This window comes from Callospermophilus lateralis, chromosome 11 (genome assembly GCF_048772815.1).
Source record: "Callospermophilus lateralis isolate mCalLat2 chromosome 11, mCalLat2.hap1, whole genome shotgun sequence".
Lineage (NCBI taxonomy): Eukaryota > Metazoa > Chordata > Mammalia > Rodentia > Sciuridae > Callospermophilus > Callospermophilus lateralis.
The window spans coordinates 69,507,816-69,651,994 of NC_135315.1; the positions used below are offsets into that span (position 1 = coordinate 69,507,816).

The window sequence follows — 144,179 nt, forward strand, 5'->3', positions numbered from 1 at the left end:
AACTAGATTGGCTACATTAAAGGAAGTGAATTCTATAGACACCATGGTCAGTGTTGGCAGAAAGCAACCCTTGGGAGGCTTTTGTGGGAGTTTTGCTTTTTTTCTTCTGTGTAATGTTATTTGTGGCAGTACTGGGAGTCACTGGGTAATGAATGTTACTAACATGCCTCGGTTGAAATGTGGAAGCTAGGTTCCTATGATTCTAACCTTAAAGTTTTTTAGAAATGCATACTGCTGTGCTCATGTCCAGGTACTGTGTCCTAATGAGGCCATGATGATTGTTAAGATTCTGAAATACCACCTGGAAGATTGTCCCTCCCCTTTCCACATAATGCCTGTGACCCAGCAACTGTAGGGATAAAATCTGGTATATGGCAGTGATTGCCACTGTCACCTTGATTTGACGATTGGTGATTTTCCTCTACATAAATATTCATACATCTACCTTGCTTCTCCCTCTTGTGCCTGTGCCCATCCATGTGTGTACATCAGTAATGTTTTAAGTCCAGTTAGTTTAGAAATTCAGTTATAGATTCTGGGAGTTAGCATAGTACAGAATTAGAGAGTTGGCTTTTGAGTTAGATTGATTCCAGAGTTCACCACTTTTTTTTTTTTTAAGAGAGAAAGAGAATTTTTAAAAAAATATTTATTTTTTAGTTTTTGGTGCATGCAATGTCTTTATTTTTATGTGGTGCTGAGGATCGAACCCAGCGCCCTGTGCATGCCAGGTGAGTGTCCTACCGCTTGAGCCACATCCCCAGCCCAAGTTCACCACTTATGAGCAGGGAATCTTTAAACAAGGTCTTTGAGTCTTGTCATTTTTCTTGTAGAATAGAGGAGAGTACCCACTTCTCAAGAATTTTTAAAAGAATCTGCATATAAGAAGCCTTCCATGTAAACATACATTCATTCGCTTTCTCTTTGGTGTTATCATAGCCAGTTGTTCTAGGTCATTTCTACTTTATATATTTTTGTGTAATTCTTCAGTTTTAAGGAATTAATATCAAAATGGGAAGTTTAAACTGGTAGGTTCTTTTGTGTCTGTAGTATAGAAGATAAGCTGAAGTATAATTGGGTTGCTCAGGATTATACAGCTATATTTAATATGATTTGGGATTCTTAAATTTATGTCAATATCTCCATAATAGTAAAGTTAATGTAGGTTTGGAATTTTCAGTTTCTTACCCTATCCCTTTTCCATCTGGTTAAGTTGCCTGTCTTAATGGTAAGCATTCAGGTTTTTTACCTTTTTGTATGATTTTAATGGATTCTGTTTATCAGGTTGAGAAATTTTCTATTCCTAGTTTGCTGAGAGGTTTTATCATGGATTAATGGTGTTTTATAAATGAGTTTTCTGCAATAATGTAGTTGTATGCTTTTTCTTTCAAATTTTTTTATCAGGTGAATTATATACTATTATTTTCAGAATTGTATTATTTTCAGAAGTTAAATCATCATTGCATTTCTGGAGTAAATTTCATTTGGCCAATTTGTATTATTATTTTTTTATATTCCTGGATATGAATTGGTAATATTATTAAGGATTTTTGTTTCTATTTTTGTGAGTGATTTGGCTTGTATTTTTCTTAATGTTTTTATGTAGTTTTGATGTCAGGATAAGTTGGTTTCATAAGATGAACTGGAAAATGCAGCTCCCCCACCCCCATTTTTTGATAGTGTAAGTATGGTATCATTTTCCCCCTTGAAATTTTTGGTGCATGCCATTATAATGCTATCTGGGACTTGAGTTTCTTTGTGAGAAAACAAAAAATTCAAGTTTTAAGTAGATAAGAGGGTGATTTTGTTTGATGTATAGAAGCATCTTATAATAATAATTTTGACTGTTCCCTAAATATGATGTTGAGCAACTTTCACATGCCTTTAGTCATTCATTTATCTTCTTCAAATGTTTGCCCATTTTTAATTGGGATGTCTTCTTTTTAAGTTGGAAGTGTTCTTTATAAATTCTAGATATATATTCATTATCAGATACATGCAGATATTATTTGCAGCTTGTCAAAGGTAAAATAACTCTTATGCAAATACAAAGAAACCTCATGTTAAACTTCTAATACATATCTGGTAATTTTTTATTGTGTGCTGCACATTGTAGATGATGAGACCACTATTTTTTTCCCTCCCCTCTTCTGCAAAATGTTGAACTTTGTTCTGAGTTATTTTTACTTTTGTTCATTTTGGACACAATTTAGTTCCATCTTGCTTAGTTCTTTCAGGCTTCCATATTGACTTTTTCCTGGAAATTTTATGGATTCTCTTCCTCAAGTACAAGTTGGGAATCTGTTAAAGATTTGGGCAAAGTTTATACACGATCATAAGAATGATATCTTTTTACTTGAATTCTAACTATTGCATCATGTGATCTGGGGAATGCCCTTAGTTGAAAAACAATATAAAAGTGGGACACTGAGGCAGTAGAATTGCAAGTTCACAGCCACCCTCAACAACAGCAAGGCACTAAAAAACTCAGTGAGACTCTGTCTCTAAATAAAACACAAAATAGAGCTGAGTATGTGGCTTCCTGGTTGAGTGCCCCTGAGTTCAGTCCCTGGCTTTAAAAAAAAGTGTTTTATCAGTAACATTCAGCTTTCTGTCAGCTTTTGTCTTTTTTTAGTGCTTTCAAATAGTCACTTTTGTATATTGTCCAGAGTTTACAATCTGTATTCTGCTTTTACTTCCTTGTTGACTTTTTAAAATAGTGGAAGTCTTTTTTTTTTAAGTCTTAAAATCATTACTTACTCATTCTCCTGGATTTGATATTCATATTGGTTTTCTTTCTTTTTTTTTTCCTTTGCTCACTATTTGTGAGCTATCTCTGGTCCCTCTTAGAAATACATATCAATTAGAGAATATTTTCCAAACCTTTAAGCTTTTTCATTGTTACCACCAGTTAGCTTTTTATAGTACATATCTTAGGAAGCCTAACTCAAAAGTTTCACATTTTTAAAAATGAAAGGTTGATTTGTTTAGTAAGATTTAAAATGTTAGCTTTGCTTATAGTTATGATTTGATTATAGCTATTGAAAGGCAGATCTTGCCTTAGGAGTTATTAAGTACAGCTAATACAGATTACTTACTAGGGGAGATTTTGGTTGCTTTTAAGTTGCAGGCCTGCCTGAGAGTGTTAGCCCACATCTGAATGCCGAAAAGATTATCTTGAAGATTTCATAACTAAGTTTTTAAGATTCTCAATTCTGTGGTATTTTTTCTTTTGGATCAAGTGGGGCAGCATTCAATGGGTGAGTGCATTCTTTGTTTCTTACTCTGACTTAGTTTAGCCATCAAAGTCTATAAAGGAAGGACATGTCATATTGGTCTTTAGTCTACCCATCTTGTTTCTTTAAAAAATATTTAAAAAAAATATTTTTTGTACTTATCGATGGACCTTTATTTTGTTTGTATGCATTGCTGAGAATCGAACTCATTGCCTCACACATGCTAGGCAAGTACACCACTGAGCTACAACCCCAGCCCTGCTTTATTTTTTAGTAAAACTAAAATTTTTAGTAAAACTAAAATTGTAATTGAGACTTTCTTGAAAATTGCCCTTGTTAATAACAACTTCATCTCTTGTAGTTAGTTACATAACAGACTTGTTAACTCTGCAACCAGACTGATTTGGTCTGTTTATTTGGCTGTCGGCCTGAGCTCTGAGCACGGGAAGGAGGGCCAGCAGCGGCCCAGCATCATGACCAGCTCAGGAGCGGGCATGCGGTGGACTCTGCAGCTCTGCGCCGCGCCCCGCTCCACCCAGGAGCCCGGAGCTCATGCCCTGCACACTCCCCAGCCAGCTCGCGCCTGGCCCTCCTGCGCCCTCCCCTGGCCGGGGGCGGGGGCGGCGCTGGGCCGGCTTCCCGAGCTCCGCAGGCGCACCCGGGAGTGCCTGCACAGGGGTCTCGGCCCCCTCCTCTGCAGGCGGCTGGGGGCGGCGCGGTGGGGCCCGGGGCTTGGAGGGGCGGCGCCAGGCAGGCTGGACTTGGCACCAGGCTAGGGCCATCCCCACCCCCACAGCGGTGCCGGCAGGGCGGGGCCGCGGGCGCAGCTGCCAGGCAACGCGGAGTTGCCAGGCAACGCAGAGTTCCAGGCGCCTGCACGCTGTGACTTGTCTTGACTCCTGCCTCACTCTGTGTTTACCTGGAGACAAAGATGGCGGTGGCGACCGCTGTACTCCTGTGGACGAGGACGATTCGCCAGTGATTGCAGCGTCTGACTGGTTTTGTTTGGGTGGGGAGGCAGCTCCCGGCTGGGCCCTGCGGCCTAGGTCGCGGAGCTAGCCGTCCCACCATCTGAACCGATTTTTCCTTTCTACCCCCGACCCCCTCCGTGTTCTTTCCCTGCCTACCCCGCAGAAGCCATGGAGGACGAAGAAAGAAGGAGAAAGATAGAAGCTGGCAGAGCGAAGGTGGGAGAGCCGGGGACCCCTGGGCCAGAGGTGGGAGGCTGTGGCTGGGAAAGGGTGGGAGGAGGCCTGGGGAACGAGTTTGCTGCAGCCAGGTGCGCTGCCCTCAGAGGGAGGTACTGCAGGGTCTGGGTTTCCTTCCCTCCCTCCTGTCCCTTTTCCTAGGACATGTAAAGCCCGGTGCTGCTACCTAGCTGATGAGACTTCGATGGTGACTGAATGGTGTGGCTCTTTTCTCACGACTGCCCCAATAAAACACCTCTCTCTCTCTTTTCTTTAAACCGTATTGATAATTAGGTGGTAATTAATAGCCTTTAAACCTTCAGCCCTTCACTTTTAAAGGGAGTTTTATGGGTGGTGCAGGCATTGTGTTTTCCAGGGCCGGGATTTAGAGCTTTCCTTTTATTCAGTGGGGAATTTGTGCGCTGATCATCAGCTTGTCTTCTTTAGGTGGCACGCTGGCACTCGAGGACGTGTGTGAGATTGGCCTGTGACAGCTGCCTCAGCAGTGGCCTGAGTGTGCCACAAGTGCCAGCTGTGAACTTGGCTTTAGGGACGTTTTTAAAAGTGTGTCTTTGTACATTCCTGTTTGGAGGTCTTTGTCATGGCAGTTGGTTTTGTATCCTGTGGATTGGACATTTGAAGACGGAAAGATTCCACAGAACAAAGCTTTAGAATTCCTGCTTTAAATAATTTGTTTTACGTGTGTGTGTGTGTGTGTGTGTGTGTGTGTAGTGAAGTTCTGATTTTATGTGTGTGTGCGTGTGTATATGTATGGAAATTGTAACACAAACATTTGAAAATTGTATTATGCATAGAAATCCTTCTTGGGGCATCATGAAAAATTTATCGTAGACAAACTATAAATTGAATAGCATTTTTTTAAAAAATTACATATTTGAGCAGCTCTTTAGGCTTGCCTGAAAGGCCCCCTTCCTCCCTACAATGAGTTACTTTTTATAGATGATATTCTTTTTAGAGCTAATGGATAACAATCATACTTGAAACACAATTAACTATTTTTCCTCTCTTCCTTTCTTTCTTCATTCTTCCACATAAACAAAGGAAACCAGGTCAATAATTTCAGTAATCAATGAAAGAAAGGCCTTACTGCAGAGATGCAGTAGTAGATGTTCATTAGAAGTGTGTTAAAGGAATGTGTAGGTTACCCAGCTTTGCATTTCTAAAATATAATTGACTTTTTTATAATCTCCCCCTTTCAATGTTAAGACTTAAATGCTTGTATGTAAACAGGTAGATTTTTTTTTTTACTCCAGGATATATAAATGAAGGAACATTGGCATTTTCAGAAGCCCAAAATTGCTTACAGTTGTGCAACCCAAGGGACTAAGCAAGGGACTAAGCAAACACTCTGCATCTAAGGAATTGAAAGTAATTTTGTGTACCTTTTCAAAAGCATGGAAGTTCTGGTTAGATATCTTATTTGTTACCTAAGAATGTTTACTGCCTTCTGCCAAATGTATCTTTCTTAAATGTATGTAAAGCAGTTCTACTAAACATAGTTAATTTTGAACAGTCACATTTCATAATAATTAAATTTCTTGCTCTAAGTAGATTTGGCAAAGTAGAATTTTGATTTCTTTATGTATATATTTCTTTATCTTTCAAAAGTCTACCTATGGGGTAAAAATCTTTTTAAGTTAATTTTTATTGTAGTTTATTTTCCCCTAGAAATGAACCCAGTTTCCAGTAAGAGATCCTTGAGGCCTTTAAGGCAACATATGTTTGCTGTAACATTAGCTATCTGGTATAAAATACTTTACTGAGGTCATGATTCCTCAGCCATGTAAGTGCAATGGAATATTATACAATCATTAAAAGAATTAAGGCTGAGAGGGACATGGTAAATAGAGTGAAAACAAAATTATCAGAAATAGTTTAGATGTTGCTGTGGTATACACATGTAATCCCAGCTACTCTGGAGGCTGAGGCAAGATCCTGTCTGAGGGGAAAAAAAAGGGGGGAGCTTACATTATAGCTCAAAGGTAGAGCCCTACTGCCCTTTATCTCCACTACTGCAAGAACAAAACTAAACAAAGTATGTACATTATTTCATTTGTATAAATATGTGCTTTTAGAATGGGATTGAAAAACTATTATAAATATTTATATTTCTTGGGCTAGGATATAGCTCAATGGTAGAGCACAAGTTCCTAGGTTTAGTCCCCAACACCAAACAAAATTTATAAAGCAGTTCTACTAAACTTTGAACAGACACATAATCAGCAAACTTAGATCAACTTAGATCAAGAGGTGGAAATAGAGAAATGGCAACAGTCTCTGCTTTCCAAAGTAGGAGAGACAGATGCTCCTGGGTAATAAGTACAGTGAGAGGTTGGATTTTGGATCTTACCCCCCCCACAACATTTTGTTAAAATATTTAAAATGCTACTGACTCATTTTCTAGAATATTTTATAAGGAAAACTCTCAATATCAATTAAATGCAACCTAGCATAGTGCTTTTCAAATAGCAGGTATTCAATAAGTGTTTGCTTCTCTCCAGCTGTGCATGCTGGCAAGATGAGCTGGTCAAAAGAGCTGGCTGCAACCTTAAAGTAAGGAAACAGCTAAGAATCATGCAACCCATGGACACCAGTTTCTCAGGTGGAGGGTGGGCCTGCTCTGCCACCCCAAGGGTCCTCTTCCACGCTGGAAGGCAAGAGGGCAAGAGAGCGAGTGCACTTGGAACCCATCTGTTTATTAGGGAAAAGACATTTGATAGAATGTTCCACCCTAATAAGGCAGGGGATAGTGTTTCAGCAGGGGTTGCCCAATCCTGTTGGGTACTGTTCAAGCCCAGAGCTGAGGCTCTTCCTTGATGAGTGGGCGTAAAGGCCACTTTCTTGGTATAACACATGGTGTGGCGTATGTTGCCAGTCCAATATCCCCTTTACTCAAGGCTTTTGGAGGGGCTTAGCTCATGCACAGGGCAGTCCCTCACATTTGCTTCTTGAATGAATGAGCAGAATGACAGAATAAGTTCTTAATGAGTGTAATGTTACCAGCTAGGTTGGAATTTAATAAGAGTAATCCAAAATTTTCTTAATTAGAAGTCTCTTATTGCTGGTATCAGAAACCACCTAAAATGATCATTACCCAAAATTTATTCAGAGACTTGGTTCTCCAAGTATCTCATTTATTCATAAGACTTAAGTGTTAACATTTGATAATAGTTTTACAACATACAACTTTTTAATCTTTTTCTTGGTAATTGGTCTTCTGTTTCTTTCTCTCTAGATTTCTCTAAATTTCCTTTTTCAAGACCTTTTAATAAATGATCATTTTAAAATTCTCATGTATACAGTATAGTATAATTTAAAAAATTTTTTTAGTTGTAAATGGACACAGTACCTTTATTTTATTTATTTATTTTTATGTGGTGCTGAGGATTGAAACCAGAGCCGCACATGTTGCTAGACAAGTGCTCCACCATTGAGCCCCAACCCCAACCCCTACAGTATAGAAGTGTACTTTGTAAAGTAGTTTATATTAACCCAAATCTGCAGTAATAGGAGAATGAGTTATTTTATGTAGCCATTAAAATAATTCTACAAACACTTTTCAAGTTGGGAAAATGCCCACAGAAAATGTCAGGTTAAAAAAAAAAGGTACGTGTAAGTATTTATATATGAAGACATCTGAAAAAACATGCACCAAGATGTCAGTTGTGGTTATCTCTGGGTAGTGGGTTATAGGTATTTTAATTTTTTATACTTTATTTTACAAATTCTCTATAACATTATTCTTTTATGATCAGGCATACAATGTTCAGGTATCATTTTTTTTTCTTTTTTTATTTGGTGGGGTTCTTTTTTTTTTTTTTTTTTTTTTTGTCTTTTTTGGAACTGGGGGTCGAACCCAGGGCTTTGCAAATGCAAGGCAGACGCTTTGCCACTGAGCTACATCCCAGCCCCAGATATCATTTTTATGAAAAAGATATTACATGCAGTATGATAAACAGGTTAATGTTGTATGACTCTCATACAGAACAAGAATATGAAATGCAAAATAACTAGGTCTCCTACATTAGGAGGTCTTTGTCATGGCAGTTGGTTTTGTATCCTGTGGATTGGACGTTCTGAAGACGGAAAGATTCCACAGAACAAAGCTTTAGAATTTCTGCTTTAAATAATTTGTTTTACGTGTGTGTGTGTGTGTGTGTGTGTGTAGTGAAGTTCTGATTTTATGTGTGTGTGCGTGTGTATATGTATGGAAATTGTAACTGTAATTCTTACTCCAGTACCACTTGTATTATGTAGTCAGAATTCTATATTATTGGACATTTATGGATCGCCTTTTTTGTTTTTGTCATTCTTATCCATTTTCCTTGCTTCAGTTTTTTGGTTTTTCCTATGAACTTGCTTGTCCAGCTTTGTATTTTCTCATTTGCCTTTTTCCCTAACTTGCTGCTTTAGATTTGTTGTAACAAAAGAACCCAGAAACTGAGGTTAATGGAATGATTTGTAAGAATGAAGGGCTAATGGAACTTAGTAGAAAGGATTTCGCAGCAATTCAGTTTTTCTGATGCTAGGTAGTTCTTTGGTTTGCTGTTGGGTCCTCAACTATCTCCTCAGTATTGAAGTTGCAAGAAGCCCAATACTTGGAGATGTTAACTACATTATTAAATATTTTCAGAGCTGGGCTTGACCTCATTTACAAGTTCCTGACAGAGATGGTCCCACATAGGCTATCCTTATAGTGAATCAACCAAACTATTTCAACTCCATTTTAAATGACTTCATTTTTTCCAAGTAAAATTATTTATGATTATATAAATAAAGTACTTAATTATTAGTGAACAAAATTAAAGGACAGTTGTGTATTTAGAATGAAATTAGTCCTATAAATCACTTTTGCTATATTTTTAAAAAGTTCTTCAAATGTATTAGAATTCAGCAAAACCAAAGTATTATACTTCTATAGCATTTTATATAATTGTCATTATTTATTGAATAATTAAAATTTTTACTACATTCAGTAACTTGGAATTATATGAGTTTTGTTGTTGTTGTTGTTGTTTAACAAGCATTTTTAGTTTGTAGAGTAATGCCAGTGTTGTGTACAATGTTCTGTGTAAGCTCTCTTATTAGGTTATTGATAGGATTTTTCAATTACTGTGCTGCTCTGATAGGCAAGCTAGTTATGGTATAAAATTGTTCCTTGCATTTTCAGATATTCTGCTCCAGAATGACGAAAGCTATTCTCCCTCTCTGATTTCTTTTAAACTTTCTAGTTTTTTATACTTGTGACAGATCTTACTTAATTTTCAAAGTTACATTTGATAACAGTTTTACAACGTACAATTTTTTAAGCTTTTTCTGGATATAGCAATTTGATGCCTCCATCAGAGACTGATGCGTTCCTGTGATTTAAAACTAATTCATGACTTTTGGGCTTTGCTGAAATAAAAGAAATCATGGTGTTGAGAGGAAAGAATAGACATGACAGGCTTCTTGAAATGTATGTCAAAGAAATTTCTCTAAGGCAGGAAAACAGAGCATCAGTAAAATCCAATGAAGAGATAATTTTGTTTGAGAACAATTTTTATCCCACTCCTGTTCTCATCTAGTCCCTTGGATGTGTCTTTTATTTTACTTTCTCTTTTCACTTTTCAGTTTTATTGACAGAACACCACAGACATCCTTACTGAATGATAACCCACAGCAATGAGGAAACAAAAAAGATAGAATTCATCCAAAGGATTGGACTATGACAAGAGTGGGACAAAAATTTTTCAAACAAAAACATTTCTTATTTTTGTTAAATAAAAAGGTTTGTAGAAAGAGCTAAACTATGACTATTAAACATTTAATTTAGGCTGCTGATGATTGAAATGTGAATTAATTTCTTCTAATATGACAAATAGAAAAAAGTTCTGGTAAATTGTGAAACATTAGTGATAATGGATATTATTTTTATTTCTTAGTAAGATTTTTATAAAATTAAAATTAGGCATTCTATTTAATTGGTTAGCATCCGTGTAATTGGGAGCCAGGCATGATGATGCATGCCTGTAATCCAGTGATTCAGGAGACTGAGGAAGGAAGATCACAAGTTCTAGGCCAATCTCAGCAATTTAGTGAGACCCTAGGCCACATAGTGAGACCCTGTCTCAAAATAATAAATAAAAAGGGCCATGTGCAGTGGTGTTTACATGTTTGGCTGTTTTCACTTAGTGTAATGTTTTGAGGTTCAGCCATGGTGTAGCATGTGTCCATGCCTCATTCCCTTTTATGACTGAATAATATTCCAGTGTGTGTATGTACAGCAATGTGTTCACACTTTAATCCATTGATCGGCATTTAGATTGTTTCTATGTATTGTCTATTGTGAATAGTGCTGCTTTGAACATTTGTATACAAGCATTTGAATACATGTTTTCATTTCTCTTGGGCATATATTTAGGATTAAGAATTCTGGGTCTTATAGTAATTCCATTTAACATTTTGAAGAATCTCCAAATTGCTTACCATAGTGGCTCTCCCGTTTTACTGTACCATTTCATTTTACATACCCACTGATAATGCATGATAATTCTAGTTTCTCTGTATCTCAACAAATTTGTTTTCTTTTTTTAAAATCATAGCCATTCTAGTGGGCAAAAAGGGATTTCCCACTGTGGTTTTAATTCTTGTTTTCTTGATGACTAATGACACTGAGTGTCTTTTTTGTATGCTTTTTGGCCATTTGTAGATCTTCAGACTATTCAAGTCCTTTACCTATCTTGTAATTTGGTTGTTAGGAATTTGTTTTACATATTATTATTAATATATATATATATATGCATCAAGCAAGAGAGCATGTATGATCATGTACAAGAGAGGAGCAGACAGAAATACACATTTCCAGTGGGATATCTTCCATCTCTCTTTTTTTTTTTTTTTTAAAGCTTGTTTGGCTCACCAAAATTTAAACTGGAACTTCCTTTGAATAAGCTGTTGGTGAGTTGATTACAGCGTGATGGTGAAGTTTGAGTTTTTTTGTGGTGCAGTGAGTCATTCCATTCTTTGACCAGCTGGTCAAATGGGCACCTGTTGGCCTTTTGGCTTGATCATTACCAATACATATCAGTTTTTTGGGAAAAATGACTTAGTCTTCCATAACAAAAAGCCGTGTCATTTTTCTGTGTGAACACAATAGACATGTGTATGTATTCTACCTAGTAGAAAGGATTTTTATTGTCATATTGACTTCCCTTTTACTTTGTGGTAGTTTTCACCAAAATAGAACTTAGGATATTTAATGCCCATTTAGGTACACCTCCTAAAGCTTGGTTAATTTGTTCATGGGTTTTACACTGTTCAAAATTGCTAAACGTTAAGACTGTTCATAAATTTAGCATTGTTCCAGGAGTAGTTTTGCCTAGGTTATTTATTTAAATCTATATTCTTTTGTTCTATGTAAAATTCCTTTATCTTACACGAACAATGTAATGCTTGTTTGCAGTTGCTTTCCTCTTTCGGGTTACTGTTTGCTCTGATTTTTATGTAATCTAAATTTTTTTGTGTAATTATAAGATTTTTTTGTGTGTGTTGATGTGTTTCCCCTTTTAGAGATCATTTTTTAGAGCCTCAAGTTATTTTGATGATTTAGAACTACTCTATATATTATACAAAGTCCTATTTAAAAATTTGACTTTATAAATTGTATTGATTGATTAGAATTTCTGACTCACAGATTTCTGAAAAACTAACAAGATCTACAGTTTCTTTCTCTAGCCACTCCCTAGCCACTCCCTAGCCCCTCAGCAACCCTGGGATTGAGCCCAGAGGCTCATGCATGCTAGGTCTTCTATTTCCTGATATTGCATATACTATAAAATTCCTTGTTGTTTTCTAAGGATTGTTCATTGTGGGAGCTCAGTAATTAGGTTTTATTTATTCCTCAGAGGTCTCAGTTTTATTCAAGTCGGTCTTTCTTTACTAGTTGTTTTCCCCAGGGAAGATAGAAAAAGGAACCAATTATAAATAAAATACTAGTTCAAGAATCAAATTTAATGTGTGAAAAGTGTGTGAGGGAGATGTGGGGGTTGTTGCCATAGGTGTGGTCAATGATCTCAGTTAACTTCCCGCATCATTGATATTTTATTGAGTGCATGTGTATATGTTGATTCCTTGAAAGTTGAATAAATTAGTAGATGCTCTAAAGATCTAGGTATTAGAAAAGTTGTAAAAACTGCATTAACAAATGTGCACTAGGAGGACATTTTTTAAATGAAATAATGGGTTTTAGCTAAAAGTCACAGAAATTCTATTTTCTACTAATAGATAAATATTTTTGGTGTGAAATCTTTTATATTTTTCAAACTAATGTTTACTTTTGACTTGCATAAATTCCTTTTTAGTGAACTACATGTCTGAGTATTTCTAATGACTTTCATTTTTCTGCTTCAAACAACCAATACCAATTTTTAAAATAAAGTTTGACAGAAAAAGTTTAATTTGAGATTTATTTTTGTATATGATATTTGTTTTTTTGTAAATTAAAAGGATGAAATAATATTTTATATAGGCCTCAAGATTTTAATTTTATGAAAGAAGAGTCTATACTTATTTTTTTCCTACAATATGAACTTAAATTGTTTTAATGTTTTAGTTTTCTCTGTCTCACACACCATCATATTTTCTATGCACAGTAGTATCTATTTCGGGATGCATCTTGGTTGAAAAATCCTTTGAACATTATGGGATTATTTTTTTATACTCATAGCCAAATCCCAAGCCTAATTTTTTTTTAAATTCAAAATCTGCTTCATTCTATTCCTATCTCACACCCTAAAAAAATCAGGCCTAACTCTCCTTTAAAGCACTGAGGTGTGGAACATTTTGACTTCCTTGGGGGAAGTTGTACAAGAGCTTGGTATTATTGGAGTATAAAGGTATAAGCAAGATAGGGCAAGAGATGAAGCTAAAGAAGGTAGGTCTGGGCTCTATCCTGAGGGTCTTGAATTTCATGTTAAGGAGATTTTTATCCTGAAGGTTGTGGGATATGTTGATGGGTTTTAAGACAATGAGTAATATGGTTACATATACATTCATTCATTTAAATTTTTGCATTTAAAAAATTATTTTTAACTGATACTTAAAAAGATTGAGTTTCAGATTGATCCATTTTGCAGCTGTATCGAGGATAGACTTGACGGTAAAACTATTTAGAGGCTGTTGAACTACAATTGAGACAGTGAAATAGGAGTGAAAGTGTGGGGATAATCAAGAAATATAGAGAGGATAAAATCAGAATGTGATTGGTTGGTAAAAGAGAGAACATGGATAGAAGGTTGGTGTTATCACTAAGAGAAAAAGAAGAACAGTCTCAGTTGTTGACTTCAGGCAAGATTGGGAAATCAGTTTGGGATATTTTGTATTAGAAATTCCTTATGAGACATATGAGTGGAATTTTTCAAAAATTTTGTGGAGAAAAGTATAACCTATAGTGGCTAACCCAGATTGTTTGGGATCAAGTGTGACTTTGTCATTTAGTGGCTATATGTCTTTATAAAGTTATACTTAACCTCTCTGTAACTCAGTAACTCATCTGTAAATGTTGGTACTGGGGTTGATGTAAAGATTTAGCCTTTTAGTATAAAATACTTTAGAATTTTGTCAGGCTTTAAAAAGTCTTAAAGAATTATTAGCCATTCTTAAAATCATTGTCATGTTGGAATTTGGAAGATTAAAGCTATATAGCAGAAAACTAGAGTAGAGAAATATGATGGGATCAGATAATGAGGGGCTGTATGTATCACTTAAAAGTAGTATGAATTTTAACCTAAATATAGCAGAAAACTTTTTTTTTAAGTGTGATATATCTTAACCTCTGATAGGGTTCTTTCCAAATAATTTATTATTTTTAGGTAGGTATGCTGCCACCAGGTGGTAGGTATGTGTTACTGTTGTACAAATGAAGCAATAAAACTATCATTTCTTTTAAATGAAGTATTGATTTGATTAAGATTGCTGAATATAAACAGTCTAATTCTGGTAGGACTTCTTTGTTTCAAAACAAAAGCTAAGATTAGTTAAGATGAGGTAAGAGAGGGTTGTTGTAAAAATGCAGAGATTTCAGAGGAAGGACGGAGAAGTGTAGTAGGGCCTCAGAGAATCTGAAAAGCCATGGGAAATTGATGCCATTCTTGCCACCATTTCTTATCTTATTTCCATAGTTTTGTATATTAACTTCCTTTATTTACACATCAGTTTGTGTATGAACAAAAATTATAGGATGAATTTTCAAACCTATGCTATATAGTGGAATGGTTTCCCATTAAATACATTTTTTAAAATTTTTTTAAAAGGCAAAAAAAAAACCTAATATATAAACAGTGGAAGCAAATCTCATAAAATAAACCACTATCCGGTGGTTCCCAAATTTTGCTCTACACTTGAAGCTCCTGGTAAGCTTTTTAAAAGTTCTTTTTACTGTTTAGAACACACCCCATGCCAAAATCAGAAAGTCTCAGTATTTTAAAAAGATTTTCAAAGAGCAGAAAAGTTTAAAACCCATTGATAGAGCCACTTTGCATGATTTTGCAATACTTGAGTGATTATATATTATGATTTCTTATAAGCCAGGTACTTTACTTGGTGTGCTTCTATAAGGATTATTTAATGCCAGAAGGAAAACTGGCTGTATTGGTTATAGAGAAAAGTGTCTTGGGCTGCAATTTATCTTGTAGGATGATCATGTGTACTGTAATTTAGAGGTCATTTTAGTGGTGTGGCTGTAATTACATGAGGATCAAATTATGCACTAATTTTAGAATCCTTCATACAAGATATCTCTTCTCTATAACCTTTCTGGACAGCTCTGCTACTTCCTTGTTCCCTACTTTCAAGAGAAGAATCTAATTGATTCAATTCACTCCTCTTATCAAAAGAGGGTGAAAACAGATGTCATGGATGGTAGAAGTTGTAAGTACTGGCCAGTTCCCTCAGAAGGAGGTTCTACATACTTTAAAAGTACTTCAGTATTTCACCTACAGAAGAATGCATGGTAAATATATATATAATATTAAAACAAGTGAAAAAAATACCTCTACACCTATCACTTAGATTAAAAACATTCATGTACCAATGCATTAAAATCTTTATCTAATTCCACCCCTAGCACCTGAGCTAACTATACTTCTGAATTTATCATCACCTTGCTTTTTATACCACATATGTGTACATAAACTATACTTAGTTTTCTGTTTTTGAACTTAGTGGTGTCATTATGTGAAGTCTTCAGTGATTTTCCTTTTGTTCAATATCATTAGAGCATTTTCACTCCTGTGATAGTATTCCCTTATAGAAATTTATCTCAGTGTCCATTCTCATCAGTGAGCATTTAGGTCATTTCCAGTTTTGTTACTGTTACAAATACTTCTACTGTGTTAGGTTTTGTCTGCAAGTGCCAAGGGTTTGGAGTTGGATAGAAATCATGAATCCTGTGTTCCCTTAGTCCTTGAGTACTAGAGAGTGTCTTTGAAAATGAGGTAGAAAGAGGGAGTGAAATCAAAAGCAACCTGGTGAGGCTGGGGTTGTAGCTCATTAGTACAGCAATTGGCTAGCAGGTATGAGGCACTGGGTTTATAAAAATAACTTAATAAAATGGGAATTGTGTTTATCTACAACTAAAAAATAAAAAAAATGAAAAAAGCAAAACTTGTATTTGTTAATATTATCTACATGGTTTCATTATTTAAATCATCAAACAGACATCCCTGGGAACTATTGATGAAAACTGGATACCCATTGACCATTAACATGGATCACTGAACTGAACAGAGGTAGCAATTCCTTTATTTTTTTTCTATTTTTTTAGTTGTAGATGAACATAATATCTTTATTTCCTATGGTGCTGAGGATTAAACCCAGTGCCTCACAATGTGCAAGGCAAGTGCTCTACCACTGAGCCAACCCCAGCCCAGTTCTTGTATTTTTGAGTTGATATTTCCTGCCAAAACTATATGCTTACCAGAAGGAATCACTTATAACCTACACTTAAAAATTAATAAATAATAAAATAACCTGCATGACAGTGACAGTAGGTGGTATCTGATACCACCTACCTCTGCTTCATTTCACTGTCATGCAGGTTATTTTATTATTCTTTTGGATGTGATTTTTAGTAGGTATATAGTTTTATTATTCTTTTAGAAAATAGTTATTATTGGTGATGGAATGGCAGTGGCGGGAGAAGACAGCCTGAGACATAAGCATACAAAGACTGAGTACACTATCCCAAGCAGCAATTGTAAATGATATTCTTGCTAGACATTTTCTATCAAGCATCTGAAATGAAACTCTCACATTGATTTGGATTGCTCTAGAGCCAGGAGTACTGGATTCAGTTGACTTCAGGCTAAAAAGAAAACACTCTTGGTTTTCATCATAAACATAGAAACCAATGTGATAGTAAAATGAAATGAGACTCCAATATGAAACTGTAGCCACTGCTTTAGCACTTATCACTTTGTATTTGTGAGGACACTCTGTCTTGGTATTCTAGTGCTAATATCATTGTATTGATTCATGGAAGAAACTAAAAAGATTGTTTCATGACCTAAGTTTTCTGTTGTATATGTTTATATGTGCATATTAGATACAGAGATCTCTCTGTGTATGCACATATACTTACATGCATCTATATGTATAAAATAAGCAGATGTAAATGGAAAACATAGGCACCATAAAAAATAGTTATAGTAATACATGGAGCCATGATAATATTATCAGTGAATATTCCTTAAAGATGTGTAGGGGCAGAAGGCAGTAAAGATCTTTGTAAGAAGAAAAAAATTACCTGTAGTCTCATAATCTACAAGTAATTATTTTTAATAATTTGTTTTAATTTTTAATAGTTTCTTTATATGCACAAATATATTTAAAAACTCCACTTGATTCACTTTATGCAGTTTTGTGCTCTTATTTTACCCAGCTTTATACTGAGAACATTTTCCCACATTAGAATTTTTTGAAAATATTTTTTGACAGCTGCATAACATTACATTGCATTAAGTAATTATAGCCATGTGTAGCCATGGACCTGAATATATCATCTTAGGGTTTTTTTTGTTTGTTTGTTTGTTTGTTTTTGGTTAAAGAAACTATGTAGGAGTTCTGAAGTTCTGAGAAATAATGCCTATAATTAATGCCTAGAGGTGCCTCTTTCACAAAAAATCAGTTTTTAAAAATTTAGCAATTATTCAGAGCTTATATGCAGTCACTGTTCTAGACCTGGAGTGTATAATGATTGATTTTTATTAAAAATCCCCTCCTTTATGGAACTTTCTAGTAATTTGTTCTGAATGATACTTAATAACATGAGAATAAAATAATGTTTTGGTAATTTTATGTACTTAGATGTGATTCGTTCTGAACACTGAATCATTCCACTTTCTCTGTATCCTATACCATTTTTCAGTTGGGATTATTTAGTAATAGCTATATACTTTTTGTTGACTTGTATTTTCAAGCAACAGTTTACAAATTGTCATAGGTAAAATGCTGGTTTCCTTAGAATTGCAGGTAAAGAAAGGAGAAAGGAAAGGAAATAATTGAAAAATTTTCACAAAAAACCTCAAGACCTGGAGGAAATTTTAAATGATCCTTCTAATGCATCTCTTCATTATACAGTTGAAGAAACTGAATTCTCCTGATGTAAAGTGGCTTGTCCACTGTCACATAGCTAAAGAATCTGTTTTCTTTTTAAACATGAAGGTGATCGAATTGAATGAGATTATAGGCTATAAATAGGTTTGGTTGCTCAATGATTTAAAGTCTTATGGTCTTTTTTATTCTTGATTTCCTTAGTTTTATTTAGCACTATTTTTTTCTTACAGGTTTTTTTTTGTTTTTTTGAACGGGGGGTGTGTCTTGCTAATTCTGAGGCTGACCACAAACTCTTACATTCAAGAGGTCATTCTGCCTCATCCTCTCAAATAGCTGGGACTACAGGCATTCTCCTAGGCCTGGTTTGTACCTTTTTGTTATTTTGGAAAATATGATTCAGAGCATCCTAAAATGTTGCTTTTATCTTTGCTCTCATTTGCCCTTCTTCAGCTGGTTTTTAGGTTAGTCGTTATAATCTTTTTGTTTCCATGGTTAGGCCACCAAAGTTTTTCTGTGGTAGTTTATATAGCTTCTTGTTTATCATCCATAAAGAAATATAAAAAAGGCTTAATGACAGCCCTGCAAAGAACAAATAGTCGCCATAATTAGAATTATTTGGGATTTCTTCCATTTTCTACAGGAAAAACATAAAAATCACTTTTTATAGTTATTTTTAAATACTATAGAGATTACCAGATTACATATTTTTGTAACATTCTCTTTGAGGTATGTGCATTTTCACGTTTGTTTTTCCTCTCATCAAAAAACACTTGTCAGTTTGGCGATTTCATTTGTTCATGCTTTAAAATTAATGTTCTAGGATTGTGAAATACAATGAAAAAGGACCTAAAAATACATAGAAAGCAAATTAGTATAATGAAAGGTTGGATTTGGAGTCAGATACTCTAGTTCTGTTTTGTTTTGCCACTGATTATAATATTGATCAGGTAACATTGATTTTTTTAAAATATTTTTTTATTTCTACACAATACATTTATTTTGTTTATTTACTTTTATGGGTGCTGAGGGCCTCGCATGTGCTAGGTGAGCACTCTACCACTGAACCACAACCCCAGCCCCTAACAAATTGATTTTTATATATCAGCTTCTACATTTTTGTCTCAGTAAGATATTTTCTGACCTCTCCCCACAGTCCCACAAATTGAATTTCCATTGTATGCTGTCTTTAATGCATATACTTTCTCTTCAAAGCACTTTTTATAACTTGAATGTACATATTTCTTTTTTGTTTAATATTATCTTTCTTACTGGATTGCAATTCATGAGAGTTCATATGTGTTATTTATCACTACATCCCTGTCATAGCTCATGATAGGCAGTCAATAATTATTTGTTAAATAACTGAACTATATACTTACAACCAGACATAAATCCAATTTTTATGCTTTCCAGGCATAAAACTACAACACATCTCTTTCGGAAGTCCTTTTTAAAGAAAATCAGGACAATACAGTTTCCTATAACACAATACACCTCTTCTCTCTCTTCTTGCTGTCCATATATGTATATATGAACGATTGCCAGGCTTAAGAAATTGCTGTAACCCTTATTTCTCACTCCATTTAATAATAGAGTTTGGCATTATACTGTGAAGTTCTACTTTTGGGGCCATGTGTTTCACTGATGTCTAGCACAGTGCCTGGCATGTAGTAAATAGTCAATGTACACACAAAACCTAAACAGACTTCAATTAATCATTTATTTTTGAAGGAACATTATAAAAACTTGGCATGTTTTTATATGTAACATTTTGAAAATGTATTGTTTTATTGAGAATGATCATTTATAAAATTATAAATATTGAATTTAAGGAACTCAATATATTTATACTCAGTTGTTTATTCATGTTCTTTTCAAGATAAGACATTTACTTGTGATCTGGTCTACTTTTGAAAGATAAATATGTGAACATAATATCTTTCCAGTACATCTTGCAACTATTTCTGTGACTACATATGTTAACACTTTTATAATTGGCTTCCAAATGACAAACACAGATGGCTGTAGTCTGAATTTTCAGCATGTTTTAGAATAAATGTTTTCTCAGTGCATCATTTCAGTATCAGATGGTTATCTAATTGATTCAGATTTTTTTGCTTATCTGCTAGCTTGCCATTTTTCAAATTTAAAATAAAACTAAATAGCTATGAATAATTGAATACATGATACAATCTTATCTCTTTCACATTTTTATATAACAGTAGTCTTACCAGAAAGCTATTATGGATATTATTTTTTATGAGAAACTTTTTGTTCTGTTTTGGTTTTCTTGGTGGAGGGGGGAGGTTATAGTGAGAAGGATTGTTTTTATGTTCTTATTCATTTATTAGCCATTTTTGTAGTTGGTCTATTTAATAGTTACAGTAATTCAAATCATATATTTCCTTTTTTTAAGGAACAAAGAAATTCACTTAGTCTCATTCTTTTATCTTTCACTTCTTAAGAGTGATTCAAGTAATTTGAAAATTGTTCATTTTAATTTTGAAACCATGGAACATTTTAATAAAGTAGAATTAGGTATGCCTTTTATATGATCTTGCTTAGTGTGGTGACTTTTCAATAAAAGATAAATTATCCTTTTAAAAAATTCAACATAGGGACTGGGGATGTGGCTCAAGTGGTAGCACACTCGCCTGGCATGCACGTGGCCCGGGTTCAATCCTCAACACCACATACAAACAAAGATGTTGTGTCTGCTGATAACTAAAAATAAATATTAAAATTCTCTCTCTCTCTCTCTTTCTCTCTCTCTCTTTCTCTCTCTCTCTCTCTTTCTTTTTGCCGCAGTCCGGCTACAGCAAACTAGCTGGGGATGACGAACAACTTGTTGATACAGCAGGAATGGGAGTCATTTATTGTAGGACAGGAGCGGTATTTATACATTCCACACAGCTTATCTAATTAACATAAACTAGATACGGCAGTCAACCAATCAGGAATCTCCACACTTAATGGCTCACTGGCATTATTTCACAAACCACTCCCTCTGGCAAAATGCCAGGCGCCCATCCAGACTTGTTTACAGACTCTAACCTCTTTTTAAAAAATAGATAAAAAATTCAACATATATTTATTTAATGTTGCTCTAGGCTTTTAATATATAGAAGTAGGGAGGAAAAAAAGTCCTTGCCCTCATGGGGTTTACCTTCTGGTTAATTTTTCTGAAAAAATAATATGACTCACATAATGAGTAGTATAGGCCTAGAACAGTATCTTTAATTATGTTTGTAGAAGTGATTCATTCTAAATACTATAATGGAACTATTTCTACTTTTTATTCCATATGTGTGTGCTTCTTTTTGCATTTAGTAACAGATATTCGTATTTTGAAGGTTTTTTTTGTTGTTGTTATTTTGTTGTTGTTGTTGTTGTTGTTTAAATCAAACTTTCTATTCTTTATTTATCTATCTTTCATTTTGTGCTGATGGTTGAACCTGGGCCCTGTGTGATTGCTAGGCAAGCACTCTACCACTGAGCCACATCCCCAGATCTAAGTCACTCTTTCTATAATGCAAAGATAATATTTTTTCCTTTGTTATATATTTGACATTTGAATAAATATTAGATATAAATTATTGATATAATCTAACACTTGGAATTTTAAGCAAAATCTTCATCTTTGCCTTGATGAATTTTGATGACTAAATATATTCTGATGCAGAAACGTGATATTTCAAGAAGTTTCTGAAATTGAGTATAAATATTATAAATGTCATTATTAGTATTTAATTTTTGGCAATGCATTCTCTCTAAGGGATGCTTTTAAATAATGCTCCTCGATTTCTGATTCTATTTATAGATAAAGTATTTGCCAATATTCTAGTTAGTTTATTTTTAAGAATGATCTGCTATGCTCTAAGTAGTTCAAGTACATTCCAGCAGCTTAATAATGTGAAAATAGAGGCAACTGGTCATGCACCTGTTCCTCAACACACTGCGTAGTTACTAAATAACTGGGAAAAATGTTAAATGTGATATATTTTTATACTCTGTAAGTATAATCATGAGCTATTTCTGACTTATGAATTAAATATCTTTATTAAGGGAATAGAACTTGTTTATATGCTTTTCTTCATCTACAGCAGATAATTTAAGTATAAAATGTTATTTATAAATAATGTATTTGCCACATATTTGATAGTAACATTAGCAAGATTGCTTTAGTACTTTAGATAATAAGAAATTTATTTGCTGTCTTTGTAAGTGGTCTGGTTAATAGTTTGGGTAATTCTAGGCATATATTTCCTCTTTTTAAGGCAGAAAGGAACTTACATGTGGTCTTCTTTTTTCTCCTCTTAAGATTGATTCAGGAGCTCAAATTAACTTTAAGTCTTTGTCAGTAGTTGCTTTATATAAAAATCAGAAAACTTACTGTATTAAAAAAATACAGTAATAGCTCAGCAATATATCCTTTGCCTAGCATATACAAGGCTGTGGGTTTGATCCTCAGTACTACATAAAAATAAATAAAATAAAGGTATTGTGTCCATCAAAAAAAATTCTTAAGAATAAATAAATAAAATGTAAGTGAGCAATAGGAAAAATACCTGTAATTTGAACTCCAAATGTAAACAAAAGTTGTTAAGGTTGTAGTTTTCCAGAATTTACCTATGTCTATGAATATAATGATGTTTAAATTCATACTGGATATAATCATTGAAAGCTATGAGCCTGAGACTTGCCTTATCTTTTAAAAAATGAAGTGTAATTTTCCTTTCATGAAAAGAAATAGATATGCTACAATACTACTTTATACCTGCTATTATATCACAAAGTCTTTAATAGCAAGTGCTTGCATTGGCATTTTTAATATAAGTTCACCATAATTAGTTCTAGTGTTACCTGGTATATAATGTGTACTTCTGATTTTAGGTGGTAAGAAAATATTTTAGGGCTTAAAAAACTTTGGATAGTATAGTAAGAAAGTTTTTACCTTTTTCAGTTTTGTTTCTACTTATGATAATGAAAATCTGTTTGATGCTTGTCTCTCTTTAATAGTCTTTTACTTTGTCCATTTTTTTCATAGCCTTCAGCAACTTCTTACTAAAATTTCAATAATAGATTTATCATTTCTTTTATTTTCAACTTATCTCTTAAAAGAAATAACAAGTGATATTAACTTTCAATTAATGCCAGAGATTACATCTCCTTTTAAAATAAATTTAAAGAAAATACACTGTTTAAAATATGTTAAGTAAATGATAATGTATCGTTGACTAGGGTTTGGTACAAATTCTGATGATGACAGACAAATGATAAAAGGTAGAAAACACTGCTGTTTAAAATTTTAAATTACTTGTAAGTTTTTCCCACTATAAATATGGTTGCAGTGAGCATTTGTATAGCTAATAGGCTAATTATCTTTTTTGTATAAAAGATAATTTTAGACAATATCTTTTGTATAAAGTAGTAGAACAGAACAAGTATGTTTGGAGCTCCTTGTTTTTGTGTGTATTTTCATATAATCTTAAATCTAGAGATTATACTGTGAATCCTCTATTCCCCTATTCTAGTTATAGAATAGTTATTCCCCTAACTCAGCTAGTTTCCTCTTCTTTAGACTTGACATGTTCATTTCTTACCCCTCAATATTTAATAAGTTCATTCACAAAGTACGTAGTTTTACAATCTTTACAACCTGAATATTCAATCCAATAGTTATTCTGAAACTGTGAAGTCATCTATATTATTATCATCGTTTTACTTTGGTGATAGTTTAATTTTTTAAAGAAAGTGATCCCAAAGAAAAATTATCATTGATGTTAATGATACTTTTTTCCTGTAGCTTGCCCAGTTTCGACAAAGAAGAGCTCGATTGGATGGACAAAACCCTCATAAGAAGCCAAAAAAGAAGAAAACCTCAAGCAGTAAAAATGATGTTCATGGCTTGAATATTGATCAATCAAAGAGTGAGGAGATGTTCATAAATAGTTCTCAGGGTGTTGGATCAGTCGCAATGCCTGAATCCACAATAATGAGAACTCTAAACAATGAAGAAATGCTTAAGCATGAGCAGGTCTTTTGTGTTGATGTAAGTATTCATCCAGATTTTAAAACATTCTACCTCTAACTAGAAAGTAGTGGCAGTGAAAAGTCATTAACATCCACCTGAGGGAAGCTTGACAAAGTCATTGACTTTTTAGCATCAAGAACTGATGATTCTTTTAAAGAACTTGAACTTTTCTGATGGCATGTTAAGGATTTACTTTTATTTAAAAGAGTTACATCAATTAGAGGAATGGTGTCTTTGATGCTTTTGGCTTACAGATGACATCTACTATATATGTAAAAGTTCTTGGTACTTTTGTATTTATAACAATGCCTTGTGATAAATTTTATATGCATTATTATAAGTCATTATAATTCATAATGAAATGAAATTTTTAAAGATTTGGATATTTTTTACTCGTTTTTTAATAGTATTTTTGTGAATTTTCTATCATTGTTACTAACAGCAATGTCTTAGTAAAGCAGATTTTTTTTTTTGTAAAGTATGATATTTAGCAGGGGAAAAATGTCATAATTGTAATCATGTTTTACTTTTGTTGTAGCCAGAAAGTGAGATTTCAACCACAGCAGATGATTGCACTTCGGAGGTAAGACTAACATATCCCAATTAAAAATGTCATAAATAAAATTGATATTTTTTTGAAATTATTGATTGTTTGTGCTTTATTTCTTATAAATTTATATGCTTCTGTATATATTTAATATAATTTAAGGTAACATAATATAATATAAATAGATTGAAAAACTGAAAATTATATTTTACTGCTGTATCTTTTTCCAGTGGTTAGCTAAAGTCTTAACTGTTTGAATTGCTTAATCCTTAATTATATAGCAGCCCTAATTTGGTTTTTAGGAAAGTGAGTCTGCATTTCTAGGATCCATGACCATTTTAAGATAGCCATTTAGCACAGTAAAAATTTTATAATTTGTATGATTTTTATAGTAATGCTTTTTACAAATGTTTGAATACTAGTGTGTGTGTGTGTGTGTGTGTGTGTATACACACACACACACATACATTTATATATATAAATGTTTATTGGAATTAATGTTGCTGTAGTGTTGTGCGTGTGTGTGTGTGTGCATGTGTGTTACTGGGCATTGAACTCAGGGCCTTGTACATGCTAGGAAAGCACTTTGTCACCAAGCTACATTCCCAGCCATTTTTAAGTTTTTTTTAAGATAGATTCTCACTAAGTTGCCCAGGCTGTCTTTGAACTTGTGATCCTCCTGTCTCAGCTTCCTGAGAAGATGGGATTAACGGTGTGCATCACCATGCCTGACAATGATGATTTTTATTTTAGGTGATAAACTATAAAATAGGCATTGGTCTCTTAAGAAATACCTACCTTCTTTATATGTTTGCAATAAGTATCACTTTGTTATCTTATTCTTTTTAGATATGATTGTCATTTCTTTGCTCCCAGATTTAGAGTACGTGGAAAATTATTCTTTACTCTGAATGTTTAAGCAACTTAGTATATTTCATAAGTCTGAATTTATTGTAGGCTTCTAATAGAAAAACTATGTCCTTTTTTAAGAGAGAGAGAGAGAGAGAGAGAGAGAGAGAGAGAGAATGAATATGATTTTTTTTTGTAGATGGACACAACATGATGCCTTTATTTTATTATTATTTTTTAATGTGGTGCTGAAAATCAAACCCAGGTCCTACCCATGCTAGGCAAGCACTCTACCGCTGAGCCACAATCCCAGCTCGAAAAACTATGTTCTTAAATTAACATATTACAGTTTTTATTTTTGTTGTTTGAGTGTGGGTGTGTGTTTGTTACTGGGGATTGAACCCAGGGGCGCTCTACCACTGAGCTACATTCCCAGCTGTTTTTATTTGAAACTGACTTGCTAAGTTGCTCAGGCTAGCCTTGTACTTGCAAACCAGAATTATCTCAACTTTATCCATGGTGTGGTTCTCTGAGGACCTGCCTCTGAACATCTGCCAAGAAAATGCTCCAGCAGAGCAAAATCTTGAAAGTCATTCACAAAGACATTTTTAAAATTTGCCTTGAGCTTTTTTCTGAGCTGGCACAAAATAAAGAAAACTACAGGGAAAAAAGTCAGAGGCATTCTCTTAAAATCTCTAAAACCTGGAAGCTCTGAGGACTCCCAATAACTACTGATGCCTTTCTGAGCTGTTTGACTATCATACCTCCCAGTCTGGAGGTAAGATCACTTTTCTGTCAAAAATGTCTTTTGCCTGAAGGAGACTCAGGTCTCATCACTGATGAGAGCAAAGATCAGATATCAACTCTGCTTTTGTGGAGTGGAGAAACAGGGCTTTCAGGTTGTATATTGATGAGTATTGTATGCTGTAGCTTGGGGAATTTGGTGGGAAGGCCTGCAACTAACTAAAGATGAGGATGAGAAGAATGAAATGGAGGAGAGTGAGGTGAAGTTTGAGAACTCTTCTGCAAACTTATGAAAAAAATCTTAGATAAAAAGTTGAGATAAAAAGTTGACAAAAAGTTGACAATCCTCCAGTAGGCTGTCTTCAACCTGCTGCATTGTGACTAGCACTCAGGGCTGAACAGCGAACTCAGAGCAGATCATAACAGTCCAGGCACTTCAAGACAACTACAATCGGCAACATGATGGCCAGAAAGTACTTGGAGATAGATCCTAACCAACTCATTGTGGGGCATTATAAATATGTTTAAACTGAATTAGAGGAGAACTAACTGAATATTTGCTATAGAGGTATTAGATATAACTATTATACTGGATAAATAATTTATGTAATACTGATAACATGATATTTGACATGATCTTTGATGATATTTACAAATATTCATTTTATTACACTGTTACTTCAAAATAGAAATTTTAGTGTGTACTACAATCAGAATGTGTCATTTCTGAGTCATGAAAAAGTAATTGAAATTTAGAAGTATTATAATTTGAAAATTATCACAAGTGACTTTATATCTAGAATTAGTATTCCTACATTCTTGTGGTTTTTCACCAATTACAATAATGTGTTAACAAAAGTTGTTTTTTTGCCTTCCATTTAGCTTTATTTCTCAGAGATTATTCTTAGAATAAAAGTAGAGCAATCAAACTGATTTTTTAAAAGTCTCTTAGTTAGGACCCTCCCCCCCTTTTTTTTATTTGGCAGTTGTGGGTATTGGGCCTTGCACATGCTAGGCAGATGCTCTACAACTGGGCTACATCTTCAGTCCTAGGATTTTTACTTTTTAATGTGTCATGCCTCATACAGACTTAATCCTAACATTCTGACTAGACATTCTGACTAGTCTGTCCTACATATTTCAATGTTAACAATTTCATTCTCCTGGGTTCTATTAACATAGAATTGTGAAGGCTTAAGATATGGGCAGGAATGAAGTTGGTTTTTGTACTCTTAGTGGTAAAAAGGCAACTAAATGATTAATTGATAAGAAATTAATTTCCCACTCCTTAAACCCTATGTACATATTCTATCATCCTCCTTTCTCTTACTACAAAATATCTGTTCTACAGACAAGTGGTGATATGTTAAAGAAAGCCCCCACATCTGTCTGGATTGGCATGACTAGCAGTAGTACTATCCCCAGAGGAAAGTTCTTAGGGGAGTGTTCTTTACCTCTTTATTTCCCTTTGCTTGCTTACTAGCCTTTAATTAAATTTATACCAGTAAATGGTTTTATTTGAAAATAAATGAGGCTTAATTTAAAAAGTATTTTTAGGTAATTTTAAGGAAGCATTTTGTAAAAGAAGATCTAGTAACTTGAAGCTTTTAGTTATCTTTCTAAAGACTAAATAGGAACTGCACTTAGAACTTCAGTTAACTTAAATGAAAGTGTCTTTTGCATTGTAAGAACTTAGATGTTTGAGGAATGATTGACATTTGATATGCCTCTTAGATACTTCAGTTAAATATAATTACCATATTTGTTTTGCTATTAAGGCATTTTCCCTAGATGTAAAAGATACACAGTTAGTAGAAATATTATTGTTAGGTAAATAAAATTTGGTCTATCATAATATATCAGGAAATTGTTTTTATACAGGTAAATGATTGCTGTAATGTGGTGAAAACAGGAAAGCCTACCAATTTATTAATGGTACAGTTTTCTTTGTACTTCTTCCCTGTGTCTATTTAAAAATTCTACAAAGTCTTATCATGTGTATTTTTGCAGAAATTTAACCTGCAGTTACACCCTACTTTTTTTAACCCTGGTATGGTTTTATGTTAATTAGATTATAACTCAATTATAACTAGACTGACAACTGGATACATTCCATTTATCTTTAGTTGGAACTATAATCTAATTGCATTAAACAAAAGAGAGGAATTTAAGGTATGAATACAGGCTTGTTTATAGAACTTAAGGTTAGAAATAGAATCAGAACTCTGAGAGAAATTGAAACTAGAGTTTGAAAAGTCATCAAGAATCCAGGAAGAACTTTCAGTCCACATTTTTCTCTGCCTGTCTGCCTGTCTTATTTCTCCTATTTTCTCAGCTTTATAATGTGAAAGGTAAATTCTTTGGCTCATTACCAAAAGTGCACATGACCTATCAGCATGTTGACAGCATGGAAACATGTTGACTGAGATTGTAAGCCTATGAAGTGAGCATAGTTTCCAGAGAACCCCTGTGGGCTGAGGGTACAATAAAGTGTCACTTCAAAATTTAATATTTTAAATATTTTCTTTCTATTTTCAAGTTACAGGCTAGTGAAACTCTACGAAACTGCACTCACAGTAACACAGCTGCAGATTTACTGCAAGCCAAACAACAGATTCTCACTCATCAACAACAGGTTGAAGAACAAGACCATCTATTAGAAGATTATCAAAAAAAGAAAGAAGACTTCAAAATGCAAATTAATTTCTTACAGGAGAAAATTAAAGTATATGAAATGGTATGTGTATCTTAAGGAAGTCAACCTACTTGTAGCAGCTTTGTAATTAACTTTAAAGTTTTTAATGAAGGTGTTTATCTTTTTTTAAGCATATGCACCCAAAATTTCATAATTCAGACAAACTCTTTGAGTATATAAAATATTTCAAAAACATTGAGAATTTCGTAGTAATAGTTTTAAAGATGATACTACTCATTACTCTGCTCCTTAAAAGTGATCTGCCTATGCTAAACTAAAGTCTCAGGAGAATCTATTTTTATAACTAGGATCTTTATCCTTTTTCCTCCAACTAAATGTATTTCTTTTTATTTTAGCCATGATTATAAAATTCTGAACAAGAAATTTTGTAAATTTAAATTAGAAAAAAATGTGGTTGATTCTTTTTATTCACTTGAGTTATATTCCAGTTTGGGGGAATTATTTAGTCAATAAGTGCTCCTGGTAGGAAATGTATCACATGGATTGTAATCTTTAATCTTAAAAGCAATTCATGCTAGCAGATTCCATTTTTTTGTTTGTTTTTTTGAGAAGTTAAAGTTTAGATGTGATTATCCTGAAGCTGCCCCATTAACAGGTGCCAGAGTTGAAATTCTGAGCTCCTTGCACTACATTGCACTCTGATCCTTGCCATCTCTGTCCTCTTTTTTGCTCTGTGAGAGCTGAAACAAGGCAGTGTGATCACCGTGTTTGAATGTAGCTGAACATGATTTTACAGTAACTCAAATTTCTTGCCATCACTCTGTGTGTGTCTACAAATGTCTATGAAAGCACCATTGGTATGGATTTGTGGGTTTCAAATAAATTTGAGCAAGTAGGCAAATACAGAATCTGGGAATAATGAAGATGGAGAATACATATAATACAGCATATTTTATAAATTTAGCAAATTCTACAGGAAGTTGAGAAATTACCAAGACAAGAATATTGTTTGGATAACAAAAGCATTAACTAGCACTTATTAAGTACTTACTCTATAACAGGCAGTATTCAAAGCCTCTTACACATATTAATGCATTGAATCATCACTACAACCCCATGAGATAAGGGTACTTTTATCATTTACAAATGATGGTACCAAGACAATGCAAGATGAAGGAAATAATCCAGGTGCAGAAGTGATGTATTGATAGAGCCAAATTTCAAAGCTCAGTTATCTGACTCCAGAGACTCCTCTTTGAAAAATAGGAAATGTACAAATTAAAATTATGAGAAGGGCATGCTTTTCAACTAAGGTAATTTAAAGATTATGCAAGTGTTTACAGAATACCTATTCTGTAGTAACCCTTGCAAAAGATATATGACGGACCTTAAGATGTCCCCTTTCTTCACTGAACCCATGGAGAGGTGTGGCATGTACACAAGTTACCACAAAATAAAAAGTAAGTGCAGGTAACAAGTGTTATGAATGTTTTGACGAGGTCTGATTTATGAGGAAAAGATTCAGGGTAGACATCAGCAGGGAGGTAATATTTGAGATAGATCTATAAATTGGAATAATGTGTTATTTATATTTTGTTTACCCATAAATTGGCATAATATATGGAACATAATATATGGAACAGCTATTCAATACCTATTTGGTAATCAAGAGAATTGTTTATGAATTCATGACAAATAGAGATAGGCAGGATATTCTTTGCGGGGTGTGGAGTGGGCATAAAGACCCAGGCTGAAATGTTGAAAATGTATAGGGAGCAAAAAGTAATTTACTTAGAAAGCAATAGGCTTTGGAAGTGTCTTTCTGGAGGGTAAGAGTAGAAAGACAATCGAGGCCTAAGTTGAAAGTGCCCGGATCTAGGATTTTATTATTTCTTATTGTCACTAGGCAGTATAATTTCAGATAATCTAAAATTTCTGTAATTCATTTTAGTAATGAAAATAAACTGTTTATTTGAATGTTAGCAATAATACTTTTATTGTTCTTATTATTATATTTTAATTTCTCAGTTTTCAAAAAATTTAATCCCTTTGAGAAGTAGTTCTGTCAGAGCAGCTGAAGTAACTATATTGATAGTCAAAGGATCATTATCCTAATCCTCCAAACCTCCTGTGTTATAGTAGTCATAAACAGGAAGTATATTATTCCCCACTCTTTCAGGTGTAGTTCTAAAAATAGAGGTTTCCTTGACTGAAGGGCTCTCAGTTTTGTAACATAGAACAAGTGATTTAAAACCATGTAATTTGAAAAAAGCTAAACAAAGAAAACTGTGAATTTGTGGTGTTTAATAGTTGAATGAAGAATTATGGTTATCATATTAGGTGTTGGACAGTATTGAATTAAGTTATTTTCTTTTATGAGGAGTGTTCCTTTCATCTTATAGAAAATCAGGAAATAAAATTATAACAGATTTTTATATCAATGTTAACATTTTTCAAAACTAGTTATTATTTAACAGTTTAGCTAAAATTGACCATCATGAACTGATTTTACTTTTTTAAAAAATTTCTTAGTTGTAGATGGACAAGATATCTTTATGTATTCATTTATTTTTATGTGGTGCTGAGAATTGAACCCAGTGCCTCATGTGTGTGAGGCAAACACTCTACCTCTGAGACCCAGCCTCAGTCCTGATTTTACATTTTATATAGGTTCCAAATGATTTATAAATTTCTTTCTAGTATATGAATATATTTGTATAAAGCTCAGTAAAAATAAAATACCTTAATTATTTTATTTTAACCTCAAACACATTCTGGGAGATAGAGGAAATTTATCTTTATTGTACAGATAGAAATACCAGGATTAATAGATTACACTAATTTACTAATGTTGCATTCTAGTGTAGAAATTAAGAAGGCTCAGCACTTGATAATAGCATATGATGTAATTGGAAAAGGAATATGTGACACTCAGACAACAGCTCATAGTCTCACTCAAGAGGCTGCACAAGATAACCTTGGTTTATGTAGTGCAAAATTTGGCCTTTATTTGTTAGGCTCAGAAGTCATTTTTTTTTTCTTGAGCTATATCAGAGGTTAATTAGTTCAAGAGGTTAATGTTTAAGTCTAAATATAAGACTGTGAATTTACAATGAGAAATAATTATCACAAACTTCAGATTTTAAGCTCATTGGATTTTATATTCTTTCTATGGACAGATGAATTTTAAAAGCCAGGTAATAATTTAAAAAGTTGTTTATTAAGTATTAGATGAAAGGGTGTTGGAGGAATCAGATGTTCAGTGGCATGAGGTTGAGATAACTTGTTACATCCATCTCAGAGTAGTAATGTTCATGTCTGTAGACTAAACTTCTTAAATGCTCCTTGCTGTAACTCCCAATATTGTTTTCTGCATTCAGTATGGTTTTTCGAGAGGGATCAGACTTCTCAAAGGTTGATGGTGTGTTGGTCTTCTTCCAAGAACTATACTCAATTGATCAATGCCTATATTTTCTTTGTACATTCATTCAAGGCACCCAGAAGTCCTTGTTTGGCAAGGACTCGTGTCTCCTTAACATAACTTTACTTCCTTACCTATATTTTCATCAGTTATATGGATTTCACTTATTTCCTTGGCTTTGGGACTATAGCTCTTAACTGTTTAATGAATATGCGTTAATATGTCTTGTCTTAGCCTAATCTCCAGTTCCAAAGATAGGAACTGGGGAAAATTATCTGATGGTCTTTTATCTTTCTGTTTGAACTGTGGGTCTAAGCCCAAGTTGGTATGCTGTAAATATACAGTAGTGGTCTTAGGTGTCACTTGATGTTCAGTCACTTAAGCATTGCATATCCCTAAATTTCTGATTCACTTAAAACCCCAGGAATGAAGTTAAGGAAGACTTAAAGGAATCCACTTTAGTTCTTGTTGTTGTTCTCATTTTATAGCACTTGTCCATGAAATACCTTCAAATCACTAGAATCCAGGGGAGGACCGGTATTTATTTATTTTTTGTTTCTTATGAGAATCCAGGGGAGGACCGGTTTTTATATTTTTGTGTCTTCTGAGAGTGTCTAGATAGTATGTAGTACTATAACTAGCCATCAGAAATACTTATATTTAGAATATTGACCAGTTAATAAGAAAAATGAAAATGTGATAGTTTATATAGATATTTTAATCAGACTGGATTTTGTTTTGTTTTGCTTTTCTGGTGGTGCTAGAGATCAAACCCAAGTCCTCACACATGCTAGGCAAATTAGATTGCATTTTTAAATTTAAATATTTAATCACAGCACAATGTAAGATAAATTTCTTCCCAAGAAGGGTAAAACTGTTATATTGTTTGCTCATATGTACTGTCAGGTAGATAAGTCCTAGGTCTTCTTGTACTGGGAAAAATTGGGGGGGGGGGCAGGCCCAACAGTTGTTTTTTATAGAATTTTATAAAAAGGAGACACCCATAAGAAGTTGCCAGAAGCTAAAAATGTCATTCTTATATTTTCATTTTCTTTTCTTTCTAAAGGAACAAGATGAAGTAGAAAAGTCAAATAAAAAAGAATTACAAGAAAAGGAGGCGATCATCCAGGCATTAAATATAAGAATAATAGAAGAAGAAAAAAAGAATCTTGAGCTAAAGGATCAAGTCACAGCCACTGAAAAATTAATGAGAGAATTACAAGAACAAATTGCAAGTATGAAATTAGAGCTGGCTAATTCTAAGCAAAAAGAAAGACAATGTTCTGAAGAAATAAAACAATTAATGGGTACAGTTGAAGACCTTCAGAAAAGACGTCATTACACAGATAGCCAGTTTGAATCTGATGTGGTACAGAAAATGGTGGAACAAGAAATGCAGAAAATATTAGAACAACTCCGAGCAGAGATGGATGAAATGTATGGGCAGCAGATAGTACAGATGAAACAAGAGTTAATAAAGCAACACATGTCACAGATAGAGGAACTTAAAGCACAACATAAGGAAGAAATTGAGAGTGTCTTAAAATCACATTTAAATATTACAATTAATGAAGATCAAATAAAGTTAATGAACGTGGCAATAAATGAACTGAATATGAAATTACAAGATGCTAATGCGCAAAAGGGAAAACTCCAAGAAGAACTAGGAATAATTTCAGGAGAAAAATCTACTCTGCAGAGACAACTTGATGACCTTTTTGAAGAATTGAACTTTTTAAGGGACCAAATTCAGAGAGCTAGAATGATAATAGCTGAACAAGAAAGTCAACTGAATGAAGCACATAAGTCCCTTAGTACAGTGGAAGCTTTAAAAGCTGAGATTGTTCTGGCATCTGAATCTAGGAAAGAACTAGAGTTAAAACATGAAGCGGAAGTTACAGATTACAAGATAAAACTTGAAATGTTGGAAAAAGGAAAAAATGCTGCATTAGACAGAATGGCTGAATCACAAGAAGCTGAATTAGAGAGGCTGAGAACACAGCTCCTATTTAGTCATGAAGAAGAACTTTCGAAACTAAAAGATGATTTAGAAGTTGAACATCGAATAAATATTGAAAAACTTAAAGATAGCTTAGGCATTCACTATAAACAGAAGATAGATGGCTTACAAAATGAAATGAGTCAAAAGATGGAAACAATGCAATTTGAAAAAGATAATTTGATAACTAAGCAGAATCAGTTGGTTTTGGAAATTTCAAAACTAAAAGATTTACAGAAGTCCATCATGGATTCAAAATCAGAAGAAATGACCCTTCAGATGCATGAACTCCAAAAGGAAATTGAAATATTAAGACAAGAAAAAAAAGAAAAAGGTACGTTTGAACAAGAAGTTCAGGAATTACAACTTAAAATTGAATTATTGGAGAAACAAATAAAGGAAAAAGAGGATGACCTTAACGAAAAATTTTCACAACTTGAAGCAGAAAATAACATTCTTAAAAATGAGAAAAAAGCTTTTGAGGACATGTTGAAAATTTATGTTCCTGCTGATGAAACATGTTTATGTTTTATGCTATTGGTGATAAGACCTACAGCAGGATTTTAAATAGTGGGAGTAACAATAAGATTTTTATTTTAAGTTGATACCATTAGGATCAGTTGGAAGGGATGAAATTATTGATGGGAAGACCAGCCAGATTGAATTGAGTATGATAGAAAGTTAAGTTCAACACTTAGAGTTAGGTTCTAGTTTGTCGTTAATGTTAGCAGAAATTAAGAATGATACCCAAGTTTCTAGCTTAATAAACTAGAGTATGTTTCTAGTGCTAGGAACCAATTTGTGAAAAAAATAATAATTCAGTTTTAAATACATTGAGTTAAGAATAGAATACTTATTGACTTTGAGGTAAAGATTTATAATCAGCATGAATGTCAAGGACAAGAGGTCAAGGACAAGAATGAGTTATCAGGGGAAACTAGAGAGTGAGTTAAAATACCAAGATGGCATAATGGGAAGTAACAATGTTAAGGGACCATACAATGAACCATAAACAATTAGTCACTGTTATGTTTTTCTTTCATGATTATTTGGCCAGTTAACCAGACTTCTTGTGTTCAAGGTATCTCTAGGCCTTCACTTTTGCTTTTAGGAGTGAGTTTTATTATTGGAATTGCTTTGTTGAACAGAATAGAATTTCAAGCATATCAGATAATATCATGCTTTTTCACTTCAGGAGTTCTTTGAATATAGTAATATTTTAAGTTTGTATTTTTTTAAATTGATATCTTCTTGAGGTAGTTTGTTCACTATTTCCCAAATTGCATGTTAACTAATGGCTCATTTAATTGGCAAAAAAGTTAGTTTAGTGATTAATTATCAGCATTTTTAAGAAATAAAAATAAAAGAGGAAAGTGAAAAGTGTTAACTACTCTCCTCTGGTCCCTTTTCAACACTTCTTTTGTTTCATGTTTCTGAATTGTTTTAAAGATATAAAATTGTTGAATTTAGAGATACTATACCATAAGGATAGGAGAAATGATCTTGAATCACACTGTTTTCTTGTTTTCATCAGTCAGAATGAGTCAAATTAAAACCTGAGTTTCACTGAAAACATTTTTCAAAGAATAAATATTTTTATTCATTAAAATAAAATGATTGTTATTTCACTGAGAAGTTTGTATTGCAATGTGTATTGTCTTCTCTTCCTGTTATCTTCTCTGAAAGATACCCAAAAAATTAAACAACTTGAAGAACACATTCAAGAATTAGAAAACTTCATATGCTTTTTACGCAAACAATTGAAAGAAATTGAAGAAAATCATAAGGCAGAAATTTATTCTCTACAGGAGAAGCTTAAAGCCATTAATGAGACCACAGTGGACCCAAGGTATCTATTTACTTAAAACTTCATTCAGCAGCATTTGTAGCTTAGTAACAATGATAGTATCATCTGGAATGGTTATTTTAAGAATAAAATATAACTTTAACAAAGAGATAGGATGTAACATTTTTAAGAAATAAGAGCAGGAGATAATTCTGTATCTTTGAAATGTGTGAAATAAATGTTGGTATAAACCAAAGACATTTTATTATAGGAATTTTACTTATACTTTTATAAAGATGTTATTATTAATCTATTTTCTGAATTAAAATAAGTCAGGTAGTAGACATTTACTTATTTATTCTATGCCTAGGCTTTGATATGTTGATGTGGTGAATACTTAAATAGTCTAAGTATGATCATTCCACTATGACATGAATATACTCCATTTGATTGTCTAATGCTCAAATTCATCATGTCCCAAATAGAACCCTGATCTATGAGGAGAGAAGAAATGATACCACTATGTATGTTTTCTTGGATCAGGATCTTCTAAAATTTGCTCCTTCTGTAGCCATCTTCATCCATCATGACTCCTTTCTGTCATAACTCTCTGCCATTCTATGAAAAAATCTTGGGTTTTTTTTTAACCTTCAAAGTACATCAAAACTGTGCCACTCCTTACTGCTCCACTGGTCTCTGCCATTGTTTTGTGTTTCACCTGGATTACTCAACTTCTGTTTACAGTCTATTCTCTATATAGTCAACACAAGTGCCAGAACCTTTACTTTTATAATTTCAGTTACATCATGTTACTGTAATCCTCTTCTGCTCCTTACAGTCTCACTAGTCCTGAGGACCATGACATCTTTGACTTTCATTTCCTACTGACTTTCTTATCACTTACTGTCCTCAAACCATATAATCCCATGGGGTTGGGGTTGGAGCTCAGCGGTAAAGCGCTTGCCTGGCTTGTGTGAGGTCCTGGGTTTGATTCTCAGCACCACATATAAATAAAGTAAAGGTCCATTGACAACTAAAAACAATTTTAAAAGATTAAAAAAAAAACTCATACATCCCCACTGTGATCCTCAAATATATCACATATCAGTACGCTTCTGCTTTAGGGATTCATTGGTGTTTTCTTCTACCTAGGATGATTATTCTCCAGGTATTTGTATGCCCACACCCTCATCTCCTTTGGATCTTTACTTAGATGTCATGTTCTTACATAAATTAAAATCGTCCCCAAAGAGTCTGTGTCTTACTTTTCTACTTCATTTTTTCTTAAAATTATTTGTTTTATATGTACGCATACATTATAATCATTGTGTGTGTGCATGTATATGTGTATATAAATAATGTATGTATGTAATTTATGTATCCAAATATATATAAATTTAGAGGAAGTATTGTTTCATTTTGTTTGTTTTCAATTAAGGAATTTAAGCCTTTTTAAAAAACATTTTTTATTAGTTGTTATTTTATTTATTTATTTATTTACATGCAGTGCTAAGAATTGAACCCAGTGCCTTATACACACTAGGCAAGTACTTTACCACTGAGCGACAACCCCACCCTAGGAGTATAAGCTTATCTTTGTCTATTTAAGTCACTGATGTATTCTAAATCCACATGATTTCTAAATACTAATCTTACCTTATTTTTATAAGATTAGACATTTTAAGAAAACATTGTTACAAAGTAGTGAATGCTTATATAACAGTACAGAATTCAGACATACATACCAAAAGATATGTGGGTAGATAAAATTAAAATTAAACTGATTGTAAGTTACAATTAAACTAACTGTAAGTTAAGAACCTTCTCTTTCCTGTTGCCACACTTCATTTCCAATATAAGCAATCATTGTTACTTTTGATATGTATTCTTTCAGACATTATCCTATTCATATATACATATATGTTAAAACAGGCTTTTAATGCAAGTGAGAATTTACAAGCTTTTTTAACTCAGTAATATATCTTAGATATATCTTTATATACATACATACATGTGCGCGTGCGCGCGCACGCGCGCGCGCGCGCGCACACACACACATATATATATATATATATATATATATATATATATATATATATATATTTGTATAAGGGATTGAATTCAGGCGCTCTTTACCACCAAGCCACATCCTCACCCCTCTTCTTTTTTTCAGAACTACTGTTTTTATTTAAAATAACTCATGTTCAGATCTACCACATACCAGTTGGGTAATGTTAGACAAATCAAATTTAATGAATTATTATTTCTATATATGTAGTTTCAATAACTAATTATTTTTTTAGTTCTAACAATTTTTTTTCTTCTAACTAGTTATCTAAGACAGTAGGATGCATTTTGACATATCATACATAAATGAAGTATAACTTCTCATTCTTTGGTTGTGCATGATGTAGAATATGTGATGTAATCATATATGTACCTGGGGTAATAATATCTGATTCATTCTACTATCCTTTCTTCCCTCATAACCCTCCCCTCCCCTCATTGCCCTTTGTCTAATCCAAAATATGTTTATTCTTCCCTACCCCCTCCAACCCATTGTGAATTAGTATCTGCATATCAGACAAAATAGTCAGTCTTTGGTTCTTTGGGATTGGCTTATTTAGCTTAGCATGATATTCTCCAGGTCCATCCATTTGCCACCAAATGCCATAATTTCATTCTTATTTAAGGCTGAGTAATACTCCATTGGGAAGATATATATCACACTTTCTTTATCCATTCATCTATTGAAGGACACCTGGGCTGGTTCCATAGTTTAGCTATTGTGAATTTAGCTGCTATAAACATGATGTGGCTGCATCACTGTGTTATGCTGATTTAAAGCCCTTTGAGTATAAACCTAGGAGTGGGATAACTGGGTCAAATGGTGGTTCCATTCCACGTTTTCTTAGGAATCTCCATGCTGCTTTCTATAGTAGTTGCATCAATTTGCAGTCCCACCAGCAATGTATGAGTGTACCTTTACCCCCACATGCTTGCCAACATTTATTGTTGCATATTTTTTCTTTTTCTTTTTTTGTGGTGCTTAGTATTGAACTAGGGCCTTGGTCATGTGAGGCAAGCAGTCTACCAAGTGAGCTATGTCCCTAGGCCTGTTGCTCGTATTCTTGATAGTTGCCATTCTAATTGGAGTGAGATAGAATCTTGTTGGAGTTTTGATTTGCATTTCTCTAATTGCTAGAGATGTTGAATGTATTTTCACATATTTGTTGATCTATTTTATGTCTTCTGTGAAGTGTCTGTTCAGTTCCTTAGCCCATTTATTGATTGGTTTGTTTTTCTGGTGTTTTTATTGTTTTTTAATTTTTTTTTAGTTGTTGATAAATCTTTATTTTTTAAATTTATTTATATGTGGTGCTGAGAATGAAACCCTAGGTCCCTCACACATGCCAGGCAAGCACTCTACCACTGAGCCACAACCCCAGCCCCTGGTGTTAAGTTTCTTGAGTTTTTTATATATCCTGGGGATTAATGCTCTGAGGTGTATGTGTGGTAAAGGTTTTCTCCCATTCGGTAGGCACTCTCTTCTTGTTATTGATTGTTTGATGTGAAGAACCATTTTAGTTTGAATCTTTTTATTGATTCTTGCTTATAGTTCTTGTGCTCTAGAAATCTTGTTAAGGAGGTCAGTTCCTAAGCTGAGATGGTAGAGTTTGGACCTACTTTTTCTTCTGTTAAATGCATGGTCTCTGTTCTAGTGCCTACATCCTTGATCCACTTTGAATTTAGTTTTGTGCAAGATTAGAGATAGAGGTTTAATTTCATTTTGCTTCATGTGGATTTTCAGTTTTCCCAGCACCATTTGTTGAATAGGCTATCTTTTCTCCAATGAGTATTTTTGTCACCTTTGTCTAGTATAAGATAACTGTATTTATATGGGTTTGTCTCTATGTCTTCTATTCTGTATCATTGGTCTATGTGTCTGTTTTGGTGCCAGTGTCATCCCATTGTTTTTTGTTGTTGCTGTTATGGCTCTGTAGTATAATTTAAGTTCTGGTATTATGATGCCTCTTGCTTCACTTTTCTTCCTAAGGATTTCTTTGGCTATTCTGGGTCTCTTTTTTCCAAATGAATTTCATGATTGCTTTTTCTAGTTCTACAAAGAATGTCATTGGGATTTTAATAGGAATTGCATTAAATCTATATAATGCTTTTGGTAGTATGGCCATTTTGACAATTTTAATTCTGCTATTCAAGAACATGGGAGATATTTCCATCTTCTAAGGTCTTCAATTTTTTTCTTTAGTTTTCTGTAGTTTTCACTGTAGAGGTCTTTCACCTCTTTTGTTAGATTGATTCCAAATATTCTATTTTATTTTTTGACGCTATTGTGAATGGGGTAGTTTTCCTAATTTCTTTTTCAGTGGCTTTATCACTGATATATAGGAATGCATTTGATGTATGGTTGTTAATTTTATATCCTGCTACTTTGCTGAATTTCATTCATTAATTCTAGAAGTTTTCTGGTGGATTTTTTAGGCCTTCTAAATATAGAATCATATTGTCGGCAAATAGTAATAATTTGAGTTCTTTTTCTATTCGTATCCCCTTTAATTTCTTTCTTCTGTCTACTTGCCCTGGCTAGTTTCCAGGATTATATCAAATAAAAGTGGTAAAAAAGGGTATTCTTGTCTTATTACAGTTCGTATATGGAATGCCTTCAGTTTTTCTCCATTTAGAATGATTTTGGTCTTGGGTTTAGCATGTATAGCTTTTACAGTGTTGAGATTTGTTTCTACTATCCCTAGTTTTTCCAGTGTTTTAAACATTAGAGGGTGCTTTATTTTGTCAAATGCTTTTTGTGCTCCAATTGAAATGATCATATGATTCTTCTTGTAGTCTATTGATGTGATGAATTACATTTATTTATTTATGTATGTTGAACCAACCTTGAATCCCACTTGAATATGATGCACTATTGTTTTAGTCAGCTTTTTTATTTCTGTTACTAAAAGATCTGACCAGAACAATTTTAAGAGAGGAAAAGAATCCATGGTGTTATTTGAGGGCTCATGGTGTTTAGACGTCTTAATCCATAGAAGGCCAGCTCCATCCCTTGGGCTTTGAGGTAAGGCAGAACATCTGGAAGAAGAGTGTGACAGAGGGAAGGAGTTCACATAGTGATCAGGAAACAGAGACAGAGACTTCACTCTCCAGATACAAAATATATACCCCATATAGAGACTCCACTCTCCAGATAAAAAATGTATACTCCATAGCCATCCCCCCAATTCCCATCTCCTCCAGCCATACCCTGCCACTTCATTTAATTCCTATTGGGGATTAATTCACTGATTAGGTTAGTCATTTCTCTTCTGAATCTTCTTGCATTGTCTTATGTGAACTTTTGGGGGATACCTCACAACCAAACCATAACAACTATATTTTTAATGTTTTTATATATGAGTTGCCAGAATTGTATACAGAATTTTTGCATCTATGTTCATTAGGGATATTGGTCTGAAGTTATCTTTCCTTGATGTGTCTTTGTCTGATTTTGATATCAGGTGATACTAGCTTCATAGAATGAGTTTGGAAGAGTTCCCTCCTTTTCTGTTTCATGAAATAGTTTGAGGCTTATTGGTGTTAATTCATCAAAGGTACTGTAGAACTGGATAAGAATCTGTTTTGTCCTGGGCGTTACTTAAATGGTTGGCTTTTGATGACTTCTTCTATTTTATTGCTTGAAATTGATCTGTTTAAATTGTGTATGTCCTCCTAATTCCATTTGGGTAGCTCATTTGTCTCTAGAAATTTGTTGATGTCCTTAAATTTTTCATTTTTATTGGAGTATAAATTTTCATAATAGCTTCTGTTTCTCTACTGTATTTCAACAGTATTTGTTGTAATATTTTTTGTGATTATGAATTTTAGTGATTTGAGTTTTCTGTCTTCATTAGCACGATTGAGTTTATCAATTTTATTTATTTTTTCAAAGACACAACTTTTTGTTTTGTTAATTTTTTAATTGTTCCGATTATTTCAATTTCATTTATTTCAGCTCTGATTTTAATTATTTCCTGTCTTCTATTACTTTTGGTGTTGATTTGTTTTTCTTTTTCTAGGGCTTTGAGATCTTATGTTAGGTCATATACTCATTGACTTTCCATTCTTTTAATGAATTTAGCTTAATAGTGTCCCAGAGATTTTGACAAGTTGTATCAGTTTTCATTTATCTCTGGTAAGTATTTTAAAAATTTCATCCCTGACTTCTTCTTATATCCATTGGTTAGTCAATAGCATATTATTTAGTCTCTAGGTGTTGGAGTTTTTATTTTTTATTGTATCAATGATTTCTAATTTCATTCCATTATGATCTGATAGAATGCAGGGTATAATCTCTTTTTTTTATTTCATAAATGTTGCTTTGTGGCATATTTTAGAGAAGAGTCTGTGTGCTGCTGAGAAGAACATGTATTCGTTGATGGATATAATACTCTTTATATGTCTGTAAAGTATAAATTATTGACTATATTATTAAGTTCTATAGTTTTTTTGTTTAGTTTTTGTTTGACGATCTATCCAGTAGTGAGAAAGGTTTGTTAAAGTCACTCAGTATTATTGTATTATGGTCTATTTAATTCTTGAAATTGAGGCAGGGTTTGTTTGATATATGTAGATGCTCCATTGTTTGGGGCATAAATATTTAACGTATTATGTCTTGTTGATGTATAATTCCCTTAAGCAGTATGAAATGTCTTCTTTGTCCCTTCTGATTAACTTTTGGCTTGAAGTACATTTTATCTGACATGGGGATAGAAACCCGTTTGTTTACTCAATCCATGTGAGTGAGATGTTTTTTCCCGTCCTTTCATTTTTACTCTGTGGATGTCTTATGAGTGAGTCTCTTGGAGACAACAGATTTTTGGGTTTTGTTTTTTAATCCAATCTGCCAATCTATGTCTTTTGGGTTTATTAGTTTAGACCATTAACGTTATTTTTGAGATATGATTTGTGTTCCCAGTCATTTTAGTTTATTTCTACTTTTTACTTTGAATTAATTTCTCGTTTGATTGATTATTCCTTTTGTATGGCTCCTCCCTTTGTTGATTTTGACTTTTTTTTCCATCTTCATGGAATATTTTGTTGAAAATGTTTTATACCACAGATTTTCTAGTTATGAATTCTTTTAACTTTTGTTTATTATGGAAGGTTTTTATTTCATCTTTAAATCTGAAGTTTTATTTTATTAGATATAAAATTCTTGGTTGGCATCCATCTTCTTCAGAACTAGGTATATATTATTCCAGGACCTCCTGGCTTTGAGGGTCTGGGTTGAAAAATCACCTGAGTTCCTAATTAGTTTCCCTCTATATATAATTTGATATTTTTTCTCTCATAGCCTTTAAAATTCAATCCTTATTTTCTATATTTGACCTTTTTCTTTATGATGTGTCTTAATGTGGGTCTGTTGTGATCTTGTACATTTGAGGTCCTCTTGTATTTGATTTTCCATTTCATTCTTCAGATTTTGGAAACTTTTTCATATTATTTCATTGAAAAACTGGGCATTCCTTTGGTTTGTATCTCTATGCCTTCACCTATCCCGATAAATCTTAATTTGGTCTTTTCTTGTTATTTCATTATTCTTGGAAGTTCTGTTCATGGTTTCTTACCATCTTCCCTGTGTAGTCAACTTTATTTTCAAAATTATATATTTTGTCTTCATTGCCCAAGGTTCTATCTTCCATTGAATTTTTAATTGGTTTATTGGTTGTTTCATTTTGAGGATTTCTGGGGTTGTTGTTGTTGTTGTTGTCATTTTCTGAGAATCTCTGCCTCTGCAATGATCTTTTACATCCTCAAATTTATCTCGTGATTTTATTCCCTATATCATTCTTTATGTACCAGGTCAGTCTAATATGTACTTTCTAAATTCCTTTTCTACATTTCTTTTACTGTGTTGTCTATGGGTTTAATTATTAGATCATCTTGGTTTGTTTGGGCCACTTTGTTCCATTGTTTTCTCATGTTGTTCTTATGTCTGTCCTTCTAGCAGTGTGGATTTCAGGCAGTACAGTTTCTACCCTGTAGATTCATAGTGTCCCTGAAGATTTCTAGTACCTCACCTAATAATAACTGCACCCAATACAAACAATATACAGCCATAAACCAAATAGCTCCTATTAAGGCATCCACAGTTTTGTTCCATTAAACTGAAATGATGTGTTCAATTATTATCTACAATATAAACAGTAAGTTTGCAAAAAAGTTTACAGTTTCCATTGGTGGACAAAGAGAACAAAAGTCATGTAGGGTGTGATGTTTATGAGAAAGGATCAGAAAAGATAGAAGTTAAAAAATTATAGGAAGAATGAAGGGAGGACTTAATAGAGGTTGGGTGTTAGCAAGAGAAAAGTGAGAAAGAGAATCCAGTGAAACAGATAAATGAGAGGGGAATATATATATATATATATTATATATATATATATATATATATATATATATATATATATATATATATATATATATAATTTTTTAAAAGAAAAAAATAAACAACAAAACTGTAATGTACTATTCAGATATCCCAGTCCTCAACAGAAAAGAAAAAAAAGGAATCTGGATGAAAAATTGAACACTTTTTTCCATTGCAGTTCAAGTTTCTCAGCTTCTCTTCTGAGAAGTTAGGTATGTTGTCTGGAATTTGATGCTAGCTCTACCCTCAGGGTAGTTAGGGTTGCTAGGGTGAGAGTGTTAGTCCTGGAAGCGGAACTACTAGAGCCCAGGTGTAGGCTTAGGTACGTTCCAATCTCTTCACTGCGTGCCTATTGGTCTGAAGATTTTAAGTCATCACACCTCCAAGGCTCAGCAATTGTCTGTCCACATTGGAAGACCATACCTCGGGAATCTCCTTTAGGTTCTACACATGTGATGTAGGAATCTGTTCTTATCCCACTACTTTGCCTGCAGACCCCATGAACCCTGGTCGTCATTTGGTCTCCAAACTTGATCTCTTCCTTTGCCTGTCCTTTCAAATTCACAGTCAGGCACTTCTCTTCCAGCCAGTACTGCAAGCAGCTGATTGGATGGGGAGGGGAAAGCCAGGTGGGTTTCCTTGATCAGTATTCTCCTGTGTAAATGTCCCTCCATGCTTGATTTTCTCCTGGTCACTTTGGAACACTCTCTATCACACAGCATGGGTTTGCCTTGCACATTTTTGGGGCCAGATTTCGATCTGCCAATAATTGACTCACCTAGCTACAGGCCCCCCAGCCATTGCTTCACAAGGGTTCTTTCTGCTATCCTCCATGCATGCCGCCAAGAAAGCTGGTGGCTTCCCTCCTGTACACAGATGCTGTGCAGCACAGCTTACTGTGTTTTTTTGTTTGTTTGTTTGTTGTTTTTTGAGCAGTATCTCTGAGCTCTTAAGCTCTCCATACCGCAAAACACCTCTGTTTTCCTAGGAATGGGGGTTCCTTTATTGCTTTACTACATTCACATAGGGATTATTCTGGTTTGTACTTCCAGCTATTTTACAGCTCTGGAGCCTGGGGATCTTTCCCCCTTATTTTATTATACAAGATCTCTTGAGTCCATGATATGTTTTAAGTATCCAGTATTAAATTCCAGTTAAGTCCTTCCTAGTTCTGGACCATTCACCCATCTTGTTGAAAAAAGTGACCTTTTTGCTTTTCTTGGTTCACTCCACAGATCTGTCAGGGAAGCAAATACTTTATTCAGCCATCTTCCTGCATTTCCAACCCCCCCCTTTTTTTTTTTTGAAAGAGAGTCTCACTAAATTGCTAAGGCTCATCCTAAATTTTTGATCCTCCTGCCTCAACCTCCCAAATTTCTGGAGTTGCAAGCACGCACCACTGTACCTGGCTCTTTTAATATATTTAATCCAATATAATCTATTCTATATTATTATATGTTTTGTGTCTGTGTAATTTAGATATCCATGTAATATAATATGTATCATATATCTTAGGTATATAAGTAGTGTGTATTATCAGTGTATATAGCATGTTATATTATGTACACTGTTGCTATATAAGCATATCTAAGATGTTATTTTTAAAAGACGTATTAAAAATGTTTTTTTTACATAATAAATTTTTTATCATACATTTATACTGACATAATATTCATTGTTACTTTTAAATGGAAAACTTAGTCAAAAACGTTTTAAGTTACAATACTTGTAACCCTGGGGGAACTATCATTTTTGTCTCCCCACTGCCTCAGTACACGTTATGCATGGTAGAAACTTTGGATAAAACACACAACACTAATTTTTTATACTTTTTTAATTTATATTTAGCGTCTCTGTTGATTCAGTGGTAATTAAAGAATCTGATGTACAGAAATCAGTAGTACATCCTGGAAGATGTCTACAAGAGAATATTGATCATGCAATAGAGGTATGTTTTTTTAATCTTCATTTTTAAACAGTTATGTACACTGATACTTTTTCTTACTATCAATTTTATGTCTTCAGTTTTGTAATTATGTAGTAAATATTTGGCTAAGATTAAGCATAAAGCATGAGGATAATACCTTATCCAGAATGTCTATAGAAATATTTTTGTAGCATAGGAAAAACACAGAGAAAGTTAAATTTGAGAATTTTCCTTCCCTGTTACAGTTTAAATTTTTTCTTTGTAACATTTCTTTATGAACTGTGTAACAAATCAGCTTCAGTACCATGGCCAACATAGTCTTTTCTTCCCCTTATGGAAGCAGAGGGTATCTTCAGAATGGTGTATAGGATTCCCTAAAATCCAAGGTGCTAGAGCTGGAATAATGGATCAGGCCATCTTCCAACAGAAGTAATGATAGAAAAATGCTTTTTTTACTGTGCTTGCCACTGAACCACTCTCTGCCTGTCCTCAACATTGTATTATTCAAAACTTTTTTCACACCCCCAACTGCATCTTCGTCTTCACCCAATAATTCTAAATTCTAGTAAAAATTAAAATCACTGACTATTGCCCTTTCTCATTCTGGATATTAAGAAGAGATATGAGGCACACTCATCCCTTATTAAATGTCTGTTGGATGAAATTCAAATAATTGGTAAAAAAACAAATACTTTCATGTTGACAGTATATCTACATTTCTAAAAGAAGATTTATTTTTTCAATTGATAAAAATAATTTTTATGTGGAAAATTGTGTTCTTTTAATAAATACCAAGAAGAAAATTTGCTCATGATTTCATTATCAAACATAGCCACTTGTTAACATTTTACTTAAAATAAATATACATTTATACATATGTCTTATTAATTCTATTTAAGTATCCTTAACCCACCCTAGAATTTATGCTAATAATTACAGATATGTAAATATATTTCTTTCTTTGCATCTTTAAGTTTATAGTAAGTGTAATTATTTCATAGGATTATTAGATTAAATGTTTTTAGTTAAAAGATAACTGAAATTTTTTTTATTTGAAAGTGTCCAAAAATAGTGATATTTTTGGAATATTGAGTACATCCTTAAAATTAATGGTATAAAATCAGTGTAAATTGTTATATTTCACCCTTTAATTTAGTTTTCTAATGAATATGGAATGAAACAAGAAACAAATATGGTTAAATTGTTGGAAAAACAATACCAAGAAAGATTAGAAGAAGAAATAGCTAAGGTAAGTTTATAGTTTATCTGCAAGATTTTCTTGGTTTATAGATTTTCTTGATCTTTGAACTGTCAAAAAAGCATGGATTTTATTGATGGTATGTACTTTTTTTTATTTGTAAGTTTCATATATAGTCCATCAAATAGTTGTGTAACAGCATCAACTATAATTGCTGCTTCATAGAATGTTTTGTGGTGCTTTTCATTGAAAAGAACATTTTTTTCTTGATATAGAATAGCAATTACAATTTTTCAGAATGCCACAAGTTTTTATGTATGTGTTACAATGTAAATACTTACCTTGTGAAGGAGTTTGGCATTCTAAAAATGAGGGAAAAGTTATGAAGAGAAAAAGTAGTTGTATTACCCTGATAAATTATTGTAATGTTAGATAATAACTACAGATACTAATGGAAGATTGTCACAGAACATTATCACTCATGGCCAAGTGAATTTTCTTGGAAGGAAGAAATATAAAGACTTTTATTTTTTTATTTTTGTACTGAGTATTTATTGGTGTTATAGTTAGAAAAGTTTTGCTTGTTTTATTTTAAAAGGCAGGCAGTAAAACACTTTGATGTTAAATTTATTGAAAAATAGCCTATCTGTGTATCACTTTATCAGAGGATTTATTTTTATTTTTAAAAGTATGACGCCAGGCTTTTTTCTAATTCATATAATTTTGAGTAATGACCCACTTTTTAAATCCAGCTGGTATTTATAAATCTAATTCTTTTTTGTTTGATTCATTTCTTTAGGTCATTGTGTCAATGAGCGTTGCATTTGCTCAACAAACTGAACTATCTAGACTATCAAAGGGAAAAGAAAATACTATGTCATCAAAACAAGCACTTACTTTCTGTCAGCAAAATGAAAAACATTATTTTAATGAAATGAAATTATCTCAGGATCAAATTGATCTTCAGACCTCTTATGCATTGGACATGAAATTTAAAGAAGAATTTAAGCCACTTAGTAAAGAGTTAGGAGAAGATGGAGAAGTTCTATTACCAAACAGTGATCATCTTGATGATATAGTAGAATCAGAGGTCCACCAACTAATTATTTCAGAAGAAATGTTCTCCAAAGACAAAACATTTATAGCTAGCGAATCTGTAAGTATGCTTCTTTGAATATAAAAGAGAAAAACTTATAATAATGTCTTCAGTTTAAAACAGTAGCAATAATGCTGATTAATAGAAAATAAAAGTATGAAGTCCAGTCTTGACTTTAATGTATTTTATTAATTATAAGGTATTTGATTAAGTGAAACAATATTGGTGTGAAGTATAAAATAAGTCAGGTCATAGTATTCTTGGTTGTCTTATGGACACAGTACATGTTTAGTTCTCATTGTAAATTATACCTGTGTTAATTTTATTTAAACTAATTGAAGACTAATTATATTATAACTAGGTAATACCTGTGGCCAAATGATTTGCTCAATTAAATGTAAGAACATAAAAGGAAATTGCTACGAATTCAAGAAGACAATTCAAAGTATCTTATTATCTATATACTAATTATTTTTTTTGTTAGTTGAGGATCTGTTACCCCAATGAATTGCAGCCTTTATTAGAAAACAATAAATTCTACTTCTTTTAAAATTATCTGAATTTCAAATTTATTTTATGTGTTCACGATAGATATATCTTGTTCAGAGGAGTATTCAAATAAAACTGTCAGCTTTTATGTAATGCAAAACTTGTGAAATGTTTATGAAAACTAATTTAGCTGTTGTTGTTCAAGGCAGAATGATTTTAATTAGTATCTTAAGGGATTGAAGTATTCATAGAACCTATTGACTTGTCATGAGTGTGAGAAACTCATAAATGTAAAGCATTTATTTCCAAATAAAATTTATTATAATTTTTCTTTGAATAAGCAGTTTTCTATAATACTGTGATGACCAATGAATAAAAATTAAATAGGCAAAATTCCTTATATTTTGTGAACTTAATTTTTAAAAATATTTTTCTAGTTGTATATGGACATAATACCTTTATTTTATTTGTTTATTTTTATGTGGTTCCCAGGATTGAACCCAGTGCCTCATGCATGCTAGGCAAGCGCTTTACTACTGAGGCACGACCCTGGCCCTATAAACTTTGTGTGTGTGTGTGTGTGTGTGTGTGTGTGTGTTGTTGTTGTTGTTTATATTATTTCCCCATTATAAAATATCAAGAGATATAAAGGAGTTATAACTTCATTAAGAGAAGGGGCTGGAGATGTAGCTTGGTGGTAGAGCACTTGCCCAGCATGTGTGAGGCCCTGGGATCAATCTCTAGTATGGGTGGGAAAAAAAGTGGATGGGGTGGAGGTTGGAGGGGGTGGATAAAGAATCTTGAGTATTTTGTTTTTCTCTGTTAGAATTAGATTTTAGCTAAACTATCTGGTAAGTAGCTGTTTCCTTTTGGAAAATAACATATATGGTGGTAATAAAGTAACTTCATGTTGTTTTGGAATTATAAATAAGAAAAATACTTTTGGCTGGGGTTGTGGCTCAGTGGTAGAGTGCTTGCCTTGAATGGGTGAGGCACTAGGTTTGATCCTCAGCACCACATAAAATAAATGAAAAAAGGTATTATGTTCATCTACAACTAAAAAAAATTTTTTTTAAAAAGTGATTTATGGTTTTGTTTAATAATAAAACTAAAACTCATATGCTTTATGTTGTTAATAGAATTGTTTTCATATACAGTTCAAGTATCAATGCTGACTAATTGCCACAAAATATGTTATGATTGAGTTTTTTGCTTGTGTTTTTTCCCATCAAAAATTCATGGTAAGATGTTGACATCAAGCATGGATGCTTCTAGACAAATGATGTCAAATGAAGAACAGTTGGAAGATATGAGGCAAGAACTTGTACGACAGTATGAAGAACATCAACAGGCCACAGAACTGTTGAGGCAGGCACACATGAGACACATGGAGCAGCTACAAGAAGAGATTAAGATACATAATAGACAGTTAGCCCAGGTATGGAACTTTAGAGTCTCTTTTCTCCTCAATGGAAATAATGGTATTTTTTATGTGGCTTTTTTTTTAAGTCAAAATTATGTTTCCTAGATACAAATAAATTACAAATACTTAACATCAGGAAGTTCCTGGGATCAACTTTAGACCTTGTTAGGCACACCTAACTCAACTGATATAATGTGCATTATCATTTTATTTAACTGCCTTTCAGGCACTGGAAATGTGACTACAATATAAATTTTAAAATTCTGTTGACCATACATAGCTAAAGCACTTTGAGAGTTTTGAAAATATTATACTGAGGTACTTGAGTATACAGTTGCTGTCATTCACTTTTTCCATGTTCATTTATAGTTCTGTGAGTCTACCAATTACCATCTCCAAGGTTTATCTATATCTATCTTTAATCCATCTTTTTAATCATGAATGGAAATCTTCTGAAGTAATCTGTTTCTAGAACTCTCTCCAAGGACACATCTCTTGTTGATTAGAGAAATTCAAATTTATATAACATTCTTTTCTAAATTTAAATATCTCATGGTATTTGGGAGCTATATTCTTGTCAACTGCTATATAAAATATACTCACAAAATTATTGCAGAAAAGCAAGACATATTTACATGAAAGTTCTTATGAAAACAAATTTATTGAATTTAATTTTGAAAACAAAAACGTGTATTTTTTAAATATAAAATAATAGGGAAATTGATATTTGAGAATAAAATATATCATTTGAAAAATCAGTTTTTTCTACATTGCATTTTGTGAATTTATTCTTCTAAAATTTCAATGCAAAAATTGACAGAGAAAATATTACTCGAACTATACAAATTCTTGAATATTTAAGTTTAAATAACTTTTTTTCTAAAGTTGGAAATTTTGCATTGAACTTCATATGTGCCTTTTAATCCCTAATAATGAAATATGAATCATAAGGTAAAATCAAGGTCTCTTGGTCCCAAGGGGTTAAAAGAAATCTGCTTGATGTTTCTGCTTTTTACCTCTATCGCAATCAATATTCTTCCATGACTTTTTTTCTTATTTAGAGATCCTCATTAAATAACGAAAACCTGGTTTCAGAAAGAGAAAGGGTGCTTTTAAAAGAGTTGGAAGCACTAAAGCAGCTGTCTTTAGCTGGAAGAGAGAAGCTGTGTTGTGAGCTGCGCAGCAGCAGTACGCAAACACACGTAGTATTGACTTTGGTGCATTTAAGAACAGTAGATCAACAATGAAGTAGGATTTGTTTGTCTTTATTGTTGGTGGGAGACGTATTTTTATAGTTACTAAGCTTAACATATTGGTGATCACTTAGATGTAAGGTAGGTGGAGTCAAAATGCCTTGCTTTCTGTTTAAGATAATTTGAATTTGGCTTTGCTGTAGGAGAAACTGTTGTTCTACCAAGGAGCAACCTTTATTGACAACCCTTATTGTCACACTATATAGAATATATTAGTTTGAAGCCATTAAAACATTTTTCATCTCTACACTTGAAGGTTTTATCCTTTTTTTTGATACTGCTGATCTCTTGATAAATTGTAGTTAAATATTATTTCAAGCACTTTCTGTTTCACATCATACCAGTATAGAAGAATGATATGCTGTTTTTAAGATGACAGGTTTTCTTTCTGTCTTGTCCTCTCTGCCGTTGCACAAACTTAAACAGAATGAAAATGAAAACCAAAGGGAAATTGAGGAAGAGACATTGAAAGAAAAGGAAATGGACAGAAAACCTGAAGATGTACCTCCTGATAGTCTGTCCAGTGAAAGGTATACAAAATGTGTATTTTTTTTCAGTGCAAAGTCAATTAAAATGGTTTTCAAATGTAATAAACTTTATTCATCCTTATTTTTATCTTGTACATGTGTATTTTCTTAAAAATACTATCTTGTGTATGAAACGTGTCATATATTTCTATGCATGAAACATGTCCATATATGTGTAATATATAAAAGATTATCAATTTTTAGACATTAAATTACAAATTTTTAAATCTTTTTATGTAATAAAAATTTTAATTGGCTATTGATCATAAACTTGACTTTAAATGTTTAGAATTGTTTTAACATCAAACCTTTCTTGATTAATTTTATTCTTCTTAATGCTGTTTTGTAACCTAAAAAACTAAAAACAGTTCTACCTGTGAGCTTTATTTCTTTTTTCCTCCTTCAGTGTAAGGGCATGGATTCAGTGTAAGCTATTCTCTGATTTGTTTATGTTGAGAAAAAAAATTACTGCATTTGTAAATATTCAACATTTAGTTTCTTTCATGCTTTCATGGCATAACAGGTGAGAACTTTTAATACATATCCTAGTTTTATAAAGTAATAAATTAATGGCCCAATGTTAACAAAACGTTCCTTACTTTCATTTTGTAGATGTTAATATTAAAATGTACAAAACTATACTATAATTATCCCACATTAATATTAAGCACAGTATCTAAAATTTATTTTGTTCAAATGGAAATAATTTTTTAAATTTTAATTAGAACTAATATCTACTAACTTTTTCCTCCTTTTCCAATTTCTATGACTGTCAACCCTTTTGTGTCTTCCTAACCTAGTTCCTCATCTTGCATGGAGGAATTTGGCCCCTAAGATTTTGGCTTCCCCATTGAATCATCAATATGGAACATAGTCAGTATGGAACTCAAATAAAAAAGACAGTGTATGAAAATTAGAGTTACCATGCCAATATAAAATAAACATCTTGCTCATCTTTATTTCTTTTAACCATTATATCAGTTTTAATCACATTATCCAACTCCTGGGATTTAGGACTTGAACAAAACTTCTATAAATAAAAGTTAAGGAATTAAAACCCTTACTTCCCACTAACTAAATTATTTGGGGTTTTATGTTTAAACATTCTTGATTATGTAAGCAGAGAATTTGATCTAGGTACAAAAATAGAACTCTCTTTTTCACTTGACAAATACTAAAGGAAAACTTTTCCATTTATTACCTGATCTTAAAATAGTTCTGTCATGTGCATGTGAAACAGATACCCTTTCAACCAGATTGTCGGTAATGTGTCAAAGAACATGTGAGGTTGAGAAAGAAGTCTCTTAGGCCAGGGGACCTTACTATGAAAGTTTCTTATTATATCTTACATGTATTAAATATAAAGCTTATAACCATAGTATCTCTGTTGAATTAAACTGTTGAGTGAGTTGTTTAGTTATTCATAAAATTAATCATATAATCTTTTGAATCACCATTTATGGAAGCACATTTTTTTCACATGGTAAAATGTTCATGTTAAGCTAAAAAGAAAGCTTTCTAATCACATTGTCCAGTATGATCAGTTTTTGTTTTTAAAATGTATATATTTTAGAGTGAAGCAGAGGAGGAAAAAAGTCTAGAAATATAGGCATTAACATGTTCATAGTGCTAAGATATTTTGAAGGCTGATTAACAATATTTTCTCATTTTAAAATTAGGATGTATTTCTTATCTCTATAAAGGCAAGCTATTATTTATACTTAGTTGAAAATATGTTTTTTTCCTACTGGCTGAGTGCAATGTGTGTAACTAGAGATATTTTTGTCTTTGGAGCAGGTATAATAACAGCCTATGATATTTCCTGTGATGTTGACTGAGTAGTTTCACTGAAAGCCTTTTATAAAGCAGGTCTTTGCCAGTTCTTGTAATTTAAACATCTAGTTTATCACCAATAAATTATACAAATACTACCACTTTTTTTCTAGTTGGATTCTTAATTATTAAAATATTGTTGTCTGACACATAAAAAGATAAACCTTATATGTATATAAACATGATCAGTATAACCAATGCAATAATGTAGATATTGGTATTACCACACTTTTTGAAACTCAAGTTTTATGTCTTCTTAAAGTTTTCTTCCAATTTATTACTATCTTAAAAAAATATTATTATTTGATTTCTTTCAGGTCAATAAAATGCACCTTTAAAAATGTTATAAGTTTGTGTTCTAAACAAATCACTTTTTAAAAAAAATAAATTAAGAGTAAGAAGCACTTCATTGTAGGTGTTATTGTGTAATTTTAATAGAGCATATCTATATGATATTTTTCACCAAACACATATTTTGCATTGTATTTTTGGTGAGACAGTAGTAAAGGCTTTATACGGTAAAAAGATTAAATATTTTAATAAATAAATATTTTAAGATTAAATGTTTTATAAAGAGATTAAATATTTTAATAAATGTTTTTTTTTTATCTGTATAGGTTTGCACTCCAGAAAACTAACAACAGACTTCTGAAGATCCTCTTAGAAGTTGTAAAGACTACCATTGTTGTTGAAGAAACTATTGGCCACCATGTTCTTGGGATTTTAGATAGATCTAGTAAAGGCAAGTCATCTGTCGGCCTTATTTGGAGATCAGAATCAGAGGCATCTGTAAAGTCAGGTATCCACGAGGAACACATAAGAGGTAATACTAGTTTCATATGCTTGTGAAATAATCATCTTCAAATCATCTTGCTGAGTTCAAGGCACTTTTTCTGTGTGTAGAATATATAGGAGAGAGAATATTCAAGTATTTTTCAACAAATGCACCTCCAAACACAAAGCCCCTCTGTTCAAAGCACTATATGTATTATTGTATAGCATTTGCAAGTGAATGTTTTAGAGTTGCCATTATATACCTTGGTATGCCTACACAAACCAGAAGACTCTTTCATTTCTCCACTTATAAAGGAAAAGTTCCACATCACCACCCTGTAAATCAGGAAAGCTTAAAATAAAGAACTTGTAGGAATCCAGCACTAGTTTTCATTGAGATAGTTAGAAGAATGTGATAATAAGAAACCAAAGACTATCCTCTGTTAGGTCCTTTCTTACTTTTGGAAAAGTGGTTTGACAGTTTTTGTCCTGTTATGAGATGGCTTTTTTCCTAATTTTGTCATTTTCCTGTAGCTGTGTGGTTTGGGCTCTTCTTTTAATTGCTTTTTTAAAATTTTTTTAAATTTTAATTTGTTATATATGACAGCAGAATGTTTTACTATTTATATTACACATATAGAACACAATTTTTTATATCTGTGATTGTACACTCTTATTTTAAATTTTTACCATCCCATTGCTGACCTCCAATCTGTCTTGTTTTCTCTGTTTCTTTTTCCTTGCTGGAGAAGATATCAGGAAATCAAAGAGGGGAAAGGTTAGTCAGGTGCTTCCAGAGAAATAGGCCCTGGATTCTTAAATTAGAAGGTCAAACCTATAGTTCACTATCATTTCACATCCAACAACTTCTGCCCAGGTAGAAGGAAATATTCTGAAATGCCAGAGCTTTACAATTTTTGGAACACTCTAGTTTTTAAGCTTCAAGGGGAAAAATAGAAAGTATTCTAATTACAGAAGGTTTGCTTAAGTTCTAGTTAGCCAGCAGTACATTTTAACTATAGAGAAAATATTGATTTGGAATTTAAAATAAATTTGAATTAAAGACACTTCAGGTGAGTTCAAAAATAATTTTCAATACCATTTTTAGTAAAATACAAGATGAAATAATCCTGACTTTTAAACCCTTCCTTCCACTCTTTTCAAACTAGGTAGATATATTTTTCAAATTAACTTACTTATGGTTAAGTTCTCAATGAAGACTATTATGTCTATATATGGATCTTGATGTATTAAGAAGAATTAGGTAATGTTTGAAAATACCTAAAACTTATAAAAGTGACTACCAAAAAATTTTTAAGGTAATTAACTGGTTTCACTTAATCATCTAGGGAGGAATTTTGCTGTTCTGTTGGTAAGAACTGTACTAGATTGACTTCCATATTCAAAAGACACTAAGGAATGTTCTGTACATTGCAAACATATTTTTTTTGCCTTTTTGTTAGCATTTCTCATAGATACTTCTTAAAATGGCTACTGAATATTCAGCAAACAACAGCAACTACTTAAGGAGCAGTATGCTGAGTTATAAAGACAAATTGATAATTGAGATCAAGCAAACACAGAGGATAATGTTCATGTTCATTTTCTTGGAGAAAGCAAATCCTCTATCCACTGTCTATATCCATAGATAATGTCTATTTTAACATATCTAGCAATAGTTTGTTAATTATAAGCAACTTTGTTCAATTCTATAAACACTTATTCAGTAATTTCTGTATCGTCTATGTTTTATAGTAGTTCATAGTCTAGGAAACACTGAGATTACTGTTCAAGGGAAGATTATATCATACTTAATATTTTACTTACAACCATTTTGTACATATATGAATTGATTATGATTATTATCATTGATTTTTATTATTATTGAGCTTTAAAAATGTTAACTGTTGAAATCAACTGTTGATTCAGAAAACATTAGAAGAAAAATTCAAAGTTAAGAAATACATTGTGTAAAATATTGTGGCACAGATAATTTTGCGGGTCCATTTAATTAACTCAATCTTTTTTTAAATTAATTTTTATTGTTGGTTGTTCAAAACATTACATAGTTCTTGATATATCATATTTCACACTTTGATTCAAGTGGGATATGAACTCCCATTTTTACCCCCCTCCCCTCCCCTCTTCTCTCTCTACTCCCTCTACTGTAATTCATTTCTCCCCCTTATATTTTTCCCCCTTTCCCCTCACTTCCTCTTGTGTGTAATTTTGTATACCCCTGAGGGTCTCCTTCCATTTACATGCAATTTCCCTTCTCTCTCCCTTTCCCTCCCACCTCTCATCCCTGTTTAATGTTAATCTTCTTCTCATGCTCTTCGTCTAATTAACTCAATCTTAATTTTTGTATTTACAAATCATTCTTTGGTTTGATTTGGTACCAAGAATTGAACCCAGAGACACTTAACCACTAATCTGTAACTCAGTCCTTTTTATCTTAAGTTGTGTAGAGCCTGGTTTAAGTTGCTAAGGCTGCTCTTAAACTTCCCATACTTCTCCTGTCCAAGTTTCTGGTATTATAGGCATGTACCACCATTCCTGGCTATGTTACTTTTACTAATAAAATTAAGTATCATTGGGGTATACTTACCTAGTTTGCATCTTTAAGGATATAGTGAATTAATAGAGTTTATGATTAAAAACATTTATTTTATGAAAATACTGGCTTTAAATATTGACAATATGCCCCATATGTAAGAAGTTCTTTTGACATTTCTTCACATTCTTAATGGAAGCATTTCTGTAAAAACTAAAATGCACCATTGAAAGGGTTTATGTTATTTACCATAACAAAAAAAATTAAAGCTTAATCTGATTGTGAATCAACTTTTTTTTTTTTTTTAAGTATCACTTGTGATGTAGTTTCAGCCTTCAAGCCTGAACTTGTTTAGGCTTTAAACATGTATGAACTTGTTAACACTTGAAAATAATAAATGATTGTGCTAATATTCACTTCCTTGTAAAAGCAAACTAGTTTATGAAATTGAAAGGAAATTTTGGCCAAATGTCAAATCACTTGAACCTGAGTGGATATTAGATCAGTTCATAAAAATGAGTTCCCTAGGTTGTTAAAAGAAAATTTCCTTTAGGTTTGCAGTGTGATAGTTTAGGGGTAGAATGCTCATCTTTCCTGTAGGAGTCCATGGATTGAAGTTTGTTTGCTTCAGCTTACTTTTGAAGCAGTGGGAAGTTATAGAAAGAATACTGGATTAGTAATGAGAAAGCCTCATTTTTTTTTTCTGCCTTAATGTGACTTTGGACAAATTTCGTTGTCTCCACTCCATATCTTTTCATCTGTCAGACACTTGGGTCAAGCTTGGTTCACATGATTTCCAATTGGAACCATAAAGGTCTTCAGTGAGCCACTGAGGCTGGGAAGACACTATGATATTGCTCACCCTCCTTTAACCTGAAAAACTTACCATTATGCATCAGGAAATGAATGGTATAATTCATAAAGTATATGATTAAAAGACTTGAATAGCTATTATTTGCTGTGTTTACAACATACATCTGAGTGGTTGGTTCACCACTCAAGTGATTCTGTTCACCAAATTGCCTGTTCTTGATTTCTGTTGGCATGTTATAAAATAGCCCTTCTTTTTTTGTCCTCAGATTTTTTCCCCCAGACTAGTCATTATGGGTAATTATAATTTTGCTGTATTTCTCTTTTGTTTCATTGGAACAAACAAATTTGTTTCTTTAATGGAACATATTCAGATTATTTCAGATAATTTCTATCTTCAATTTTTTTTGTGTGTGTGTGTGCGCGTGTGTGCACGCACACTTGGAATTGAACCTAGGACCTCACTCAGGCCAGGCAAGCACAAGCACTCTACTACTGAGCTACATCTCCAGCCCTGAAAAATACATAAAGCTGATTGACATCTTTATCTTTTCTAGGTGCTTTATTGCCTGTTTTTGTTGTTGTTGTTGTTGTTGTTGTTACCATTCCAAAAAAAACTAACACTCAGTGATCATTTATAAATGGCTTTGTTTCACCTTGTGCTTGTGTTTTAGATTTATTCCCATGTGTACACAGAATCTTCAGTCTTTTTCTCACCATTGATTGCTTCTCGGTACCACAAAGTGTCATATTGTACCATAAAATTTCATTTTATATTCATAAAAATAACTATTTGTTTATTTTAACTTACACACACACATACTACAAGGTAAACTTCAGTATACTTCATAAGAGAATAAGCAAGAAGAGACTGGGCTGGGGATATAGCTCAGTGCTTGCCTAGCACCTGTGAGGCTCTGGGTTCAATCCTCAGCACTGCAGAAAAAATTTATATATAAAATGAAGGTATAAAAAATTAAAAAGAATAGACTAACTCTTGCTTTAACTGACTTTATTTTCTGTTCTTATAGTAACAACACTTCCTTCTGAGGAGAACAGTGACTTTTCAGTCATTAAATTCATAGCATAATCCGTGACTGTTTGTCTTTCTAGGCAAATAACTTCACTAAAGTCTTTTCCTTTTTGAAATGTTCTCTTCTAGAACATCCCTTTCCTGTCTACCTCATATTTCTTATGGCTTCTTTTGTTAGCTAATGATATACAGAGGCTCCAACTTTGTTTCCTCCTTTCACTAAATATCACTCCTAAAACAGATGTAACCACTTTCAGTGTTTAAACTCTTACCTTTTTACAGATGACCCCTAATTCTGCAGACCCAAATTTCTAACAGTTTATGTATCTCCACATATTCCATTAATACTCCTCTGTTCAGTTGCAAAGCTTATCATCTGCCTATGTCAACCAGATTTTCTTATGTAAGATGTAACAATAATGTTGATAGTATGGTAACAGTGTCTGTAGTTAAATTAGCACTGCTCATCATCCTAATTTCTTCCCAGTATACTTTTTACAAAAATACCAAGCTACAAAATTATCTGTTTCTTTTAATCTGTAGCCAGAGCAGGTAATGTTCAAATATGTAATGCTTAAAAGTCAGGTTATTCCAAACAAATTAGGAGCACTTATTCTATTCTTCCATACCCCACTGCAGGATAGAGGTTTTTTTTTTTCCTTATGTATATATGTGTGTTGTTTCATTATACTGTAAAGTCCTTCACAATAGGAACCAGATTTTGTCTCCTTAGTGTCCCCATTTCTTAGCAAACTCTATATGCTTGTCATTTGATAAATATCTATTAAAAGTTATCTTAAAAAGTTTTTATCAGGTTGGGAGTATAGCTCAACAATACAGTACATGCTTATTATGTGCAAGACCCTGGATTTTATCCCTAGTATCCCCCCCCCAAAAAAAACCCCAAATTTTTATTAAAGAAAAATTACTAAATAACCCAAATCTTAAATTCTGCAATTTTACAATGCTGTTATTAAAACACATGTACTTTGAAAAATGATTTCAATTTGACTTGATTTTAAAAATTTAAAGTGAAATTATTGTTATTAATGTATGCCTTTAACATTTTGTTATTCTAGTTATAGACAGATCCATACCCTCCTATTCTGGAAGTGATATGCCAAGAACTGATAATAGCATGTGTTCAAAAGTAACTGAGGAAGGAACAGAATTATCGCAGCACCTTATAAGGATTGGTTTTGCTGGAACTGAAATAGATCCTGAAAATGAAGAATTAATGCTGAATATTAGTTCTCGACTACAAGCAGCAGTTGAAAAAATGCTGGAAGCTCTAAGTGAAACTAGTAGTCAGGTAAACTCCTTAATTATTACTACCTTCTGAATATTGCATAAGGCATAAATGAGTAAATATTTCTCTCTACTGTCCCACAGAAATTTATTTAGGCTTCTCTTTAATAATTGGCTGTATTTGTGATAACCAATATTAGTTTTAGTAGTCCTGTTTTTGGTGGTGAAGGTAATGTAATGATGAGCTCTTCCAGTTCGAAAACTCATTGATGTTTTAATATCCAGATTTTCTAGATTGTTACACATTACTTTTTTATATCAAAAGAGATTTCAACTTCACTATTGTGTGAAATGTTCCATTAAAATGTTATTTAATACTATAAGGAATCTCTAAAACTATATGTTGTAGTGGAAATGTCTAAAACTATATGTTGTAGTATGTCATAACATACCATTATTGTATTACATATCAAACTTGCAATTCCTTCACTTGATTTTTACATTCTTTTTATAAATATGAGTAGATTAATTCACCATACAAGTTATCTCTTGGTAGAAAATTTGTTTGAGCAGTTTTTCTTTTAAAATATTGTTCTTTACAGGCTGGGGATGTGGCTCAAGTGGTAGCATGCTCGCCTGGCATGCGTGCAGCCCGGATTCGATCCTCAGCACCACATACAAAGATGTTGTGTCTGACGAAAACTAAAAAATAAATATTAAAATTCTCAAAAAAAATATTGTTCTTTAAATATTAAGTTTGAGAAGTTGAAAGAATGTCTTTGAGCTCTTGTTCTGATGACTGGCTTTTCTTTGGTACTTTTTTCTCTAATTATTTAATATGGCATGTTTCTGCAATAGCAGTGACTATTAGATATAGTAACTATGACAAATATATATTTTGCATTTTAATACCTGATTCATTTCTATTAGGGTTAAATTATTGACTTAAGCTGTTTCTTCAATTGTTGACATTTAAACTGATTCATTTATTCCCTATTAGTTGGTTAACTTCTCATATCAATCTACCGTCCCACCCCCTGATACTTTTAATATGCTTCTGGGATTCAATGAGGAAGGAATTATCAATATAACATACATTTCTGTTGAAATATTTGTTCTTTGAATGGTCTTCATATATGACACCCAGAATTTTCTCCAGGTATTCTTTTGTGTTTGGAAACAAACTAAACCTTTTTTTTTCTGTGTTAGAATATGAATTATACCTTGAAAAGACTCTTGAGATACCACATATTGTAAAGGGAATTCATTAACTGGTCAGGGAAATTCATCATAATGTATTTCCTGTTATATGGCTCAGTGGTAGAGCACTTGCCCAGTATATGCAAGGCCCTAAGTTCTATCCCCAGCACTGGGGGAAAGGATGGGGAATAAATAGTTAGATAAATATATCTTCTGGTTTGCACCTTGATTGGCCAAACTAAAGCAAACATATGCCTTATGTAGTTCCCAAAAATTCTTTTTTGTTTTCATAGATTAATTCTGAGGCCTGTAGTTAAATAGCAGATGAAATTTCTAACCTTGGGCAATTCTTGTTTCTCTAGAGCTTTCTTTTTTAGCATGTACAGAATGATTAAAGCTTCTATTTCAGTAACTCAAAAATTTACTTGAGCATCACAGAGAACCAAAGACATAATATTCTTGAAGGCTCAAATGCTTGTTATTTGCCAAGAGTAGGAAAAATGAGTTATTTAAAAAAAAAATCAGTGGTGGTCCTATATTCAAAGTTCTGAAGAGTTATTTTATTTTTCATTATCAACATCCTAAGTGCTTGTAAGGAAATGAAATGGTACCCGTAAAATTCAGCTTCGTTTGTATTATTAAGACATTAATTTTACACTCTTGGATCAGAGAATTTTATAGTCACCTTTCCTTTAGCCCAAAGTTGAGCAGACTATTTAAACTCAAACATTGACATTGTAAATGTTGTGTTGAAATGTGAAATTTCATAGTTATCATTAAAAAATACACATTTTACCAAGATTTACTACATTTTTAGTCTTTTATAATTAGCCTAAGTCCTGCATTCTCTCTCTTTTAGAATGCTTATCCATAAACCACTTCTAGAGTATGCGGGTCCACTGAGTCAGCTAAGTCAGTACTTAAAGCTTGAATGCATATGCATCTTAATTATCCCTTTTATTCTATGAAAGATGTATAGAATAGATAATTCTGTATTAAATTCTTCTTTTTGTTTTGTTTATGCTTATTTCAGTCATATTAGTGTTTATATTCTATGATTTGTACTTTTTCTACCAGGAAAACAACTGGTAATACTTTTTCTTTCTTTTTTTAATAACCTTATTTTATTTATCTATTTATTTTTTAATGTGGTGCTGAGGATGGAACCCAGTGCATCACACACGCTAGGCAAGTGTTCTACCCCTGAGCTACAATTGCAGCCCTACTTTTTTTTTTTAATATTTATTTATTTATTTTTAGTTTTTGGCAGACACAACATCTTTGTTTGTATGTGGTGCTGAGGATCGAACCCGGGCTGCACACATGCCAGGCGAGCGTGCTACCACTTAAGCCACATCCCCAGCCCCTACTTTTTCTTTCTTGAAAATAAATTTTAAGTATTTAAATTTTGTGGAAGAACCCAAATAAGTAATGTGTCATACCAAAAATATTTTGAATCTTTGTGATTCCATGGTCATCAGTCCTTTCTTTTCAAACAAACTTAACCTATGACTAAAGAGAGATAATAGGTTTAATAAATATTGTTTCTTCAATTACTATTGTTTTTATTATTGTTCAATTTCAGGAGCAAGCCATTGACAGAGAACATGAGAGAGATGTGTTCCAACAAGAAATACAGAAGTTAGAACAACAACTTAAGGTTGTGCCTCGAATCCAGCCTTTTGGTGAACATCAAACTAGAGAGGTAAGAACTTTATTGGTATTGCCTATTTGTATCTTGAGTGTGAAGTAAGAGGTACATTATGAAAAACTTAAAAGTGAATAAGGTATAAATCTTAAAAATCAGGACATTGAATGTTACTTAAATGTGAGGAGGTCATAAACCCTAAAAAATGTTTGTATTGGACTAGGAGTTATAGTTCATGTGTAGAACACTTGCCTAGTGTACCTGAAGCCCTGGATTTGGATTTGATGCCAGCACCATAAAAAACAAAACATAAAAATGTTGTACTGAAATTTGGAATTATTTCCATCTTTATACATTTTCTAGTATTAAATAACCTTCTCTGCCTAATTCTCTACTCCCATCCCAACAAAACTGATAATTCTCTGTAGTCACTCTTTACTAATTATTTCCCTTTCTCTTCTCTTTTACAGTCCACTACAATGAAGTTTCCAACATCTTTTTCTTGGAATTTTATACCCCTTAGTATATTTAAACTGTTCCTATGAAGGTTACCCAAAGCCTCTTGGCTGTATCTAGTAATCACCTCTCTGTCTTCAATACTACTCAACCATTTGGAGACACTAATTACAGTCTTCTATAAGTATCTCCTTCTCTTGACTGCTGTGACACACCTACTGTAGAGTATGGTCTCTCTCCTCCAGTGTTTATTTGTCTTCTGCCTACCCAAAATAAATGAGGGGTGCCTCATGACTTAGTCAGTCTTAGAGTCCTCATTCTTCCATTTTTACATTTTCTTCCCAGTCATCTGTAAATTGCCCCACAGTTGTTTCTTTATTCCTAACATCTCTGTTGAACTCTGTACTTGAATTTTCAACTGCCTACACTGTCTCCATGTAGATGTCTCATTTTAACATATCCAGGAATCATATTCTTGGTTCCTGATTAGCCTTTATCAAAAAGACAAAAATAAAATTATCCCTTCTTCATCTCAATAAATGTTGTCTTCTAAATCATCTTCTTTGCTAAATTCTAGAATTCTTCCTCAGTCCCACTCCTTCTCAGCCCTGATCCCAAACCACTAATGGATCAGATTTATACTACATCTTTTTATTATTTTCACCTTTATTCATTTCCCTGTGTCTTAGTTGCCTATATGTGTGAGGTAGCCTCCTGACCAGTCTCCCTGCTTCTACTCTGTCACTCCCACTGTCCATTTTCCTCATACAGAAAACTCTACATTTATTAAACAAATGCTACATGGGAAATATTATACATATTTATATGTATATCACTTATATATATATTTCTAAAGATGGCTTGTCCTGGTTATAAAGAGATTGTGCTTGAGATAATGTAATTCCAGTGTGGATCATGGCTATGCTATGTAGTAGATGTCTGACAGTAACTACGCTACTTAACCTTTCAAATCTATTTATTCATTTCTAAAATAAAGACAGTAATAGCTCCCACTGCATAGCAGTATTAGTGTGGCCCTTAGTTAACACTTAAATTCAACTACTATTATTTCTGAAAATAATTTTATTGCTGAAAATTATCTACAATTTCTAAGAAGTTTACTTGATTCATTTCTCTTAAAATTACCTCAATGAAGTATAAAATGCCTATAAGTTCATTGTAATGAAATGTTAAATCTGCTAGAGTAGCAGAGAAGTCATCATTCCCCTTGTTTGTAGTCATTGTCCTTATTTCTAACAAATGTATTTTTAGATTTTGAAAAACAGTGACTTATTCATTGAAACTCAAAAGATAATTCAAGATCTAGAACTTTGACTGCCATTTTCTACTATATAATTTTTTAAAAAATATTTGAAAGTTGACCTATCTCGTTCATGAAACTTTAAGATATGTTTGAATTTCCTCAGGAACATTGTGACCCATTTGTTCTCTGCTTACCCTGCCAGAACTAATCCCAGCTTCTGATTTTCTGAAGACCCAAAAATTCCAACTGTGAATACATATTATAATATGCCATTTCTTTGTACCTGTTTTATAGCCTTTTCTCATGAACTTAATCCAAAACTTAGTCAACCTATTATTCTCAGTAGCTTTATTACTGTTAAAATTTAATCCTATAATTATAATTAAGCTTGCATTTTTTTAATGTTCTGAATAATGATTGTCATTTTGTATAATTGCTTCCAAGTGTTTCACTGAATAAAGGTAGTATTCTTTTATTTCTTATCATCACTTATCTTTTTAGGAACCTCCTCTACCTCTTGATCAGAACTAATTTCATAAATTATCTTATTAATCCTTCCTGTATTCTTCTATCACAGAGCCATTGAATTGAAGGCACTTGCATATCAGTCTTCAGGGATAAGTTCTGGGATGTGTCATCATTTATTTTGGATGCAGGAGAATTATTAAGACACTAAATGTACAGCTCTCTCTTTCCACCCATCCTCATCTCTATTCTGGGATGGTGTAATGTATTGGTTGAAAGTGCTTTGTAAATAACTATTATCAAAAGGTGATTCATGAAAGATTTTTTTTCAGGTTATCTTACTTCACATTCTGAGACCAAGTCAGTAAGTACTCTACAAAATTTGCCATCTTTAAGGTCATAGGTCTTAGTACAATTATACCAGTACTAGATAATTCAACATTATTCCCCTCTTCCTAGCTAAAGTCTTAGTCTTAAGAGAATGAAATTTTTCTAAAAAGCGTTGAGCAAAAGCAATATTTGTTGTTTACTAGTGCTGCCTAGTTCTTATCAACTTGGGAAATATCAACCTTTGTTTGAGATAATAGTTGCTATTCTTATAAAAAATGAAATTAATATAGCATTTCAAAATGTTTTTTGAAAAAAAATGATTTTTGAGATGAATTGAAAGTTATGAACTTTTCAAATTTTTAGATTTTTTTGTTTATTATATTTTCAGGTTGAACAATTAACAAAAGATCTAAAAGAAAAAACAGACAAGTGCAGTGAGCTGCTTCTATCAAAAGAACAGCTGCAGAGAGATGCACAAGAGAGGAATGAAGAAATTGAAAAGCTAGAGTTCAGAGTGAGAGAACTGGAACAAGCCTTACTTGTTAGCACAGACAATTTTCAAAAGGTGTGACATTTTGAATCAACTTTATTAAGTGTTTTAATGAAGAAAAGTTTGATACACAAACATCAGAGCTTGAATAAGAAAGCTTGAGGATGGGGGCAGATGGGAAAGAGCCTTCATTTTTATCTGAGAAATGCATTTTAAGTGTCAAAAGTTCCTGTTTGACTCTATGAAAGTATTCAAGACTGAATATCTATAACTTTTTGATATTCACTAATGTAGTTTGTCCTCCTAACTGGTCAGAGAGAATTGCTACTTATCCAAAAGGAAACATACACACACACACACACACACACACACACACACATTGAATAATCAATATTTAATGTATGAAAATTTGAGAACATTCTTATATATTTAAAGGTAGAGGACCAGAAACAATTTGGAGCCTTAGAAGCTAAAGCAGAATTGTCTCTAGAAGTGCAACTGCAAGCTGAGCGAGATGCTATTGACAGAAAAGAGAAAGAGGTAAGGACTTTTTTTTTTGTGTGTGTGTGTGTGTGTGTATGTGTGTGTGTGTGTATTAGATGTAGATGGGCAAATATCTTTGTTTTATTTACTTACATCATTCTGAGGATTGAACCCAGTGCCTCACACATACTAGGCAAGCACTCTACCACTTTATTTTTAAATGACAAAATATGTTTTGAGTTATTTTAAAGTCAGTTACCTTGAAAACATCATTTGAACAAAATGAAGTTTGTGGTCTAAAACCAAAGTATAGACTTTCTCAATTCAGTGCCTAGATTGATCTTCAAGACAATAAACATGTGAACTGATAAGCTTATGAAGGAAGTTCATTCCAGGTTGAGAAGATAACTAGTGTGAGCACTTTGAAGCAAGAAGAAATTTAGAGAGCGAGGAAGGACAATTTAGCAGGTATGGGCTGAGTGAAGAGGACAGTGGAGAAATGTAGTAGTTAGGACAAAAGGCAGCATCTTCTTTCTCCTGTTCGTGCTATGGGCATTGAGTTTTTGCTCCCCTCTACTGTGAATTTGGGTTTGCTTGCTTTCCTTTTTCTTTTTAAACTTTTCCCTGAGAATTGATAGTGTTGTTTTACAACATATGAAGCTTGTGCTTAAAAGATTAATAATGAAATAGGAATGGGAATTTAGCTCAATGTGGGTTTGAATCTGCAGCACCACAAAATAATAATAACAAGAAAGTAACTATAAAGTTATCCTGTGTTGCCCTTCTCCCTCCTTCTTAATGAGAAGGATTCAATTAGGCATGGTGCATGCCTGTAGTCCCTGCTTCTCAGGACGCTGAGGCAGGAGAATGAATCACTTGAGCCAAGGAGGTTAAGGTCAGCCTAGACAACATAATAATACCCCTGTGAGAACAAGAAAAGAAAATTTACCTTTAGAGCTATAGTAATCATAACTTTTATTGTCTACTAATAGTTTTCCTAAAACATATAATACTCAACATTGTATAGTAGTAAATAATTTTAAATGTTTAAAATGTTTTTAATTATGTTTTTGTCCCTTTCCATAGAATTTTTCTCAGAACATTTAAATTTATTTTAACAAATACTTATTTTCCTTAAATATCATAGAAGTATTTGTTAATAAGTACTTGGAAATCTGTTTACAAAACTAATTTAGACATCAGCCAAAATGACGGTTCAGCGAATGTGTAGTTCAAAGAAGAAAAAAGGAATCCATAGAAGTTACTATAGTTGAAATGATCCATGAGAAGGATCGTTTTCCCATTTTTATGTAACATCTGAGAAGTTCTTGTTTATTAGGTTTGGAGTTTTCATTGAAGGCAGTGAGAACATTTATTTTTGTGTAACTATTTCTGTATATTTGAAAGGAATTAATACTTAATACACACACACACACACACACACACACACACATATACACGCACACACAGGTTTTTTTGTTTTTGTTTTTGTATTTTGAGATGGAAGCCATTAAGTATAGTGCCAGGCTGGCTATAAACTCCAAATTACAGGGTTCAAGTAATCCTCTCACATCAGCTTCCTGAGTAGCTGGGACTACATTCATGTGCCACCATGCCCTATTATTTTTATTATCTTTTGAACGTAATATATATCTACTAACACCTTAATTTCCTGAATTAAGTTTCTAATACACATCTACCTTTTACTCAGGATTATAGCACTAGTAGTTCAGAACTATAAGAAACCATTGAGAGCATCTGTTAACTGACTTTCAGTTTTTACAGATAGAGACCCAGAGTCAAAGATGTTGAGTGAATATATACAGATTAAAATAGCAGCTGACCTTCATTTACTTGCTTTAAATAACTATAATGAGTATTCTATCAGAACTCCCTCCCTTACCTATAACTGAATAATGAATGTAGAATTAAAACATATGTCTTTTAATGAAAATAACTTAAGCATTCTATCCTGAAAACTAGGCAAATGTTTTCAGATGTCCTATTGAGTATAAACATAAAGATATCCTTATGTATCATTATCGTTGAGATATTCAAATACTCCCAAAACCTAGATTTGAATAAAACATTTTTTTGAAAGTTCATTAAACTACGTAGAAATGTGGGATGGATAAAAAGAAGAAAACAGCTTCTTATAGGAGAAGGAAATATTGTGGAGACAATAGTTATTTTGAGAAAAGGATTCCTTCAATAAGTTTTAGCTCTCTGTAGAATTAATGAGCTCTAGTTTACAGATAGCAATAGTAAATAATAGTTAACTTTGCTGAGGGCTGAGTCTAGAAAGTATATTAAATGACTTATCCCATTAACCCTTAACAGTCTCGCTGGGAATAGGTTCTGTTCTAAAATATCCTAATTTGCCAATGTGTGAGCTGATCCTTAAGAGAGGTTAGTACTTAGTACAGACAGAAAGAACTGAATCTGGAACCCTATGATGCTATACTGCCAGAACACTGAATATATTTTGCTTGTTAGTGAAAAATGTTAAAGACTGTCATTCAACATTTATTATTAAACTGTTTCTGCATGTAAAGCACTTTTGTTCAGTTGTGAAATCAACACCAGACTTCAAGGAATATGCTCTCTAATTAGTGGAACATATAAGTTTTTTTTTAACATTTTTTTAAAGTTGTTGATGGACCTTTATTTTATTTTTTGATTTTATGTGGTGCTGAGAATCGAATGCAGTGGCTCACACATGCCAGGAAAACATTTGCTCTACCACTGAGCCACAACCCCAGCCCCTACACTTTTTTTATGAGAAAAAAAAACACTTAAAAATAAAATAAAATAAAACTCAAATAGGTACAAATTAGTGTCATCCAAATAGTCTATATATCAATTGGTAGATAAGTAAAACAAGTTTAAACCTTTCTAATGTTCTTCTGGTTTGGGTGTTGCTATAAGACAGCCTGAAACTAGAGTCTGCTTGAATAACAAGAATGTTCCATAGTGTCATTTGGAGAAATTAAGGTCTGATATGATGTCTCAAGTTCAGCTACTTAAAATAAAAATGTTAGTACTTTAAACCAGTCCTTCTCTGCATATGAATCAACTGGGGATCTTGTTAAAGTGCAGGTCTTTTTTTTATCTTTTTTTTTTAATTTTTAATTGTAGAGAAACTAAATACCTTTTTTTTCCTAATGTGGTGCTGAAGATCAAACCCTGTGCTCATGCATGCTAGGCAAGTGCTCTACAACTGAGCCACAACCTCAGCTCCCAAAATGCAGATTTTGAGTGCAGCATAAGATTCTGTGCATCAAACATGCTCTCACATGATACCTATTCTGCTGCTCCAGAGACTACACTTTGAGTAGCAGGGCTTTTAAGACATAGAGCTAAGACTTTGACTATTAAGTGATGTCACAAGGAAAAAAAAGGTCATGTGAGGTGGGGCAGCAATTTTGAACTTAAATAACTATGTGTATGTTGATTTTATAATACCTTGTCATTAAAATTTGTTATAGAAGAGAAGAATAGGTGTAACTACTGTCAGATAACTTTGAAGAAGATACAGTCATCACAATTTTCAATAAACTAACCTGGAAATTATATATGTACAACCACTAAACGTGTTTTAGTGTCTACAGAATTTAATATCAGTGTTACAAAAAATTTTAAATAGAGGTCTTAGACATTAGTTATTAGAAACAAGATAAATTATAGTTTAGGACTGGAACTCCCCAGGTTCAAAAGGTGGTTTCACCACATAGTAGACATGTGACCTCAGGACAAGTTACTCCTTGCTGTAACTCCCTTCCTTACTTCTGAAATGGGGTTAATCATAGAATAGAGCTCCTAAGGTTGTAACTGGCTTTTTAAAAAATAACAATATATAAAGCACTTTGTACCCATGCCTAGCAGTAATTCTCTATAAATAATAGCCATTATTTAGTATTGATACCATTTCTGTTTAAGAAATATTAGGCTGATTTTTTTTTCCTTGCTGACTTCTCTTTTTAGGCTGATTTTTAAGACCTTGCCTTGCCTGTGCTAGAATGATTCTAATTATGTGATGTATCAGTATATAAGCAACATATGCCCCTTTTCAACTTTAAGGCACTAAATGATTTAAAGTTGGCTCTGAGCCAGTTACTACTAAACACTGCTTCTGCATCTTAGGTTGCTGTTAATGCAACATTTTTGATCATCAAGTAAATATATGTTTATAAATTCATTTATTAAATATTAAGTAGCTGTGAAGCAGTGAGCTAAAGTGACTGCTAATGTCCTCAATCAAACCCATATTTTTAAATAGAGCAATAATTAGCTCTTAATATTCATCATCAGGTTCATTTTTTTTGTATAACCATCAAAGAGGATTATTTTACTTTTATTACTAATAATCCATCTTCAAAAATTAAATTTCTGTTTTCCTATAAGTAAGAGCTCCCTGATTTTCTACTAAAATTATTTTGTTTAACTTACTCTGCAATTCAGACCTAAGGATCTCTTGACCTTATTGTGTATCTCTGCTTCCATCTGCTTAATCAAACCACAAAGCAGCCAGGGCATTCAATGGATTATAATTAGATATCTGTGGGACTATATTAAGTTAGTTTTATTTGATAATAGAATAACTGAATTAATTCTACAATTTTTCTAAGATTTTCAATAGCAACTGACTTAATTCTAACTGAATTTAACATAAGAGTTAGCATGTGGACTACTCCTTTCTGTGACTCTTTCTGCTTATGGTAGAAAATGTTTCCTGGTGTCCTTCTTTAAGGTGTCTTCTGCTTGGGCAAGATGGTTTAAGAATGTGCAGGTGACAGGCACGGTGGCACACACCTATAATCCCACAACTCAGAAGTCTGAGGCAGGAAGATTGCAAGTTTGAGGTCAGCCTCAGCAACTTAGCAAGACCCTAAGCTACTTACTAAGCATGACTGTATCTAAAAACTATAAAATGAAAAAAAAGGGCTGGGGATGTGGTTCCATGGTAAAGCTCCCTTGGATTCAGTCCCCAGTGCCAAAACAAAAACAAAATAAACAAACCAAAAAACAAAATAAAAAAAAAGAATGTGCAGTGTGAGCATGTCTAGGAACCATACAGGTATGGCTGGCTTAGAAAACCACTTTCGTTTATTCTTATGAATTAAGCATATGTATTTTGTAAAGCAAATACAACATTCTTTTTTTTAAATTTCTTTTTTAGTTGTAGTTGGACACAATATGTTTATTTATTTTTATGTGGTACTGAGGATCAAACCTAGTGCCTCACATGTGCACAACAGGTGTTTTACCACTGAGCTACAGCCCCAGCCCCAACATTCTTAATTCTATCTCGACAAACATCTGTATAAAGGTTTTTTTCTTTACTTTCCATAATTTTGATATTAAAGATAACAAACTTAGAAGAACAACTAGAGCAATTTAGAGATGAGCTTGAAAATAAAAATGAAGAAGTTCAGCAACTACATATGCAATTGGAAATACAGAAAAAGGAATCCACTACCCGTCTACAGGAACTTGAACAAGAAAATAACTTATTCAAGGTAACTATTTTAGAAAAAAATTTTTTTCTATAAAGAGAAGTTTTGCTCCTATGTAGTTATAATAAACATTTACTAAGTCCAGATCTAAATAATACTCACTCGAAGAACACTAGCAAGCAAATAGATTTGCATGGAACTTATTTTCTGTTTATAATTAAATTTTTGAGATCTTTTATTAAAATATTTCAAGAATTATTGATCTACATTATGTCTATTTTTTTTTACTTGTACATTGTAGGAAATGTATTTTTTATAAGACTTAATTGAAACAATGTTGTGAAAAATGCCAGACATGAATACATCCAACTATGATAGTTATTTTTGTCACTAGGATGAAATGGAGAAATTGAGATTTGCCATAATGGATCCTGAGGCTATCTCTACTCATGACCAGCATATGCTATTTGGGAAATTTGCTCAAATAATACAGGAAAAAGAGGTAAAAATTGATCGATTAAATGAGCAAATTAGAGACTTTCATCAACAACTTAGACTTACAACAGATAACAAGGTATACTCATTTAAAATTGGTTATTATCTGAAATCTAATAGTTAAATAGAGTAATTAGCTTTGGATGCCATCTGTTATAGACTTAATTCAGTATTTTATCCTTTCCAATAAAATGTACTAATGTTGACATTTTCCTATTAGAGAATCAAATACTAAAAGCATAAGCCACTTATGTGTAATAGAACTTCCAGAATGATGTTCTAAATAAGGTCTTTGTTTGATGTGATAAGGGAGGTGTTGGTCTATATTGAAAGTAACATAATGTGTCTGACAAGCTATACAGCTTTTGTGCCTGATCATCTTTAAGTTTTTACCCTAAAATAAAACAAAATTTTAAAATATGAATACATTTTCTGTGTTTCCCTTTTTTGAATTAACTAATAGGATTTTGAAGAAAAAAATGAACTGATAAGGGATCTTGAAGCCCAAATAGAATGTCTAAAGAGTCATCCAGAACGTTTGAAGAAAAATAGAGAAGAAGAAACAGACAAGCTCAATGAAGTTATTGAAAAACTTCAGGAGGAATTGTCATATATTAAACAGAATATGTTGTTGGATACCAATTCCCCCTCAGAACAAGAGGACAGCTTGAAACATCAGTTGGAAAAGGTTATAGCTGAAAAGCTGGCTTTGGAACAGCAAGTAGAAATCACTAATGAAGAAATGGCCTTCACAAAAAATGTACTTAAAGAAACCAATTTTAAAATGGATCAGCTAACACAAGAATTAGTCAACTTGAAGAGAGAACATGACCATAAGGAAAAAATCCAAAGTATACCAGATGAAAGTGTTAGCATGACTATAGATGATCTCAGCAAAGACCAACCCGAATTGGAAGTAATCCATATTGAAGATGTTCTTAAACCCCCTGAGAACAAGATGTATCTCAGATCTTTTGAAGAAAGCACTGAAGTTTCCAGAAATTTGGAAACAAAACTGCTACAGCTTGAGAGCTCTGTTAGCACAAAGGACTTAGAACTTATCCAGTGTTATAAACAAATAGAAGACATAAAAGAACAAGGCCAATCTGAAACAGAAATGCTTCAGAAGAAGATCGTAAACCTACAGAAAGTACTTGAGGAGAAAGTAGCTGCTGCTCTTGTAAGTCAAGTCCAACTTGAGGCAGTTCAGGAATATGTGAAATTCTATCAAGATAAAGGAATAGCTTCATCAGAACTTGAAAAGGAAAATATGCAGAATTTAAATCAAATAACAGAAAACAAGATGGAGTCAGATATGTCTGCATTAACCTTGAGAATATCAGACTTAGAAAGACAAGTGATTGAAATGCATACTACTTTGATTTCAGAAAAAGAACAAGTAGAAACTGCAGAGAAAAATGCTTTGGAAAAAGAAAAGAAGCTGATAGAACTGCAGAAGTTATTGGAGGACAGTAAGAAAAAACTAGAAGGAAAAGAAAGGAAAAGAAGCCCTCATGGAGATTTTGTTCTCAAGGTTAGCTTTATATTTGAATTTTTCACATAAATACCCTAAGAAACTCTTTTTTTCCCTTTGCTTATTAAGCTGATTGGTAATTTACTAAGTCAAACAGTTCTGCTGACACCTACCAATTTATACATAATGGGATTTTATTTTAAAAATCATACTGTTCTTAAAGAACTTTAGACAAACTAAAGAGTTTGTTTGAGCAAAAAGTGCTACATGCATTGTGCAACACTCAGAAACAGAAGAGATTCGAACAGCTTCACTGTGCAACAGTGGGTGGATTTAGAGGCAGAACTCACAAATAAAATTCAGAAATTGCTTGATTGGTCATGGCTAGACCTTGTTTGGATGTGATTTGATTGGTTGATTGCCTATGATTGGCTGAAACATAGTTGCCTATTATCATTGGCTGAGACTTAGTAGTTAATTATACTCTGTTCATTTGTTTCCCTACCAAGTTATATTGCAGTTTCTTACACAGAAACTCAAGGTATAGAGACCAGATTAAATTTAACACTATAGGGTCATTTTATTATCATTAGAATAATGGGCCCTAATTATGTTTTGTGATCTTCAAACATCTTTATTCAATCAGGGTTGTCATTAATTAGAACAGTTCAAATAAATATGGAAACATTAAATTTAGCAAATGTCCTCCAAAATTTCTGTGGATATTTTCCCCCTTAATGTACCTCTACTAAGTATGTTATGTCATCATCTCTTTTAAGTACCATAGTGCACCCTATAATTATCAACACCACAGTAATGTATATTCATAAGTATTCTATACATTCTAATCTTGCACCAAAGATAGTTTATTAATAGATGATTTTAAATTAATACCAGCACAATTTTTTTTTTGGTTGGGGAAGAGCTTTATAAAATGGTCATACCACACTTTTGCAAAAACAATTTTGGCATAAAATCTGTGAAAGTTATGTAGGTGAGATACAATTATAAAAATATCAAAATATATTCATATTGAATTAACATATGAGTAACAAGTTATTAGCTTGGCAAATTTTATGCCTCATAATATATTTTATTCTTCTTAGGGAAAATTTGTAACTGACCTAAGTCTACTTACATAAAGATCAGAAATTGCAGTTATTTCTTAGTGTATGACAGACATGACAAGTTCCCTCACTTAATAAACTTACAATTTCAAGTACCAGAAGTTCAGTCTTATCTGCCCCAGAAGATTGATACATTGGGATTTTATGTCTACTTAATTTATATTGGCAAAGGATAATAATTTCATTCACTATACTTTTTCTTCCTAGCTCATTGGAATTGCATATTACTGTAGGTAATAATTATTAAAATATTAATATAACTTTCTAGGTATAACTTATAATAATTATCTTTGAGCTCATATCTTTTGAGGAAAGTAATATAAATATGAAACTTTTGAGTGGCACAAAGAATATTTTTATCAATAATTTATAAATGTTATATATATTAATGGCATGATTTGTCTTTCATTCCTAGAAAATCTTTTTTATTTCCTTAAGAATACAAAATGATGGTTCTTAAAATGTTTCACTGTTTGTTGAAAGAGCATTTATCACTAAAACCCCTAGGCAGTCAGTCTTGGAAAAGCTTCATTAGAATGTGTAAATGCTTTGAATTTTGCTCTTTTTTTTTAAATGATGTATTTCTTATGTTTTCTACTGTATCCAGACAACTACTGAGTTAATAAATGCCAGTGGAGAAAGTGGATTTTTTGAAGAACTTGAGGCTCTTAGAATCCAGTTAGTGGCTACCAAAGAAGAACTTGCCACTTTCAAAGAAACGACAGAAAAACTTCAAAAAGAGCTTTTGGTAAGACAAGTAACATAACTCCTAATTCATTCATTTCTACCCATCTTAATTCCCTTTCAAATTGTCCTATAGAAACAAGTCCGGAGCCATAACTTAAAAACTAAATTTACAAGTCTTTTTTGAAAAATTCATTGTTATAAATCTATTCACCATCTCCTTGCTTGTTTTGCTAGGAATCTTTATATTAGAAGAATGCTTTTAATCTCTAGTCTTTTAGCAAAGGAAGCGAAAAACTGCTGTTAAAGAGAACTTAAATCCCCTGGGAAACAAAAGTAAAGGCTAATAAAATTATTTCAATTTTGTAGTAACCTGTGACCATACATACATGCGAAAGTATATATGTATTACAGTTTCCAAAGTGTTTTTCCTATTATTCTGAGGCAAGTGAACATATAAATGAAATTATACTCTTTCCCTCTCCACTGTAAGTTCTTCATTTGATGTGCAAGATTTTCAACTTAATTCATCTGTGTTTTAGGTAAAAGAGACAAACATGGCATCTCTTCAGAGAGATTTAAGCCAAGTTAAGAATCAACTTGTCGGGTAGAGAGGGAAGAGGAGAGGGAAGGGGAGGGGGGATAGTAGGGGATAGGAAAGGTAGCAGAATACAACAGTCATTAATATGGTATTATGTAAAAATGTGAATGTGTAACCGATGTGATTCTGCAACTTGTATTTGGGGTAAAAATGGGAGCTGATAACCCACTTGAATCAAATGTATGGAAGATGATATGCCATGAGCTTTTTAATGTTTTGAACAACCAAAAAAAAAAGAATCAACTTGTCGAGGAAAAAAAGAAATTATCCCACTTCTTAATAAAAGAGGATAAGTCTGAAGTACCAACAAACAGAAACATCTGCTTAGAGCCACTTCCTATTGTAGTAGGTAAAAAAACTGCATCCCAAACGGACCAAATACTCAAGGTCAACATGAGCAACCAGACTCCACAAATTCTTGTTAAAAATGCAGGAATTCAAATTGATATACAGACTAGCTGTTCCTCAGAAAAAGTCTCTGAAATAATTAGGCAACTTACTGAAAGAATTGAACACATACAAGAACTTCATGCCACTGAAATTTTGGATATGGAATCCAGACATATTTCAGAAACTGAAACTTTAAAGAAGGAACATTATGTTGCTGTTGAGTTACTGACAGAGGAGTGTGGTACATTGAAGGCAGTGATACAGTGTCTGAGACCTAAAGAAGTATTTATTTTGTTGTTGTCATGTGGGGGGAGTTTCCACTGTTGTCAACAATCTGTTTTTAAGCAAAAATTTTAAAAGAAATTTGAGAAATATCTCTTCTTTATACTATTAGAATTTAAGTCTCCCCATTGTATTAGATAATAGAGTTCTTATGTAAGTTTGCAACTTGTTATGGTTCCTTAAATAATAACTATCTCTTCTTACTATGGTAATATCTATAAGGAAAAAATGATAGACTTGTTATAAATCATAGTTTCATTTCAAGTATGCTTAGATTGAGTTTTTTTCTTTTTCTTTCCCCCTTTTTTTTTTTTTTCTTTTTACAGCATTATAACAGCAAAATAGTTCGTTGGGTTCTGTTTTTATTAAAACAAAAATATTTATGTATGTTGTTTCTTTTTTCTAATTAGGGATCCTTGATTCCTGAACTAATGTATTCTAATGCTTACAAAACTAGAGAAATATATTCCAGTGGTAAGTTATATAAAATTCTGGAATGTTTATAGTATTTGATTAAAACGTGTTATTTTTGTTTGAAGAGGGTATGTTTTTTATTTTTGTTTGTTTGTTTGTTTAACAACAAATGATTGTTTTCTTTATTTTAGATTCTGCATCAGACTGGAGTCAGGGAGTTTATCTTACACAAAATCAGGGATTTGACACAGCATCAGAAGGACGAGGAGAAGAAGGTGAAAATATAACAGAATCATTTCCAAAGAAAATAAAGGTACTGAAAGATAAATATTACTGAAACATAATATATTTTAGTAAACTTACCCAGTATAATTTCTATGTTGAACATAGAAGTTTATTTAAAGTTATATACTCGATCTCTGAAAAAAACTGTATAGCAAGAAAGATCGAAGGAAGGGGGAGAGAGAGGGAGAAAATATGCTGCCCTCCACTCCCTCCTTTCTTCCAGAATTAGTGACCAGATCTTTTGGTCAATTCTCTGTTAACTAGATATTGAGGAAAAACGATGTTGGAAGTAGCATCCCTGGTTGCTCAAACAATGTCTAGTACAGTCCACCCCATCAAATAGAAGCAAAAGGTAGCACTCACCTCATGCTTCAAATGAAAACAGGCTAAAATAAATGACTTAAAAGAAAAAAAAAAAATCCATGAGAATCTATTTCATTTTATTTCCATATTCCACAAATAATAATATATTGTATTTCATTTTATTTCCATAGTCCACAAATAATAAAATACAATATATTAAATAATTATGTTATGAAGATTTAAAAAAATAATTTTTATTATTGCTGATTTTGTTTGCCAAAATTATTAAAGCTGTCTCAAGGAATGGAAGTTTTTCCCACGGTATTTCTTTTGGTCGAATCAATGGCTAATCATTAAATCTAGGAAGAGTACATTAGCTAAACTGAAGGAACTTAGAAGTGAAATCTATGGAAATCATAGACCATCTGTTGCAATTGACTTAGCTCTCCACAGGAAGAAGGCATTTAGTAAAGGTGCCTGGAGTTTCTTTTCTGCGGTTGCTTTTCTAAATCTATTTTGCTTCATAATTCTATATTGCTTAATATTTCTCGTTGTAGCTCTCATTTTTTCAGCATTTGGAGAAGTTGTCATAACTTTGGCTTTTGGATTTTGGTTTCTAGGGATTTCTGAGAGCTGTTCATAATGAGGGCTTGCAGGTGCTTTCTCTCACTGAGTCACCATATGGTGAAAGAGAAGACCATTCTATTCAACAGATTTCAGAATTTTGGCTAGAAGAGAGAAGATCTTATCTTAATATCATCTCATCTCTTAAGGATTTAATTACCAAAATACAAGTGCAAAGGGAATCTGAGGTACCCAAAGAATATTATATTCTTTGTAGCATTGTTACTTTTAATGACAATAATGAACTTTGTAAATTAAATTCTTTTTTATATGAATTTTCACATAAATTATTGTCTGTATTTTCAGACTCAAAAATACATACATTCTTTTAAATACCTATTTTGGATAGTAGAATGTTTTAAAAACATGTTTATTTGAAACCTAACTTTTGTTATTTGTACTCTGCTAGGTTAATGATAATTCTCAATCTCATGAGAGCCTCCCGGACTGGTGAGGGGAATTTCTACTTGCTCTCCAACATGTTTTCTTAAAGGAGCACAATGTTTTGCTAGCTGCTTTTCAGGTTGAACTGACAGCTCTAGGCACTAAAGATGCAGTTGGATTATTAAAGTGTTTGGAACAGTGAATACAAGAACAAGTATCAAAACAAAATTTTATTTTAAAGAATACTATTTTTAATAGTAATAAAAAAATCAGTTGCTGATTTGTTTTAGAGTCTTAATTTAAGTATGAAGATAAGCGTTTTTAACAGGGGCCACTAAGAGTATTATTTTAGAAAGTAAGAAAAACATAAAATTAATAAGATAGTCCTCAAACTTGGAAATTTAGAAAGAGCTGTAAAACCTAAAGAAAAGAGAAGGAATAAGATACAGTCACTTCTCATTATTTTTAGTAGTTATATTTTATAAACCTACAAGGAGTCATTGCTCCTGTGGGAAATACAGAAATATGTTACTGCAAGCCTCAATCACAATATTTTCATCAACCAGTCAATACATGATCTTATTTTCTGTGTGGTTGTGTTTAAAGAAATCTTATATGGGGAGGGGAGAAGAAATGTATCTCAGTGGTAGAATGCTTGCCAAGCATACTCTTGGCCCTGGGCTCAGTACTCAGTGCCATTAAAAAAAGAAAAAAGGTACCTTCTGTGTTGTATATTATTCATTAATGTTTAACACGGCCAAGAGCAATCATACAGAAGCTTATCTAACACACTTTTCTCCTTAAAGCATGTCACAGATTTCTTGCAATTAGGAACACCAAGCCCTTCACTTGTGGGCCATTTAAAACCATTAAATCACAAATAAAAAGCACAATATGGAAAAACAAGTTACTAAACAGGACATTTGTGTACAATATGAGAGCTAAAATACAAAGATAGAGTATGCCCTTGTTTAACTTAGCCAGGAACATGTGCATGAGGAAATTTAATTTTTTACTACTCTAACTATGTCTGACAAAGCAATACAAGTATTGGTTTGAGGGTTACAAAAACTTTTTATCAAGTAGACAAATCTAAAAACACAGGATCCATTAATAATGAGGATTAACTATAATAAAGTAAAAAACAATAATGAAATGTACATTACAATATAGAGGATAAATCATTAAAAATTGGTTCCTTGAAAATGCTAATAAAAAAATCTTTTCTGGAGAATTCATTATGATTTTTAAATGTTATAAATGAATATGAGATCATAATTAAACATGTAACAAATAAAATAACAAAATATTATAAATTATTTTATTTATACAAATAAGAAAATTGAGGTGAAATTTAAAAAAATCACTTATCAGAATTCATGCTGGAAGAAACAGAATACCTGAAAAGACCTACAACAGCATCAAATCAGTAGTTAAAAATAGACAGAAGAAGCTTATTATCTGAAATTGAAGTACCACATGCTCAAATTAAAGACAAGAAAATGACCTTGAAAAGAGAACAAGAAAATGATAAACCAAACCTAGGTATGTTACAAAACAGACTCATATAATTATACAAATGGGTGAAAATATTTTACTTTACATTATAATTACTCAGTTAAAACATTTCCTTTCAGTGGTATTGATTTCTCATTTTCATAACATTAATTATAGTAATTACTGCAGTGGCTAGAGAGGATTGTCAAATTGATTTTAAACAACTGTATCTAATTTTAAATACAGTAGCCTTACCTTGACCAAGATAAACAAATTAATTTTATGGTCTCTTTTTGTTTGTTTGTTTGTTTTAATTGGTTATACATGACAGTAGAGTGCATTTATGCACTTTGATATATCATGCATAGATGGGATATAATTTCTCATTTTTCTGAGTATACATGTTGAAGAATCATATTGGTCATGTAGTCACATATATACATACAGTAATAATATCTGTTTCATTCTACTATCTTTCCTATCCCCACATTCCCTCCCCTCTTCTCCCATCACTTCCCTCTACCTAATCTAAGGTAATCATATTCTTCCCTACTATCCCCCACCTTATGTGAATTAGCATTCACAAATTAGAGAAAACATTTGGCCTTTAGTTTTATGGGATTGGCTTATTTTGCTTACCATGATATTCTCCTACTCCAACCATTTTCTGGCAAATGCCATAGTTTTACTCTCCTTTAAAGCTCTGAGTAATATTCCATTGAGTATATATACCACACTTTCTTTATCCATTCATCTGTTGATTGATACCTAGGTTGGTTCCATAGATAAGCTATTGTGAATTGAGCTGCTATAAACATTGATACAGCTGCATCACTATACTGTGCTGATTTTAAGTCCTTTGGGTATATAAACCAAGGAATTGGATAGCTGGGTTAAAGGGTGGTTCCATTCCCAGTTTTCTGAGGAATCTCCATACTGCTTTCCATAGTGGTTGCACCAATTTGCAGTCCCTCCAGCAATGTATGAGTATGCCTGTTCCACCACATCCTCGACAACATTTGTTGTTGCCTCTATTCTTGATGATTGATTGCCATTCTGACAGGAGTGAGATGAAATCTTAGAGTAATTTTGATTTGCATTTCTCTAATTGCTAGAGATGTTGAACTCTCTTAAAGCTGTACATTAAGAAAGGTGTTTTATATACTAGAGGATAACTACCTAAAGGAAAAGAAAATCCATAATTAAAGTAGCCATTTCTTTTTTAATCCCTCTTTTTAAAAATTTAACTATAACAACATACAGAAAAGTGAACAATTCAACTCTTCAGTATGACATTATTTTTTTTAATTTTTTTAATATTTATTTTTTAGTTGTAGTTGGACTTAATACCTTTTTTAAATTTATTTATTTTTATGTGACGCTGACGATTGAACCCAGGGCCTCGCACATGCTAGACGAGCACTCTACTGCTGAGCCACAACTCCAGCCCCAGTATTACATTATTATATGAATGTCTGTGGAGGAGACATTGTTTGTGTTAAGAAGTAGAACATTGCCCACATCCTAAAGGCCCCCTCTAAAAATCAGGTTATCCTGATTTTTCTTTAGTTTTATTACTAATTTATATGTTCCAAAATCATATATGTTTAAAGTGTTTCTATTTTTGAACTTTATATTTTATGTCTTGCTTCTGTCACCTTCCTGAATTATCCCAACTTACTGCATTTATCTATAGTTCGTTTTTGTTACCATATAGAATTCTCTTGTTTGAATATTCAACAACTTATATTTCATTCTGTGGTTGATTAGATTTGGATTGTTTCTACTTTTTAGCTATTAGAATTATTGCTGTTGTGGACACTGTTGCAAAGTGTTTCTGATGCAATTGTACTTATGTCTTTCTAGGAGTGAAATTGCTGGGTCATAGAATTCATATCTTTAAATTTATTAGAGAACCCCAAACTATTTTAAAGAGTAGTTTTGTTAGGGGCTCACAGGTAGAGTGCTCACCTAGCACATTGGAGGCCCTGGGTTTGATCCTCAGCACCACATAAAAATAAATAAAATAAAGATATTGTGTCCAGCTACAACTAAAAACTAAATATTTTTTTTAAAAAAAGCAGTTTTGTCAATTTGTGCATGCACTAGCAGTATATGAGAGTTGTGTTATATACAACTTTGCCAACTTTCCGGTATTGTTAGACCTTTGCTGCCAATCCGTTTGGCATGCAGTACATAATTGTAGTTTTAATTGATTTTAATTATTCAAGTGACTTAGTGCTTTTTCATATGATTATCAACTGTTTGGATTATTGTTTTTGTGATATGCTTGCTTGGATCTTTTCCCCACTTTTTGATAAAAGTCTATTTAATTTAACTCTAAATGGAAATCATTATTAAATTCTCATCATATCTATTGAGGACACATGCATCTTTAGTAACTGTTTCATGTAGTGATGATAGAAAAACCTGTGCTTTTGCCGATTTAAAATCATGACACAAGCTCAAAATTTGTCATTGAAAAGCTGAATCATGTTAAAATTCTTCAGAGAAAACAGGTATAATAAGTTAAATTAAACATATCCCTGTAGACAAAGGCTTAATTGAAAAATTTTAGAGGTTATTAATATTGTTTATATAGAATGCTATTGAAGTCTTAATGAGTATCTCTGTAGATTCATGTTTATATGTATAAATTATTGACCTCTACCCCTAAGAATCACATCTTGAGTCACATAAATCCTAAAATAATGACTATTTAACACCCAAGTAAATATGTCTACAGACCTTTTCAATGTCCATATGTACATAAGTATATTTTTTGTCATAAAAACAGGATCCTGATGCATATTTTGTAACCTGTTTTTACTTAACATGTCTAAGATTTTAGTTCGGTGACTGAACTCAACCACTGAGCCCTATCACCAAATTTAAAAAAAAATAAAAAAGGCCTTGGGATGTAGCTAACTGATTTAGCTTCTTTGAGTTCAATCCCTGGTACCAATGATGGAGGTGAGAGCAAAAAAAAAAAAAAATTATATTTCTCTTTACTTTAAAAAATTCAATATAGGGTTATTTGGTTAAATTGGAAACTTTAAAAAGATTTCAGGATTTTGAAATTGCTCTCAAGAAAGTTTGTATTCCACCAATGAGGCATTTTTCACTGCCCTGAAACATGTTTTTGTTCCTTTATAATTTTTATTCTGATGTTTAGGATCAAACCCAGATTTTTGTGTGACTAGCATGATGGGCTACTGCTGAGATAGTCCCTCAGCTACACGTTTATCATTAACATTTATTAAAAATTTAAGTTAAAACTGACTATAAATTATTTTATTCAAATTCACTCTCATTCATAAATTGAATTTGTTCAGACTTTTATATTGAAAGGACATATACTTTTTAATGTTTTTTAAGTATACATGACAGTAGACTATATGTTGACATAAGGTTATTTTTTGTTATAACTAATATTCCATTTGTGTGTGTGTGCATACATTTTTTAAAGAGAAAGAGAGAGAATTTTTAATATTTATTTTTTAGTTCTTGATGGACACAACATCTTTGTTTGTATGTGATGCTCAGGATCGAACCCAGGCCTCACTCATGCCAGGCAAGCACTCTAACGCTTGAGCCACATCCCCAGCCCCGCTTACAATTATCTTTATCCATTCATCTGTTAAAGGACGTTACTCTCCATTATTGGATTAAATATTAGGTAATTTCTTGTTCAAAAGTGAATTTAATGTTGTTTGTAAGATGCATAATAATTAACAAGGTAAGTTGAAAGTGTTACCATAAAAGAAACATAAAAAGTCTAATAATAGGTATTAGATTTCTTATCCCAGTTTGGGGTTATAGTAATACAAAAAATACATTTTTATATCTATATTTTATTTATATATGGTGCTAAGGATCCAACCAAGCACCTCACCCATGCTAGGAAAGTGCTGTACCACTGAGCTACAGCCCCAGCCCCAAAAGATACATATTGAAAGAAGATTTTCTGAATATGCTATTATAATGTAAGTCAATTGTAGGTATACCTGAAATATTTTATGAAGATAAATCATATTACTACTGAATTCATAAGTTTATATATAAACAGTAAGTTTGTAAAACTTATTTAACTTGAAATTATTATTTTTTAACTGAGGAGGATATGTGATAGTGCCAAAAAAATCACCTTAAACTTGTCAATTTCCTGAATCATTTGAAAATTCCTTTTCTGTAGTATCAAAAAGATTTGTTAATAACTGAAACTTATCAAACAACAAAACACTCTTTTATTATTGACTTTCAATTATGTATGATTTAGACAAGATTAAAAGAGAAATTATAAATGTTAAACTATAAAAGCTTCAGCGAACATTCAGCTTTTATTAGTATGCTAAATTTGCATACAAAGAGCCAGAACATAAAAAGACATTTTTGTTTTCTGGCAAAAATCAATTATTCTTGAGAATAAAAACTGTATTTAAAGTGGGAGTTGGGGAAATAAAGATGGCTGCAATCATGCCAACAATTGTCATCTATTTTTTTTTGTTCCACTGTTTTTTAAATCTTATAATATTTCTAAAATATCTTGCCATTACTTTTTCTGGAAGCATATTTTTCTTGATTTTATATTAGCACAATATTTAAAAATGTACATTATTTATTATTTGAAAAAGATAATTAAGTCTTATGACATTACTCAGTAAAAAAACATTTTTAAATAGGACAGTCAATTTATGAATTTAGAACACAGAAATCTACTTTACATGGGTGTATTGGTTGTAATTATTTAAATAAAATTATATATCTAGCAATATCACTGTTCTTTAATGTAACAGAATTTTTAAAAAAATTTTTTTTGTAATTTCATTGAAACAGTGAAAAGAAAACTTAGAGAAATATAAATTGTTGCAAATACAATTTGACTAGAGAATAACTAATTTCAAACTGATTTAAGATAAAACTAACAAAAATGAAACAACAAACTCCAGAAACAGGAAAAAAGGGATTATTTTATGTAAATTGTTAATCTAGGTTTTTCACAAATCATTTATGTCCAACATCTAAAAGTTAGAGCAGTAAGTAAATAATCTTATTATATGCTATTAATACTAAATCTGATTTAAGAATAAATACTGTTTCAGAGGTGCCTATGGAATCTCCAATTCTTTCCTTTTATAAGTTTTTTCAATGGCATTGTAGGTGCATATGTCTAAAAAAATACATTTTAACCGTGCTTTAAATAAGTCTTAAAAAATAAGAAACTGGAAATTACCAGTGATCTGTATAAAGCAATATCAACTAAAATGCACAGAATCATTTTTAAAAGTTAAAATTAGAAGATGAGATGTAGCTCTGTGGCAGCACTGAGTCCAATCTCGAGCATAAAAATATGGGAAATAGTAAATTGTGCAGTGCTACTAGCATGATATTTGGCTTAAAACTTGCCGAAGTCAGTAACAGCGACTTGAAATCTAAATACTAGTATCCACATGATTTTCTTTAGTTCACCAGTTCAAGCTTAGTTCTTCATTCAGAATTTGCAAAAACTAATGGTGATATCTTTTCTTCATGGGATTTGGATTTTTATTTTCATAAAATTTGGATGAGGTTAGATGTTTGTGTTCTTTATTCAAATTAAGTTTTACTCATTTTTTTTTAAAAAAAAGCAAAACCTTAAAAACTACATTATGCTTCAAAAATTCTCCAATAAACTGGCTTAATTTTAAATGTCCTTAGAGTTCTCAAGTAGGTAAATAGATTAGAAACATCAAAGATATGCCACTGAACCACAATAATGTAATAAATTTTGTTTAGATCACATAAACAGTGTTAAAAAAAATCAAACAAAGGAGTTCTTTTTAAAAAATGAAGGATTCACTGTCTGAGAATACCATAGTAGGGGCACAAGATCGGCAGGACTTTCAGACAGAAAATAGATGCAACTACACAACAGCCTAACTGGATACAAAGTCATCTTCTCAGCTTGCAGATGGTGTTTGTCTTTTTTGGAATCACTGCTGATATTGACTGGAACTTTCTGTTAGTTACAGGTCATTCTTCTAGCTAGAATTTCAGTCCTCTTAATAGCAAAATAAATTACAAATGGTGGTTAATTTTAAATTAGCCCTGAGACAGGGAGAGCCAGAGAAGGAGCAAGTGTGCACAAAAGTAGTGAAACAACATTAAGCTCTTATGAAATTGTAAACAAAAACCCAGGACCATTTACTTAAAGGAAGTAAGAGCCTATGGAGCTTCTGGTAAAGTGGTATAAGGCCCATGGGCATGCAAAACAGCGTCGCACTAGAAAAGGACAGGATGTGTACACCTGAATTCATCACATGCCTCATCCGCAGCTACATCTTGCTGGTTCTTTGTGAGACCACATGACAAAGCAACAGCTCTGTTGCTGGTGAAGCTTCATGTTGGAGAAGTCACCACCATTTTCCTGAGGCTGTGGTCACTCCTCCCGGTTTTGCCAAGTTTAAATATTTGTTTACTCTCTCAGGGGCCTATGTGGCAGCTGGCCTTCCATATCTTAGCTGCAACATATTATAAAAAATTCCATCAGTACTAAAAAATGTACATTTCTCCTTGTCACTACTGCTTAACCTGTTACTTGTTATATATATCGTACTGGGTATTTTAAGTAATCTACACATGTTTTAATGTATGCAGGAGTGTATGCAAAGATTTCATGGAACTACTATGCCATTTTCTATGAATAGCTTAAGCATCCCTGTGGTTTTGATGTTTATGGGGGTCCTGGAACCCATTCAAGCTGGAAGTTAAAAGCCAGGTTTCTCCTGATGCTGACTCTCTGTACAAGGTTTGGTAAAGTAGGGTTCCAGTAACACCTCCTAAATCTGCCTCTAGTATACTCATTGGCTAAGAGGAAATAATACCAGCTAGTTAGTTTAAACTGTTTCAGAGATTTAATGTTGATTAAATGAATCATTCTAGTTAACAAGTTGGATATTAAGAGTATTAAAACTAATCCCATTTGGTAAATTATAGTAATGCAATTCCATTCTAAAGTTAAATTCAAATTATTATGAATAAATTATTTTTTATAAAATTTTAAAGGAAATACTGAAAGATAATTTTCATTGACAAGTTATAGAGGACATGGAGAGTTGTAAAAACAAAAACATTTCTAGAATAGGTAAAAATCCAGAAACAGCTGAGTTAAGGCTGATTGAACTTCATGGAAAGAACAGTTTGTCACAAGAGGAGGTGGGAATGGGCTACCTAATTAGACCAATTACACAATTGTGCCCTTCAACAGATAGATGGATGAAGAAATTGTGGTACATATACACAATGGAATATTTCTCAGTCTAAAAGAAGAGAAAAATTATGGCATTTGCCAGTATATGGATGAAACTGGAGAATATGGTGCTAAGTTAAATAAGCCAATCTCAAAAAAAAAAAAACAAAAACAAAGATCTAATGTTCTCTCTGATATGTTAAAGCAGCCTCCAAATAAGCAAGGTGAGGGAAGGAGTGAAGGTTTACCTGATTGGACTGGGGAGTGAGTAGAAGGATTTGGAAATAGAAATGGAAAATACAGTAGAATGAATCAGACACAACGTCTCTAACGTTAAAACATAAACTGGGGGGAAGCAAGACTCCTCACCAGGAACCAATGGTATCAATTGTTTCTTGAAAACAATCTTGACTGAATGGGTCACATATAGATGGAAACGTGTTTAAAAAAGATAATGTTTTATTGTAACATTTGATCTTTGAATATTTTTCTAAAATATTATACAATATTGCAGCTCAGAATTGTCTTATTAGAGATAAAATAATTATCAGAAACACTAGCAATTCATATTATAGGAACAAAAGAATTACATGGGATAATTAGTAAGAAAACATACAGGTCCCCTCTGTTCACATAGTTAGCTCTCACAAGACATGGAGATTATTAATCTACTATCTGACTGTGTATTATGCTTGTCAAAATCCTGTTATATGTAAGTCCCAAGGCACCCACCCCCTTGCACCCTTGGAACTTTGTATGCTAAAAACCTCTTTCCTGAAGATCTGGAGTGTTGATATCTACCCTGTGCTAAGAGAGACAAATGTTAATCAGGTCTCTTGGTGTACACACACAAACTTGTTTTAATTTGATTTAAAATTAAAGTTGGTGGTCTTTTCTTTGTGTTAGCATTCAACAATAATGATCATTCATTACAGAGAGGATTTTAATTTTATAGGTTATAATTAGGTTTTTTAATCATTGGGACTTCTGGATGTTTGAATAATCAGTGGTAGTTGTGGAGTTTAAACCCTTTAACTAAGGAGGGAAGTTTTTAAAATATTGAAATTTATTGTTACTTGGAGAGATGGAAGCCCAGATTTCAAGAGATGAGGACTAAAATTTTGTTCTTTGTTACTCTTTCTCTGAGATACCTTGTTTCCTAGAGTTTCAGTATTTACTGTGACCCTGTTAAAGACCAATTTTCTAGGGGAAAAGTTAAATTCCAGAGCTCCGTATTTAGGATTGCTCCCTTCTTTCTGGGCTTTTAGTTGTTGAAAATGGATATACTGGTATGTGAATACCTGGCTTGTTTCCCCCCATTCTCAGCTGCACCAACTCTCCAATTTGCTTCAGGGGGTGTTTTGTATGATTATTATTTTCAGTAACTCTTCACTTTCCTTTTAATTTCTGCATAAAATAATACTTTAAGTCATGGTTGATTTTTCTCATACACATGCTTCTTATATTTTTTATACAGTGAATTACTGGTAACTGACACTCTCAGGTAATTCTGGATTTTATTATGTACATTTATTAAACAAAATTAAATAATCCAAACTACGGCTAGGGATATATCTCAGCTTCATAGAGTGCTTGCCTCACATACAGAAGGCCTTGGGTTCTATACACAGCAACCGCCCCCAAAATTAAAAAAAAAAAATCCAAACTAATATATAATTCAAGATATGTGTCTCTTCTTTTACATGATTTATGTGAAGTAATAACACATATTTAAGTATACACTCACACACACACACACACACATATACATATGTGTTGTATGTGTGTATATATACACAAAGAGACACATATCCAATCACAAACACACATACATACACAATGATGGGAAGGCCCTAGTATCATGGCACATACCTTGTGGGTGCTCAACAAATGGAAGAGATAATTAGTATGGATCACGGTCATCATCTTCACCATTGCTGTGTGCAGGAACACACAGAGAATGATGTTATAGGATTGCAGATATTTTCAGCATCTAGCAATTCCTCCTCCTTCACACCACTTGGTGTCCCCAGAAATCACTGTTCTGACTCTCACATCTGAGTCAAGACAGCTGCCCCAGTGTATAATCTCCTGGGTTCAGCAATCCCATTGGGCAGTACCCTTTGGGAAAGATGCAGAGAAGCTAACGGGGACACCTGCAGCCTCACCAGACACATTAGCTGGAAACTAGGCCCCAGTGTCCTTGGCCCAATGTTTTTATTGAGCCAAAATAACATCCTCTGTGTCCTCAGAGGCTCTGAGAGTTAGGCAGATGCCTGGAAGGGCAGGAGGAGGAATGAAAGCTCCAGTAATAAGTCATCAGGTCGCCTCACTGGGCACTGTGAGGAAAGAGCCCAGTGTCCTCAGAGCGTGGCTCTGCTGTCTTTGCAGGACCTGAGCTGACTTCCCCTTGATACAGTTTTGGGGTTTCACAAAAGACACAAGACTGGGAAGCTAGCAGAAGCCTCAGAAGGCATTTGGTTCAAAGCCCTTATTTGCAGATGAGGAAGCTGAGGTTCATTGCAGTAAGCCATGTCCCTGCACAAGAGTAGGGTCAAGGTGCCCCTGAAACCCTCCTCCTTCTGACTCCAACTCAGGGTTTGCATCTATCCTCTAACCTGCTCTAGAAGAATCAGAGACAACCAGGCCAAGCCCTGGTGCTGTTGTTATCTTCCTGAGGGAGTCAAGCCTGCAGAAGCTACCTATCCATTCCTCCCTTTAATCATCTAAAAAATGGAATCAAACAGCTGAACACCATATAATATGCCTACAACCCCAGCATATGGGAGGATAAGAAAGAAGAATCACAAGTTCAAGGCCAAGCTGCACAACTTTCCAAGATCCTGTCACTAAAATGATATGGGCTGGGGTGTAGCTAAGTGGTAGAGCACACCTAGGTTATGCAGCATTTAGGAAGGAAGAAAGAAAGGAAGGAAGGAAAGGGAAGGGGAATGGAGGGGAGGGAAGGGGAAGGGAGGGGAGGAGTGATTTTGAATTGACCCCTATCTGCCTTCTGTGTGTCAGGTGCTCATTAGATGTTCTGCATGGATTAGTTCATTCCATCCTCCCAATGGTCTTTTCAGGCTGATGCTAGTTAACCCTCACTTCAGAGAAAGGGAAAAGGAGACAGGGGCTCATTGAGCAACTCAGAATAGGCACCCTGGATCCTTGGCCAGTGCTTTTCCTCCTTCTTAGTGCAATCAGAAGACCCCAGGTCCCCAGGGCATTAAAGCTGTTTATCCCAGGGCATGTTGGGCTGTGCAATGTGCATTGGTTATCAGTAAAATGAATATTTAAAGAATATGAATTATGGAGGTAGGGCCAGGATCTAGATCCTGTTAACTAGGAGGCTTCCTAGAAGTGGCTTTCAGTGGGGGGCTTTGAACATGGGGTTGGGGAGCTTTGGTTATGATGGCAGAGGCCCACTGATAGCATATAAGAGATAAAGTCGCTTAGGACAGTGCCAAAGAATTGACCTGCCTGAAAAGCCAGTAACAACCCACCATCTTCTCCCCCCCACACACACACTGAGAAATCTGTACATTAAGAAATGTCCAGAGTCACTGGGGTTTTAGCTCAGTGGTAGAGCACTTGTCTAGCATGTGTGAGGCCCTGGGTTCAATACTTACAATAACATAAAATTTAAAAAATAAAAATTAAAGTCATTGTGTCTATCTACAACCAAAGGAAAATATATTTTAAAAAATGTCCAGGGTCCAGGGCACTCTCTTTTGAAGACAGACTCAAGGGCAAGCCTCTGACAGCAAAAAATTTGAGGAGGAGGATTCAGGAACCTTCCAACTTAAGAAAAGATTCATGTGGTCCCAGGTCAGTCTTCAGTCATCTAGCAAAAGGCTAGAATTCAGTTCAATATTTTCCAAGTTTTGTTATACTTGTCATTTTAATATATATACAATCTAATATGTACTTGAAAAATAACACCACATCCACAATTAAGTTAATATAATTACTGTTTTTAAGATGAATCTGAAAGAAGTAGATTTGTCCTTTGGTATCCACAGAGGACTGGTTCCAGGACCCCCATAGATACCCAAACCCATGCATGCTTAGGGCAATAATATTGGAATAGTAAGTGCATATAACCCACATGTTTTCTCCTGTCTACTCTGAATTATCTATAGTTTAGTTATAAAACCTAATACAGGGCTGGGGTTGTGGTTCAGAGGTAGAGCACTTTCCTAGCATGCATGATACACTGGATTCGATCCTCAGCACCACATAAAAATAAAATAAAATATTGTGTCCACCTAAAACCAAAAAATAATTTTTTTAGGAAACCAGAATACAATGTAAATAGTATATAAATAGTTGTTAGACTGTATTTTTTAGAGAACAGTAACAAGCAAAATAGAATAAAATAAAAGTTTACCCATTCCATGTCAATGCATTTTTCCCCATGGTTGAATTCTGGATGCAGAACCAAAGTATATAAAGCACTGACTATATTTCCCTTTTTAATAAGTAGAAAATGTTAACTCATAATACCAGGATTCCGTCCTGGATTATGTCTTTGTCCTAGCTCCTAAAACCCATGTACTTCCCCAAGTAATGAAAGACAAAAGGGCATCTTTTCTTATAATAGCTGGATTTTGGTCCCCAGTTCCTCAAACAGTGCCAGAGAGAGGAAGCGCCTTTTAACCACACAGTTTAAATAAGGCGATTTGGGAAGAGCCCCTGGATAGCTGCAGAATAGAGGTTAGTTGCAGGGAAACCAACCCTGTGAATAGATAATTGGAATTATCAGCATCACCTCTCAACTCTGGAGAGGAAACAGGTACTGGGGGTTGAATTATTCAATAAGGACCAATGATAAAATCAATAATATCTAAGTAATGAAGACTACATAAAACTCCAAAAGGATGGGAATTCACAAAGCTTCTGAAGAGATTCAGGCATTGAGCAGGTAGACACCCTGAGAGAACATGGGAGCTCCCTCCATACTCCTTTGCATGTTTTCCGTGGAGCTGCCTCTAAGTTGTAACATTTATAGTAAACCAGTTCATTTAGTTAAATGTTTCTCTTAGTTGTAAACACTGTTCTAGCAAATGATCAAATGGGAACCCCATTTTTTGAGAGAGAGAGAGAATTTAAAATTTTTATTTTTTATTTTTTTTAGTTTTCAATGGAGACAACATATTTTTTTTTTAATTTTATTTTATGTGGTGTTGAGGATCGAAGAGTTCAAAAGTACTAATGGGAAAATAAGCAAGCAAGAATTCCCAGGAATATGAAAAGCAACAAGGGGAAACTAGTTTTAAAAGATATTAAAACTTTTATAAAACCAATAATGTGATACTGGTATATGAAGAAAAAGACTAATAGAATACAAACCCCAGAGGCACCCCAATACCTCCAAAAGTTAACAATACTGTAACAGATTCAAAGAAGGGCTCTAAAAGCAACAGGTGAAAATAACAGACACACAGAAAAAGATAAAGTTGAACCTATGCATCATTCTGAACACCAGAATAAATCCTAATTTGAACATTTAAATGTAAATGTGATACCATAAAAGTACTAAAAGAAACCATGGGAAAATTCTAAAAATCTTGGAGGCCTTTCAGTGACTTAAACTCCAGATACCTGGGCTGGGGCTTTAGCTCAGTGGTAGAGTGCTTGCCTAGCACTTGTGAGGCTTTGGGTTTGATCCTCAGCACCACATAGAAATAAAGAAATATTTTTAAAAATCAAGATACCAAAATGATTAATATAAACTGTAAAATTTAAAGAAAAAGAAAAGTAAGACTTTTGTATACCAAAATATGTGAAGGTAAATAAAAATAAGTGAAAATCTGGGGAAAACTAGAATTGATATCACACAGGGCTAATCTCTCCAATTTACAAATTTCTAGAAATTGATAATGGGAAAAAGCAACCCAAAACAAAAATGTGAAAAACCCATTAACAGAGAGTTCACAAGAAAAAAAATACAATTCGTTTTTAAGCATAATATGCTCAGCCTTATTAATAATGATAGAAATCCACATTAAATTACTCTATACTGATAATTCTCATTTATCAAACTGTTAACAAATTCAAGGGTTGTACACAGTACACAGTCCCAGAAAAAAAGGAACTCTCTGATACACTGAGATCTGCCCTCTTGTATCTGTGGTATTCAGATTGGATTCAACAATCATAGGTGAAAATATTTTTTAAAAAATTGTCATACTGAAAACATACCAACTTTTTGTTGTCACTAGTATCTAAACAATACAGTGTAATGACTATTTACATGGCATTTATATTGTATTAGGTCTTCTAAGTAATCTAAAGATGATTTAAAAGTATGTGGAGAAAGTGCATAGGTTATATGCAAATACTATGCTTTTTATGTAAGAGACTTAAGCATCATTGTATTTCAGCATCCACAAAGGGGTCCTCAGACCAATCCTCTATGAATAATGAGGAGCAACTGTACTTGTGGAAGTTTGAAATGGTGCAACACCTAAGAAAGGAAGCATTTAACTAAATTATAAATGCATTGTCAACTGGCACAGTGATCCCACTTCTAGGAATGTATCCCACAGATGTACTTGCACATGTATAAAATGATATGTATACAAGCTGTTTCACCATAGTATCGTCTGTGATAAACCTAGAAACAACCCAAACATTCTTATTCTATGTGCAATTCAGAAGAAAAATTGCCATGTGGTTACAACATGCCAATTTTAAGATTCCATCATCTCAGATGTGCATCTTAAAAATCAATGAAATGCCTTAATTATAAACCACAGAATTGTATGGTAAATTATTTGTTTTTCTTCTAATTAACTCGTATGTCTCTCAAATGTAAAACTCCAAAATGGCATGCATGTTTTTTCCATTTGACAACATTTCCTCCATGCTTAGAAACTGGAATATTTTCAATAACTTTATAACTCGTTATTTATTTAGTTTACTTAGGAATATGTGAATATGAAAAAAAAGTAATGGTTTTTAACAGTATTTTTAACCGTACTGACCTCTTTTACTCTGGGACATTTTACTTGCTCAAAATAAAAAAAGTAATTATTTTCAATTTGGCTGACTTCTCAGGTCAAAGAGATTCAATACATCTCTACACAATTGAAAATATATTCTCTTCCAAGAAGTCTTTACTTACATGTTTGTTTCCACAGCACCTTTCAATAGTAATAAGCAACAAACACCTTACAAGATTTTTAAAAAGTCAAAATGAACATTCTTTTTAGAGTTAAACAAGTTGAAGAAATTTTTGTTACACTGTAGCTAGCTTGAGCTAAATGCTATTTTAATTTTCCTCTATCATAACTAGTAGTGTTTCAAATGAAAAGATAAATTGTAATGAGTCATATCATGAGTTCTGGTGTATGTACATTTATCTACATTTTCCATATTTGGTAATATGAACACCAGTAAGTAGAAAGGGTTATTTTAAAAGTGATTACATCTGGGCATGGTGCTGCTTGCTTGTTAATCCCAACAATTTGGGAGGCTGAAGCAGGAGGATCACAAGTTTGAGACTGCCATTTCAAGAAGGGGAGAAAGGGCTGGAACCCAGTGGTAGAGTGCCTCTGGGTTCAACTCCTAGTAAGTAACCCACCCCCCCAAACTGATGACATGAATGAATATTCTACTCAACTCAGAACTGCTATTGTACACACCACTGTCACTTCCCAACTCTGTTCTCACATCAAACTGCTAAAATGATATTAGTGTTTAGATGTCAACATTTCTAATGTGAATTCCCATTAAACACAGACAAACACAACCTTGCCTTCCAAGATTCTAGAATAATTGACAAAGGTGTCACTAACCAAGATCATGGCCTTTTTTATTTGTCAGACACATCAGAAAAAAAAATTCCAAGAAAAATGTTGTTTTTCATCCCTTTCTTATTAAAATATTGTAGATAATGGATATGTTCTTAATAGTATTCTCAAAGAGGCAGAACAGTCCTTAAGGAAAATTTTTAGTTATATTGAGGAACACAAATTTAGTGTTTGGGGGCATTTAGTGTTTGGGGGTCAGGATCTAGGCTTCAAACAATGCTTGGGTGGGATGGATCTGTATCATCAAGATTCATCCTGGTCACAAGAATTTTGATTTTAAAATGGTTTAATCAAGCCCACTTTAAATGACCATTACTTTAAGACACAACTTTTAAAAGTTTTTATAGGAAACTCCACCCCTTGCCTCTAATTATGTAAGACAAATGAGTAAGGGGTGCTTCAGGAGAATAAGGAAACTGTCTGAAAACTAGTGCTCATTTTTTCAAACTACACATTAACTCAACATAAATATAAAATTATAGTGAGTATACATAGACTAGTATATATGCTAACAGTATGAGATGGCACATAAATCCCCCCCCCCAATGAATTCAAAAATTTCAATCTTGTTAATATTTTACTTGTTATTCCTGGCAACTGAAGGGATCCATGGAAGGGTCATAGTAGAGCCTGTGGGTAGACTGAGGCAGTCTGTAATTGACCTTGGAGTGTCATCCCTAGTTCAATCTAGCCTCTCATTTTTATTAGTTTAAATAAGATTGTCCTAACACTAAGTGTCCCAACACTAGTTTCTATCTTCAACTCCCTCTTGGATTTTTTTGTTTGAACTGGATCCTAGTACTTTTTCTTTCTTTTTTTAACCAACTCAAACTTCTTCATTAGCAGCAGGTGCAAGCACTCAACACATTCTGTCTTTCACCACAGCTGAAGTTTCTGGTTATAAGTGAGACTGCAATGTATGTCATATATTGTCCTCCCTTTATTTTTCTTCTACATGTAAGTGAAAGTATCACACCCACTTTCACTTTTGTTTGTAGGCAGGTTCTATTGTGTACAAATCTCATTGCTCAGTAGCCAAGTGGGCTTAATAAACGTTCAATATCAAGGAGAGGAGCCTTGGTTCTGTGGTTGACAACCAACTGTTCCAGACTGGAATCCCGTGCTTCAAGGATAATCAAACTTTCCTTTGCCTGAGGCAAGGCTTGGGCTCCAGTATTTCACTTTCCTTCTGTGAGTGACCCCACCCCTGTAGTACAAAGGTCACTCTAAGCCCACCTCTGCTTTCTCACACAGGGCCAAATGATAGTTCAGGGGTGGAAGTGAAAGGAAAGTGACCACAACACTCGGAGTGACCAAGAGATCTTTATTGCAATAGTGCAAAAGAGAAGGAGAGATAAAGAGAGAGCAAGGGAGAGTGAAGCAAGAGATGAAGACAGAACAAGAGACAGGGGGCCCCCAGCAGTAGGGAGTTTTTAAAGCTAAATTGTAATGGGGTCTCTGGGTCTGCAAGCTGCCTTGTTAGCGGACAATGATTGGATTACATAGTAGGTTGCTAAGGATGTCCTCTTCTGCCTTCAGGAAGATGGGGCAGGGGTCAGATGTGGGTTTCTGTTGCACCAGATAGGTGGGGGTCCAGTGTTCAGACTTGATATAATCAGGTTATAAAGGATCAGACGGGGGGTTTGAGTGCATGTGTTATCCTGCAGCTAACATCCACTCAGCCTGCCCTACAGACAACTTGGTTCAGCCTGTCTTGAACCTAACATTCCTCCCATTTGTTTTTCTAAATGACATGGCGAAATCATAAAATCCTCTGGCTACATCCTGCTTAATGGTGGGCAGCGTGGGACCTAAGAGGGAAAGTGGAGGAATGTTCAGGGACAGGTCTGGGAACACTAGACAGCCAGAAATAACACCCAGTGGCTATAAACAGCTATTTTGGCAGGGGTAGAGTCCATAAAAGTTCCTTGAAACCACAAGTCATCAATGGAATCAAATCAGTCCTGGGCAGAGGAGATCCTTGGTATCAGCCATTGGTCCTGTCATAGGGACTCTAGGAAGTATCAGAGGTAGCTTGGTTGAATCCAGTAATGTTAAGGGTGACAGCCCAATTTCAGCCAGTGGAAGGGCAATTGCCATGACCCATTAACTGAGAGTGGGTGATGTAATTCTGGTGCCATGTCACTTAGATGTTAAAGCACCATCTGTGGTTGGGATAGAAACTTGAAAGAAATTTAATGATTAGTAAAAGAAGAACAGGATTGGTGAGAAATTTTTATTTTGGTGGGCGTGGTGAAAGTCCAGGACTGGATATTTGGAACAGGTGCCTTTTTAAGGTGGGAGACATGGTACCAGGGAGAATGTCTAAAAGCTTGGTCACCATTGGGGTAGTAAGTATGACTGTATGGGGTCCCATCCAGCTAGGTTGCAACGACTGAGAATGCAGATCCTGAAGTAAGACTGAGTCACCCAGTGGAAGAGGGTCCAATTCAGTTTGTGGTTGTGCTGGGACTGAGGCAATGAATGTTGCAGGAAGGCACTGGTCTGCTTGTTTCCTGAGAAGTGGGGGCTGGACTTTTGTCTGACTAGGTGGAGGTGAGAAGTCTGAACCTGGGAATGCTCTGCTTGATGAGGATGGAGGTGACGGTGTTAGCAGTTTCCCTGGATGTAGGGAAATCTTCTATCCAACCTGAAAAAGTATCAACCAAAGTAAGAAGATAGTGAAGCTTTTTGTGCCTAGGCATGTGAGTGAAGTTGATCTGCCAGTCTTCGTCTGGCTGGTGGCTCCTCATCTGATGTGTGGGGAGTTTAGGTTTGATGCTTCCTTGTGGGGATGCTGTAGAACAGACAGACCAAGCAGAGTGAACCTGCCAGAGAGCAGATCTCATTTCTAGGAAGTGAAAGAGAGGTTATAAAATCTGGAAAAGAGGTTATGAAGGGTGTTAGGTGGGGGCAGAGTCTCTGGAGCTAGTGTTATGCTCAAACTCGGGACCCCCAAAAGACCATCAGAGACCCAAGATAGATGTAAGCAGCAAAAAGGTGTTTATTGGGAGTTAGCTCAGTCCTCCGCATGCACACAGCAACTGGTGAGGCTGAGAGGGCCCGAGCCCAGGTTTTGCAACAGTTTTGTACATTCTTTGGAGAAGGCAGGGACCCCCACATACATCATAGCATCTCTTAGCAAATCATCACACACTGCAGGAAAATCAAATAACAACTCTAAAACATGATTAGAACATTCACTGGTGGGAACAAGTTGGGTTGAAGTGATTGGTTACAAATATTCATTTGAACTGATTGGTTTAAGCCAAGAGGGGTATTCATGCTGAATTACATGGTTTCCCAATACCATAAACTACTGGGAAGGTCATCTGTCATCCCAGGTAATTCCCTGTCTTATGCTGATTGGTGGCGTGGAGGAATGTAAGAAAAAGTTTTCATATCTGTTGAGAATTAACCTCTGAACTATTTAACCAAACATTGGCTTATCCTGTCCTTGGATAAGGTGTATCCAGAAAAGATTTGAGAAAATTGGGAGGCTATTCTTTTAAATTACATCAGGAGGGGGCTTGTTTCTGCTGCAGAGCTCAGAGGGTTCTGTGTGAGAAATCACATCACCTTCAGCACACTCACAGACAGAATTGAGTGCTTTCTTCTGACTGGGAGTTCAGGAATTCACAGGGATAGATAGGTGTTATATAGATATACAGATAAATAGATATAGATAGATAAATAATATATAGATATACAGATAGACAGGTAGATAGGTATATAGATAGATAGATGTGTAGAGAGATTGACATATAGATATAGCTATAGATAAAGCAAGATATATTCTAAAATAAAGTGCATGCATGGCAGGTTGTCTGACCTGAGCCAGGGCTGTAGCAAGGATGGTTATGGAAGAAGAAATGGTTTGTGTCACCATCACACAGAAGTTTCTAATGGTTCTTCTGCAAGGACATTACCTCTTATTTTTCCAGAGACCCTGTGTCAAGACTTCCAGAGTGTTGGGGACCTCCAAGGACATGCTTCCTGTCCCAGCCCCCACTTTGAGTGCAGAATTTCTTCTTTCTTGGCAGGATGAGCCAGAAAGAATTCTATACAGTTAGGGCTGGCCAGCCAGCTTCCACTGGCAGATCAAAGTCATTGCAAATCCACCAGGCCTTGGACAGAAAAGTTGGGGTCTTGGCTTCGGATGCTGCCAATTGACCCACCTTCTCTCCTGTTCTTTTTCTTACCACCAAAATATAGGATCAGGTTCTATCTCCCTTTCTATGACACAGTTAGGCCCTCTTCCAGTCCCACCCAGGCTGAATGGGAGGTGTCATGAACACTAGAGGTAGTAGAAAGTGTTCCATGAATGCCTTCTGAAACCCCAATACTAACCTCTTTTTTTATTAGTTGTTCAAAACATTACAAAGCTCTTGACATATCATATTTTATACATTTGATTCAAGTGGGTTATGAACTCCATTTTTACCACGTATATAGATTGCAGAATCACATCGGTTACACATCCATGTTTATACATACTGCCATACTAGTTTCTGTTGTATTCTGCTGCCTTTCCTATCTCGTACTATCCCCCCATCGCCTTCCCTCTCCTCTCATCTTCTCTCTCTACTCCATCCACTGTAATTCTCATCTCTCTCTTTTTTCCCCTTTCCCCTCACTTCCTCTTATATGTAATTTTGTATAACAATGAGGGTCTCTTTCTATTTCCATGTAATTTCCCTCTCTCTCCCATTCCCTCCCACCTCTCATCCCTGTTTAATGGTAATCTTCTTCTCATTCTCTTCCTCCCTGCTCTGTTTTGAGTTGCCCTCCTTATATCAAAGAAGACATTTGGCATTTGTTTTTTAGGAATTGGCTAGCTTCACTTAGCATAATCTGCTCTGATGCCATCCATTTCCCTGCAAATGCCATGATTTTGTTATTTTTTAGCGCTGAGAAGTACTCCATTGTGTGTAAATGCCACATTTTTTAAATCCATTCATCTATTGAAGGGCATCTAGGTTGGTTCCACAATCTAGATATTGTGCTGCTATGAACATCGATATAGCTGTATCACTATAGTACGCTCTTTTTAGGCCTTTGGGGAATAGTTCAAGAAGGGGAAATTGCTGGGTCAAATGGTGGTTCCAGTCCCAGCATTCCAAGGAATCTCCATACTGCTTTCCAAATTGGCCACACCAATTTACAGTCCCACCAGCAATGTACAAGTGTACCCTTTTCCCCACATCCTCGCCAACACTTGTTGTTGTTTGACTTCGTAAAGGCTGCCATTCTTACTGGAGTGAGATGGTATCTTATGGTGATTTTAATTTGCATTTCTGTGATTGCTAGAGATGGTGAGTACTTTTTCGTGTATTTGTTGATTAATTGTATATCCTCCTCTGAGAAGTGTCTGTTCAGGTCCTTGGCCCATTTGTTGATTGGGTTATTTGTTTTTTTATTGTTTAGTATTTTGAGTTGCTTGTATACTCTGGATATTAGAGCTCTATCTGAAGTGTGAGGAGTAAAAATTTGTTCCCAGGATGTAGGCTCCCTATTTACCGCTCTAATTGTTTCTCTTGCTGAGAAAAAACTTTTAGTGTGAGTTTATCCCATTTGTTGATTCTTGTTTTTAACTCTTCTGCTATAGGTGTCCTATTAAAAAATTTGGAGCCCGACCACGCATGATGTAGATTAGTGCCAACATTTTCTTCTATCAGATGCAGAGTCTCTGGTTTGATATCAAGCTCCTTGATCCATTTTGAGTTAACTTTTGTACATGTCGAGAGAAAGGGATTCAGTTTCATTTTGTTGCATATGTATTTCCAGTTTTCCCAGCACCATTTGTTGAAGATGCTATACTTTCCCTATTGCATGCTTTAGCACCTTTGTCAAATATAAGGTAGTTGTAATTTTGTGGATTGATCTCTGTGTCCTCTATTCTGTTCCCTTCGTCCACCCACCTGTTTTGGTACCAGTACCATGGCCACTGAGTTTAGTAATGACAACTGGGGGTTTGCAATCCACCACCTCTAAGCTGCTGGACCCTAGAGACATAGCCTGTGGTCTCCCTGGAAGTTGAACAGCTACAGAAACCTGCAATTTATATGAGCTTGTGACTGTGGCCTCGGAGCCTCCTATTAACAGAAAGAGCCAAAGAAAAGCCTCTAGTTTCTTGTCTATGTCTCTTTTTTGGGGGTGAGGGGTGCCAGGATTGAACTTCTGGAGTCTTTGATTCTTGAGCCTCTCCCCAGTCCTATTTTGTATTTTATTTAGAAATAGGGTCTCTCTGAGTTGCTCAGGGACTCACTTTGGTTGAGCCTGGTTTTGAACTGACATCCTCCTGCCTCAGCCTCTGGAGTCCCTGGGATCACAGGTGTGGGCCACTGTGCCCAGCAGACTTTTCTCTCTCACCTTCTCTCTCACCATCCAGAACAGTGCATGGAGGGTGCTGGCACCCAGGGTTGGTTGGATTAGTCTGTGAATCATTTGGACCAGGGACTGCATTTTTTCCCCACTGAAACACAGTAATAGTGACCATTTGTATCCTCTGTGCTGCAGGCATGTGATGTCATAGAAGGGATAATCAAAACAAGAAGATGGCAGGAAGAGCCCTGCTGTGGGCGGGAACCCTGGGAACTGGAAAAGTCCTTGTGTTCTCCTTGATTTCTGCTCTGCAAGAGGACGATCCTCACTTTGAAGCCAAATGGAATTCACATCTTAACTAGTCTTTTTTTAGCGACATAAGTCACATGTGTGTTTAAGAAGGGAATATGATCTCAAACTTTTACTTCTAGAATGAAAATCATCCTGGCCAGAGGGGAAGAAAAGTCCTCTGAGAGGTCTGGTCACTGGGATCGTCTTTGAACTCTTTCAAGTCTCCTTTTCTTGGAAAATCCATCTCTTTTCTTTTCTTTTCTTTTCTTTTTTAACCAGTGATTGAACTTGGAGGCACTCAGCCACTGAGCCACATCCTTTTTTTGTATTTTATTTAGAGCCAAGGTCTTGCTAAAGTTGCTGAGGGCCTTGCTAAGTTGCTGAGGCTGGCCTCCAACTCGTGATCCTCCTGCCTTAGCCTCCTGAGTGGTAGGATTATAGGTTTGCACCACCATGCCCAGCTGAAAATCTATTTCTATTGGTCCAGGGCCTCATAAAAAATTGTGATGGGCTGTGGTTCATTGGTAGAGCACTCATCTTGCACATGCGGGACCCTGAGTTTGATCCCAGCACCACATAAAAATAAATAAGTGAAATAAAGGTATTGTGTCCAACTACAACTAAAAAATAAATATTTAAAAAAATTAAAGCAAAGATATTATGTCCATGCACAATTAAAAAATATTAAAAAAAATCTTCTGTGGCACATTATTGGAGGGGGAAAAATGAGTCAGCCAGTATTTTTTTGAATGCAAACTTTGCCCACCACTATTTTGGCTACGTGCATGATTTACAATAACAGAAACGCACTTTTGATCTTTAAGGGCTTCTAGTGTTTTTCAGGCAGAGAAACAGGAAGTCTCCTGATGGCATAAAATGGCTCAGTTGAGTGCTGAGCTTCAAACTGCTGACTGATTTTAAATGCTGGAATTGGGCAGAGGGTTTGATAGTTCCCCTTCAGAGTTGGGCTTTCCAGGGGACAAAAGAGGACATATGGTGGAGCTTGTTGGGATCTGCAAGGGGATCAACCAGATCCTCAGGCTTCCCAGAGCTCCTGGTCTGGACATGGCTTGTTCTCTTGAAGGGCCTCTTGGCATAGGAGAGTAGGAGCCTGCGCTCTTGTATGTAAGGAAGAGGGCTCTCACCAGGTGTGGTGGTCCCTGCCTGTCATCTCAGTGACTCTGGAGGCTGAGACAGGAGGATCACATGTTGGAGGCCAGCCTCAGCAGTTTCACCAAGCTCTAAGTGACTTAATGTGACCCTGTTAAAAAATAAACAACATAAAGTTCTGGGCTACATCTTGGTGGGTATTGATTGATCAGCTGGGAGGCCTGGGGAAGGCCACTTGACCTTTCAGAAGCAGAAACACAATCAGCTGTGAAAAAAACTTGAATTTTAAGTTTGAAGTTGTACATATGGAGTTGCCAGGGTGTGTTGTGTGGTGACTGATGGTGGATGAAGAAGTCCTATGTCTGGGGGAAGTTTTTTGAGGCTGGAATGCCATACAATGTGCACTTACAAGAACATTAGCTTGTCCAAGTCGTCTTCCATTTTTTTTGGGGGGGGGAGTTACCAAGAATTGAACCCCAAGAATTGAACCCAGAAGCTGTCAACCCCTGAGTCCCATCTTCAGTCCTTTTTGCATTTTATTTAGAGACAGAGTCTCACTTAGTTGCTTAGGGCTTCGCTTTTGCTGAGGCTGGCCTCCAACTCGCGATTCTCTTGCCTCAGCCACCCGAGCTCCTGGGATGACAGGCCTGTGCCACAACACCAGCATGATAGCTGTTTTCTTCAGTGCTGTTTTACTCAGTGTTATTTAGTACTTTTTGTCTTCCAGTGTTGCTCTTAAGAAGTCTGATTTGCAGGGTTGGGACCTTTCTTTCTGGATGTTTTGGAGGTATTTTTGGATAGGGCGCCCTCCCCTGATTTCCCTTTCTTGATGTCCACAGGGCTTTCTGAGTCTCACTGTTTGGTGTTGTTGGTGTGGACAGTCACCAGCTTTGAACCCCTTAGCTGTGGGCTGTTCCCATTCTCTGTGTGGTCTTTCTGGAAGTCCAGCTAGGTGAGATTAGCTCTGAAGTGATTTTCAACCTGGGTCAGTTTTGCCCCCCAGGAGATATTTGGCAGCATCTGGAGAGTTGTCTCTTTTAGTTTTCAAAATGTGATGGTGGGACTCCTAGCATCTAGTGTTAGAGGTCAGTGATGCTGCCAAGCAACCTTCACTTCAAGGCTGTGCCCCCAAAACAGAGGCAAGACTGAGAAACCCTTTTTTTGGGTGAGGGCTACTAAGGATCAAACCCAGGGGCACTAAACACCCGAGCCTCATTCCCAGCCCTTTTTGTATTTTATTTAGAGACAGGGTTTTGCTGAATTGCTCAGGGCCTTTCTAAGTTGCTGAGGCTGGCCTCCAACTAGCCATACTCCCACCTCAGCCTCCCAAGCTGCTGGGATGACAGGTGTGCACCCCCACACCCAGCTCTCAGTTTCTTAATCCATAAAATATAAGTTATCAGGCTGGGATTGTGGCTCAGTGTTAGAGGGCTTGCAGAGCATGGGCAGGACCCGGGTTTGATCCTCAGCACCACTTAAAGATAAAGGCATTGTGTTGTGTCCATCTACACCTAAATAAGTTATATCAGTTCAGTCACCTATATCAGTTCAATATTTATTGTTAAGGGGAGGGGTGCTTAACTTTATAATGGCTTGATTTTTGAGAATTTTTTAAGATTTAAGTTCTTTCCCTAATTTAGGGCTGGAACAAAATTAAACTTGTTTCGAAGAAAAAAACTTAAAAATAAATATGAATAATGCAACCCTGTTCAAAAATAAACAACATAAAGTTCTGGGAGGTGTCTTGTTGGGTAGTGATTGATCAGCTGGGAGGCCTGATTATATTAAAATATTAAAAAAATACAAGCCATGGCATTTCCCAGTCCTGGACCCACTTGAGAGCATTTGCTTTCCAAAACTTGGTATTTGATGAGGTGTCTGTTTCACCAGGTTCTCTTTAGCATCTGCCAACCAAAGTTATGTTACTGAGCATCAATTTATAGTTGACCACAGGGCACCATCAGGGGGAGCTTGTGCAGACCACGCCACCGCTTACAGATTTGGCCTTATGTATTATCCACTATTTTCTGGCCTTTTAACATAAAATAAAGGTCATGTAATAAATCCTTCCTGATTTGTTAGTGTTATTTATTTATTTATTTATTTTGGTCCCAGGGATTGAACCAAGGGGCACTTAACACCTGAGCCCCATTCCCCAAACTTTTATATTTTATTTAGAGATAGGGTATCACTGAGTTGCCCAGGGTCTTGATAAGTGGCTGAGACTGGCCTCCACCTTGCCATCCTTCTGCCTCAGCCTCCTGAGTCTCAGGGATCACAAGTGTGCAATACCATGTTCAGCCTCTTGAATAAATATTTTTATAGATGAGTTTTAAATATGTTTTCAAGACTGTAAAAAGAAAACCTTTCCTTTCTTGCCTCTGTAGACAGCCCTTTCTCTGGTGATTGCTCAGGAGCTGGGGAGTAAGGTGCCTTTCTGCTCCTTGGTGGGGAGCAAAGTTTACTCCATGGAGGTCAAGAAGACAGAGGTGCTGATGGAGAACTTCCGCAGGGCTATTAGTGAGTATCTCGTCAGTGTGATAGATGGCTGTTTCTTCTCCGGTGCTTTGAATCTTTTCATCTTAAAAATGCTCATGTTCTTTTGGTGCTGTTGACAAGACAGGCAAGAGTAGCTAGCCATCCAAGCAGCTTAGGAGGATGAGGTAAAAGGAACACAATTTGGAGGCCAGCCTCAGCAACTTATTGAGGCCCTGAGCAACTCAGGCAGCAACTCGGCCTCTAAATAAAATATAAAAAGGGCTGGGGACAGGGCTCAATGGTCGAAGGCCCCTGGATTCCATCCCTGGTACCCAAATAAATAATAAATAAATAAAAAGACTAAGACGTCTACTTGGGGAACTTTTGATTTAATGCTGAAGGAAAGAAAATGCAGTAGGAGGGTGCAGCATTTGGAAGTGTGGAGACATCATGGGATCCTGTTTTACCCCCCACAGCCACCTGGTACCCCCATGGCTGGCACTCTATCTTCCTGCGGTGCCTCTTTGTGGGACTGGCTCTGCCTTTGATCTTCCCCAGCAGGTCCCTGTAAACACTCAACTATGGGGCGTTTCTCTCTCTCTCTCTCTCTCTCTCTCTCTCTCTCTCTCTCTCTCTTCCCCCCCCTCTCTCTATCTCCCTTTTGAGACCATGGCTGCTGAGCCACCCCTAGCCCCTGTGTGACACTAATGCTGAACTGAAGAGTTCTAATTCTGAACTTGTGTCTAGAAGCTAAGCTTTGTGTCACATTGAACTTAGGCTTTTTATTTTTATTTTTTGGTACCAGGGATTGAACCCAGGGGCACTTCACCCCTGAGCCCTGTACCCAGCCCTTTTTATATTTAATTTAGAGACAGCTTCTCGCCAAGTTTCCGAGGCTGGCCTCCAACTCTCAATCCTCCTGCCTCAGCCTCCTGAGTTGCTGGGATTATACATGTATACAACTGGGTTTTACATTTAAAGTTTTTCTCTCTATTGTTTTTTTCTTCACATCTTCTTTTCTTTTCCCTTTTCATGTCCTATTTTTCAGGATCTCAGTATGTTTCCCAGGCAATCCTGGAACTCCTGGGTTCAAACCATCCTCTTGCCTCAGTATGCTGAGTAACTATGGCTACAGATGTGTGCTACGGTGCCTGGATTATTTTTCCTTATTTAAACATGTGCCAGTGATTTTATTCAACTCATAAGTTAAACATATGAACCATATTCCAACAGCTCAGAAGGCTGAGGCAGCAGGATAGCAAGTTGGAGGTCAGCCTCAGAAACTTAGCCAGACCCTGAGCAACTAAGTGAGATCTTGTCTCTAAATAAAATATGAAAGGGGCTGGGGATGGTGCTCAAGGGTTGAGGGCCCCTGAATTCCATTCCTGGTACAAAAAGGAACCAAGAAAAATATGTGACCAGTAAGATATTACTACCTTTCAAATACCTGAATATTAATATTTTAAGAACTTAAATTTGAAAAACACCATTTTTCTGGGATGGGTCAGGGGCTCAGTTGTAGAGCACCCACCTAACATGTGTGAGGCCCTGGGTTGCATCCTCAGGAAATAAAGAAATTATGTCCATCTACAACTTAAAAAAAATTTAAAACCCCCATTTTTGTGAAACAAAAACCTGATAAAACTGGTCTTCTCACAGTTGCTTGTATTTCAATGGCTCAGTGGGAACTGAATTTTGCTTTAAAATTTGAAAAAGTAGAGGTCACCAGGCACATTTGATGGGAGTGGCCCCTGGAGTGGGGTGGTGGGGGACACAGCAGTGCTTTTGGTGGCAGCAGGTGAGGAGAAATTTCTAGATCCTGCCACAGAATAAAAGGGGAAGCTGTGGTCTCCCCTCAGACAGAAGCCTGCGTTTCCCACATCTTTAAATTCCTGCAAAGCTGCAGAGAGAGGGAGAGAGGGTCATCTGTCCCCGTCTGTGCCACTTCCTTGATGTGATAAAGTCCATGTCAGGGACTTAGAAACCTGAGACAGCAGATGAAACCCATGTCCTTTGTGCTGTCTTGGCCAGAGACAGCGCCCACAGCCTCTCTCTTGGCCAAAAGCTGGGCCCATGGTCCACTGGGCCTTCCCCTGTCTACTTGTCACCACCAAGAAACTGCTAGACAAATATGAGTGGCTGAGAAATGGGGATGCCTTCTTTCCTCTCCTGGAGGAATTTCATATCACTGTCCCCTCACAGTGAGTATGGGCAGGCATTCCATTTGGAGGAATTTCCTCTTTGCAAAATAGAAATGGTTCTATTAAAAAAAATCAAAGTAGGCTTAAAAGCCCAGAATTTTCCAAGCTTGATAGAGTTTTCTGTTACCTTCATGTTGTCTGGAAAATTTCTTTCTTTTTTATTTTTTTGTACCAGGGATTGAACCCAGGGGCCCTCGACCCCTGAGCACCATCCCCAGCCTTATTTTGCATTGATTTAGAGACAGAGTCTCCCTGAGTTGCTCAGGGCCTCAGTGTTGTGGAGGCTGGCCTCTAACCCATGATCCTCCAGCCTCAGCCTCTGCAGCTACTTGGTCTCGAGGTGTGCACAGCTGCTTCGGGATTTGTTTGGGAAGTTTGTTTTGGGGTTCAGGAGCTGTGAATTTGGTTCATCAAACACAGAATGTGGCTTCCCTGTTGGATATTTTCCACAAGTCCCACTTATAGGCTCTCAGGTGGATCACAGGCAGAGGAGATCTGACCCTAGCTTCCAGTCTTGAGTGTCCTTGTCCTGGTTGGGTTTCTGGAGAAGAGAAGGCAAGGGATGGGGTGATAAGATAATGCCCCCCTTGAACTGAGGGAAGTGGCCTGAGTGTCTGATCATGTGGCTGTGTGTCTCTGCCTTTGGGATATTTCCATATCAGCTCACAGGGATCCTGATGGCCACCTGCCAGCAGAAGTCTTCTGTGGCCTCCCCATTTGTCAGGAGAACAGCGGCCCTTTTTTTTTTTTTTTTTGAGGAGAGGCACCAGGGATTGAACCTGGGGAACCTAACCACAGAGCCACCTCCCAGCCCTGTTTTGAATTTATTTGGAGACAGGGTTTCCCTGAATTGATCATGGCCTCACTGAGTTGCTGAGGCTGGCCTCCAGCTTACCATCCTCCTGCCTCGGCCTCCTGAGCTGGAATGACAGGCCTGTGCCACCGCTCCCAGAAGAGTTGCTCTCCACCCATGATGGTGTCACTAGGTTGTACTTAAAGGTGACTTGTCAGTTCTTGTGCTGTGGAAGTTTGAGGTAAGAAGGGTGTTGGTGAGGAGGAGATGTATGTGAACAGATGGATGGTCCTGCTTCTCACCATGTACCCATCAGCCATCCCTTCCAGGGCTGTGGATAAAGGAGGCCAAGGAGGTCTACGAGGGGCAGGTGATGGAGCTGACGTCATGTGAGACCGAGAACCCCATGGGCGGCTATGGCAAGACCATCCGCCACGTGATCATAGGGCTCAAGACAGCCAAGGGCACCAAGCAGCTCAAGGGAAGTCTGTCCTGAGCCCTGTTCTCAGCACTGTGGCACAGGCAGGTGGTGTGACCTCTGTGTCCCCCTTTACTTGGCCTCTGTACTGTTGATGCTATATGGGACACTCAGGATAACACCGTGTAGTATAAAGGGACACCTCGTAAGGACTAGGACATAGGTCCCTTCATGAGGTAGGTCTTTCTTTTTTCATTGCTTCTGTGAGTTGTGTGGTTAAGTCAAGAAATTGCTAATGCCATCTTATCCCCCAAATGACAGCCATTGGCCAGCCAGGCACAGTAGAGCATGCCTGTCATCCCAGCCATTCAGGAGGCTGAGGCAGGAGGATCACATGGTGGAGCCCAGCCTCATCAACTTAGTCAAGGCCCTGAGCGGGTCAGTGAGAGCCTGTCTCTAAATAAAATACAAAATTGGGCTGGGGATGTGGCTCAGGTATAAGTCACCCCTGGGTTCAAATCCCCAAACTGCCCCCTCACCTCCCAAAAAAGTCAAAGTGGACATAATTTTGTTTTCTTTTTTCTTTCTTTTTCATAATGTTTTTACTCATCCACTGTGTTATGATTGACTCACACTAGCTCTGTACCTGTCCCCTGCTGCATGGCCAGGTCTCTTGCTGTGGGCTTAGAGAGGTATTTTACCTGTGGCTCATCACAGCTGTGTGCCCGTGTGTGCAGGTGCCAAGAATCTCATTTCCCTGTTTTCCAGATCAAGTCTTCAGGCTCAGAAAGAGGCTCCACAGTCATCCTGTGCCCAGTGCTGGCTGAAGGCCAGGGTGACTGCAAGTCCTCTGGTCCTGGGTAACACCTGTGCATCCTCTGAGCTCTCTGGGGCTCAGTTTCTCATCTCTAGACCACTATTTATCCCCCATAGAATCTCTCCATCTTTCCCTCTTTTATAACTTGGTGATTCTTTGATTCTATGAGGTAGTTTCTTGGTCACAGCTTTATGGAGATCATGAAAATGTCACTTCTTTCAAGGGCTATTTTTCTGTTTCCTAATGGGGCCTTCATCTCAGCAGCTTGGCTCCACAACCTGTCTTTATCTCTTTAATCCCTCATCACATCCTGTCCATTCTGGATTAATGAGGTTCTGAGAAGGTGGCCCCTTCTCAAGAATAACACCTTGAGAAAGTTCTTCTGGAAAATCAACCGAATAAAAGTGCCTGAGATGAAAAGAAAAATTGTCCTCTTCCCTGTAGGAGAGAGGACACAGAAACACAGTGGAAATTTGAGCCATCCATCACTCTGCTTCGACCAGCTTCTCAAAGAAATGAGCCTAACAGAGAAGAGGAAAATTGTCTTCCAAAACAAAGGTAGTACCCACCTCTGATCCCAGCAGCTTGGGAGGCTGAGGCAGGAGGATTGCGAGTTCAAAGCCAGCCTCAGCCAAAGCGAGGCCCTAAACAACTCAGGGAGACCCTGACTCTAAATAAAATGCCAAACAGGGCTGGGGATGGGGCTTGGTGGTTGAGGGCCCCTGAGCCCAATCCCTGGTACCCCCAGTCCCCCCAAAACCCATGTCCTTCTGGGCTGTTTTTCCACATGGATGACATACTGGCACAGAAGGACCTCAGGTGTGTTGTGTGGAGTTGTGAAGTGTCTGAGTTTGAAGAAGGCTTATGAAGTTTTTTTGCCTAGGGACTCCCCAACCTTGCTCCTGTTCGCACAGTGCCCCAAAGAGGCCAAAGAGGCCAGGTCCTGGTGAGCTCCTGGCAGCTCTGTTGGTGCAGTTGTGAACATGATCCACCCATTTTAAGTTTGTGTAGTGCACAGGATTTTGAGGCATGACATTGTTTACACTCCCCATCTTAATTTTAGAATATTGTCACGACCTTCCAAGGGACCTCATTCCCATGAATGGCCACCTGATGTCTCTCCCCTTGACCTTTGGCCACCACATACTGACTTTGTTTCTGAATTAGCCTTTTGGGGGCCCCCTCCTGCTGAGAGAGCCCTACAGTGGGTGTTAGTCTGTGTCATGTCCCCCGCACCCACCTTTGACTCTGGACTCTGTCTGGGAAAGAGCTCAGGTGTGTTTCCACAGGGTGGTCCTCTGTAGCAGCTGCTCTGGAAGCTCAGCCTCAGGACCTGTCTGCCAGCCTGGTCCTGCAGAGGCTGCTGTCCTTGCCCAGTGCACACCCCTGGGGAAGAGCAAGGCTCCGTAGAGCACCATCACCCTGAGATGTGTGTGCACAGCCCCGGGGGCCAGAGGGTGCTAGGATTTGCTTTTTTGTTGTCCTGGGGCTCCTACCCAGGGCCCTGGTCATAGTGAACTAGCACTCTGCCACTGAGCTGTGCCCCAGCCCCAGGGCCTAGCTATGTGGTCTAGACTGGCCTCCACCTTGGTGATCCTCCTTCCTCACCCTCCTGACCCAGACAGTTTGGGGGAATTCCAACTTATGTTTCCCCTTCTGAGCTGGACTTCTCTGTGGGTACTTCTGAGTGCTGTCACATAGAGGAGGAGACCGAGGCCTAGAGAGCCGGGATCATGGGCCACATCAAATGCAGCCTCAGGTGGCTAAGCAGGAAGCTCTGGTGTCCGTAACCCAAGGACTGGAGCTGTAGTGGTGATCCTGGAAGGTGCCATGGAGCATGGCCAAGGACATATATCCCCTCTAAGGGCACCTGGGTCCCTGTGAGAATGTTCCTTCCACTTTGCAACCCCTGAAGGCAAGGCAAGGAAGAGTAATGGTGACTTTCTCTTGTCCCCTGCAGGTAGACATGGTCACCCTCAGGTTCACCTCATGGTGTGCTAAGCCCCCAGTCCAGGCTCTTGTGCCCTGCCAAATACCCTCATACCCACCCACTCCTAGGGTCACTGGCTACTTCAAGTGTCTGTCTATCTCTCTGTCTCTCTCTCGTGTTTAGTCCTGTGAACTGAACCCGTCGTGCTTAAGCAGGGAGCCAGAAGCCTGTCCTTTTTATTTTGATTTGTATTGTTTTGAGAGTAAGTCTCCCATTTCTAAGTTTCTGAGACTGGCCTCCAACTTGGCGATCCTCCTGCCTCAGCCTCCAAGTCCCTGGAATGACAGGTGTGCACTTCTGTGCCTGGCCTCTCAGGTCTCTTCTGGAAAGGTGCCTTCCCTCGGGGTCAGGAGAAACTGGAACATGCATCAGGGTTGTCTGAGTCCCCCTTTGTCTGAATTGGTTTGGTTTTAGCTGAACTTCAGCATTTTTTAAAGTCTGCAGAAGGAGCGGGTGGAGGCCAGTGACGTCATCTACATGGAGGCCAACATTGGGGCTGAGAAGGTATGCTCCCCGGGGACAGTGTTACACATGAGGGTCTGCCAGGGTGACAACTGGGTAACTAGGGTGTCACTTTGCTCATTAGTGGTGGGTGGGGGAAGGTCAGCAGCTGTCCCTTTACCTAAGTCACCTTGGCTTTTCTGTCTTCCTCTCCTCATGACTTAAGCAGGCAGAGTGTGCAAGATGCAAACCCTGTCGGGGACAGGGACCAGACAGCCTTCGTCCCTTCCCACTGCACCAGGCAGCGTCTTCCATCTTCCTTTATCTCCCTGGTGTCCCTCCCTAAATCCTGAGCCTTGGGACTGCACCTGGTGGCACCTTCTCTATCTGCTGCTGCTTTCCACGGTGGCTGCACCTCCCTGGCTCATGGGTGAGCCTCAGACCTCATGTCACCCATAAATCACCAGCTAGAAGAACCCGGGCTCCCGGCTCCAGTGAGTCCCCTAGATGCTCCTGTATCAGGAGTGAAAAGAAATGGGAGAGAATCTTCCAGAAAGTCTCAGGTTTTGCCTGGGTGGGTCTGGGAGCCCAGCATGGCACCAGGCTGAGGGGCGCAGGTGGAGGGCGCTGTAGGGGGCCCTCGGTGGGCAGCGGGGAACTTTCTGTCTCTGAGCTCTCTGTGGTCTGGGTGTCCCATGGTCTGCTGGCAGAGGCAGGGCAGGTGCGACTCCTAGGCCATGGAGTTTGCCCTGGATGCCGAGGAGGATATGCCCTGCCCAAAGGCGATGTGCACAAGAAAAAGGAGGTTATCTAGGATGGGACATGTTGTGGCCCACGCCAGGCACCAGGGACAGGCCCTGCTTGTCCAGTGCATGCCCAAGGCCCTGGGAACTAGTGGTCAGGGCTGTGATGTCCTTCTGGAGGCCCTCTGGGAAGCTCAGCAATGAGCACGACATGAGCTTTGGCCCCTTTGGCCCAGTGACCAGATGCCGCCACAGCTGATCTTTGAGCCTTGTCTGCCCCTGACTGCCTGCCAGCCTGCTGGGGGCTGCTCTCCACCCCGGGCTGGGGATTCCTGGCGGGAGTTTTCACAGGGCTTCAGACAGCCTTACGGAGGCTTCAGCCTCTGCAGAACCCAAGCTCCCAGTCCTCCAGCTCCCAGATGGCACTGCTCTGGGGCCCGCTGGATAGAGTCAGGTTTGCTCTTCATTCTGAAGGGGGCCTCCTCTTCCCCACCAGGAATGGGCTTTCTGCTGGGAATCTGGTTTGGCTTTTTGTCCCTTGGAGCTTTGCCCAGGAGAGGCCAGAGACTCTAGGGATTGGAGTTTCTTTTTACCTGGACGGAGGGTTTTTTTTTTGTACTGAAGCTTAAACCCCAGGGGTGCTTACCCATGGAGCCCCATCCAAAGTCCTTTTTAAATTTTATTTAGAGACAGGGTCTTGCTGAGTTGCTCAGGACCTCACAAAGTTTCTGAGGCTGGTCTCCAACTTATGGTCCTCCTGTCTCAGCCTCCCAAATTGCCAGGATTTTTAAAGACAGGTGCCACCACCCACTACTCTGCTTGATCCTTGCAGGTCAGGGAAAACCTCGAGGGGATCCCTCTGAGTTCAGGAACTCCTCATCCTTCCCAGGGGAGCTGTGCTGGGCCTGTCCACCTCAGGTTTCCAAGTTGAGTGACATCCGGGTCCCACAGGAGGCAGGAGGATGGGCTTTGGTAGCTGCCTTAGAAAGTCCTCTCTCCTAAGGGGGGACAAGACTTCCTGTCCATGATGAGCCAGTTGATGAAGCCAAAGAAGACAGAGATCACAGGGAGGACACGTGGTGAAGCCTGAGCCCAGAGCCAAGTTGAGGCCCTGCCTCTGAACTGCTCCCAGCTCTGAGCAACCCCACTACATGTCCCTGAGTCTTCACTCCCTTTAGAATCCATGGCCATACTGTGAGCTCTGGCCCTGCTGAGGTCAGCATCTGCTTCCTTTGAGGTCCCAGAAAGGTGCCCACTTTGACACCAGGCAGTGGGTCTCCCTTGCTCCTTTGTAGACTTATTTTTTTTTATGCCGGTGACTGAACTTGGGGGCCCTCGACCACTGAGTCCCGTCTCAACACTTTTATTTTTTATTTAGAGATAGGGCCTGGCTGAGTTGCTTAGGCCCTTACTAGGTTACTAAGACTGACCTCCAACTTGTGATCCTCCTGCCTCAGCCTCCTCGGCTGCTGGGATGACAGATGGTTGCCACCATGCCCGGCTCCTCCCCAATTTTATGTCCTTTTCTGGCCCATTACCACTTAATTTCCTGAAAACATAAGTTCAACATGAATCTACTGTTTGCCTTGAGGCCTCACAGCAGCCTAAGCTCCTCCATGAGTGGCCAAGAGCAGATCTGTCTCTGAACTCGGTTTTGACAGCCCTGCATCATGGCTCTGGATGAGGACAGGCCTCAAATCTCCGTTCTTTGGGAACAGCTCCATCCTGATGACAGGAGCACTGGTTTGGAAGGTGAGGACTGGGACCTGAGGTGAGTCTGCTGTTCTGCAGGGGATGATGGTTCTGGGGCTGAGGCTGGGCCTGCTCTGACCCTCCTTGCTCAAGTTTCCTGGGGAGAGGATTCCAACTGCACTTGATGGAAAGTTAATGAACCTGAGCATTGTCACACAGGGCCCCCACAAGGGCTTCTTGACTAAGTGCAGCAGAGGAGAATTTGCATATGAAAGCACATCTCCCTGGGGCTCCCAAGTGGGGTGTCTTGGCATCAGGCTTCGGGCTAGAAGGGGAAGCTCCTGGCTAGAAGGGGCAACTCCTGGATACTTCACCCCACACAGCTCCTTGGAAGGTTTTTTGTGGCATTTGGGGGCAATCATGCCTGTTTTCTTTTTTTTTTTTAGATGAGGGTACAGGGATTCAACTCAGGGAATGTTGACGCCTGAGCACCAGCCCCAGCCCTATTCTGTATTGTATTCAGAGACAGGGTCTCAACTGAGTTGCTCAAGGTCTTACTAAGTTGCTGAGGCTGGCCTCTAATTTGAGATCCTCCGGCCTCAACCTCCCAGGCTGCTGAGGTTATAGGCATGTGCCACCACACCTGGCATGATTCTTGTTTTCAAATGATGACACCAAACCTGGAATGGGTCCAGAACCAGCCTGGGGTCAGAGAGCCAGTAGGAGAACCAGGCTGCAGGGTTGGGTCTGGAGGGAATTGAGGTGTGGAGTAGAGAGCAGGTGACATTTCCCCCACTGGTTGGGACCCTGTCCGAGGCGAGATCAACAAGGTGGTGAAGAAGTACATCAACCTGGGTGTGTCCTAGCTGGTTCCGAGCTCTGGAATCTTCCATTGCCCCCATCATGATCTTTGCCTCCAACCTAGGCAACCGTGTTATCAGGTAGGTGCTGCCAACTGTCCCTGCTCCCTGGGTCCGTCCCCACCCATGACATCAAAAGTCAGGATGGGATGAAGGGAGTACATGTTGCCCCTGGGAGGAGACAGCAGAGGGACTGAAGGCTGCAGCTGCCCTGTCCCTGATGGTCAGGGTCTCCACGGGCCTCTGAGACTCAACATTCCTGTGGGTAGCAAAGGCCTGAGGAGATAGGGTCACTTTGGTGACCTGAGTGTCTGCTCCCTCACACTGGCTCCCAGAGATCAGCAGAGCTGGCTCCATCTTTAATGAGGACACTGAATGACATCGCACATTGTCCCTTGTCATAGGTGCGAACACAGACGCTGGGCTTAGAAGAAAAATCTCTATTTGGGGGATAAGAACCCAAGGCCTGTGGAGGGCCTCAGAGCTGAGAGGATCATACCAGACGAAGTCACTGGCTCCACCCAGTGTTCCCACTGGGAGAAAGACCCTGGGCTGCTGTCCCAGGGTTGCACTGAAGGGAGGGAGCAGCGACCTCCCTCGGTCCTAGGCCTCAGGAAAGCAGAGCCAGGGAAGGAGGGCAGCAGCCACCCCTCTCCCCGCTCACCCATTGATCAGCATGGTGCCTTGTTCCCTCCCAAGGGCGATTCACAAAACTGCCACCTCCCACTTAGAGGACGTGACTGGGCTGCCGGGTACAGAGGGCCTCTGTCGCCCTCATCACCATGGTAGGCCGTGATCAATAGGCGATGCCATAAGATGGACCAGTGGGCCCCCACCAATTGTCCACTCTGTCCCCTCTATCACCATCACCATTACGCCGGCTCCTGCACCAGGCTCACATAAGGACCAGAGGGACCTCAGCAGGGATGGGGGCAGGAGTGCAGTGACAACCAGGGAGGTTTCCCGACATCACCCCTGCCTGCAACAGACAGCCTCTAGGGCCACCATCATTGTCCCTTGGGGACCCCTTTCCAACTGTCCCAGTCATTGGAGAACCCCAGAACTGAGCTGGGTGCCTGTCATCCCCCGCTGAAGGCTGAGGCTGGAGGATGGCAAATTTGAGGCCAGCCTCTGAGCTTAGCAAGACCCTGTCTTAAAAGTCAAAATGGGCTGGGATGTGCATTTGAGGCCAGCGCCCTTAGGTTCAGTTCAGTTCCAAAACCAGGGGCCAATCCCACACCCAAGGCACCTGCGCTCGGCAGCCTAGGGGCAGCTCAGGCCTCCAGCCGCCTGCACTCTTCAATCTAAGAACTCAGGAGGCGGTGGCGATGGCAACAAGCTGCCAGGGTCCCAGGGCTCCCGCGCACCCCACCTGACTCTGACACATTCCTCCAGCGACCAGGGAGACCCCTGAGGTGACCTGTCCCCTGGGCAGCATCCCTGAAAACCAGCGGCTCCAGTCGCCCAGAGCCCAGCGCAAACAGCAGGGGGCCACGGAGTTCGAGGGCGGCCTTCAGTGGCAGCGCCAGGAGGGGGACAGCCACACCCTCCCTAGAGGAGCCCACCTGCGAGCAGGGACGAGGTGCAGACTTTGGCCAGGTCGTCTGGTCCTCACAAGACCTGAAATGGAGATGCGCTGTCACCTCCTCGCAGTTCCTGGGGGCTCCGCTGTCGCCTCAAAGTGAAGCATGGCCAGTAAACCAGGAGGCTGCAGCATCCCCTCAGGACACACTTGCACAGTGCAGTCCTGGCTCCGCCTACATCCCCGCCCATGCCCCCCCCAGGGACGTAGCCTCGCTCCCCCTGCCCCTGCACTGCCTAAGCCCCGTCCACCTACCCCCTGGAACATAGCCACGCTCCCGTTTCTGCACTACCCATTCCCAGCCCCTGGGTCTGGCCACTTCTCCTGCACAGACCACTCCTTATCCCTGGGGCGTGGCCCAGCTCACCCAGCTTTTTTGTCGCCTGCTCCCCATCAGGAGAGGAGCAGATCTTGGGGAGGCGCCCAAGGGGGAGACATCTGGGAAAGCTAAGCCTGCAGTAGTTGTTCGCTGGCATAGGGGAGGGGGACTGCTTGGAAATCCTGAAGGAGCCTGGTGCGGTGGGGTGTGTCTGTCATCCCAGTGCCTCAGGAGGCTGAGGCAGGAGGCTCGCCAGGTGGAGGAGATCCTCAGCAATTCATCCAGGCCCTGTCTCTAAAAGGCTGGGACAGTCGGCGGGTAGGCACTCCTGGGTTCAGTCCCTAGGACCACAACCCAGGAAGGCAGAGAGGGGTTCTCAGTGGAAGTTGCCCCACAGTGCCCATCCTCGGACTCTGGTCCCTGACCACAAGCTCCCCAGGCCTCCTCTCTGGAGACCCCCAAACCAGATCAAGGTGTCTGTCTGACATTGGCTTTGAGACTTAGCAAGTGCAAGGCTGAAAACTCGCTATTGAGTCCGAGACCCACCATAAGGCGCTCCCTGTCATCCCATCAACCTCTGCACTGTCCATGCCACTTCCAATTTCCTGCATTTTGGAACTGCAAATGCAATATTTTAGTCCCTGAAAACTTCAGGATACATGTCATCACCCAGTGTTCAGCATATTCTTTTTAATTGGTAGTGACTGGAGATTTAGCCAGGGGTGGCAGATCACAGAACCACATCCCAGCCCTATTATTTGAGACAGGGTTTTTCTAAGTTGCTGAGGCTGGCCTTGAACTTGCAATTCTCCTTCCTCAGCCTCCCAAGTCACTGGGATTAAAGGCTCTCGCCATGGGGCTGGGGTTAAGAACGCTCTTGTCCAAGTCTTTGTAGGCACAATTCTTTTTAGAATTGAGCAGAGAGGTGCATGTGTCATTTTTTTTAGCCCCCCGTTTTCTCCTGACCTGCATTAGAAATGAGGAAAGCATGCCCTGACTAGGACGAGCCAAGAGAGGCTAAGGTCAACTGGCTGCCCACACCCAGCCCTCCATCGCTGGAGGACAATCAGACGTGCCAGGGAGACCAGTCAAAGCAGGAACTCATTTAATGAGTAAGTACACACAGCTAATATATTGCACAGGAGCCAATCAGGATAAAGGTCAGAGGGGTGGAGTGAGTTCACATGTCCACCCATCCCATGGTCTGTAAGAGAAGGCACGAGATGTCCATGGGAGCGAAAGATTCCTGGACCTTCCTGGAGGTGGTCTGTTTTTTCCGTCACTACCCAGATCACTGCCTCCTGGCTGATTGCCAGGCACCATCCCAGTCACGTGTGCAGCCCCAAGACAGGAAGCATGCATCAAGTCATGCCCTAGAGGCATGCACATGTACTGGCCTCATGGAAACTACTAGACCTTTCCTGATTTTGGACTATTTGCTTCTCATCCAGGCTTTAATGCTTCTAGAATGGACAGATGGGTGATGTGGCCCCAGAAGTTTTGGGGCAAGGAGTGAGGTGGGTTTGGACGTAGTTAGGACACCCCTGTGAGCCTCCAAGGAGACACATCAGTGGGTGTGGTGGGTGCTGAAGCTCGGGTCAGTGTTTGATGGCCCTTGGATTATGGCCCTTGGATGGTGCTACATGCTCAGGCACCGGCCCTCATCAGGAAGATTTGCGCTTCCCTGGGCCACCCACCCGGAGGCTGGGACTGGAGGCTCATGCGAATTATGCTCCTGAGGACCAGGCCAGGCCAGAGTGCAGGTGGGGGTCAGCGGTGGAGGGAGAGATAGGAAGGAAACGAAGGGAATGGGAGCCAGTGGTGGCTGTTGATGCCACCAGGACCCCTCATTCCAGGCTTCCAGCAGGTTCCTGCAGGCAGGGGCCTGGGGTAGGCAGAGCCTGGATCTTGGTCTCCCAGCTGCCTCCTGGCCTCCTACTGCTCTGGGCCTTACTTTCTTCACCTGTAAAATGGGGACGAGCTGCTTCCTCAGGGCCTTCATGATTGAAAAGGGACCTCATGGAGGAAGTGGTGAGCAGAGTCTGCCCCAAGGGGCAAGAACCACATGGCCACCGAAATTGGTGGCAGACACTAGGGGGGTTTGAATGCAGGGCCTGAGCCCAAGTCCATCCCCCCACAAAATCTACTTTCTGTCTAACCCTGGGCTCCATCTGGTCTGCTCTGAGGCAGGTTGGAGGTGGCCCCAGGCACAGCCCCAAGTCCCAAGGGTAGAGAAAAAAGGCCCAGCCCTTCCTGGGGCAGGAGGTTCCTGACTTGGGGTCTTGGTTTTTCCCTGTATCAGGGACTAAACCCCAGGGCTGCTGGACCACGGAGGCCCACCCCAGCCCTTTTATATTTAGACACAGGGACTCGTGAGTTGCTGAGGCCTCACAAAATTGTTGAGTCTGGCCTCCAACTCATGATCCTCCTGCCTCAGCCTCCAGAGTCATTGGGATGCAGGCATATGCACAAAGGGACGCTACCAGCAGGAGGAAGGCCAGGCTGTAGGCCAGCACATCTCTGAGGATGAGCCTAAGCAGAAACGAGACCTGAACCAGCAGTTTGTAAAAGTTGCCTTTATTTATCATTTATTTATTATATCTCAGCTATGCCATTTTTGCGTCCACAGTGCCAGTCCCCTGGAAGCTGGGTCAGTCCCTGCCCACCTACCCACTCTGATCACTGCCCACAGGCTGGAAGCCCAGGCCACATGGGGCCAGCATGAATGCAAGCTCCTCTGAGGTCTGGCACTCTCGAGCCATAGCCCGGAATCCAGGGACTGGGCCTGCCTGCCAGAAGCCATGGAGTCCCCAGGGGTGGCCTTGGAGGCCCTACCCTCTAACGGGAGCAGGAGAGGTATGGTGGAGGCCCCTGTGGGCTGGGTGGTGGCTGGTGATCAGGCTGCCCTGCTGGGGACTGGATCTAGACAAGGCCACATGGGAGAAAGGCAGGGCCAGGGCCCCTCTGGTTCTTGTCTCAGGTCTCTGGGGACAGTGTGTGCCACCTTTATTGATCTATGACAGAGCCCATGCAGAATTGGGGCACCCTCCCAAAGGAGCCTGCAGCTGAGTTTGAGAGGGGCTGCTGAGAATTCCAGAAAAGTCCTCAGCTTCATGGTCTACGTCACCTGTCACCAGAGACATCATTGTCTTTCTGTCTCAGACACCAGAGCATCTTCCCAGGGAAACCAAGCCCCTGACCCTGTGCTCAGGCCCTGAGCCTGAACCTTCCCTCCTGGCCTCCGAGTGCAGTGGAGGCTAAATGTGGTGGTGGCCGAGAGAGCTGGTGGCATCTTGCTGTCCCCTTACTTGCATTTGGTCCCTAAGTACAGACAGAACATTCTAAAAACACAGGGAGAGACAGAAGATGTCCCTTCCCAGGGGAGGGGGGCAGCTAAGCAGTGAGGACACTGCATGGACTTGAATCTGGACAAGTGGACATGGTGGGGTGGTCCCCTGAGGGCACCAAGCTTGGCCAGGCGAGGGTGGAGGTAGCAACCCCAGGCCTCCCCCGGAAGAGGACAAAGCTGCCTGGCCACAAGGTGGCCATGAGGTGGCAGGGATGGCAGTCCTGGCTCTGCCCCAGCATGAGGCCCATCTGGACACTTGGTGGGAGAGCAGCTGCCCACGGCTGGGCAGGGAGCTGTGTCGTCCTGGGCCCAGAGGACCCAATGCCCCCCACAAGAACAGTCTGCACCCAGAGAGTGCCATGGCTGGTGACAATGGAGACATGCTGGTGACGCTGTCCATGTCCCTAGAGGAAATTCGACCAGACACCCGACCAACCTAAGGCCACACACAGAGACTTTGTGCTTTTAACCAGAGTCAAAAAGCCACCTTTGTGGGAACCAGTGACGCCATGGTGGCTGCACACATCACTGAGGGGCGGGGGAGTGGTGGCCAAAACCAAAGTCAGACAGAAAATGGGGACAGTGCTTCCCATTCCTGTCATGGTTGCAGCTGCCAAAGCCAGAAGGAGAAGAGAGGCCCCGCTGAGGGTGGCCGCCCCATGGTGGAGAGGAGGGGCAGATGTCAGCCAGACGATGGTGTCCCCAAGCACCACAGCACCGCTGCCCCCAGCCACCACTGCCTTCCGAGGCACTGCCCGGTGTCCTCACTGGTCCTCAGGTAGGCGTAGCTCTCAGAAGAGCAGGGTGCCTATGCTGCCTACCTCGCTCGGCTCCTTGATGAAGATCTCAAAGGACTGGGAGATGTTGGTGACTGCCAACAGAATCCCCGACACCCAGGAAGGCAGCCAGGACCGAGAGGCCCCAAGTCACAGGCCTCCAGAGGCCACCGCCATGGGGATGTACCTGGGGGAGGGCAGGTGGTCAGTCCTGGGCCACCACAGAGCCCTCAAGCTGGCCACTAGGCTTGCCTATGACTCAGCCCAGAACCTCAGGAGGCCCCAGCACCTCCCTGAAGCATCATCTACTAACTCCCCTTGCACCCCACTAATGCTACATGACTGAATCCCTGCTATGGGACTGTGACTAGTCCAAACTGAAAGACTGCCAGGTGCAGTGGTCCACACCTCTCATCCCAGTAACTCGAATGGCTGAGGCAGGAGGATCACAAGGTGGAGGCCAGCCTCAGCTACTTTACAAAGCCCTAAGCAGCTCAGTGAAACCCTGTCTCTAAATAAAATATAAAAAGGGCTGTGGATGGGAATCAGTGGTCAAGTGACCCTGGGTTTGGTCCTCAGTAAGGTGGCTGGGGACTGGGCACGAAACTCAAATGCTTAAGATGTCTCTCGAAATGGCCACTGTCCCTACCAAGGATTGGAAAGCAACCTAGAATTTGCAACTGTGGCTTTTCCCTTGGTTGCTTCTTTCAGGAAAGGTCAAGAAGTGAGAACCCACAGGACAACCTGGGCTGCCACCTGACTTTGTAGACACAGTCCTTCTCACTGTGGTTGCTGCCGAGTGGCAGAGGAAGAGCTAAGAAAATGGCAGAGGGTACCCGGGAGGCCAGGGGCAGCCCTCAATCCAGGACGAGGCAGCTGCAGCGGATGCTCCTCCTGCCCTGGGCACCTGCACCCTGGGGCCTCTCCAACCCTCCTCTCCACCCCAAGGTGACAGCCACACAGGCCACCTGGCCATTGCCCAGCTGCTCTCTGGCCTCCTCTCTGCCATAGCCTTGTCTGCTGGAACTGACCTCCCCACTTCAAACACCACCAGCCCTCTGCGGCTCTCCTGGCCTCTTAGCCACATCCACCATCTGTCTTTTTTCAGTCTTGGGAATTGAAACCAGGGATGCTCCACCCCTGAGCCCCATCCCCAGTCCCTTTTTTGTATTTTATTTAGAGATATGGGTCTCACTGAGTTTCTTAGGGCCTTACTAGGTTGCTAAGGTTTGCCTCCACCTTGCCATCCTCCTGCCTTGGCCTCCAGGCGTGCCACAGAGTCTAGCACTTCCAGTTCACGTCTATCTGGAGCCCCACTCTATGCTCAAAACCTGGGCATATGCTCCTGGATGCCTAGGGCAACATCTCACCAGCATGAGCAGAGGTGAGTCTCCCCTGCTGCCAGTACTATCCCTACAGAGCCCCATGCTGGGTCACCAGGCTGCATGCTCCTGGATCCCTGCTGAGGGTGGCAGGCATCTTTTTCCATGTCTCCCAGTATCCAGCACTTAGCAGGTTCCATGAATATCCAATGACACAGGGACCTTGCCTACCCTGTTATCCAAGAATGAGACTCATGGACACGGGAGACCCCAATACCCACTGGTGTTCGAGGCCCGGGAGCCACATATGCTGACTGGGGGTGCGTACTGCACTCGTTGGTTGAGATCATGCACCATGGATGTCTCCCGGTGGCCCCCGCATCACCATCTGCTTCTCCTTTAGCTGCTTGGCCACCTGCATGATGCTCAAAGCAGAGGATGGGCTTAGAGGTGGGTTCAGAGGGAAAGATCTCAAGCTGCTCTTTCTGCAGCTCTATGTCTTTACACGGACTTTAAAAATGCCCTAAGGGCCAGGGGTGCACCACTGTCATTCCAGCATCTTAAGAGACTGAGGCAGGAGGATCACAAGTTGGAGTCCATCCTCAGCCACTTAGCAAGGCCCTTAGCAGCTCAGTGAGACCCTGTCTCCAGATGAAATCTAACAAGTGCTGGGAGGTGGCTCAGGGATTAAGTTTCCCTGGGCCAACACGGTGCCGTAAAGAGAAGACCAGACAAGGTATGATTTTCCACTCTAGCTTCAGGTTCTCAGACCTGCTGCTGATGGCTGAGCTCTATCCATCTGTCCTTAATGCTCTGAACTGTCTCACCATGGTGGGTGGCCCATCTGCGTGTCACAAACCACCACTGGACAAAGCAACAAGCCGAGTGACACTTTAAGAATGTCCTCTTTAGAGAGGAGTCCGAGATCTCGACCCAGGTCTTAGAGTAGAAGGTGCAGGAGCCCAGCATGAACACGAGGTACACTACCACATGGACAGGGTCCTCCAACACAGAGCCAAAGGACTCCGGTGGAGACAGGTAGTAACACATGCCACCAACTGGGTAGGCATGGGCGGGGCCTCCAGAAGACATGTCTTGGGAAGAAGGAACAGAAAGTCTGGGACGCTGCGTATACTAAACCTGAGCTTCGAGATGAACCCAGAGCAGATGGAAGACTGTGATTGCAGCCAGGCACAATGACACACACCTGTCACCCCTAAGATCAGGAGCCTGAGGCAGGAGGATGGCAAGTTGGAGGCCAGCCTCGGCAACTTAGAAAGGCCCTAAGCAGCTCAGTGAGACCCTGACTCTAAATAGGGCTGGAACAGGGTTCAGGGGTCAAGGGCCGCTGGGTTCTGTCCCTGTTACAAAAAAAGTCCTGCAAAGAAATTGGGAAACGACACAGGGGAGGAGATCTATGGGTGAGACACTTGCTCAGGAGCAAGATGCACAGATGCTGAGCAGTGCCACTTGCTCTGTGGCCAGGAGAGGCTCCTTGGGAACATCTGATTGACAGACCAGGTACCCAACAGGGTGACAAGCAGGTGTATGCTGAAGCAGGCTGACAGCATCTGGGAGATGATGTAGAGGTGGGGACCAGGGTGGAGAGCAGGACAATTGGGACATGGGAGGTGAAGAAGAGCTCGATGGGGTAGGTGTGGTACTGGCCCTGGTAGCACGCAGTCTTGATGGGCAGGTCCACCCAGCAGCCCCAAGGACAGAGAACAGGGCGCCCTTCACTGCCTTGCTGCCCCTTGTGGTTCAGAGACACAAGAGGTGGTACCAGCTCTTGGGAACTGACTTCTGATAGTGCTGTAGAGCACCTGCCCCTTCCCTCACTCCCACTGTGCTTGGGGGCACACTCAGAAAAAAAACAAACAGAAAAACTGGTTTCAAAATGTACAAAAGTCCACTCTATGGCCATTCATATCTAAACAGAAAAAAAAAAAAAACAATTATACTGAAGCCAGAGACAGTGGCACAGGCCTGTCATCACCATCAACCATCAACTCTGGAGGAGGAGGCAGGAGGACTGCAAATTGGAGGCCAGCCTCAGCAACTCAGCAAGACTATCTCTAAATAAAATATAAAAAGGGCTGGGGACAGGGCTCAGGGGTGAAGTGCCCCTGGGTTCCATCCCTGTCACCAAAAAATAAAGAACAAGAAATGCAGACTTCCTGTGCTTACGCTGAACACACCTGGAAATGGATGACCACAGCAAAGACAAAGATGGAGGTGATGAGGTTCCTGAGGTCAGGGAGATTCTGGCGGTAGAAAGCCTCTCTAAGGGCTCGGACTTTGTCTGTGCACATGGCCCAGAGATGGAACAGTGTAAAGATGGCACCCTCCAATTCCATGCCTGTTGGCAGAGGAGGACACAAACGTGAAGGGAAGAACAAGGGGCTGGACTCCGCTGGGTCTTAGGCCTCCTCCTAGCCAAAGCAGAGGCAGGAGAACAGAATCATCCAGGAGACTCAGCCAGGAGACTCACGGCACCCACAGTCATGGGGTCATGGTCTGGAATTTTTTGGCACCAGGTGTGGAACCCAGGGGCCCTCGGCCACTGAACCTCACCCCCAGCCTATTTGTATTTCATTCACAGACAGCATCTTGCTGAGTTCCTGAGGCCTTGTTGTTGCTGACGCTGGCCTCCAAGTTGAGATCCTCCTGCCTAAGCCTCAGCAATAGGCAGAAAGGGGCCTGGCCTGAGGAACAGGCAACAGACCAGCCAGGGACACTGCAGCACAGGGCGCCAAGGTCCGGGCACTTCAGAAATGGCCTGAGCCTGACTTTTGGATAAAAGCTCAGTGGGAAAAACTGTCACCATGACCCCTGCTGTCAGGTCAGTACTTCCCTTGATGTAGAGTCTGTGGGCAGAGTGGCTAATGGCTGGGGACTCAGATGTCCCAGTCTCTCCCTGGGACAGCATTTTCCTGTCACCCCAGAGTTGGGACAGGAGGACTCTCATCACCTTCTAGATGGCCACTCAGATGGGCCATCTGTCCTGAAGACCACATGGACGGGATGTCTGTGACAGAAATATTTTCCTAGCTTTCCCTGGCCCCTGGCATCCCCATGGTGGTCTTCTGACAGCCCCTCTCCCTACTGCCTCTGGCTGTGTGGGACAACCACTGATGTCCCTGTGGTTGAGAATCTGGAGACATAAAAGCTTGAGCATTTTGTAAAGGAGGAAGTTCTGCAATCCCAGGGAGAGAAGACAGGGACTTGTCCTGGCTCCTCTTGCCACCAGTGACCTCTCTGAACTTCCCTCACTTGCTCCGCTGAGCCAGGTGCTAACCCTCAGACACACCAGCTCATCTCTGCCCCAGGCCTTTGCACCTGCCAGGTTCTCTAGATGGACCTGTAACACTCTTCCCCAGTCATCCCATCTTCCTTCCCTGCTCTAATCTGACCAGGGGCCCTGGGATGACACTGATCCTCACATGTCTTATGTTATAACCCTTTGTATTCTTAGCACCCACAGAAGCGCCTGGTTCTTAACAGCACCTGCCTCACAAGTGTCTGGAATGAAAGCTGGGTGACAGCAATGGCAGAGTGAGGGCCTTAGGAGCTTTTTGAATGTTTCATGTGGTAATTTTTTGCAAGTCACTACCCGCTGATCTGTGGGAACTGGGTTGTTTCATGTGCTAGTGTCTCCCAAGCACAAGAGCCATGTCCTGTCAGTATTGTCCACTTCCCTCCCAGCCTGGACTGTCCTCCACCTCATGGAAGAGGTGGAGGACATGTTGCAAGCTGAGCTGTGGTGGAACTCCTGGTAACAGGTGGCCCTTACAGCTTCAAGCTACCTGTGTCTGCTCCACCCTCTTCTTGCCCGTCCTGGGGGTGTCCCCATAGCTCCACCATTTTGGCTCCTTTCAGCACAACTCAAAGCCCCCTAGGTAGCCACTCTGCCCCACCCAGGTCCCAGAAGTGGCTAAGGGCAGCCACCTCCACGTCTAGGTTCTCTGTGGCCTTTATCTCTCACTAAGTCCTAAGGCCCTCACTCTGATGTCACACTGGCTGGCTCAGGCTGGATGGCTGTGCCACTTCCCCAGCCATTTTCTCAGCCTGTCTCCCAGGGACAGCAAACCATTCCTTTCAAAACTGTCCCCTCACTCACCATCCTGCTCCAGAGCAAAGTGATCCTCTGACTGGCTGACACAGCCCATGCCTTCGCTGACTGGCCCCCAGTGGCCACCACGGCTCCCAATCCTTTCAAAACAGGCACCCGCAAAGCCAGAAGATCTTGGAAGACACCCCGACTCCTACCCAGCTGGGTATCCATGGCTGGGGCCCAGCTGATTTGCACCCCCAGATACTGAATTCACCTTAGATTTTCTGAAATTCAAGGAAGAGTCAGGTGTCACTTTTCCTACTCTTCTGTAAGTGTCCTTGACCCTCCTTCCCAAGGTCCAGTCTTTCCCATGGGATCCCTCAGGCACCCTTCAGGGACCCGTCTGCAGTTTCCTCAATTTGATGACGTGGCACTGGAGGCCAAGAACCAGCTCCACAGTCAATTCCAAGAAAACACTAAAATGCACACAAATATTTTCCATAAGAGACTTCCCAGCAAATAACAGATTCAGGTTCAGAGGCCAAAAGAAAAAGAAAAAAAAAAAAGACAATTTCCCTCTCCTAAGAAGTCTCACATGTTTTGCAATTTTTATTTAATTAAGATTCGTAAGCCAGGTGTCCTGGTACATGCATGTAATCCCAGTGGATCTGGAGACTAAGGCAGGAGGATTGCAAATTGGAGACTAACCTCAGTCAAATTGGGGCTCTAAGCAACTCAGTGAGACCCTGTCTCAGAATAAAATAAAAAAAAGGGTCAAGGACAGGGCTCAGGGGTTAACTGTCCCTGAGTTAAATCCCAAGTGCCTTCCACCCCAAATTGGCAATACTGCAGATTGAACCCAGGAACAGTCATTCTACCCATGACTGTTTTGAGACAGGGTCTCATTTATTTGCCAAGGCTGTCCATGAACTTGTAATCATTGAACTAACTGCTCCTTGCCTGAACAAGTGTTTTGGTGTAGCAATTTCATTTTTAGAATCTTATTCACTAAGAACGATTGCTAAAATATGTGCAGATAATTGTCTGAGGATATTTACTTCCATGCTACCTGTGACTGAGAAAGGACTGAAATGTCCATCAGAAGACAATTGGCTAAAATCAACACTCCTTTATCCTTGCAGTGCAGGTTCCTGCTAAGAAATATGAGGCAGGATTACTCTGTGGCATGTTAACTGTCCTTAAAATATTCTTAAAAGAGGTGAAAGTTTAGATATCATTTTGAATGTAAGTATTATTTTTATTGTTATTGTTGTTGTTGTTGTTGTTGTTGTTGTTATTATTATTATTATTATTATTAGGTACTAGGAATTTAACCCAGGACAATTTAACCTCTGATCCCTTTCCCCAGCCCTTTTTATATTTTATTTAGAATCTCACTGAGTTGCTTAGGACCTCACTACGTTGCTGAGGCTGGCCTCCAACTTGTGATCCTCCTGCCTCAGCTTCCTGAGCTGCTGGGATGATTGGCTTGAGCCTCTCCACTCAGCTATATTTCTAAAACTTTGCACACTGAAAATTCAGAAGCAATGTTTCTGAAACAGACATTTTTCCCCAGAGGAATACTCTGCATGCATGAGGCACCTGCAGAGGTGCCCCCACGGGAGGCAGGGCCCTTACCTTGGTCAGTGTTGATGGTGGTGGGGTTGAAGGCCTTCCCCAGGATGTTTTCACAGATGTTGCTTGAAATGGAGAGGGAGAAGCCAGAGCCCACGTCATGCCCTTTCTAAAGAAGCTCATCTGAAAGGAGGACAAGCAAGCCCACCACAAAGAACTGAAGAATTCAAATAAATAAATTAATAAAAGTGGACTCTGCATTACTGGCCCCAGGGCCCTGGTTCCTTGTATCTTCAATGACTGGGCTCTCTGCCATGAAGGCCAAATAAGAGATCTTTCTCAATCTGCCTCACAGGTATTCAGAAGCCAAAGCCTGAGTCTTTCAATTCTCTATTTTTTTGTAAATCTATTTTTTAGTTGGAGGTGGACACAACATTTTTATTTTATTTTTATGGGTGCTGAGGATACAGCCCAAGGCCTCATGCATGCCAGGTGAGCCTCTACCACTGAGCCCCAGCCTCAGCCCCTACAATTTTTGATTGTTTCTTACTTGTTTTGGGGTTTGCAGGTGGACAGCTTGCCTTTATTGTTTTCAATATTTCTCATTGTAGATGGACACAGTGTCTTTATTTGATTGATTTCTTTTTGGGCGATGCCCAGCCTCCAACCCGGGGCCTCACCCTGCTCAGGCCAGTGCTTAGCCCTGAGCCCAGTCCTGAGCCTAGCCTGGCCCCAGCCCTGGCTGAGTACTGATGAGGAGGAAGAGGGACAGCAGAGTCTCTCAGGAAGCGGGGTGCGAGAGGGGGTTCACCTGAGTGGTGATCAGCAGGCAAATCCCAGCACCCATCTCTGAGGGGTCCCTGTCCATTCCCGTCATCACATCCATGATGGACTGTCAGATGGTGACGATCATTCCGAACACTAGAATCCCAAGAAAACCCTGAGCAGAGTGTGGCAGGAACACTGATGACAAATACTGACACTGCCCCCCAGGGACCTTGGTGAGGAGTGTCCAACTGTCACACATCAAAGCGCATGAGAACTCAGAGTTTTTCTAGTGAAAGCACCTTTGGACTTTTTTGTTGCTTTAGGGATTGAACCCAGGGCCTTGCGGATGGTAGGCAAGTGCTCTACTACACCTCAGCCCAGTTATCCTAAATTCTTTTTTTAAAAAATGATCTTGAATTTTTAAGATGGAAAAACATTTTAAAAAATTGTCAAGGGTAAGGAGAAAACTTCTGGGGCTGTAGCTCAGTGGTAGATGCACTGAGTTCCATTTCCTGGTCTGTAAAAAATTAATACTAAAAACAAAGAGAGAAAGAGAAAAACACCAAATATGGGCTTTAGAAAAATAATGCAATTTTTTTTTTGGTTTGTTTGTTTTGCTTTTGGTACCGGGGATGGAACTCAGGGGCACTCACCCACTGAGCCCCATCCCCAGCCCTATTTTGTGTTTTATTTAGAGACAGGGTCTCACTGAGCTGCTTAGCTCCTCGCTGTTGCTGAGGCTGGCTTTGAACTTACAATCTTCCTGAATCAGTCTCCTGAGCTGCTGGGATTAGAGCCGTCACCACTGCCCTAAGCCAAGTATATGTTAAAATGTCCAAAATAAAAATTAGAAAAAGAAAACCACTTATTAGTGCTTTAGAAAATAATGCATTAATTTAAGGCATTGAATAATAAATGCATTACTTAATATTTAATAATGCATTACTTAATTCATTAATGATTAATGCATTAATACATAAATATATTTTACAATCTTGATTTGTGTCTGAAACTCACAAATTTAAGTTAGAAGGATTTCTCACTCAATTATTTAACCTTCTAACTTAAGATCTCTAAGGCATGCTGTATGGAAGATGGTAGAGTAGAAAAATGTAAATATTGTTTTCTAAATAATACATTCCAATTAACAGAGGCTAGGCTTGTCTGACTCTGAGGCTGGCCCCCATTATTGAGTCTGCCTATCATTTGATATGGCCTATACTGAGACTGCAGAAGTATTATCTAAATTTCTTCCATATCACAAAACTAATCAATAGCAGAGCTGGACTGAGAGGATCACCTTTCTGCTCATTAAATCCTTTTAAGTACAGAAGAAAAATAGCACTTGCTAAATAACTACCATGCACTAGGCACTATGAGAGTGATTATTCAATTTAATCCTCTTCTTTTTTTAGTACTGAGGACTGAGCGGAAGTGCTTCACCCCAAGACCCATCCCCAGCCATTTTTTAATTTTATTTAGAGACAGGGTCTCACTAATTTGCTTAGGGCCTCGCTAAGTTGCTGAGGCTGGCCTCCAACTGGCAATCCTCCTGCCTCAGCCTCCAGAGCTTCTGCAATTACAGGCATATTCCACAGCACCTGGCTTTGATTTAATTTTTATGTCAGCTCTGAAGTAGATGTCACCTCCTTCGTGAGGTTCAGAAATCACGGCTGGTGAAGGGTTGCCCTCCATGTCCTGATCCTTCAAGTCCATCCTCTGGGCATTCCTGCCTTCCCCTTCCCTTCCTGGCCTTCCCCCATACCCAGCACCTCCCAGAAGTGCTCTCTCACTAACAGGCCATGGAGCATCTACACTGTCAGCAGGCCAAGCACACAGGGCAAACTGGGCTGTTTTAATGCCCGCAATTTTAGAGCCAATTCAAATTCTCAACTAGACACCAGAACTGTACCCATTATCTTTCTTACACTTCTGGGCTCTTTTGAAGAGGGCTTGGTCTTTTGGGGTGTCACCAATTTCAATCATCTTGGCTGACGCATGATGAGGCCCAAGGTGACCATTGCAGAGATACCCAGCTCCTTGAGTGTGCCTAAGGAAAGGGGCAGCCACAAAGCCCCTGTGAGCTCAGGAAAGCAAGACATCGTTTAATAAAATGAACCTACAGAATTGCATGTGACCCCTTCTCCACATTGGATGGGCTTCAGGATGCTGGCAGCAATTATAGAATAACTCCCCAAAACCAAATATTAGAACAAACTGAGTTGAGCCTGCCAGACCCCATGTCATTCTGTTTGGAAATTCACATACCCCTCAACAGCCTGCTGCATTCTCATCCCCATGGACAGATCCATTCTGGCTGGACAGAGGTCAGAGAGGCCCATCCTTCATCAGTTCATAAAACTAGAGAACATACCAATCATTTCCTGAGTCTACATACGGGGCTGGCACAATTGGATCTAGTGGAGAATCAACCTTCCCTTTCCATCATGTTCAGATGAGCTCTGATTCTGAGTGTCTGGAACCTCATTGGAACCCCATTTTTAAACTGTGTCCATCAAATGCACCATCAACATACACAAGAAAATCATTTCCAGACCCACAGCTGACTTGCTAGAGTCATCCCTCCACTTTCACTCATGGTTTTTATCCATATATTTCACCTGTAGATATGAAAAAGATGCAGCTGCAAAACCACTGGAAAGTTTTTGAGAATGTTCTAGGTGGACTCGCCATCTCATTTCAGAGATTTCAAACACTCTAGTTTTTTCAAGTTTTCAGAAATTTTCAAGCAGAGACTTATCTTACTCTTCCAGGTTTTGTATTGCATTCAAATCCAACTCCAAAGAAGATGATGTTTCCCAGGCTGAATACACCATTGATTAAGCTGTTCGAGGTGGCACATGAAGACTTTCCAGGCCATGCAGCTGCACATTCTCTGAGCTTCACAGTAAGTCTGTCATTCAACTAAATGGTTCAGGTCCAGCAGAGAAGAGGCAGAGTGAATCTGAGCCTCCCTCTGTTGGAGGCCAGAATCCCACACATCCAGTAGAAAGGGTCTGCAGAATCTGAGGCCATAATACCAAACAGAAGATCTGAAAACAAGCAGAAACCAAAGGAGTGGCACGTGTGTCCCCTCTCTCTCCCCTGCCCCAATGCCAGCACAGGAGATTGGATTGACCTGATAGCAGATTAAGAAGATGAAGAAGGGGATGGCCATCCACAGTACCTTCTCCTTCAACTGGATCTGCAGAAGAGCCAGAATCAGAAGACATGAAGTTTCGCAGTAAGTCAATAAAAATGATCCCAAAGACCCTTTCCTCTGATCACCAAGGAAGGCCAAGGAGGGCTTGGGCCACAGCTCCATGGGGAAGCACATGCCTAGCATGCATGATGCTCTGGGTTCAGTCTCCAGCAGACAACCTTCCCCCAAAAAGAGAAGAAGCCAAACCATGCACCAAGCAGAGTCCTAAAAGGTGAGTCTCATGCTTTCTATGTACAAAGCCAATGCAAAGATGTCTGTAGGTGTCACGTCTAGGAATCCTCATTATATAGCATCATGATCTTCCTACTGCTTAAGTGAGTTCAATGGCAAAGGTTTACTTTTAACCATTGACATGAACAGTTTAGATCCTCAAGGTGAGGCAAGAGGAAGGTGAGTTCAAAGCCAGCCTCAGCAAAAGTGAGGCACTGAGCCACTCTATGGGAACCTGTCTCTCCATAAAAAACAAACTAGGGCTGGAGACATCTCTCAGTGAGTGGTTGCTTCTGAGTTCAATCCTAGGGATGGATTAAAAATAAATAAATAAATAAATAAATTTTTTATGTTGTTGATATTTTTTAAAATAATATTTTAGTCTTTATTTTATATACCTCTTCTCTGATGTTTAGTATTTTTTCTTCTACTAGTATTGGGTCTGGCATGTTCTTGATTTTCTACCTCCTTGAAGGGGAAGTCTTGGTTGTTTTCTTTTTGATGTAGGTATGTACTGATTTAATCTTTTTAAAATTGCCTCTGCTCTATGCTATAGGGTTTTTTATTTTGTGTTTCTATCATTATTTTTCTCAAGAATTTTTAAAAATTTCCATTCTATTTATTCATTGGCTCTTGGCTATTTGAGAGCTTGTTGTTACATTTGCAGACATGCAGGATGTTTCTAAAGTTCCTCCTGTTGTAAGTTTACAGTTTTATTACATTGTATTCAGAAAAAAAGTTTTTTCAAATGATTTTTAGCTTCTAAAATTTGTTAAGGTTTGTTTTATGGCTTAATCGATTGTCTGTTCTGGAGAATGTTGTTGGTAATGTTGCAAAGAATTTGTCTTCCTTTGTTTTATGTTGGAAAGTTCTGTTAAGTCTATTTGCTCTGCAGTGTACTTTAAATCCTGTGTAAAGAAAGATGAAGAGACAGAAGCAAGGTGCAGAGGCAGAATGACAGGATGGTAGAAAGTCTCCTTGTCCAAGCTGCTAGCTTTACTTATATTAGTAGGTCACATTAGGGCACTGACATCAGTAGTACTCTATTATTCATTGTGCCATTAAGCTACAGATTTAACAACATTATGCAGCTTCTTCGATAGTTACCTACTAAGGTTGCAATGTGCAATGTTAGGAGATTTGTGTGGCTCTCAAGTAAATCCATTGTTTCAAGTTTCTATTATGTGCACAGCTTCAGGTGCAACAGAGCTTGGCAAAACACTGTGGTTGTCTAAAAAGAGAGTCCCCCCACCAGGAGCAAAGTGCCTAAGGTCAAGGTCGAGGCTGATAACATTCTAGCAAAGAGCTTCCTCATGCAAGGCATTGCCACAATAGCTAGGTATTGCACATGTATTAGTTATCTTGCTGGTTTCTGAAAGAAACTGCAGAATATTCCTAACGTAGTAAACAGGGTGTCTGTTACCTCCTGGGAGTTTGCTCACCAGAGGAATGCTGTCCGTATATTTCTATGGTCAAAACACTTACAATCCTGTGTCTCTTTTTTTTTTTAAGAGAGAGTGAGAGAGGGGAGAGAGAGAGAGAGAGAGAGAGAGAGAGAGAGAGAGAGAGAGAGAGAGAGAGAATTTTTAATATTTATTTTTTAGTTATCGGCGGATACAACATCTTTGTTTGTATGTGGTGCTGAGGATCAAACCCAGGCCGCACGCATGCCAGGCGAGTGCGCTACTGCTTGAGCCACATCCCCAGCCTCTGTGTCTCTTTTTTAATGTTTTTGGATGAAAGATCTATCCATTTTTCAAACTCTGTTATTAGAAGTCCTCTATTAATATACATTGAAGTCTCTTTCTCCCTTTAGATGAAGTAGTGTCTGTCTTATGTCTATGTGTTGTAGTATTATCTGATTTTATATTTATACTTAGGATAGTTTCTTGCTTAATTAAAGTCATTTGTCTTTATATAATGACTTTAGTCTACTTTTACTTTTGGTATTAAGGTCTAATTTTTTGTGATATAAGAAATGCTACTTCTAGTTTTTATTTCCATTTTCTTGAGATATCTTTCTATTATTCTTCACTTTTATCATATGTGTTTTTAGAAGTGAAATGGGATTCTTCTAGGCAAAATTTAGATTTTTTTGTTCTATGTATTATAGAACTTTATGTTTTTTTTACTGGAAAATTTACCCCATTAAGGGGGTTCTTGACAAGTGAATATATACTAGTGCCATTTTGGTTATTGTTAACTACTTGTGCTGTGTGACAATTCTTCCTCTCTTACTGTCTTCTATTTTTGTTATCTTGTAATATATAGATTTGTACCACAACTCTTTGAGAGTTGAAAATTAAATGAATATGTAAATCTAATTGATATAGCATGTGCAGAATCAAATAATTAAAAGGTCTGAAGAGGCTTAGGGTTTTTTTACCTGTGACAATGTCTACCCTCCTGACAAATAGTATTTTCTCTTTTATGTTTGCTTTTTCTTTGCTTATTATTATTATTATCATTTTATTAATCTTTATACATCTTAATACTATGCTTTAAAGAAATATGCATTTATTTAAAAATATGTTATAAGTAAATAACAGTGGTTATTTAGGGATCAGAACACTAACCTATAAATCAGTTGAAATAAGAAAAATCTGATTTTATAGCTTTATATATCAAAATATTAACATTAAATTAAGAAGAAATGAACATTTTGGTTATTCGGGTAACTGGATATGATTAAACAGTTAAAAGAAAATTTTCATAATTTGATTGAATTCCAACTGCATTAAAAACTAAAGTCAGCTGTGTGTGGTGGTGCACACCTGTAATCACAGCACTACAGGTGGCTAAGGCAGGAGAATCACTGGTATTAAGGTGTAATTTTTGTGATATAAGAATAGCTACTTCTGTTTAATTTTTGTTTCCATTTGCTTGAGATAGCTTTCTCTTATTCTTCACTTTTGTCCTATGTGTTTCTTTTGGAGGTGAATTGAGATTCTTCTAGGTAAAATATAGATGGATTTTATTCTATCAAAAATCAGTACCTTGTGGTGGTTGATGCTTTTTGAATTGCAAGGATCTCACATTTGATTTATTGGTTCCTCTTAAGTAGAAGTGAATGGTGGACTTGAGATCTCTTGGAATCCTAGCATACATAGCAGGAGCTCATGGCTACAGGGTGTGATGATCACCCCCAACTCTCTGTCCAGCCAGCTGTCTCTGCACAGCATTGACTTAGATGAGCCATTTGGAATGGGAATCATACTGGGGGTGCTGGGATTTTGATTTCTCCATAGGTAGCTTACAATTTTTATAATGAGCACCAATCCTTAGAAATAAAAATAGTAAAGACTTTTGAGGAGAAATGTCCACTAGGTGTCCTTCTAGCTGTGGGGCCTGCAGTAGTGTGGAGAAGGGAGGGGGTACCTTTCCAGCCTGCCAGGGGCCAGGTGCTGGCTGGACCAGGTGGGTGACAGAAGGGAGCTTCTCTGCTTACTCTCAGGGGAGATTAGGCAACGCCAGTTGGCCTCAGGTGTTCTGGAGCCCTCTGGGGGAGGGGAGAAGAGAACATCTGTGGCCACAACCTGGCATGTCAGCATCATCTAGTGGGTATATTAGGGACAGTCACCCATGATTCCCTTCTGCAAAATAAAAAATCAAATCAGATTAAAAAAAAATTGTCACCTTGACCACTGGAATTTAGAAATGAGTTCTCTGGGCTCTGCAGTGAGCCAGTCAAGCATGAGGGCACTTGCTGTGTGCTTTGAAGCTGGTGTGCAGCATGGTGGGCCCAGGAAAAGGCAGAGCCATTGTGATTATTTACAAGTCACACCTATTCTAGCTGGTCTGAACCTGTGCCGCCCATTAGGAAGCATTCTGAATGCCACCACTGTTCTTGTTTATTTCCTCTTTAAGCAAATATAAAAAGAAAATAGCATTAGCATTTCCCATATGTGAATTATGTGGCATTTGTGTAGGTGTGTGCCTGTGTTTTGCCTTTACAATAACTGGAAACACAACACTGCAGAGTCCATGTGACCCTTTTGCAGATGGGACAACCCAGGCAGACCTGCTGAAGGCACAGTTTCAGCAGAGAGTGAGTCAGACAGGAACTGATCAGCTTGTCTTAGTGTGAGCAAAGACATCTCCCTGGTCCCCAACTGTGGGTAAGGGCTCTCCCCGCCAGGGCCAGTGCAGAGACTGGCAAGGCAATTTGTTGGCAAGAATTCTCTGTCATTTCCAAACAGAAATAGAATGCTTGTGGAAGGCTTCTGGAAGCCACAGTGCCAATGGACAGCTCCCACGGCCACAGCTCCATGCCGTGATAAACAGCCTAGTTCACCTGCCAACAGTCAAATGGGTCTTTTGGTTTTTAAGAAAGCCACTGTATTCAGACTGGCTCTCCTGATGATTCAGCACCTTAAAGGTGGTGTCAAACAGAACCTTGAGTCCCTCACATAATCGCTCCTAAAGTTGTCACTCAGGCCCCATCGCCCACAAAACTGAATGCTCCCAGGGTAGAAGCCCTTGATGAATGTGCTGCATGATGGTCGTTTTGTGGGTGGGTCATAAATATTACTGCTACTGACATAGCCCTGAGGAACACGTCCTCGCATCTGTGCACAATAATATTTATGACACACTATAGCCACATGCTAGAAAGATGCTCAGCTGGGCACTGGTGTTGCACCTATGTGGCACCCACGTGGCACCCACTCTGCTGCAAGTGTGAACACCAGCTGCACAAGCTTATGGCTCCACCAACAAGAGTAGTTATTTCTGGCCATGTGTAAAGTGAGCTCACTGAACACACATTGTCCTTGACAGTTTGAAATGGCTCCTTTTACCTGTGAATAGGTGTGAGTTTGATGACGATATTGGATGAAAATAATAAAAACTAAATATTAGCTGCATGCAATATGCAGGTCAGTTTACAAAGACTGCCTGTAATGTCTCAATCCTCATGAAACTCCACTAAATGACTGGGGTCCTGAGCGTGATCACAGCTGACACCACTGTCCTAGTTCCACAGCACTTTCCAAAAGCAGATGGCTATACCATGAGTGCTGCTGAGTGAAGATCAGCCAGGTGGGGGTGCTCATGGCCACTATTTGCAAATCACACAGCAGGATCATGGCCTTGTGTGGTGTCAAGACACTCAGCCTGCACCAGCAGGGAGGAAACAGGACAATGAGGTTGGTTACAGAGAGTGCACCTCACCCAAGCTTCAGGCAGCCACCCATGGGGGCAGCACCCAGCTCTATCTACTGGCCTCTGCTCCAGTCACCAAGAAACTGATAGCCCCCTGGGGACAGTGGTAATGTTGTAAAAGACTGTCCAGGCTGACCTGCATCTTGATCACAGGCCACATACTGTCACTCAGCCCTTCATTTACAGCCATGAAGTTGTTGGCAGCTCTTCCACCCAATTCTGCTCTGTCCCCACCCTGGGACCTGACACAGTAAGTGACATCTCAATTAGCCCAGCACCTGAGTTTTGTGGCCCAATGAAAGACAATATCACCACTGGTCAAAGAGGGCTGGAGTGCTTTTGGCAAAGTCTCGTTTCCTGATGAGAAATGCTGAGAGTCAAGAACAATGTTCCCTAACAGCAACAGGACAGCAGTCTTCTCCTCACCCACTCCTCACACATTATTACAAGGTGGTAAAATTAAAGTTCAGCCAAAGATACTCTGTGTTGCAAATCCTCAATTCCACCAGCATCACCGTCCAAGCACTCATAGACTCTGAAAATGATCATGGCTGAATTTTAATACAACTTTATGTACAAACCAGGCACAAGACTGGATTCAGCCTGTGCTCTGCACTTGCCCAGCCCTGTTCTCCACTCCTGCTCTGGTCCCAGGTCCTGACAGGTAAACACATCTTGCTTCCCAGCAACTCTCAAAACTGATGCCTTCCCAAGAAGAGAGCATGAAACTCTCTGCTTAATTCTACCCTTGTAAGTGTCAGGAGGCTTTGGCACCAATAGGAAATTGAGAGCTGGAGATAAAGCATGCAACAAAGGGCAAGGACTTGAGTGAAGATATTCCCCAACTGTGGCCCAAGCTAGATTGAGTGGGAGAATCTGCAGGAGAGCTCCCGGGGAGAGGCACTGCAATGATGCCTCATCTCTCCCTGAAATACACACCAGCCCCCTCTGTTCCTTAGCAGCTGCTTTCCTACAAAGTCTTGACTCCACCACACCAAAATGTGGATCACTGCTGACAGGATCACAGAATTTTCAAAACCTTAATGCCCTGGAACTCGGATTCAAGCATGGGGTCCATTCATTCATTCAACAACCATCAACTGTGCCAGACCTTTCTATGGGTGTCACGGAGACAGGGGTGGATAAAACTTACCAGGATCTCATCTTCTGGGGAGAGAGTCAGTAGATGACTCCAGCAATGGCCAGGGGTGACATCTGTGAGGATCATAAAATAGGAAGAAATGGACAGAAACAGAAGGGCAGGGAGGGGCTGAGGGCTGCACAAACCAGTGTGGTCAGAGAAGGTGCCTCTCTAACAGCCAAGGTGCAGGAGAGGAACCAACCCAGGGAGAGGCAGGGAACATGTGTTCCAGGCAAAGAGCACATGTTAGGATCTCAAGATGGGGGAAATAAAGGTAGATTAATTAATGAATAGGGTTTTCATCTGTAATTGGCTCAACTCTGGTATCCAACTTGAGTGACAAATGATCCAAAGTAGCCACAGATTTCCCCAGAACACCCCAGAACACCTGTGTGTGAGGTCCCGGCAGGAAGTTCAACTCAGTGCAGAATGTACCTGATCATTTCCAGGACAGAATAGCATGGAGTGCATGGACCTCCGATAGACCCACAGCACCCTCCTTTTCATGAACTGGAATATCATCCATGACTCCATCCTCAAGTGTGGTCCCTGGGCCTTGGTTGTGGACAGAGTTTCAGCCAAACACAGGGAAAGAAAACCAGCCACCTTCTGACCCATGAAGCAAAACCACAGGCAGTTTAGTGGGCTCTAGAATCCTGTCCAAGTTTATCTGGGCAGTTGCCAACAAGATTCTTTTGGTCCACCTGTACTTCAAAGTTTGCCAATCCCAGGCCACCTGAGGAGTCTCAAAGAAAAGCCAATTGATGAGGGTCTGGTAAATGGGCACACAGAACTCTGTTCCAACACACACGCAACCATACATTTCAATAAAACTATCTTCCCTCAGCACAACACTTGGTCCTGACATGCACAAAGACAGAGACAACAAAGGACAAGGGCTCCCCAGGAAACCATTCCACAGTCTCCAAAAATGAAAAAGGATTTACACAGTAGACGTACATAGTTTCCAGGAGGCACTATAGAAAACAGGTAAATGAAATGCAATTTTTTTATCAGTTGTTCAAAACATTAAAAAGCTCTTGACATATCATATTTCATACATTTGATTCAAGTGGGTTATGAACTCCTATTTTTACCCCGGATACAGATTGCAGAATCACATCAGTTACACATCCACGTTTTTACTCAGTGCCATATTAGTTCTGCTTGAAATGCAATTTAAGAATATTTTTCTTGTTTAAACAACATGTTCCAAGTGCATGGGAGAGAAAAGATGACATTCAAAAAAAACTTCTCTGTACCTCTTCTCCTAAAGCCATAATTGCACACCATTGCAAGAGGGACAATGCCCACAAAGGTCATCTGGCTGATAAAGATTTCAGAAATGACCAGCTCACTCATGAAGTCCTTGATTGGGTACACCACTTGCCACCTGGTTTGCTGGGTCCCAGACAGACTACTGCTATTGTCGATGCCAAAGTCCACTTATAGGATCTCATAGACTGAGCCATTTGCTCTGGAAAACAAACACCTATTAAAGTTCAGTTTGAAGCACATAACTCAGCATAATGTCAAGAATACAGTAAATGGCTCTTTCCTCTTTGTCAACCAAGGAAACAATTGCCACCTTCGACCCACACATGTCAGTGTTCACAGAACCTGGCCCACAGCTGCCTGTCTGTGGCACCATCTAAAGATGAGCTTTCAGGATCCTCTGTGGACACAAGACTGCTCCTTACTGAATGAGAAGCTGCAATGGATTCCTTCCCAGAATATGGTGCCAGTTCCCTCCCCTGTCCAGCCAAGGAGGGTGGTGCCAGTTTCTCAGTGAAGGCCACCTTATAGCCCACATCAACCAACTCTGCAAAGGCCCATTGACCAAAGATCAGGCTAACAAGTTCTGGAGATGAGAATGCAGGCCTGTTTTTGGAGGGGCCCCTGTTGTCTACGTCCATATGCTAGATGGCCGCTGGCACTGTAGGAGCTGCTGCTACTGAGGATTCCATCTAGTGGGACACAGAGCTGCAGGATGGGGACACATGTAGGGACCCATTGACAAGCATTTTCAGAGCCTTGGGCAGTGGTCCAAGCACAGCTCTGGAGTCAATGGCTTTGACCACAAACTGGCTGTGGGACATTAAGCGTTGGATCTCCACTCAAACAGCTGTCAAGTGGGAAAAATAAGAGGTGTCCACTACAAGGACTCAGGTTTCTAATTTTTGAAATGTTGTTCTCCTGAAAGAATTTAAAAATGATTTCTGGCTCCTGATATATATATATGATTTTATATAAGTCTGTCTATATATGTGTTTGTGTGTTTGTGATTTTAACAAAATCTTTTCATAAAATAAGGTATAGATGACCAAATCACACAAGATGTTCCTGAGAGACAGACTAAACTTTCCCTGTGTTCTTTCACTTTTCAGTTAACCCTTTAATAGAAGAAGAGGAGAAGCTATCACCAAACGGCGGTGAGGAGAGGCAGCTGCACTGGCTAGTTGCAGAGGTGCTGCATGGCCTGGTGAGGACTGGCTGGCAGCTGCTTCTTCTCAGCTCAGGTGTGAAATGTAAGCTCAATGGGAGACACAGTCTGATTCATGCCCCATGACCCATGATGTGCTGGCTGTCTTAATCAGCACTGTGTTTTGGTTCCATGGCCAATGGTTGAATATTAACAAAACACAACTGGGTTTGACAAATTGATTGACAGGGTGGCCCTCCCCTGTTTCATTAGTGATTGCTTCCATCTGGATCTGGGTGATCCCCAGAGGCCAGGTTTTGATGGAGTTCCTAGTCTGGTGTTGATGGAGGGGGGAATCTTTGGGGACTTTGCAGAAGGCTCTAGATCATGGGCCTTGAGGGAGTCTGCAGGAAGCCAGCTCCCTTCTCTTTTTGTTCAGGGAAAGCATGAGGGGACATTTTCTCTACCCCACGCTACCTGCCACAGGGTGCTAACTCACCACAAGCCCCCAAACCTGATCACAGTCTAAATCCTCAAAAAGTATACGCCAACAAACCCCTTCTCTCTACAAGTTGATGTCTCAAGTGTTTGTTCCAGTAATGGAAGCCAGTGAACTGTCACCATGTCGTCTGGACCACAACAGCAAAGAAAAATCCCAGAAGGGAGCTGGGAATGGATTCCAGATTTCCAAACAACGTCACATTTCCCAGCTCACGTTGCACCAGGGCAACAGCATGGGGAGGGCCTGTCCTCTGCAGAAAGCCTGGGCTTTGCTTCCCCTCTTCCCTGTGGACAACAGAGCCTTCCTCTTCCCCACCAACAGTGCTCAGAAGAGAAGGGCTTTGAACTATGGGTCATGGTGGCTCACCTCCTGTGGTCTAGGTCCAACAGCCAGACAAGGCAGGGAAACACTTGCCCCCACTGGCCAAAGGCACGTGGCATCCATGCAGAGAGCCATGTCCTCTGTCTTGTTCCCTTGGCTTCAGCTTATCTGTTCTGAACGTTTCCAATATGCTTCTTTTTCTAATCTTTTCTTTTTTGGCAACACAACCCTTTGTCTTCTGGTTTCATCTTTATTACTCTCATTCCCTCAGAATGAGTATTCATTACAATATTTTAATATTGCACTGCCCTCCTAGCTGTGTGCATCAGGGCTCCCCACACAACACGTGTAATTCTTATCACAGGATTTCAGGCAGTTTGTACATTATATTCTATTAAAAACTCAGTTCCACTCAAGGTTGTCACAACCCAGGGATCACAGCTTCCTGCCAGATGATGTGCTGAGATACATTCACACATTCCTGTTAGCAGCAAGTTTCCTCCACAGGCCTGTGTTTCACACCTCATTTGATATAAAAATGCAATAGAAGGCATACAAAGAAGCAGTTATTTATTTACATTATGGAATGGATTCTAGGGGGATTCTAGATAAGCATAAATTATCACACCACAGCCACAATCTCTGGCCTTCTTCAGCCCTGGGGAGGAGGGTGAGGCCAGGAGCTGTCAATCTTTCTCATACTTCTAAGAACTACAGACTCTGCTCTTAAAAAAACAACAGAGACAACCATCTACAAGAATTTGTGTGGTTCTCTGCACCAGAAAGAGATTACTATTTGACCAAACATTTCAACAAAATTCCCTCTGAATGGAACCTGGACACCATCACCTTCCCAGTGTCCCAGGATGCAGGGACAGATGGCACCCACAGCATGCTCTGTGGGTATGAGGACCCCTGACACTGTGTTGACTGTCTGGCTTACTCTCACTCAAGTCCCCATCAGAGTACATGCCCCCCCCCCCAGATTCCCTCCCACCTTCCATCCCAGGCCTTCAGCTGAGGCTGATGGGAACCCCTGTCTTCAAGGAGGGCTATGGCAGTTGCTTAGGGGATCACATGTCATAGTTATATCCCCAGGGCCAGGGATGACCAGGACCTGTGCTGGGCCTGTCTTGGAAGAAAAGCTTCTATCAGAGTGACCACTTCAGCAGATGGATGCAGATGTAGTCATTTTCCACCATCCTCCTCCAGGATGGAGAGC

The 144,179-nt window shown here is 37.9% G+C and overlaps 1 protein-coding gene and 2 pseudogenes across 1 annotated transcript; 2 read left to right on the forward strand and 1 right to left on the reverse strand.

The window, feature by feature from the left end:
• The first annotated feature begins 4,343 nt into the window (after positions 1-4,343).
• Positions 4,344-82,899, forward strand: LOC143410588 (A-kinase anchor protein 9-like). Its single transcript, XM_076871435.1, is given in 29 exon segments — positions 4,344-4,420; positions 23,841-24,086; positions 24,607-24,651; positions 28,090-28,143; positions 28,748-28,945; positions 33,352-34,804; positions 35,971-36,133; positions 46,359-46,458; positions 47,594-47,686; positions 48,435-48,791; positions 50,467-50,658; positions 51,705-51,845; positions 52,323-52,426; positions 54,874-55,079; positions 60,507-60,739; positions 63,461-63,580; positions 66,427-66,603; positions 66,964-67,068; positions 72,378-72,530; positions 72,862-73,041; positions 73,426-74,496; positions 76,171-76,311; positions 76,790-76,849; positions 77,101-77,520; positions 77,931-77,994; positions 78,126-78,247; positions 79,143-79,334; positions 79,556-79,744; positions 82,894-82,899. Coding segments are annotated over 29 exon segments (6,633 nt in total). The 5' UTR covers positions 4,344-4,372.
• Positions 82,900-102,623: 19,724 nt separating this feature from the next.
• Positions 102,624-113,749, forward strand: LOC143410589 (ruvB-like 1; annotated as a pseudogene).
• An 8,522-nt stretch (positions 113,750-122,271) lies between these two features.
• On the reverse strand, positions 122,272-133,177 carry LOC143410250 (protein transport protein Sec61 subunit alpha-like; annotated as a pseudogene).
• Positions 133,178-144,179: the final 11,002 nt, after the last annotated feature.